At 41.0% G+C, this 144179-nt stretch overlaps 1 protein-coding gene across 1 annotated transcript; it reads left to right on the top strand.

The window, feature by feature from the left end:
• The first annotated feature begins 27678 nt into the window (after nucleotides 1-27678).
• On the top strand, nucleotides 27679-107099 carry PRDM6 (PR/SET domain 6). The gene is made up of 8 exons (XM_080372655.1): nucleotides 27679-27955; nucleotides 28118-28651; nucleotides 37959-38266; nucleotides 79217-79344; nucleotides 82973-83097; nucleotides 86207-86549; nucleotides 95868-96044; nucleotides 102823-107099. The coding sequence occupies exons 2-8, from the start codon at nucleotides 28126-28128 to the stop codon at nucleotides 102935-102937; spliced, it is 1722 nt and encodes a 573-aa protein (XP_080228781.1). The 5' UTR covers nucleotides 27679-27955; nucleotides 28118-28125; the 3' UTR covers nucleotides 102938-107099.
• The last annotated feature ends 37080 nt before the right edge of the window (nucleotides 107100-144179 follow it).

Below are 144179 nucleotides of genomic sequence, written 5' to 3'. Positions count from 1 at the left end.
TGTTTAGAGAGATTTTATGTGAAAATTGATAATTTTAGAAAATACCTGAGTATCTAGAACCAGGGAGAAGGCTGCTTCAAGGATGGTTTTACATGGACTAAAAGATATTGATGGTTTGTTGAGTGAAAGGTGAGGATAAAAAATACTTGTCTCTTCAACTCACTCCAAAGCCTGCTGTGCTGACAGAAGTCCAAAGTTAGCTTCATTAGTATAGGAAATATGGCTTAGAAGATACAGAGAAAAGAGTTATGTTTAATTTCAGTGTCCCTGAAGTTCAGCATTGTTATTAGCTTGCTAAAAGTAGTGTCAGGTCAAGGACCCCACATATCTGGTAGGTTTCTAATCAGTAAGATGCAGTGTTACTTGAAAGATGGATTAATTTACTATCTTACAGAGTACACTATGTAAGAAAGATACCTTAAGCTATCTGCAAAGATTAGGGCCCAGTTCTTCACCTGCATATTTCCTTGTAACTTTGAGATTTTGTACTTATGCGTATGCTGTTGCCTGCATACACTTGACTTAGATACCACCCTATTTGTTGCATGTTTCAGGTCATTATGAAAATATACATTGAAGTAAAAAAAATATTTTATTAGAGCTGCAATTTTCTTCCCGGAGATGTTGCCAGTCGGATACCAAATTTCTGAGATATACATAACATGATCCTCTGTCTATATGAAACAATTTTGTATAAATTTTTGTATACTCAGTGTGTGCAGTAGCTGAAGGAACTCTGCCAAGATTATGTAAGGATCTAGGAAAAGCTGCTAGTGCTGCTTACAGGATGAGCAGTAAGTGCTCAACTGTAGGCAAGTATAAATAGTTGGTGGTTTTCCTTAGCATGTCTTATTTGAACAGTGTTCCAGTCAGTCATAGTACAGTGATCCTCATTAAGAATTTCTATGTCACAGTATCTAGGAAAGTATGACGGTTTCTCTCACTTGAAAGAAAAAGTAGTATCCTGACTAGCATAATACAATAATTCTGCATGTATTGACATTTTAGTGGTGTTTGAGTGGGTTTTGCAACATTCAAATGAATGCCATTGAAGCTATTATTCTTTCCCTCTCCTTTATATATTCTAAATTGATTCTCCCTATTTTAGGTGATTTATTTTATAAAAATCCTACTCTAGAGAGCTTTGTAAATTCAACGGTTTGTGCCCAGTAACTTCTTACAGCAGTCACCCTTATGTTTCATCATACATTTTTTTGTAGTGCTGGTAATGAATGGTAATGAGAGTGTGTTATTTTTGAGAAAGGAATTCTAGATGATTTGGAAATAATACTGATCCTCAGTTTTGGAGAGCTGCACTGATGGCAGTGGGACCCTGTTGTGGTGGCTTGGCCTTGGCTGAACAGTAAGTGCCCACCAAGTTGATCTATCACTCACTCCTAAGCAGCATGGGGGCAGAAAATAAGATGGAGAAAAAAATCATGGGTCAAGATAAAGGAAGTTTAATAAAGCAAAAGCAAAGGCCACACATGGAAATGAAGGAAAACAAAATATTTATTCTTTACTTCCCATCATCAGGCAATGTCCAGCCACTTCCTGCAAAGCAGAGCTTCAGTTTGCCTACTGGTTGCTCTGGAAAACACCACCCCCTCCTTTCTGTTAGATATATTGCTGAGCAGATGTCATATGGTATGGAAAATCCCTTTGGTCAGCTTAGGTCATCTGTCCTGGCTATGTCCCCTCCCGAGATCTTGCCCATCCCCAGCCCACTGGTGAAGGGGGGAAGGTCAGAGAACAGCCCTGCTGCTGCGGGACGCTGCCCAGCAGTGGTCAGAACACCGCTGTGTTATCAGCACCCTTCTAGCTACCAGTACAAGCACGGCCCTACGAAGGCTGCTGCAGGGAAAATTGACTCCACCTCAGCCAGGCCAAATACACCTTTACATTTGCAAGTCAGATGTTCAGAGGTTCTGAGCATTGAATTCCCTTTACTAAAAGAGGAACCAAGTGGCCTGACATGAAAAGCTGAGGATTTTAAACACCTTGTTCACTTTTGGGAAAGGAGCTTTTAGCCATTGGAGAACTTTTCAGTGTTGTTTTAAGACTTCATAGGGTTAAGCTAGTGGAAAAAAGTAGTGCTTTAAAGATTTTTTACAAGTGTAAGCAACCCCCTAAGCCCTGAAGACTACACAAACTGTTTTAAAACAAGAACTTCTTACAAAATACATAGAATATACATAATGCATGGAAATGCAGTTGTCTGGAATGACAATTTGCTCATACTGCTGTCACTTCTCAATATTTAATTCATCAGAAACTGATGCTGATGACATGTTTTCCACTTGCCATTTGTGTTCTCTGTATTTCCTATGAAGCAAGACTGCTAATCGTTAACTGTAAGTATTTCTTCTTAGTACATTGCCGTCAAATATTTTACTGGGTTTTGATTTTATCACCCATTGATATGAAGCACTGTAACATGTCAGAAAAAGTGGAAACAGTCTGGGATATTTAAATTGCTCTGAATAAACAGAGCAGGTCTCTGAGCAACCTGATCAAGTTGAAGATTTCCCTGACGATGGCAGGGGGTTGGACTAGATGACCTTTAAAGGTCCCTTCCAACCCAAATCATTCTGTGATCTATGAAAAGGAATTAAATTTGTGACTGCAAGCAAAGGAACCTGGGATAAATACCTCAAGGGTCAAATGTGTTAATCACCATTTTGCTGGGAAATGCTTTCAGGAATATGACTTGATATTGTGTTTTATATGCTGAAATGCTTAGTGTAATTGTAACAGCATTGAAACTTTATTGTTTCTTTGGAGTTTAGATGGCTTTTACTTTGCTGGATGACATATTTTCACTATGTCTGGAAGAATACCTTAATTACATACTGGTTTAGATAGCACATCTCACAGAGTTTTGGTTGACAACGTAATGATTTGGATGGTGAAACAGATTACAGAATCCCATTTATATTATTTAATCCATTAAATTCTAGATAATCCTTATTACAGGCCCAAAAGCCTTACACTGATAATTGGTTTTCAATTCAAAATAGACTTTGGTGGATTTAAATCAAATCCCACAAACGCTACCTGGAAACTGATTTATTTTTATGTCATTTTTTACATATCTTAAAATATGGCCTCAGTTTCTAGCAGAAGCAGAGGCAAAATAGAAACAGAGCAGAGTTTCTCTGGTTGTATCTAGGGATATGTCAATGGTATTCTTAGCAATAGAGAAATTTTGGCTTGGCAAACGGTGGCATTCTTCTCCTCATTAAAACATCAGATTGATAAAGTCCATGTACTGGTCTGTTACAAAATGTTCAGGCTTCTTTAAACATTAGCATTCTTGTGATTTCATTGGCACTTCAGCTTCTAGGGAACTCACTTTTTACAGATCTATTCCTTCACATCTTTCCTTCCATCAAACTGACAAGTGAGAAAAAGTAACCCCTAAGACTGCCAGTTGTGGCTGCTGCTGAAGGCAAGGGATTGCAGTGAATACTTAAAATTCAGTTCCAGGAAAGCTTTTTCTTTTTGGGGCTATGCCCTGTCTCTCTCCCAGTTGACAGAAAAGCCAGCACTTTCTTAGATTTAGCAATATTCTGTGTCAAAATTCTCTAACTTCAGAAAGCATAGCCAGGGAAGTGACAGCTTTATATGTATCCCTTTGTAGAAGACTTCAGCAGTGTTGTAAATCTGGAGTTTATTCACAACCGTTGTGCTCATACACTGGTATAAAAGCAGACTGATATATCATGTGACATGCAAACTACTGTTTTCACACTCAGGACACCAATCTGTAAATTTGAACCAGTAAATGTTCTTGAAAGTGAAGACAAAATTGGTACTCATTTCATAAACACCTTGGCTATGTATATTATGTCTAATGCAGCAAATGTTCCCCTAGAGGATAAACAATGTCATCCACAGCTAAAGTGTTGTCTTTTAATGACATGGTTCATAAATTATGATGTCATTAGCAAATTAGATTCAAACCATTTAGAAAAGCAAAATGAGTGTTTGAAATGTAAATTAGAACTTGGATCTTTTTTTCTGCCTCTTTAGCATCAGTGTAAACTCAGTTCTTACGAAGCGGTGTTTGCCTCTGTCAAAGCAGGATACTCAAGAGCACATGAACAGCGCGTTGGTGAAGCCTTCCAGCAGGGGTGTCTGTATTGGCTGACCTTCTCTTCTCTGTCTTCTGTCTGTGATGCTTCCCCATTAATTGCATTTTCTGTCTGAGCAGGATTTGTACATTTGGGAGTGTGGGATTTGTATATTTGGCAGCCTGTAAGGATTAACTTGGCTAAGGACGTTTTTCTAGTGAGGCTAAGAGTGTCCACATGTGGTCTTTTCTGCCAGAAGGTATGAGTGGTAGAAGAGACATCTGATTACACGAAGCTTATCTATAGTTGTGTCTGAACCTCTTAGAAATTCAAAGATAGAGGTGTGATTCATGCTTCTTCCTTTAGACCTGGAACAGGTCTGCATGTCTACAGGCATTATCACAAGTCGTATTTCAGCCATGACCTGAATAGGCAGAATTGTTAGGTGTCCCAGTCTGATTTCTAGAGGGAAATAAGATGACTTGATTCATTAGTAAGAACTCTGTGAAAGCTGGACAAGAGCAGGTCATCTGTGAGGCACAGCTAAGAAGACACACTCAGGTTCCTACTGTGGCAATCTGGAGTAAACATGAAGTTAAGGCTTCACGTTTCCTTTCCTTCTCTTCCCTTCCCACTGACTTTTTCCGAGATTTAAAAAGATATTCAGCTCCTCTGCCTGCACAGTCACTTCTATCTCTACCTCATTGCTACACAGAGATCAGCAGCTCAGTTACAGGCCTCACCTGTATTTTTCAAAAGTTACCATTGGGAGAGTAAGCGATGAGTCTTTACTGGGGCAGCTTCCAGAAGTAAAATGACACCTGTTTTTAGCTTCTTCCAGTGGCCGATTCCAATATTGCCTCCAGTATTAAGACATCAGGATGCTGACAAGAAATCAAGCACAACTAGCTCATCCTGAATCACCACAAGGTCAAAATTGTCCTGTGAGATGACGCTTTGACTACCTGTCTGAGAAACTGTTTCCAGCAGTATACAGACCTCTCTATCACTCTATGAAGCCTTGGCATCCTGTCTGAAATTGGGTAACCAGATAGTGTCAATATCTACAAATGCCTTATTTAACATTTAGCTTGCCTGGGAACTTTTTCTCTCCCTGCTGGGCAAGGATATGATAAAGCAAACTGAATTTTGTTGAGAACTTGAACAAATCTCAGCTGCTTCAGTTGAAGCTGGCTGGCTGAGGCTGTTAGAAGCACATCAGTCACTAAGCTCCTATCCAGCTTTGCACCTATTTTTCCAACAGGATAATCTGCAAAGTCATGAATTGTCTGAGTGAAATAGAAAGCAGTTGTTCTTCCCTAAACCTGTGCTTTTACTGATGTTGCCTTTCTGTATCAACCTAGCAGTAATGTCAGCAAAACGAGTAAATTTAATAGAAAGTATATTTTCAAAGGATCTTCCCAAGCATTCAAAACTACAGAAAGTAGAGTGATGCTTTGGGCAAAATAAAGGAGGGTGAGGTAGGGATGGGGAGTGGGGGAAGGGAAAAAAAAAAAAAGAATAAGAAAAAAGCAAGCTTCTGGCATGAGTAATCCCAACTGCTGTCAGTAATATCATGCAGGTAATGGCTATAAGACTAAGCACATGCTCTGAATTCTGGATAAATAGCTGAAATCAGTTAAATTGCTTGCTTGATTCTAAAATTGTAGTCCACTAACCAGTCGTAAATAATCTGTATTTTGTTTTCTGAATAACAGATGTGTTTGGAAGGCATTGCCTTTCAGAATAATGGAATTGTTTTTTTAATACAACTGCGGGCTTCCCAAGAAAGCGTTTTTCAGAATTGGCTTGGAGAGGGAAGAAGAGGTCTTTTAGATACTCCAGTAGCTTTCCAAAGAATGCATCTACAACTGTTTTCTCAGGGAATGGAGAAATTATCATATAGGATTATAGATAGCTATAGATCATGAGCTGTTTGCTGTTTTATTAGGAAGATTATTGCTACAAACTTTAAAGTCTAGCAGACCATAGTTGTTAGCAGCTGCCAGTCCTGGAGCAGAAGAAATTAGTATATTCCATGTAAGAGAACTCTGTGATAGAGAAGCAGGAAAAAGCTTCACACGCTGTCACAGCCATCTCTGACCCAGACCAGTGGCAGTTCCGTTACTCCCATAAAAATATTGGCAGTTGAAAAGGGAGTTTGGTATTTTGAGGGTTTGGCTTTCCAAACAGCTTTGGAATTTTACATACCATCCTAGAAAGTCCTGCAAGAAACTCTGAAAGAAATTGTCTAAAAAATGTAGTCAGAAAATACACATGGGAGTGGAGTGAGTGGGCTAACAGAGATGGTGAATACCTGGCATGACTTCAGGTGTCACCAAAGCTGCCACTGACTTCAGGAGGTCTGTTATGAAAGTTTACCAGTGACAACATGTAGCCGTGTAGTGGCTACTATGAAAGGAGGAAGGATCAGACGGGATGACATAAAATGCAGTCTTTACTCAAATTCTACTCGATAGGATACAGCTGAAGTACTTCATTTTAGGAAGAAACAGGTTCAGAAAGTGTCAAGGATGAATATGCTTTTTATTTTCAAGAATTAATAGTATGAATCATGTAGGCATAAGCTTTTTTCTGAATGTAGTTACAGATTGCCTATTTCCATTGGTTTAATTTTTATTTAATTCCATTTTCCTGCTTGATTCAACCATATGGGAAACAGGAGTAGCAAGTTTGGACTTTGGGAAGAATGTAGGAAATAGGATGAAATTACTTTGATTAGACTGGAGTACTCTTTGGAGACCAAAGGGGTGTTTTCTGCAGAAGGAATGAAACAGGTATTTCAGAAGTTGCCAGCCAAAAGAAAACTAAAAGCTAAAACCAGAGCTACCTTGCTCTTCTCTCAGCATGGTAGGACTGTAGCCTGAAAGATGAGTTCTATAGATAGGGAGCTGGTTTTGGAGTTCAGCTGCTTTTACTGACCCCTTTTTCCTTCCTGGATGTAATATCTAGGGCCAAGAACCATGATTATTCAGCAAGAAAAGAGTTCTGAAAAGTTTTAATAGTTTTGTAAGCCTGCTGTGTACTTGGGGATATCTGCAGCTATGAAGCTATCATTATAACATTACATGCAAAGGTCATCAAAGGACCATTTCCTATGAATTTCAGGGGAAGGGGAAGGGATATTGGACTGAGAATTTTTGTGTTTGCTCATAATTACTCAGAAAACTCTTCAACAGAAGATCTATGCAGTAGATAGAATTGAAGAAGAAAAGGTAACAGGTCTGAGTACTCACTCACTAATCATAATACTACCCCCCATTTTACATTAGGCCTCAGGCAATGAATAACATTGATGAGAAGACTATCCTCTTTCTCTATAACTGCAGCTACACATTTTTTTGTTGTTTCATAGACTACACTCCATAATCTGCTTTTCTTCAAGGCATTTTATGCAGTCATTGAAAAGGGGAACTGATGTGAGTGTAAGAATCAGAGGTGGTACAAGGCCTAGCACATAGCCCATGAGATGCTACCATCAGCAAGAAGCCTGACTGTTGGGGAGGCAGGGTCTGTGACTGGGTATAAAAAAACCCAGACTGATAGTAGTCCTTATGGGTGCAACAGGACAAGCCAGATTCAGAAATGTTATTTATTGCACTGTGAGGATGTTGCTTCTAATCTGACTTAATTGAGGACTGTTGCCAAAAAGAGGCAATCCCATTCTTTCCTCTCTCTTCCTCTGCATTGCATGTGGCAAGCTCTATCTGGTCCTTTATGTCATATGACATAATCATACAGCAATGCAGTGAGTCAGATAAACCTGATGATCTGAGAACATGCCCTTCTTTTTTGTACATCAGTTATCTGGTAGATCAGTGAACCAGAACAGGTTGCTCTAAAGCTTCATAGTTAATAGATCCAGTTTTACATTGGTGAAAGAAAGACAGTAGAGAAGTGGGATAGAGGGAGATGCCTGCTGTTGTGTAAGATTAAACAGAACATGTAGGTACAGCCTGAAAAATAGCTAGGACAGACGCAATTCTAGGATCTCATAGTCTGCTGGACGTTTCTGTACCAATTTCCTTTCCATTCAATAGATATGTAAATGCTTTTGTATTTTTGTTTCCAAAGCATTTCAAAGCCAATTGACTAATTCAACAACACAATTTCTCTCAGGATATGATGTACATTCTGGTGATGACTTGCCCATATTGCACTCCTGTGCTGTTGCCAGCTTTGTTTTGTCTGCTTTGGTACAACTTCTGGTGTCTTGTTAGGCCTACAGAACGGGGATGACTGCAGTCAGTTTTTTGAAGGGAATAGGAGTGAATTCCTGTTCCTCACACAACTGAGGACTGAGACAAAAAGGTTAAGAGTTGACTAAGTGGTAAATGATGAGTTTGGTTTTGTTTTGATCAAAACATTCAAATAGTTGAGCTAAAGCATGCAGCTATGCTCACATGTGTGCAATTCTTGCTAAAATCTTTCTTGTTGCTCTGCTTCTTTCCTCAGAACAGAATCCCTGTAGCATCACTGAAAATTACTCAGGAAAACCAGATACTGTTTGGCATGATTTTGATTGTAAAAGTTTTTATTCAATGCCGTTTTAATGCTGGAGTGGATGATCAGACCCCAATTCAGGACTCCCCAATACAAGAGGCATGGACATACTAGAGAGTCCAGCCAAGGGCCGTGAAGATGAGGAAGGTACTGGAGCATCTCTCCTGTGACCAAAAGCTGAAAGAGCTGGCTGGGACTGTTCAGCCTGGAGGAGTGAAGGCTCAAGGGGATCTCATCAATGTATATGAATACCTGAAGAGAGAGTTCAAAGAGGACGTAGGCAGACTTTTTGACAGTGCCCAGTGACAGGACCAGAGGTTTCAGAACAGGAGGTTCCCTCTGAACACCAGGAAGTACTTTGTCACTGTGAGTGATGTCTAGCTATACATTCAATCCCTGTTATCTTATTGTTGTCAACATGAAATGGTTCTCTTCTTCTAGTGAAGTGAGGTTAGTCATATATCTGTAACTTTGTATTAATGGCTGTGCCTTTGAAGGAGAACTACAGGCCTGATAAGGGGAACATCCTGCCCGGGAGGTGCCAACAGCCAGTTAATTGCAAGAAAGACAAGAAGTCGGCAGAATGAGACTGTAACTAGGGGAAAGGTAAAGGTGATGGGGAGACTGCAGCCACCAGCTCAACTCAGGACTACAAGACTCACCCCCCACTACCTCAGACATGTATAATACATCAAAAATATACTGTAATTTTAAATTGAAGTGAGAGATCTATACAGCAATAGAAAACTACCATGCATAACTAATTACCAACAGTATCTTTTAGGTAGAGTTTGGAAAATACCTATGTGTAACTGGATTGCATAAATACTATTGTTATTCTTGTGAGCTTTCAGCTTGCTTTGTGCAATACCACTTAGCCCCCAGCTTTGCATGAATCTGTAATAAAGAAATACCTGGACTTTGTGTGTCAGTTGGCTCTTGCTCACTGGGTGAATGTTGCACTTTTTGGACAACATGAGGCTGACCAATAGCTGGCAAAAGTTCCCCAGAGAGGTGCTAGTGTCTCCATCCTTGGAGATATTTAAAAGCCACCTTACCATGGTCCTGGGCAACTGGCTGTAGGTGTCCCTGCCTGGGCAGGAGGTTGGCACAGTTGACCTCCAGCTGTCTCTTCCAACCTTAAATGTTCCATGATTCTATTAAACTCCTGTTTTTACTGAGAGTTTGAACTCCTATCACTTGCTGCTTACAACCCTTTCTGATGCTAAAATACACAGTAATATGATTTGCTAATGTGTCCAACTGTTCTGTATGATTCATCCACAAGAAGAAATAACAGAATTACTGCCATATGCATTCTGTCTTTAATCTTACAAAAATAAACACTGAAGCCATTGAGGGTGAAGCAAATTGCTCAGTTTCCTAAAATAGAACAAACAGCAACATGTTACCCTCCTCTTCATCATGCAGAAGTAACTGAAGAATTCTCTGCTACTAATTAATATGGAAAAAGTATCAGAGAAACAAGGCAAAACCTATGTGAATATGGAGGCAATTTAGGAAAGATTTTGCAATATGTAGTTAAACCCCCAGATCTTAAATGTCCCATTCTCAGAATTAGCTCCAAGAACAACATTGTACTCCATGATCTAGCTGCCACGAATTGAACTTTCAGTAGCTTTACCAAAGGCTCTATTCATCAAATTTAAGGGCACAGGCAAAGGAAATCGATTCACTTCTGGACCACTTTCCACTGAACGACTTTCCACCGTGAAATTCATAAAATAAACAGTCTGAATGCTGCAGTACTGTGGCTACTACCAGTTGCAATTGGATATGGCCGCTGTGCAGTTTTTCTCAGGCTTTTAGATGAAGGTGTGGTCTTTGTGCTCCATCCTTTCTAGATGAATGTCTCTAGTTCCTTGTGGGTTATTATTGCATGCATACACCACATACTTCATAAAACAAGCAGGGATAGCTGAAGAATATCTAGGACTCTTGGATCTTGCCTCCCAGACTTGTGCCTCTTGTGACAGAAAGGCACTGTTACTGCACTGGAACAATTTTTGGTTTGTCTTATGGTGATGTATGGATCACTGCTTGAATTTGTTTTCCAGATGTAAGCTTTCTGATTATTTAAATACCATAGACATAGGGCTATAGCTGAAGCACAGAATCAGAATCACTGTAAATGTTAGTTGTAAGTTGCACAGTCTCCTTCAACAGCAACAGAATTTCCCTACAGAACATGCCTCCAAGGCTCAGTGTAGTCTAAATCAAATCACCTGTCTTTGTGGGAGTTACTGAAAGATCAGTTGAGATCACAAGCTGTTTAGGAGAGTCATGTCATAGAAGATGCAGCCATGGAATGAAGTAAATCAATTTTCCTGTATTGTCAGTCTGCTTCAGACCTGCACTATCAGCAACAGAGTAATTTTAGAGCACTGCACTAGCTTTTTATCCTGCTCATGTTTCTTGTCCAGGCACTAGCCTGCTTCCCATACAGTGCAGAAATCTTCTCTCCATGTCTTCTGTAGGGCAGGCTAACTTTTTTGTTATTCCCATCACACAAACACCCCCCTTATTATTGAGCTCGTTTCAGGTACTTTTACAGCATGTCTGATTTTTCCCTTGTACTTCATAATTCTCATCCCTTTTATCTTTGAAGTTTAACACTCTGCTAAACATCAGTTAAGCAACTTTTGACACAGTCCACTTGAAGGAAAACAACATAAATAAAGCTGTTCTGACATAGGTTGTCACCTTAGAAGTGCCAGAGGTGTGGACAGCGCTTTATAAAGTCATCTGTTCTTCAGCTGCTGGGAATGAAATGTGACAGTGCAATCTCTATTTGCGGTTGGCTGTAAAAGGCAGAGGCAGTGGGAATGGGAGATTTCAGTGTCCTAATTCTGTTTTGTAATGATTATTTTTATGTCCTGGGACAGATAACAAAAGCCCCCAAATACTGTGCATGTGTTTAGCTGTTCACATGACATTTGTTCCATTGATTGCAAAGAATATATTTTTAGGTATGAAGTCTAAACCCATACTTACTCCATGTAGGATCAAGACCTGTTTTTTTCGCTGACTTGGTTTCTTCATCTGGAGGATAGCCATCTGCTGTGTTACTGATATTGGTAAGAGGCTTTGTAGATAAAAATTGTGAAGAAGGTACTAATTTCCACTATTTCTTTTTACTTGTTCCTACAATTTATTTTTGGTCAAATTTAAAAAAAAAAATATCTTAATGGAATAAAGTCTGAGTAAAACTTAAATAAGGTTTGTGATACCTTACCTTTCTATTAATTTTTAACTGAACATAATCATCTGCCAGACAAAAGCAGCTTCCTGTTATACTACTGATTGCTTCAGGAATTTCCAGATTTTCTCCTAAATATGCAATAGCTGAACCACCCTTATAATGTTCTAAAGGGCATACCACCTCTGTAGACTTCTTTTTGTCAGACGTACTCAAAAGTGAATGTTCTGGGCTACAAGTTAAATGCTGTTTGAGGACTTCTTGACTGCATGTACACTTACAAGTTTGGACTGTATAAATGTGTGCAGAGATGTTTTGAAACAAGCCAGATCTGCTTATTATTCCAACTTAATTGCTGAATGGGCAGACTGCCCTACTCTCTTGTAACTTTTTATTGCAGGGAAGCTGACTAATCTGGCTCTTCCTCCATCAACAGGACTTTATGAACTGTTCACATCCCACTTGGAGAACAAAATTAAGATCATTGTGAGTCAGCTGCCCTCTAACAATGCTGCCAACACTAACAATTCTGTAATTCCAAATCCTGAGCCTGTCACAATTCTCAAGCTACAAATACTTTTGGCATTTTATGCTCCAGCACCTCAGGGCACTATTATGTTTTGCCAAATCTTTGGTCTAAACAGTTACAGTTTTTCTTGATTCTCTAATCCCTCTGGGTTCTCACATTGTTAATCTTTCTTTGATGGTAGAGAACTTCTTAATAATGCCACAAAGTAAAATAATTATCAGTCCAGTTTTTAAGAAAAAAATCTGTTACCAATAGAGGATCCAGCACATTGCCATCTAATACTCAATCATCATTCTTTTTTTTTTTATTTTATTTTAGTGGCTGTAACAGATTGCAAATGTGGCAATATCTTTCAAAGAAGGTCTCTTGGCCTCCTGTCAGGCTGGATCCTACCCTCTGCACTGTGAAACAATATTCTGAAGAGTTTATTTTTAATCTTCATACCCTGACTGATGATTTTTTTTTCTGCTGCTGCTTGACCTCTCCATTTCCTTTGGCATTATTTTGATCATATTATAATATTAGGACTCTTGGCAACCCAGATTGATTCAGCTCTTGTTTTCAATGAGATCTGTTACATGCATAGTCATTCTGCCTTTCTTTTCTGTCCCTCTCTCTCACACTTATATTCATAGGCACACACACTCCAGAGTATCTTGGACATACCATAGCACAAAGCAGGCGAGCAGAAGTGGTCTGACACTTAATAACCAAATCTCCTGGCCAATGTGTGGGTTTATTCACCATAATTCAAGTAATAGATTTAATACCTAGCACATAGACCATTTTTTATCAGAAGGTATGAAAGTTTTTACAAAGATGTGCAAGAACTAGTACGTCTGTAGAGACACTGTTGCAGACAAGGAAGTTTGCCTGTCATGTTACTGGGGAAAGCATCTGGGCTGAGAACAGAAACCAAGCTACCAGCACATAGTATCATGAAGAAAGGGGTATCATTACTTGAGTCTCATGGTTTCTCAGTCATCCTGTCTCAACCTATTTATGACATAGTTTTGTGCACGCTATTCAGATTATAAAACAGGTTTAGGTCTTGTTTCTTTTAGTGTCTATCTGTCTCAGTGCAAATCTTGTATGTCATTCGCAAAATGTTCATTTCCAGGACATTTTATGTGTACAGCACTATCAATTGGATATTCTTTTGCTCAGAAGTAATTTAATGCTATACAGTCTGGCAGGTCTGCTTAGGTACTCAGGTGTTAGAGCATTTCATTTCACAGTGCAGTGTCTATTAGTACTGGCCTTTTGCTCAGCTTTTCTTGAAATGTAAAACAAAGACATGTAAAGCTAAATCACTAGTCATTGGTTCCAGAAAGGCTTTGCACCTAGTTTCCTTGTTTGTGTGCTGTATTGATGCTCAAGGTATTCCTGCCTTGTAAATCAAATGCCCTTTTTTTACCAACTCTTATAGACAATTGACAGGTATTATTCTCAGCCTTTTTTTTCATGGTATTTAGTATTTGTGTTTTGTGAAAAGGCTGCCAAAATACTGATTCATTCCTCTTTGTAGATTATGTTAATTTAAATTTTTTATATAGTCATGTCCTCTTAATGTCAACATCTATTCTCCACAATGTTTTGGAATTATCTGGGATATTTCAGTAAGTTTCCTGAATTTCCTCAAGTAGAAAGTGAAACTTGAAAATGTTAGGAAAATTAAATCTTAATTCCATTCTTCTTGTGTCATTGTTTCCAAGCTTTTAAAAAATATATGAACTATTACAGGTGTATTTAATCAAAAACATAAATTCAGGTGAGTCCAGCAATCAAGCACTCAAGGTATCAAATGCTAGTGGTTTTTTTTCAACATGCTTTATGTGGGAAAATGCTTAAAACAAGGCTTTTAAGTGGCTCTAACTATAGTGTAATGAAGGTTGTGTGGTTTATTGTCTCTTAGATTTTCTATATTACATTTGTTCTTTGAGAGGCTTCAATGCAGCCAGTCCTGAAAACCTAACCTATCTTCTAAAAATAAAGCTGTTTTTTTTTCTGATCACACCATATCACAGATGATAAATATTAAAGAATCAGAGATTAGCTAATAAATTTGCTTATCTTATATAAATGGAAAAGTATCTAGCTCATTCTCCCACAGCTGCGTTGGTTCTACACAACTACCAGCAATTAAAAGTGGTAAAAAATATATTTTAATCACAGAAAAATAGAAGGAAAAGCAGCTATGACTCAGTGCAGACAAGGAGTAAGGCTGTTGGAAGGTGCCATTTTTTTATATAGTCACCTTGCTGACCACAGTCACACTTCAATTTTAAACAGATACAGTTGTACCAATTTTGGTTTAAAAGGCTTAGGAACTGTTTCCAGCACAGTGTAAACTTCCTATTGAATAAGCTAAAGTTAAGTATGCTTAATAATAATAACTTTTTTTGAAATAGTAACTTCCACGTGCTTATTCAAGCTAGCAGGAGACTACATGTAACTAACTAGTCTTTTTTTTCAGTTATATATCTTGGTCATTTGTCAAGTGAAAATATGTTCCAAAATTCTAATGAATGCTAAACCAGTTCTAATAAATCCAGTACCATACTGTTTTATGCAGAGTCTATTCTTTCTGGCTGAACCCCTAGACTCTGTTTTATGCACTCTATTCCTTCTGACTGAACACCTATTGATTTGCATTCTACTTCTCACAATACAAAGGTAACATATTACATGGCTGTCTGATTAATTTCCAGAATTCTATATCTGTCCATATGTGCAAATTTTAACAGAAATGAATGGAGGCAAGCGTATTGTGACTCAAGTTCAGATTGCATTCAGAGAACACTATATTGCCTACACATGCATCAGCATACGATTTCCCTTTCTGGAAAACCCTCTTTTATAAAAAATATTAGAGAAAATAGCCATTGACCACGCTGTATGGAAGAGACACTCTGAAAACTGTGTATTTGAATGTTGTTTTGTTCAAGGCCTAAAAAAGGCTTTGTGGAAAAACTGAATTCTCCTGCTGAACCTGCAGAAGGTTCTCAGGTTATTCTGAATTCAGTCTGTGAATGTTATCACCCTTTGTACATGACTAGGCAAAGGTAAAAAGAAGTAATAATGATTCTGCCGATTGTTCAGGTCATGTGGTTTTAGCTGAGGAATCATTTTCCCTCCAAATCACTGTTCAAAAGAAATACTGTAGTCTTCAGCCATGACATAAATCTATATTAAAATGATTCTTACTGCTTTTGTCTAAAGTATGTGATCAAAGCATGCAAATCTTCAGCATTTTCCAGCAATGGTAAGATGGACAATAAATGTCTAATTTAAAAAAGGAAGCTTTGTACTCTGAGTGCCTGATACCATTTATTATAGCACTTCCCTGCTAAAATGAGTGGGACTTGGGATGTGCCAATGGCATAAAAAATTGACTATTCTTATTATTCTTTACTCTGGGTTACCAAAAAATTAAATAAAAAAGAAGAAATTATATAGTAAGGGAGCTTCTCAAGGTGACTGTTTTGCTTATCATGCTTACTTCCTTCCAGCTCTATTATTTTTGCTTTGAAACTACACGTATAACTATAAAAGACATGCTTTAGTACAACATTTCTTCATGATCTGTACTACTTACATTGTTCTGCAGGCACTGAAGGGAGTCTTATGTTGCAGTTGTATGTTAAATCTATAAAGCCTTTGGAGGCTTTACAGTCTGAAAGAACTAAGAAGTGCTCAGAAAAACATAATCTCTAGCTTTTTTGTGTTGGGGTTGGTTTTTTTTTCTTTGCTTTTCTTCTGTACAGTACTTCTATATCTTTACATTTCCTGATGCTTATTTCTGGGAAAAAAAAAAAAAAAACAAACGTGTGTCTGGCCTTTGTTGCTAGCTACTCAGCTCTTCTGCATCTGCTCTTCTGTGACTTTTTTGTAAATCTGAAGAACTCACAGGAAATTCCATGAAGAGCAAGACTGGTGGACAACCAAATTGACAGTAAAAATGGCAGGAAGAATACATTTTGAAAGGTACATGCCAGGGTTACTGACAGAAAGCAAAGTTCAACAGAGCAAAAGAGTAAGATCAGGAGTGGTTTTGTGTTTACACACAAAGTGTTTACACCTCACTTCCTTGAGATGTAACTAAAATCTGCTGTTCAGGAACAGCAACAGAAAGAACAGCAACCTAGCAACAAAGAAAGTAAACTTAATTTCTTGCTAGAATCAGTTTACAGGTGTAATTTAGATGTCTATGACAGGTCGTGGTTTAGATTAGGTTGGTTTTGTGTGATGAGGCTGTTTGTTTAATCTCTATAATGAAGCTCACTTGTACCCTAAGTGATTAAATAGTATACACCAAGTCACTGTTAATGTTTTTATGTTATCAGTGGTTTTTAGGGCATTTTATCTTAAGTAGTGCCATTGTATTGAAGTGTGTGGTATGTTTTAATAATACATGTAGGTACAGAATAGACAGGAAATTATTCTGAAATGTAGAAGATTTTGAATGCTAGAGGACAGTAGGTTAATTGACTTGCCTGGCATGCATTAAAGTCTGTTCTAGTAGAGAAATGGGTGGTTTCACATCAAAAGTAGTGATAACATTCCAGTATTTATGAATCTGTTTCAGATACATAGCACAGCAATCCATCCATATTTATGAAGTGCATATTTATGAAGTTTGCATGTCTGAAAAGAAGCTACACAAGTAAAAATTAATTTGACTTTTGAAAAAAAACTGTTGAACTGTATATACTGCTTGTCATTTAAGTTCCTAATCATACGTTATATTGGTAACATGACTTTGACTTTTTTTATATTCCCTGGAAATAGAAATGTTATAGGTTGAAAATACTAACCTTTGGAAAATTCAAAATCATAAAAGCTCTAGTGGAAACAATAATCCTTACCAGGAACTTTACAATAGAAGAATAAATGCATTTATATGACTAATAAGCCTAAAATATGGTAGAAATAAGCAAATTTTCAAGTTTAGCGCTAAGCACATTCTGTTTAGTAGACATTTGTTAGAGAAAGAAATCTTAAAGTTGTCCCAAATGCCTTTCTGGTAGAGTGGTAGAGGTCATTTTGCAAGTTCCTCCTGGACCCATCTTCTTTAAGTGACTCAGGTTGTGTATATCACAGCCTTCAGCATCACACAAAAAGCATACACAGAGAATTTCTTCTCAGTGTAGCTCTGTGTGTGGAGAAATTACCAACTAAAGTTTATTTTTATCACCTGACGGCTAAATATTATAGCATGTTCAGCCAGCACAACAAACAGTGTGAGAGGTCCCTTCCATTCAGCACAAGACTTAAATTAACCTGCCCCTGAGGGAATTTTGCATTAGGCTGGCTGATACAGACTGAGTAAGATGTGATTCCTTTTCCTACTTCTGTCTGAAGACTGTAAGCTTAAGAACAGGTGTGATAAGTTGTTTTAGGACAATAGCATCTAATGCTCTAAGGACAAATTCCAAAGTAAAAGTGTAATTCCAAAGTGAAAGTGCGGTTACAAAAATACAAAACACCTGTACGTTACTACTCATGTGTCATCCTGTAAATGTCCTGTATAAACTGTTGAATCTGTTTTAAAGTGCAATTTCTCATACTGTAATTTAAATAATCAACATAAAAGAACATCAGAAAATCAAATTCTGTAGTTTGCGAACTCTAGGACCTTCAGTCTATGCTGTTGTGAAGGTCTGAACAACGTGTCTTAAAATCTCTGTAGTGGACTTCTCTCACTAGAACAAAAGCAGTAATGGTAGTCCTTTGGGGGTTAAGTGGAATGAGGTATCCCATACATGTTGCTAGAGGAACTGTTTGCATACCAGAAGTGGAGTGCCGGAGGAACAGCATTCCAAGGTTTGCTCTTGGCTTTGGGGATGAATCGAAGTCTTGTGATTGCAGCAGCAGCTGCAAGGGATGAATCGTGTATAGATTTCATAGAATCATTTAGGTTGGAAAAGACTTTTAAGATTATCAAGTCTGACGGTTAACCCAGGACTGCCAAGTCCATCACTAAACCACGTCCCTAAGTATGGTATCTACACATCTTTTTAATACCTCCAGGGACAGTGACTCAGCTGCTTCCCTGGGCAGCCTGTTCCAATGCTTGACAACCCTTCCAGTGAAGAAGTTTTTCCTAATATCCAGCCTATACCTCCCCTGGTGCAATTTGAGGCCATTCCCTCTTGTCCTGTTGCTTGTTACCTGGGAGAAATGGCCAACAACCCACCTTGCTACAGCCTCTTTGCAGGGAGCTGTAGGGAGCGATAAGGTCTCCCCTCGGCCTCCTTCTCTCCAGGCTAAAGGACCCCAGTGCCCTCAGCCGCTCCTCATCAGACCTGTGCCCCAGCCCCTTCCCCAGCCCCGCTGCCCGTCTCTGGACACGCTGCAGCCCCTCAATGTCCCTCTTGCAGAGAGGGGCCCAGACCTGAACACAGGGTTCGAGGGGCGGCCTCACCAGTGCCCAGTGCAGGGGGACGGTCACTGCCCTGGTCCTGCTGGCCACACCGCTGGGGACACAGGCCAGGGTGCTGCTGGCCGCCTGGGCCCCCTGGGCACACTGCTGGCTCCTGCCCAGCCGGCCGTCACCCAGCACCCCCAGGCCCTTTCCCACCAGGCCCTTTCCAGCCGCTCTGCCCCAGCCTGTAGCGCTGCGTGGGGCTGGTGTGACCCAAGGGCAGGACCCGGCACTTACGACACTTTGACACTCTTGCAAGTGAACATGGTTTAGCCAGTGCCTTTGATACGTGAAATTTGTCTACAGTGGTTGTCAGGCAGAAGCTTAAACTTTTGTTCATGCCCTTCACCCAGTCACCCCCACGGAGAAGCAGTGGATGCCATCTGAGTCCTCACATTACAGCCAAATTCCTTCTACCCCTCACAACCTCTAGCTGTTCAGTAGGCAGTTTGCACAGCAGGGGCACAGATAGTCTCTGCTGCTTTCCTACATAGTTTGTTGTCAAGAAGTTAGAGTTTTTTAGCTTTTTGTTTGATTCTTAACCCTTTGCTTTCCTCAATGGGAATTCCAGCCTGCCAGCACAAGGCATTACCTGATCCCTGGTTCCGGCTTCCTTCGTCCTTCCATTGTGTATGTATATAAGATAACGGAGTGGTTAGCCTCTTTTCTTCTGCTTTTTCTTGATGCAAAATCACATGCTGATAAATTATCTGTGTTTGTCTTCCAAACGGCAGGAGTTGCTACCAGTGCACAGTGTCTTGGAGGGTTCTTAGTTTTATCTGGTCAAGATTTTCTTATGTTTATGTGAAAAAACTGGCCATCGTTTTGGTCTAGTGGAACCTTGCCCTATGGTTATCAGTGACTGCTAGAGACACTTTGATTTCCTCCGTTCTATGTGGGTTATTCATTTTCTAAGGTCCCCTGGGCATTTTCACTTGACCAATTCCTTTCCCAGTGCAGAGGCCCATAGTATCCCTTGTCTTTACATAGCTTTACCTATGTTATATTGAATTCTGGAGGGGTTTTCTGAATTTTTCTACTAAATGTCTTAGGTTTGTTATAGGATATTTTGGAGGAAGCAGGAGAGTATAGACTTCTTACAGCATACAGTAGAAAGAAGGAATTTATTTTTTAACTTTTCTGGACTAAACAGCTATTCTACAGTTGCCTGCAATGGTAGTGTACTGAACTCAGTGACCAAAGTGTTTCTTTCTAGACTATGCTTTCTCCCTTTGTCTTTCTAAATGCAAGAATCAGTACTTGCATTGCCAGTGTAGCAGAACAACTAACCTGTTCCAGCCAAAATGTGGAGTAGCTCTCAAAATCATGTATCTCTAAGAGGTTTGGGGTTTAAGGTTGTCTTTTTTTAATGTCTGTTTAGCTGGATGGAGGCTAAGTACCTGTGACAGGATAGAGAGTCTACTTTTTCTCCAAACAAAGCAGTTTGCTCCCAGTATAGATTTAGTATGGATGCACAAGGAGAAACAATAAGGCCAGTCTAGCTGTCAAGACAAACAGGAAACTAGAAAAACTGCTGCTGATTAGTCAGCAGGGAAGAGTGCAGAATTTCACAATAGGGTGCTTAGGCAGGTTTCTACCCTAAGGTGTGTGGTTGTTCCATGCATTTCCATACATCAGCTGTTTTGGTTTTGGCTCCCTTGCCATGAATAATTCATGACGGAGGATGTCAGGAGGTAAGCCTTGCTGCAGAAAATTGCTAACTGCAGTTATGATTGCTCTCTATTGAAAATCCAGTTGTTTCACCTATGTCATTTATTCTCTGAGCAGCTGTGTTTCTGGATTCAGTTCTGGACTTTCATTGCCATGAACCCATAGTTCTAGATACCATTATGGGAAAGTACTTAACCACATAAAGAACTGAAACAAACATTTGTCTGGTAAAGCATCAGAAATTGAACTAAAGCAACAATTGCAGAGTGGCAAGAACTCTACTGTAGTTAGTTATTTCAATTCTTGATTTAGATAGTCCTCCTTCAGTGTTCATCTTCACAGGCTGTTTGGTTTTATTCATTTACCTAGTAAACACCACCAGTCCCAAGGAGCTATTTATTAATACTGCTGTAGTGGCCCAAAGTTTTCTACTTGGTGCTAAAGCTGTGAGCAGACATTTTTCATAGCATGTACAGTACACACCACACATCTCTTCCAAAAGAGCTATTACCCTCTCCCCAAGTCCATTGCCACACATGAAAGTTTACCAAAACAGCTGTCCCCAAGTAATGATATCAGAATGAACCTGTATTCCAGAACTTGACTTACTGAAGTCTGGACTCATTTTAGCAAAAAAAAAATTATATACCAGACATAGTCCAGCAAAAAACCCAAAGAACATTAGCAGGGCAGGTATCTTAGACATGATCTTGCAGCCTCTTACAACATGGTACATAAGGCAAAGGGAGACACAGTCCCTGCTTTGAACTTCTGTTCTCTGGGGCTGTCAGTCTTTTCCTTTGTCCATCAATAGTGATTTATTTTTTCACTGATGATTTATGAAGGGGGGGTGTGGGGAGGAAAAACTACCAGAGTGCAGGCCTAGAAAAATCTGTTAGAAAAGTATATGTTGTGGAAAAGCAGTTAAGTGGGAAACAGAAAGTGTGAGGGTTTTTCTGGTTTTTCTGTTAAAAAACATTGGGTCATGGTTATGACGCTAAGCCAAAACTGAAAAAGAATCCCATACTTTCCATTTATTTCTGCAAACATTATGGTAAAACCGCGGTATTCTCATGACAATGCTAACCATTGAAATGCTGGTATTCTTGAGTTTTGTCCAGACCTTATCATTCTCATGTCACATGCAAACGATCATATTTAATATGTTCCATATTTATGAGAACTATTTTTAGATAAAATACAGGAAAACTCTGTAGACTAGACTATGTTTTGCTGTTTGAAGTAGCCACCCAGTGTTGCTTAAGCATTCAAAATGTTGAGTCAACTAGTTTTGGGAAGCTTGACATCAGGGATTGTAAAGGAGGTCTGCCTTTCAGTGCTCCCTTACGCCATTTCTGAAACTATGGTGAACAAAACACACGTAAGAGTGTGCGCTCAGCCATGCAGGAATCAAAAAGTTGCAAAAGGTGTGCTTAAACATGTCAAATGTGTTTAAAGTATTCTGCTATTTATCTTGTCATCACCCAGAGAATGGATTTTAAATTGTGTATTACTATCTGGAAAGCCATCTTAATATATTGCCTTATAGATTAAACTGTGCCTTTGGCTGTTGGTTTTTGTTGTTTTTTTTTTTAAAAAGAAGCTCAAAGACCAAACCTGTATTTGAATAATTAATTTAATTCTCCAATAACTAAGAATACTTTCAGATGGACTGTGCATGAAAGTAGGAATTAAATTAACCCAGGTTTGTCATGTTTAAGTTCAATTTTATTTGTACCCTGACTTGATTTGTTTCTACTCAGCCTTTACAATGAAATAATTCCTCTTCTCACCCCCTCTGCAGCGTGCCTTGCTCGGAGCAGAGTTTGTTTTGTTCGTGGACATAAATATTTGAATCTGTCTGTGAAGGGTAGCTGGTGGCTTGGGGAATTGGTAATAGACTAGAGAGCATTTCACCTCAAGGGTCACTAGTTCACATCCGTACGAGGTCAACAGTGGCAGAAAGTCATTATGCATCTGGCTGGCATCTGCTTGGTGGCCACCGCCAAATCCCTCAATAGCCTCAGCCCGGTTCCGCGTGGCCAGGTGCTTTCTGTTCTCCCCAGCGCGGCACCCTGCGGCAGAGCTCCTCGGCCAGTCGCTCGCTACCTGCTCCCAAGGACGGGTCCCGTTCCCCTGCTCCGAGGGACCCCCCCCACGCCCCGACACGCCCGAGCGGGCGCAGCCAGCGGCCAGCACTTCCCGGGGTGCGCCGCACACCGCGCCGCCGCAGGGGGGGGGCAGCGGGGGCGGCGGCCGCACGCCGGGACAGCCCCGCGCCGCCGCTCCCCGGCTCCCCTCAGCCCACCTCGCGGGGCGGGAGCGACCCCGGCCCCCCCGAGAGCCACCCCGGCCCCCCGGTGACTCCGTCCCGCCGGCGGGGGCGCGGGCGCCCCCTGGGGCCCCTCGCGGACACTGCACGGCCCGCGGCGCCGGCGGGGCGCTCCCGCTCACCCGCGGGCGGCGGCCAGCCTCCGGCCCGGCCCTGCGGGGGTGTCGCCCTCCTCCCCTCGGTGCCCTCCTACGGGGGACGCCGCCCGAGCGCAGGCCACGCCGCGGGGCGCCTCGGCGGACGCTCTGCGGGGCGGGCGCCTCCCCTGACGGGGCCGGCCGCGGCGCTGACCCGCCTGCGCCGGGGGCGCGGCGGGCGCGGAGGCCCGGGCTGTCGGGAACCGGATCAGCTGCCCCGGCCCAGCCGCGACCCGCGGCGTTGGCCGCCGTCGGCCCGGCGCAGCCCGTTCTGCTCCGCGGCCCTCGCCTGACACGGGGGGCGCGCTGCAAGTGAGGGGCGGGCGCGGGGAAGACAGCGCTGTAAATCAGACAGCGCTGTAAATCGGTGCTACCCGCTCCTGGCGGGCTTCGGCTGCCGCCTTGGTTGCGGGGAAGGAGGAGCGGGAGGGAAGTGCCGGGCCGCGTTCAGGAAGCGCTCGGGACGCGGCGAGCGCCGCCAGGCCGCCTCTCGCTCGCCGCTGCCTGCCGAGGCCCGGGGCGCGGCCGGCCTCTGCAGCGGCAGCAGCGCCGCGCCGGGGCCGTGCGGGGCCGTGCGGGGCGCTGGCGGCGCGGCTGAGCTGCCCCGGGCGGATTCCCGCTGCGGGCACCGCGCTCTAACCACGTGTGTAGAAATAATAGGTCCGTGCATTGTGCAGAGCATGCCTTCATCCCTTCTCCTCCCCCTCTTCTTCTCTTCGAGGGAAACTAAATCCGAACGGCGAGGTGTAGGAGAGCGCGAATCCCCGTGAATCCCATCTGAATAAATGTCTATATTAATGAATTATTAACTCGGCCGCTCATGACCTTAAAACTGGAATGAGGAGACGCCTAGGGCAAGAAGGAAAGCTGCTGAATCCTTTATCGGACTCCTGTCAGAGGTAACCGACCATTTGTCTTCCCCAGATCAGGAGAATTAATTAATATGAAAGGCAAACTTTTTAATTGTGTGTCAAACGAAATCAGATAGGGTGTCCCCGATTCAATCCCTTCCTAAAAGGGGTTTATCTCCCTTTTCTACCCCCAGCTTGAAATAAAACCTTAGAGTTTTCAAAGAGACGGGCACCATTCCTAAGGGTTATTCACAAAGCATAAAACAAACAAACAAACAAACAAAAAAAAAACCAAAAGAAAAAAAATCGGAGGGAAAATGATGAATTTGGGTAGTTAATTTATCGATCTTGGCTCCTCTTCCCGCTTGTTTTATTTTAGAGGTCATTAATCAATGAAGAAAAACACCACCGTGTTCCCCCTTTGCATTTAATACACTTACCCTCCTTATTTATTTCTTTTGAACAAATTCCTAGCAAATATTCACCAATCGATTCGTAAGCGATGGATTTTTATAAAGGTTTGATCGCTTTCTAAACGGTCAATGTGATTTGTTTCAGTGCTCGTCCTCTAAATAATGAAAAAGCCTGAGAGAAGGGGAAGAAGGAGGCAGCAGTTAAAAACTCCCTTTTTTTTTTTTTTTTTCCCTGCATCTTTACACACAGAAGTCACACCCGGGAGGAAAAAAATAAAATAATAATTAATTTAAAAAAAAGAAAGAAAACACTCAACCAAGAAATAGTAAACAGACAGAGCGTAGACAAACTGGGGGGAGACAAAAGGGACGCGCACAAGCCGCTCTGCCTGGGGAAGAGACCAGAGGTCAGGGCTGGCTAGAGCCATCCCGGGGAGGGGCAGGTCCGGGGGCTGGCAGCCCTGCGCGCAGATCTGCTGCTTCTGCTCGTTCCGAGGGAGTGCAGGGGCCGGCAGCGGTGGTATTTCGGAGAGGCTGGGGCCGGAACCGTTCCCTGCCCCGATGGGACCCGCTGCCCCCTCCCCGCCAGCCCGCCGGCGCAGGGCGCAGCGCGCTCCCCGCCGGCCGCTCGGCACCGGGGCTGCCCCCGCGCTGGCTGGGCTGCCCAGCCGCCGCTCCGCTCCGCTCCCAGCCTGGGTCCAGCGAATGCGGCGCAGCGGGGGTGCTTGTCGTTAAGGGAGAAGAAAACCAACAGCCGAGCGGCGAGGCTCATCGGGTCCGCCGGCCCCCGCCGCCCCCACCGAAGTGACCGGGAGCGCCGGCCGGTGCCGGAGCCGCGGGCAGAGCCAGCGGGCGCGGGGCCGCGCAGCTTGTGGGGACCACCGCCCGGCCCTGAGGGTGGGCGAAGGCGGCAAGCCTCGTACCCTTCTTCCCTCGGCTTAGCCTGGGTGCCAACGTGTCACAGGGGTCTATACATTTTATTCCGCCACCTTGATGGCTCGAAGCCCTACTTTTCTAGATGTAGAAAAAAAAACCCAAACCCAAAAAGCCCAAAACACCCACCCACCCACCCACACACCAACCCACGGAAACAGATTAAAGTCCTCCTAATATGAACCCGCATGGAATATTTCTGTTAACAACTCGAGGCAAGTGCAGATATTGACAATGTACTTAAGCCCATTAGCTAGGAGCTTTTCCCCACTTCATCACGTTTTTCTAGCGTGAAACGAATTTTTAGAGATTGCTGTCACTGAAAGCAATTCCGTATTTTCAGAAGATGATCGGTAAGGAAAACAACAACGCAGAGGTGCACATTCAAAAAAATTGGAAAGGGTCGGGAAGGGCGGAATAAAATCGTGACCAGGACGGAGCTGGCCAAGGACGAGACACTGCGTTGATGCAGTGAAAAGCGAGGAACCCAAGCGCGCCCATCCGCGGGTGAGGGCACCAGCAGCGCGCTGTGCCCGCAGACCCCCGCACCGCCGCCCCTCAGCCCAGCGGCAGTATTCCAGAACTTCAGAAAGTGGATTAACAGAGCGAAAGGGCTGAAAATTCATTATATGCTGCACGATGGGATGGAACAAAGACATAAAGAAGGTTTTTATAGCCAACTTTACAACCCATAAAAATCGGGGGGTTTTCCTGCTCGTGTTTGCCTTTAACTTAGGTGTTATCAATCTATACAGCAGATGACGGATGACCTTGTCAAAATGACGCCAGTCAAAACATTTTTTTGTCCCAGCCTTGTTCAAATTTGTGCTAAAATGTGTGCCTTAGACACAGACAAAGTCTAAACAGCAGCAGCTTTCCCAGGCTCTTGCGAGAATGAAGGGTGAGAAAGAGAGAAGCTAGAAACGCGGTAGGGGGAATGGCAAAAACAGTGTACAGGCGCACACGTTATGTCTGTGAGCAAGTGTGCGTTTAGTGGCAGCGTGACACCTGACAACGGGGGGCTTTTCTGGCTGGCAGAGAGAGATGTTTGAGTGACATAAACACTTCGTGTAAGTATTTTGTCTTAAATGCATGGGATACGATGTACGTGCGATATGCGTAAGGGATTATAGTTCTCGTCTAGTTTTTCATATGTTGTAGGAAAGAAACTGGAAAACGCTGTTAGGTGCTCACTGATACGTGAGCGCAACAACTGGGCAGTGGGGCGGAAAAGCCAATTTTTAAGCAAAGCAGAGAGAAAAAGTCGCTAGAGATGAGAAGTTTCTCGCCACAGGTTGCATCTCCGCCTGCATACTTCTTGCTCTGTGCCGTAACCGAGTACAGAGAGCAGGAGAGAGACGTGCTGGTGCTCGAGGGGACAAGGTCTGAGGAGGGAGAAATTCTAGGGCGGTGAGGTGCCTCTCATCTTGTTGGGACGTCCTGGGGCAGGTCTTAGGAAGCCGAGGGGAACGCGAGGCCGGTCGTTCCAGCAAGACACGTTAAATAAAGCAGGTGGGACGGTATCAGGACAGGACAGCGAGAAGGGCCAGGAAGATCTCTAACATCCACCGTAGCCCCCCAGGGGCACAAGGCAAGTGAGGCAAGGCCATGGCTCCCAGGAGCCTGGCCGGGTGCGAGGCGCTCGCTGGCCGGGGCCGTCGCGGTGCGGGAGCTCCCGCCGCCCGCCCGCAGCCCGTCGCTGGGGACCGCGCAGCATCGCGGGTCCTGCTTGAGACCGCGCCGGGCCACCGCTCCCCCTCCGCCAGGGTAAAAGCCCGGCTCTTCACGGGGCGCTGTGCTGCCGGAGCTGGGGAGGGGGAGAGAGGGAGGGAGGAGGGAGGGAGGAAGGAGGGAGGGAGGGAGGAAGGAGGGAGGGAGGGGGAGGGAGGGAGGGAAGGAGGAGGGAAGGAAAGAAAAGGACACCCTTAAAAGTTGAGCAAGGAACAAAGTGGGGGAAGTTGCCAAAAAAAGGGCTCTGTGTTTAGGCTCGCTGGTAACTTCCCGCTCCCTCCCCTCCCTCCCGTACACACCACACACACACGCTTGTATTTTGCGCTGTCGTAAAACCCACGTGTCTGGCTCGGAGTCTGCCAGAGCCGAGGAAAGAGCCCGGGCGCGACTGCGATGCGCAGCCACGGCAGAGGGAGCCCGGTGGCTGGGAGCTAGCCGGCCCGCCGGTCCCCGGCACCTGGAGGAGGACCGCCCCGCTTCCTCGTGGACAACACAAATCTCTCCCTCGACCCTCCTCCGGCTCCAAGGCTCCCGGGGCCGCCCGCATCCCCGCACGCCGACCGCGCAGCACTCGCTTCGGCGCAGCCCGCTCAGGTAAGGCAGCTGCGGGCCGGGGGGCCGGCGAGGGGCGGCCCCGGCCGCTCGGCCCGGCGCAGCGCTGCCAGCTCGGTGGCCGCCGCGGGGTGCTCCAGCCGGGCAGGGCGCTGCCGAGCGGGCGCTGCGCCTGCCTGCCAGCGCCGGTGTGCCGGGGCGCGGCGGCTGGAGGGGGTACACCGGCGCGCGTGTGCGTGGGGCTGAAGTTTCCTCCTCCTCCTCCTCCTCCTCCTCCTCTCCTCCTCCCTGTTGTCAACTTCGAGAGCCGTTTGCTCCCGAGGAGAGACGGAAGGGAGTGAAGGGGGATGCCCTGCGCGCGGCGGGGCCGGGAGCAGCGGCGCGCCCCTCGGGGCGGCGGGCTGTGCGGCCGCCGGGCTTCGGGGCTGCCCGCCGCCGCTCCTGCCCGGGCCGCGCCGCCGGGGCGGCGGGGGAAGCCTCGTCGGCCCGGCCGGCGCTTTTCTCGCGTGTCCGCCGTGGGTCTCCGAGGCTTTTCTGCAGCCGAGCCTGGCACGGGCGGGTAAGCGGGGCGAGGATGGCCCCGCCGCCGCCCCCGGGCAGCCGGCGCGGGAACCCCACGCTTGGGCCGGCGTGACCGAGCGTGTAGAGCGCAGCGGGGTCGGGGCGGCCCGGCCGGGGCGGGGGTCTCACGTCTGCTGTCCCCTTCCTTTCCGATCCACAGGCAGCGCGATGCTGAAGCCCGGCGACCCCGGCGGATCCGCGTTCCTGAAGGTGGATCCAGCCTATCTGCAGCACTGGCAGCAGCTTTTCCCGCAAAGCAGCCAGCTGAAGAGCAGCGGGGCCCTCGCCCAGCTCCAGCCGCCCGAGAGAGCCGAGCCTCCGGCTGACAGCCTCCGCCAGCGCCCGGCCTCCCTCTCCTCCGCCTCCTCCTCTTCTTCCTCCTCCACTCCGTCTTCCACCTCCACCTCCTCCTGCGTCGCCGCGGCGGCCGCTTCCCTGGCCGGCCTGACCTCCCTGCCTGTGACCCAGCTCCCGGTCTTCGGGCCGCTGCAGAGCTCCGAGCCCTCGGCCGGGGGAGCGCCCGCTCCCCTGCAGGGCAAGGACTTGTGCGGGGCCGGCAGCGGCGGCAGCAAATGCAGCGAGCGTGCTGCCGCCCGGTTCCGGTGCACGGCCGAGGAGCTGGACTACTACCTGTACGGGCAGCAGCGCATGGAGATCATCCCCTTGAATCAGCACACCAATGACCCCAACAACCGTACGTATCGTGCCCCTTCTCGCAATCCCCGACTCCTGTCCTCCGCCTGTCCCCGCGCTGGGCCGGCCTGGGGACACTCCGACCCGGGGGACCGCGGTCAGTGCCTGCACCGCTCCCTCGGTGAGCAGCATCCTCCGCCCTGCCCTGCCTTGCCTTCAGGTGCTTTTGCGTTGTTCCCGGTGCTTTCGGGAGGCGGGCGGTAACCCCTTGGGAACAGCTTTTCTTGTCTGAGACCCAGGCCCTTCCTTGGAAGGCACACTTCACCGGGAAGGATGCTGGGCGTGGGGGTAAGGGTGGGATTCCTCTCGGAGGGCTGCTTAGGAAAATGAATTCGGAAATGGTTCAGAGCAACTTGCTATAGAGCTGGTCCTTTCTCGCATTGCTTGTCTCACTCCGTTCCTGCCTGAAAAGCCCGGGCTTCGCTGAATACCCAGAAATCAATTATGCCTCCGAAGTGGGCAGGGTAAAAGTTACAGTTTTCGTCAGATGGACTAGGGCAAAGTTTTCCTCCCTCTTACCTCGGAGTACCGTTTGCTTTTCGGACCTCGTTAACACATCGCTGGTTTTAGTTTCCACCCGTACGGAAAAGTGTGACGGATCATGTAAATAAGAAAAGCTGGTTTTCTAGATGAAAAAGGTCATCTGCCTGTGTGTCAGAATTCATTTAGGACTTGGTGGTTAGGAAACATTTAATGCTGTTGTTGCCAATTGCAGGGTTGTTGGTTGTTTTGTTTTGTTTTGGGTTTTTTTTTGGGGGGTGGGGGCGCCCCTATTATTAAACATCTGTATCGACTAGAGATTAGTGATTTTAGAAACTGATTCTGCCTGTCTTTTGTTCTCATGTTTGTCGATACTACGCCACCGAGGAAATTCACGGGGTAAAAATAACTAGATGAACTAAATTAATTAATCAGATTTGTTACTAACATTCAGAGGACACGGATCTGTCCTTGTTAAAAGACTGGAACATGGCTTCACCATGTACAGTTTTTTCCATTGGTTCAAACACCCTCTCTTGCCCTAAGGTTTCTTAGGATTTTTACATTTTTGTTGTCCTTCCCCCCCCAAATGTCTGTTTAAGGAAGGCTGTTGAACAGATAAGCAATACCCCAAACTAGCACATGGCCAAGCAAAACGTGGATTCGTTTAATTTAATTTCAGATGCGGAGTTTGTTTTGAAAGTTTCCATGAAAGTCTGTTGTGTATTAATTAAATTGTGTGGATGCTAGCATAGTCTTAATCATTGTGCGTACATCTCAAAGAGCAAGCGGAAAGTTGCTTCTGAGTTTGGTGTGTATTTTTCCTCCCTTCTTAATATTGCGAATCTTTCTATATCGGATACCGACTTTATTTTGAGTGACTTCCTCATGCTTAGTTTTACCCTGTAGTGAAACGTGTCATTGTATTTTCTATTCTCGGGTGCAGAAAATGTGATCTCATAAATTAGATACACTTAACGGAATCTGAAATGCACTTTTAATCCCGTTCAGACAATACATGTTTTACTTCTCGGAGCAGCTCTGTAAATCTGAAAGATAAAGGTTTCAAAAAGAGATAGGAAGATAAAAAAGCGATTGGGGGGTGGGGGGGAGCTTTTTTAAGGAGTGAGTGGAATAATGGCACTCCGCAGAGTTGCAGGCGATAATTTCTTCCCAACTGCCATATTGAAGGTGGATTCGAGACAGCAAACGGGTCGATTCCAGAAAGGACCCTTGTGAGTCGCGTCCGGCCGGGACGGGGCAGCGCTCGCCGTCTGAAGGACGGGGCAGGGTGCTGCCAGCACGGCCTCTCCCTGTTTTTTCTGCAGCGAGTTGTAAAAAGTCTTGTCATTGAACTTACTTAAAGGGCGACTTTCGCTCCAGCGGTTATTAGTTGTCTCTGAGCAAAACTTCTGACCCGAGTGTTTCGACGTTCTCTGGGACCAGGTGCGCTTGCTTTGGGCAACTGGTTCTTAAAAATAACGGGGGGGATGGGGGGAGAAGAGAGAGCGGTGAGGGACGAGTACGGGAACTGCAGTCCGTGCCGTGCCACGCATGCCGTTCACCCGCACGACCGGAGGCGCCGCGAAGCAGCGGGGCACCGGCCCGGCCCCCCCGCGGCTCCCCAGTGCCGCGGGGGTCATGCAAGGGGTCCCTAAGCAGGCGGGCTTCTCGGTCGCTTGGACTCCGTCCCTCGCTCCCCGTGCGGCACCCGAGGTGCCCGTTTGAGGGAAAGGAGGTCGGGGCTTGTGGGTGAGCCGAGAAGCGATCGACTTTAGCTGGAGTTAAGACTTGCTCGCCGCGCTGTCCGGCTCCGGACAGCCCCACCGGAACCCCGCGGCTGACAAACGGGCGCCCTGAGGGCTGGGGGCTCCCCAGCTCGGCGCAGACACCCAACGGCAGGGACCGATACCCTCCGCCTCGGCCTTGCCCCGCTGCAGCCTGCGGATCTGCAGCTAGCAGGCCCCACGGCCGCCCCGCCAGGTTTAATCCTACGTGTGCCTCCTTCGCCGGCCAGGCGAGTGCCCCTTTCCCCTTCTTTCCCGAACTCCCCCCCGCCCCCGAGCATCCCCTTCTTCTCCGGGGCAAGGCGCGCCAGCCCCGCCGCCGCGGCGGGACCCACCCGCCGGGCTCAGCCGCTCGGGAGAGGCGCCTGCGAGCTTGGCCGCCGCCTGCGGCCTCTCCACGGCGGCCGCCCCCGCGCCGCGGGGCAGGGGACAACGGGGCAGCGGGGCAGCAGGGCAGGGGGCAGCGGGGCAGGGGACAACGGGGCAGCGGGGCAGCGGGGCAGGGGGCAGCGGGGCAGGGGACAACGGTGCAGCGGGGCAGGGGGCAGCGGGCAAGGGGCAGCGGGCGGGCGGGGGCGGCCCGAGAGGCGGCGGCGTTGCCCCCGCACCGGGGCGGCCCAAGGGGCGGCGGCGCTGCCGCCCGCCCGCTGCCCGCCAGCCCCGGCTCCTCAGCCCCGGCCCGGCGCCGGGCGGCCGCCGTGGGAAGATGGATGGGCGGCGGTTTCCTCACAGACACACGCCCTGATCACCAAATATCAATGAGTGTGGCACGGCCCTGGGCGAGGGCGGGGGGGCCGGGCCCGCCGCGGAGCTGTGGGTGAAGCATCTGTATGTGATCGTTGTAAATTGCAAGGGGTTTAGTTAGGGGGGCGGGGGGCGACCCGAGCAAAACCCGACTAACCAAGAAACAAAACACTAATTAAGGCCCTGCAGTCCTTGCTCCCGGGGAAGTGAAGGGTATTACGTTAAAGCCCTGATAATGTGGCAGGCGGCTGGGGACCGTTTTCTTCGCGGCTCTGCCTCGGGGAGGGTGAGGGCACGGCTGGGCGCTGGGGGAGGGGCTCTGGCGCGGCAGGAGGAGGTCTAGGGCGAGCCTGGGGGTGCGGGGTCGGCGGGCTCCGTGCAGGCTCGTCCCTCGCTGCTGGGGGAGGCTGTCGCAATGAGAAGCCTGCGACTCCTCTACCTTCACCAGAAAGCGCCAACCTGCCACTGTAATAAATGTGCTGTGTAAAACTAAAGTGTCACGGAAGCAGGCAGTTTGCACTCCTCTTCCCATTCAGTTTACGGGGAGACAGTGTATATATAACGTGCCGTGAAGTGGATCGGTGTGTGCGATACTTGGATCTTTTTTTTTTCTCTCCAGACTGCTGGTAACCTGTATGATTTAGCTATTTTACATCATTAGTTACCCAGCATCCTTAAACATAGCAGATAGCCATACATTAGATTGAGGTTAGAGAAGGTGGTGACTGTTTATTTAGGGTGATAAAATGGTCCATCAGCAGTAATCTCCATCGATATGTGCCACCAGGAGATGAAGGATGAGGGGACAAGCCACAATTAATTGCCCTATAGTTTTGTAGGAGAGAGTGGAGCCGGTGCGGACTGAACTTCGATCTCCTCTCCCAGAGCCTATTCATCATCTCCACATTGTATATGGGGGTCTCTCAGGGGCAGGGGGTGGCAAGGTTTATCTACACACAATATTCTACCCTTCTCATACCTGACACGGAAATTTAATTCATTCATACTTTCAATCGAAGGCAGGGAAAATCAAGCCCACCTCCCTCCACCCGCTCGCAAACGCAGCCCGCTGGCGGGACGGCCGCCCCCCGCCGGTTGCCCCGCCGGGCTCCGCCCGCTGCGGGGAGCACCGCGGGGACCGGGCACCCGGCGGCGGCGCTTGCGGCACTGCGGGAGCACCGCGGGGCGCGGCGGGGCCCCGCTCCCCCTGCCCTGCTCCCCATGACCCCGCTCCGCCGGCCCGGCTCGGCCCGGCGCTGGAAGCCCGGTGTGGGGGGGGGGGGGGGGGGGGGGGGGGGGCGGGGAGGGGACGGACGGACGGACACAGCGTCCGGGAAGGGTCGGGCAGGGCCGGGCGGGGGCCGGGACTCGGTGCCGTCCGTGTGTCGCTCCGCACCCCCATGCCGCGCTCCGGCCCCCGGGGCAGCGGGCTAGGCTCGGCCCCGGTCTCCGCAGCCAGCGTTTAGAACAAATAAACGAATAAATAAAAGGAACCCGAGGGGGAAAGTGCACCCGCGTCCCGTCCCCCCGACAGCCTGCCCCAAGCCAGGCAGCCCGCGAGGAGCCGCCATTCACTTTCTCAAAAAGGAAGCTGACGCCAGCTCGTCGGTGGGGAAACTGAGGCACGAAGAACCCGTGATCCCTGAGAAAGCTCCAGCCCTCAGGAAAGGAAAGGGTTCTGCCTGGCTCGGCCCACCCTCCCTCTTAGCTGCGCACCCGGGCCCAGGACGAGGGACCAGCTGCAGTGATTTATGCTGGCAAGTGAGTAATTCCGTGTGAAATGATGGCCACTTACACCGGATACCTGCGTGCTCGTGGTGAATTATGAAGCCGGGGGTCAGAGGCCACCCTTCTTTAATACCAGCAAACTGCAGGTATCCAGTATAACTGCACCTTTGAAGCACGTTATTGCTGAGACAAAAATGTACTTCTTTCATTTATTGTTACAGCTGGTTTGCTGGTTAAAACACGATGTTGGACCCTACCTTTCACTGACAAAAGCTTTGTCCTCTCAGATTTCCTTTAAAATATGCAGTAGTAGTGCTATTTAGGTTGGAGAGTGTTTAGAATTATAATTTGGGAGCAATGATACGTCCTTTCCCTTTTGCTTAGGTTTAGTTCTTTAAGTGTATTCACATGGAACTACAGTACTGGCATCACACTGTGTTCATTTTTATGGAGGCAAATAAATGATAACATATTGCACTCCTCCCAAAAGAACCACACCAAACAGTTCCACTAGGAGAGCCTTTAATTTTTTTTTCTTGCTTCTTCCTTGCCTTAATCCTCCCATCTATAGAGCATGAAGGTATAAAGCGAGAAACTGACCTCGTTCCAAGGAGCCTGGCTGCATCTGGGCCTGCGATGGAGCATTGCCACTGACCTTACCTTCTACATCTTCTAATTTCATCAGGAGACACTGTGCTCTGGCTGCAGTACTCCTTGCTTTTTCCATTTGCAGCAAATCCCTCAATTTTCTCACATTTCTTGGTTCTTCTTGTCTTGATTTGGGGCTGGACTGGTGCTGTTAACAGCCAGTGGAAGTATTAATTTCAGCGGTCCTTGGAGGAGGCTTGTACTCACACCACTGTTCTCTGAGGCTGAAACAGGAGGAAGGGCACAGTACATCTCTTCTTGTTGCCTTGTGTGGCCGTGCTCTGGCTAGCTCACCCTTGTCCCACTATGTCCCTTTTACATGAACTTCCCACACTCGTGTGGGTCTTAATGGTTGCCATCCAATTTTGAGACTCTAGTGATACCAGTGGACCACAGCAGTCTCCCTCTCAAAGCAAGCCCTGTCTTTTCCATCTGTTATTAAGCAAGTTGGTGCGCTGTATCACATTCTGCTTTGCAGTATCCGTGAAGATGATGCTGTTGATCCTTTCTTGTGAGGCACAGTAGCATGCAAGTCTTGAAATACTCCCTTCTCCCCCTATCTAATATTAAGGACTTCCTTCCCTTTTCCTCCAAGGCAGAGGAATACACTGCTTACAGTGACAATCTTTAAATGTGTAACATTATTGAAAGTGTACTTGGGTCAAAGCCTTCCATGTATCGTTACACAAAAGTTAGTCACAGAAGAAGAAAAGATGCATAGTAACATTTTACTCAAGGCATGGTAAACTACACCTAGTAGGGCTTCCACTCCTTATAACATTTATGAGGAATTTAAAGAATTTTGTTCATACCATTGCATAAAAACTAAAGATAGATGTATAAAGCATAGAACTAAGAAGAATTTCAGTACTGCTTAGTATTAAAGATAGACTTCTTCCCTCTCATCAACAAGCCATAAGCCAAAACAGTTTCAGAAGATGTCCCATTTTCCAAATTTTCAGCTTTGGCAGGATAAAGGGAAAGGAACACAGCAGGAGATCAGATACTGCTGCTGCCAAGCATTAAGACATTACCAGTACTTTTGGATAGTGGAAAATAAATATCACCACGTGTGACTTTCTGTAAGGGTAAATGACAGTGACACAGGGTGCGTTTATATTCCTTGTAAATTTCTTTTATTTCTTTTCCTTGAAAAGGTAGAAATAAAATGTTTTATCCACAGTTATGCACACATATTGTCAGGACGAAGCAAAGAAATCCTTGTTCTAGGGTGGGTACTGAAAGTTGTGTGCATAAAACATTATGCATATCTGGTGGCAGGATGCAGGAAATTGACACTGAAATCGCCTGAGTGGAGTCAGGAAGATGCCTTAGCATGTTTAATGTAAGTTGCTACAGAGACACGGTGTCTCCAAGAAAGCTGTTAATAATCAGGTAGTTGTGAGGAGAGTTATGCATCTAGAACATGGCCAAACAGTGCAAACAGGTCGGATTCGAGGGCCTGCCCTGAGTGCTAATTGACATCACGGTTAGACATCCTCTCTTTAAGCCCTCAGTTTTCCTGTCAGATGTTTTCTTTCTAACTTGCATGGTAAGGTGCCAGATTGGTTTAAAGTGTACACACATGCCAACCTGTTTGGGCTTGATTTTTTTTCTTTTTTTCCTATTTGAGATCCCTTTCCTGTATGATCTCCAATGCCAGACTCCAGTGCAGCCCCGAGATCTTTGGATATGCCAAAAACACAGGGTTTCTTGATGACTGGTTTTGAAGAGGAAAGAAAAGATGTGGTGATGCCTCACTTTCCAAACTAGCTGTGGAAATAAAAACAACAAAAAAACCCCAAACCCTGGCATGTACTTGCTGCCTTTTATTCATCATGCCTGGGAATGACTGTAGGAATATCTGCTGCATAATAATCTTCTCTCAGGACTAGCCAGAAAGCTTTTCCCTGGGGTCCTGCAAATCTCATCCTCCAGCCACCTCTAATTGACGTGGCTGAGCGAGCAAAACCCCTCTGCAGTTGTGGCTTAACCCAACGAAAGAGTCATTTTGCGACAGGGATTGTATTGTTAGGGAAAGGCTTTAACCCTCCAGCCAGAACGCTTCTCCGCGCGCCCGCGCCCCCCCCTCCCCCCCATAAGCACGGTACCCACTAGGGGTCTTTGTCTTGCAGCTGTTCTGGTGTGCTGTGGTGCTGGCAAGGGCTCTTCTTCCCTCCTACCTGCCAGCCCTTACGCTGTGTGACATGTTAGGGATGGTATGGGGTGAGTTTCATACCCAGGCTGCCTTCTGCAGGGGCACCCATCAGCGTAATGTGCAACTCCAAGCTTCCTTTCTTGCTTTTTGGTAAGATCTGTAATTGATGTTACGGGTAAAGAACATGAACAGCTGAGCAGCAAGTCGGGACACATGTATTTCCTGAAAGACTTGAAGGTGTAACAATTTCAAGGGAAATTAGCTTCCACATGTAACTTTCAAATATTTTCATACTGCTGAATGCATAATTTTTGTATGGTACACTTCAAAACAGGATGGCAGGAAACAGTGCTTAGAAAGTGTGTCTAAAACTGGGGAATGAGAATAGAGGCCATATTTTGAAAATGCAGCTTTTATTATCCTTTAGCAGCTTTTACTGAATAAAGAGGAAGGTTTTCCTTTGAAGACCCTGCAGGAAAGAGGCCTACATAATACATAGTATATCCACCTCAGAAAGAAGAACAGCTGAGTCAGTCCCCCTGAGAATTGAAACTGTGGTTACAGGCAATCTAGCAAGTCTAAATTTGGCTTAGACCAAGGAGCAGTCCAGCTTCTGTAGTGAATACTGTGCTTTATTTTTATAAGAATGGGTGCAGGTTGTATAAAATTATTAGGGGAAGATCTAGGGCTTGCTGCATGAGTACTATGGCATAGTTATTGTTTTTCCTTTGTATTTCTGGAATAAATATTTATGAAAACCTTTACTCTGCTACAAAAGTGAAATGTGCAGAAGATGGTAACCTATTTCTATAGATTTATTGTTACACTAACTCAGCATACCTCAGAGAAATGGATTTCCTGAGCATGAAACATTTTCCTGGAAGTTGAGCATTGATGGCATGTGCAATAGCGTGCAGTGGAAACATTTAACCAAAATTTTCTTTGCTCAAAAAAGAAAAATCACAGTAGAATCTTCCCAAAATGGAGAAACATCATCTGTTATTAAAAGCAGTTAGGGAAATCAACATTTTCACAAACTGGCCTTTTTCATGGGAGCTGCTGACAAAACCAGACATGCCTCATCTACATGTACCAGGCAAAGAACATGCATTCCCATTCAGTAAAAATTTTCAGACACGTGCTGGGAATCAGTAATATTTGCTACATAATTTTAATATAAAGATTAGATTTGGCTATAAGGAAGTAAATGTCCATGCATGCTCCAATTTATCATTCATTATGCTCTGTTTTATTTATTTTGTTTTCTAAACAGACAGGCATGCGCACACATGTTAATACAAAAACTAGAGCGGATGTTCAATTGAAACAAGGGTGAAATTAAGTCCTGTTCCAATTAAACTCTTGGACTGAGCTGTGGTAAGGTAAATGAGGGGGACTTCTAAAGCCTTGTGACTGTGTTTTGAAATGTCTCACCAAAACACACTGGGATGGTCTAAATGGGTTATTTAGCCAAAAAAAAAAAGAATCTTAAATATCCGTGTTAGAGCAAATGAGTCTTGGCATGTCTGTGAACACACCAGGCTTGCGAAACGCAGGGTTTCTGCTCAGCCTTTGTAAGGGCTTTGGTGAGATTAGGAAAACCGTCTGGAGTAGCGTGCAAAAGGACACACTGAATGTAAGTACTGAGCTGCCATGAAATGATGGGAAAGATAGAGGAATGTGCATGACCTTGCCCGTGGCAGTGATCAGGGTGGTGGCCAGCAGCACCAGACTGATAGCGTTCTTTCCTCTTGGCCCCGCAGGATGCGACATGTGTGCTGATAACCGCAACGGCGAGTGCCCCATGCACGGGCCCCTCCACTCCCTGCGCCGGCTGGTGGGCACCAGCAGTGCTGCTGCAGCCGCCCCTCCACCCGACATCCCGGAGTGGCTCCGGGACCTGCCCCGGGAAGTGTGCCTGTGCACCAGCACGGTGCCTGGCCTGGCCTACGGCATTTGTGCGGCGCAGCGGATCCAGCAGGGCACCTGGATTGGGCCCTTCCAGGGAATCCTGCTCTTGCCAGAGAAGGTCCAAGCAGGAGCCATCAGGAACACACAGCATCTCTGGGAAGTAAGTTAGCATCTTTCCTTCCTTGTCAAATTTGATTGTTTTGAGGTAGATAATGAGTGTAGTTGTATGTAGTACTGGTACCACTCACTAGCTGTCAAAAAAACCAACACAATTCAAGTAAGCTGACCCTGCAGATTTGACAATGTAGCCAGTGCAAGCAAAAGCCTTGCTGTGCCCGATGTGGCTAGAAAACCAGTGGTGACTCCAGAGCTCCAACTAGTTTGCGTAGGAAGAGCTGATTGTTGCAGGTGCTGTAACGCAGCGTAGAAAGAGACATGACCAGAGAGGTCTGAAGGCTGCAACACCAGGTGCTCCTTACATTTTGACCCGAGTAACAAGAGCTGATGGAGCTCTCAAGTCACAGTACTGGCTGTGTCACCTTAGGCTGAGTAGCACATGTGGGTTAAGATGGCATATCGCACCATCTGTGCCGCCTACAGTCCAAGAAAGCTGCTGAAACAAGTGCAGGAGCCTGTTCCACAGCCCTGCTACTTGCACAGTGAAGGTGTCAGTGCTTATTCACAATTCAGTTCAGCGCTGGTCCTGCATCGACCGTGCATTCCCCTAGTGATGCTTTCAGTGCTTTTCTGTGAAAGCCACATTCAGCCCTTGAAGGTGTTCTTATTTTGTATATGTCACCGTCTTAGAGAGGGTAAGAGTGGTAACTGATATGACAACATTCAGGCTGTGATAGTTTGGTTTATTTTGCAAGGAACACTGTTGTTTGGCAGAACAGACCATGAACCCGCTATTGTATTCCTTTAGCCGTATAGGGACATCCATGGCTGTTACTGTTGATGACTCTGTAAATTTTATCCAATGAAGCACTGGACTTTTGTGCTTAGGTGTAGTTTGTAGGCAGATGCTAACGGCAGCATCTTGCAGCAAGTTAATGTAGAGAGAAAAGACAGCATATGCTTATGTTACACAGAGAGCTAATAATTAATAGGGAACATTATAATTCCTGTGTGTGTCAGTACTTATTTACAGAAACAGCCTGCAGTCTGCCTAGGCTTTTGCTATTCATTTCTCCTCTGCTTTGTGCTGGAAGGTGTAATTTCTTAGTTCTGCTTAGTCCTTTGTAGTTGCAGCTTCTGCTCACCTCAAGACTAACTGCTATGGAGTCTCAGAACAAATGTGCCCGTAAATCTGCAGGTGGTATTTAATCATCTAGACCAAATCCAAACCTTCAGAATATAAAGGGTTATGCTTGCTGGTTAGAAACCTGACAAGGAGTCCGTGAAGATGCAAAGACTGTTTTTGCTGTCTTCTGTGGGCATACAGTAAAAGTGAATGGATTTTTAAAAGATACCTGGCTTGGTGTTGCGGAGCCAGCTTCTGCATAGCACTTGTTCACAGAAAACCTGTGAGTGTTGTCAGCTCTTCGGGACTGCTGATTAACTCTTGTAATCCTTATGTTCTATCTTTGCATACTATCTAATAAGTGTGGCTTCTTTCTATGAGTAGGTGCTTATATTAATTTTCTATATGGAAACAAACAGTAATTAACACATCAGGATCTTTGCCTCAAAGTATTTACCCAGAAGAGCTGTTGTGGCAAGAGGGAGATTTTCACATTAAAGGGTAAAAGATCAGTCTCAGAACACACCTAAATGTACTCAGTAAAACTGGATGACTTGCAGTCATTGGGAGTTCTGTTGCTGCCTTCAGCGGAGATGGAATTTCTCTTTTATAGCCGATACTAACAAATCTGACTTAAATCTGTTCCTACCAAAGCCCGGTGATTATAATGAGAGCATTTTGGGATATGTTATTAATCCAATATTTCTTTATGGAACACTCTATAATGATGCTGGAGGCTGTATTTTCATTGTTAAGAGGGGTTTTGTGGTTTAGACTGTACTAATTAACAGAATATATAGTTATAAAATAAGCTTGCCAGATCATCAAGTTACATAAACCACTGAAATTTAGCTAAAATAAATGGAGTTAGAGAATTTTACATTACCCTTAAATACTTACATTATTGATTTTTTTATTATGAATCACTTTTATACAAGTTAATTTCTTAATATAGAGAATAATTCTTTAAAATAGGCAAGAAATTTTTAGTCTAATTTCAGGTGAACTTAAACATTCTTTTAAAGCAATGAAAGAAGGAAAGTTGTGAGGGTAAAGCCAAAAGCAAAGAAGAAAACGATGTTAAATAAAAATGAGAAATAGTACTGATGTATATGCCAGACTCAGACCATCGATGGGTGTCAGCTGAATTTTTGTGTCAGTTTGCTCTTTGGTTTTTAACACACATTTTCCTATTGGCTAGCAAAATGAGTGTGTATATTTTAAGGGAATTATCTTTAAAATAATTAAATTTAGTTTTTTTTGAGGGGAGGTGCTGTGGGCAGCTCATGGTCTCAGATTATTTCTGTTAGCAGCAAAAACTGTTAGCAAAGAATCACATACTCTAAGCTCTAGCTAAAAGTTTTGGCCATTCCTTATTTGTTTTTACTTTCCATTTGGTATGTTTTATCTATTAGAGAACTAATGTTCAATGAAGAAAAAGTATAGCAAAAGAAAGTAGTCAGAAAGTGTATGTGATTTTATAAAGATGGTCTATGAAAATAAATCAAAGCAATTGGAAATATGTATCTGAATAGTCTGTGTTCTTTTAGTCTGTATGGTATAGGAGTGTGGATTCACTGTAAATCTAGAGTGTCTCATCATTATCCTTTTAAAAAGTTGTAGCTTTAGGCAATTATCTTCCACTGCTCTTTTAAAGATAGCTGCAAATACAAGCATGTCCACAGATCTGTTATTCGGCATTAGGTCTTGATGAACTTTACAGGGAGAACTTGTCTTTCTTAGTACCATAAATAGCATTCTGATGTTTTTTCTCTCAGCCCTGCAAAGCTGATGGATATTTATTTTCATTTACAGTTCTTTGATTCAGTGTGCACCAGAGAAATGGAAGGGCTATTGCAAAGACTTTTAAGCACAGTTACTGATTTGGTGGCTTTTTAAATTCTCTTTGTTGTGGGAAACATCAGAAGCACTGCATTTGATGTATAGTTCAATGTTATGGAAATATGCTTCAGTCTGTCTGCACAAGTGTTCCCACCATGCTCTCAATGTTTGCTTTGTATGTAATTCATACAGCATAATGTACAGTGATTCAGAGTAAATTGCATACCATTCCATTACCTCACAACAGGCCTTGACACCTATGGGTGTTCATGGGAAATTATAGAGTTTGCTTGCAATCAGCCAAGATAATTTTTTATAACTTACAGAAAGAACAGCCCTTCAGAAAGCCAGAAATATTAGTCATTTTTAGTTGTAGTTCTTTTTTTTCCCCTTTGGCCCACTTCTATCCAGTCCAGGGTTTGCTTGTATTTTATAAAAATACAATAAACTCTGATTTGTTTAAAACAAAAACAGGACTGGGTGTATTAAGTAAACACTCTCTTTGGTAATACAGGCATTTATTCCAGCACTGCTTGATAGTATTTTATTTCTGACCTTTTTTTTTTTTTTTTTTTTTTTTTTTTTGAAGTAATGAGAACAATCCTTTTGTTATTGTAAGGAAAACAGAGACTTTCTCAGCAATTAGGTCTTACTGATGAGAATGAGATAATTTTCCCCTAATGTGTTTTGTAATAAAGAAGTGAAAAGGCACACTTGATTCCAACATATATGAAAGCATTATCTCAATTATTAATGTATCCTTACTCCCTGGAGATAAATTAATCTAGTTGCGCATGGTTTCCCCTTTCTGTTTAACATCAGAATTTAATAACAGTAGACTTAAGGAATGTATACGATATACACTTAAATTCTATTAGAATAAAATACAGAAGTTTAAAAGGTTTATATGGTTTAGTAGTCCAAGTTTTTCAGGCTCCAAACTTTAAACTGTGAATTCTGGAAACAGCTAAATCGTAAACAGTCATTTTCCCTGCAAATGCAGTTTAGATGAAAAAACTTCTACTGACAGATGTATCAAAGGATAGAAACTTCCAGTTTCCTTTTCTTCATTCGCCTGATAAAGAGTTTGCTGTCTTTCTTGATTTTTTTTTTTTTACTCAGAGGTCAAACAGTTTTTTTTTTTTCTTGGAACAGCCCAAGTATGTCAAATATATTGTTTCATTTTATTTTAACTTGACTTAAATTAAGTGTTGCTTTTCTAGAAGAAATGTTTTTTCATATGTTAGTCTTTTTACAGGGATGAGCAAACTATGCATATAGCAGGACATTCATTAGTAATTACAAAATAGTAAACCTGTATTCCTGATTTTCCCTTAAATGGATAGGATTAACTGCAATACTAGAAAGTGTGCATATTATATTAAGAAAATACCAGTTGGGGACTTGGCCTTTTTGTGCCTCATCTGAAGTCAAAGAAAACGTTGCCTTCGACTTCATCTGGGCCAAGGACAGGCGTTTTCCTGGGGCACACGCTGGCCAGAGTCCGTGCAGCAATACTGTATACATTTCTGTATAAATTAATATGCAGAGAGAATACTTACCTTTCAAATGAACCACTCATTGCAGTTATGGTGATAGATTTGTATTCAGATTCTCAAGGCTGTAGTTTTGTAGTTACAGCAAAGCACTGGGGGATAGAATTATGTGCATGCTGTAGTTCTATTAAAGTGAAAATTATGTTTCTCAGCAATCCATCATCTAGTATTCTAGACTGCTTGTCAGCCCAGTTTCAAATATGTCATGTTCATGAAATTCAAATAATTTTGTGTTGAAAAAAACCCCTTAGTTATATTAGTACTATATCTTAAATTATGCAGCGTAACAGCTGGTGTCATTCTTTTGTTGTTTTGTTTTGCCTTTTCTGAGGATTTTGTGTGGTGTACCATGCTAGCATTTATTTTCTATTAAAAAAGCCCAATAATTTATACTTTTACATGGATTTTAAGTTCATGTACTGCCTACTGGAAATATCCCTAATGTTGTGTTTAGGAGCTTGCTGAGCTGAAAGTTCAGTAAGAGCCTATTCAGCACCACAGCTTCTTTAATTTATGTACCTTAGCAGAAAATTGCGCTAAGCCATTATAAAACAGCTTGTAACATTAGTATTTCTGCATCAGTTAGTATCACATTTTTCCAGATAACTTTTGTAAGTTAGAGATTCCTTACTTAGCATCAATATAAAATTAGTCTGATCTGAAATATAAAAGCTACTTTGTGTTTGGTGATTCTTGTTCTTAAAGCTAAACTAAACCTTCATATTTCTTGTAGAAAACTTGTGAGTTTTGTAAGGATTTTTCATGCCGTATCTCGATGTCTTCTCCATGTCTTCTCTATGTTTATTCCATGTACACAAGTTATCTGTTGTATGCTGGAGAAGATAAATAAGTCTAAGCACACGTGCAACAAAATAAATCTAATTTGGCATGAGGACTGATTCTCTTCCTATTTAACAAAGTGAAGTTTTGAATAAACTTTGGTGGGGACTTGGATACAGCCCCAGAATCTCAACAGCGTAGCTGAAAGCAAAAATGCCGTGGACTGCACGGAACATGCATGCATCCAGAAACACACTATCCTCAGAAAGAAAATATTTTCTAAATTGCCAGATCATGCAGGGACTGTCTGCTTTTCCATGGCACATAATCGCACCTTGGAAATTTTATCATGTAATACATAAAAATACTGAGATGGAACACAAATAAATATAAAATCTCATTTCTGTCCTTATTTGACCACTGCCTTTCCATATGGCTCAAAAGTGATCCAATCACTAATCTTACAGAAACACTTGACCTTTTTTCGTTGTTAGTAAAAGCAATTTCCATTGTAGATGAAATCTGGTTTGTAAGGCCTGAAATTACTCTTTATGATACCATTAAAGTGAATTATTTCTATTGACTTTTGATTCAAAATGGGTGAATAAAGGCAGTATTTTAATGAGGTATGTGGATATCCAAAATGTGTTACGTACCTGATGCCAGTAATATATTGGTTATAGATTTGATAAGCCGAAACTGCAGCGAATGCTTTTCAGGGTGGTGGGGATGTTCAATATTTTGCAGAACCGTCTCAGTCACTGGTTTATGCGTTTTGGTCCCCCAGGTTTCACAGCATCAAACATGCATGGACTTCAAAATGCAGACTTTCAAGTAACCACTTAACATAAAAGCTGGAAAATTCAGCTCAGGGTACACTTCCCTTCCACGCATTTGGCACCTTTTTCAGATAAGTTACAGAATTCCATTATCCAAATTGTTACACATGTGTGACAGAGGTTGACCTTTAGTCATGTCAATCCTTTTTGTGTAGGCCTCGGGCTCCAGCCTAATGGCTCAAAGCCTGATTTACTCACTGTAATAAGGGCAGGAGGTCGAGCAATTGTCAGCTTGCCTGCTCATACTCGTCTCAGAGCCTGGTTGAAGGCTGTTAACACAAAGCTTTTCAAAGTGAATTTACAACCACCACCACTGACAGAGGCCAATCAGTACACCATAAATGTCAGGTTAGTGAGATTGAGCAGTAAGTAAAGTACTGGCAGCCCACTATTGGCTGAAATCAATTGCTTAAGGTTTAACTGAGAATAGCAATCCATGTATAACTACGCCTGCAGAACTGGCTTAAGTGTGGAGAGCAAGTTGGAGAGTGGGTTAGGTAGAATTACCTAACAGCAGCAGCCATGGCACCAAGCGCTGCATTTGTTCTCCTTCCATACAAATAGTACCTGCACTGGTGTGATTCATGGTTCAAATGTTGTTGGACATGCCTCTTAGTTATAGAAATAAGATTATCCTTTTTTATGTATGAAAAAAAAAAAAAACCCAAACAAAGAAGAATAAGTGTGTGCTATCTTACCTGGACAAAGAAATCTGGGAAATCTTTTAATGTATTAGTTTGGTAATACTCAACTGTTTGTTGGTTCCAGAGAAAGCTTTTTCATATGGAAAGTGTGGCTTTTTGCTATTGGCTTGTAACTGGAAACTATCATGGAATTCACTAATGAGTGATTATGTACCTGATGGTCTGAATATCCATGAGATGTAGTTACCCACAAGACAATGTTTTTATCATTTTGTGTAGTGACAGCTTGGACAACAATTCATTTGGCTTTGAAAGCATCAGCATTAAAATGTAGGAATCCATTAAAATGCTGTATGCCAGGATTTATAAATTAGGCAATTTCCTTGATTATTGCAATCATTTACAAAATTGATTGTCCCAGTGTGGTATAGGCAGATTTCAGCAATGATCATTGACAACAGGCACATCCTCTAATATCTATACTCATTGTTCCTTAAAAGAAAAGCCACTCTACTACGAGGTTATTTTCCAACTCAAGGTTAATTATGCATTGAAATAGTATACTAATGTAGAAGATCACACATCTTTAAAGGACAACCACATCAGCTATTTATAGACTGTAATGATAGCTGGAACACTTGTTTTTTCTTCGGTTTGTAAGTCATTTGCTGATGGCCCAGGCATTCACTTGAGTCTGTAGTGCATATTCTCTTTGTGATCCGTTATTGAAAGGTAAATATTTTTGGCAAGTTGCAGCTGTAAATATTTATTTGGTTGAAGATTTAAAAGTCAATAATGTGTTTTATTTGTTGCATCTTAAAGTTCTCATTAACCAATAGATATAGCATATAGTAACTAGATTTGGGTCAATTATTTCTGCAAGACATAATAAAGACATTATGCCACAAAGCAAATAGGTCTAGAAGTTTTCCTACATTACAACAAATACAATAAAGCCACAAAATGCTAGCCACCAACCACAAAACCACAGTGCCTTCTACTTGCGTGAAAATAAGCAATATGCATGGTAAAACCCTATCAATGCTAAACCTTTAAACGCAGGTGATTACAGTATATTCTTTTTGCAAACTGTAGACAAGGTTCAGTCATAGCTGGCAACAAGCTAATTTGTATCAGGCCTCATGCAGATCATGAGCTTCCAGGACTAATATCCTGCAGTGGTTAATCAGTCCTTGCTCAGACAAGATAGCCATTGATGTCACTAGGAACTTTGATTTAATGAGGTCTTCAGGCATGACTGAATAACACAGTATCACTTTAATCATGATTCTTAAATAATTTTTTTCCAGGATAGGTCAACCATTCTCGCAGACCCCCAGAGCTTCCTGCATATTGTCTGCCCTTGTCCATACAATGACAGTAACATGCAGTTAATGTAAAGGTACTTTTGTATAAATACATTCATTTGACCTAAAGATAATATTTTACTGTGAAGAAAGGGAGACTTGCATTGCCAGTGGCTGTGTAGTAGTGCATTGTATTTAGTTAGATAAATATTAGCATCTGTAACTCATAAATTTATTGTTTGTACCACATTGCTTATTTTTTGCGTGAATTTAGCAAGATGTACATAAGCGATTTCATATTTAATGGTGATTCAACCTGGTACTTTCTGTGTAGAGACCTAGAGGTGTATAAGCAAGCAAATGTGGTAACCCCAGGACATTTCTAAACATCTTTTGCTTTCATCTGTAGAGCTACAAAGTGGAGAAAAGCAGTTTTATCGTGAGTACAAGAAACTCCTACCGAAATACAGGCCATATGAAGGCTCTGTTCTTTATGTTGTTCACCTTTAACAAAGCCCTGAATTTGGAAATAGAGTAATGGTCAGTATTTGTTACAGTCCTAAACTGGGCAGGGCAAAATAATCCTACATTAAATGCAGTGTCAAGTATAAAGCAAATGAAGTAAGCAAATCTAGTGTTCACCATTTTTACCTAGGCTAATCCTTCAGTTGTGTAAAGGTCAGTATTTTTTGAAAAATGGTTTTTATATACTTTTTGCCTGATGCCATGTCAGCATTCACTGTGGAAGGCAGGGTATTAATTTTTATCAGTCTGTCAAAAGAACTTTTATAGCAGTACGGATTGGTGACTGATGCTATTTTTAGACCACCAATTTACAAAAAAAGCTTACCATTGAAGTAAAAATAAAATTAAAAAAAGTCTTCTGTTTTTTATATTTCTCTCTTTCTATTTCTGTTTCTGTTTCTATTTCTATTTCTATTTCTATTTCTATTTCTATTTCTATTTCTATTTTAAGTTGGCTTGAATTCTGTCCCCATTTCCATTGCTCCAGTAAAAGAAGGAGAGGAAAGACATGCACGACTACTTAGAGAAAAATGAGAAGGACTAGGGTATATGTTCTTTATTTGTAAGATCAGTTGCTAATAAAGCACATCTTCATTTCCAATTGGAGATGTGAAATTTTGCTGAGCTACAGGTATTTCCCTGGGTTTCTGTTAATTCATTTTATTGTGACCAGCAAGATTTCAGTGACAGCTGTGGTAGCAAAGTGACATTTGTCCACCTCTAAAAAAATAAGCTGCCTTTCAGAGCAAACATTCTGGGAAGGATTTGATATTTGATGGGAGAAAAAACCCAACTTTTTTAAAAATACGATTCTTATCTGCAAGGTAGGGTCATTCTCCATTTCAGAGCTGGAAAACTGATGTACAGGTGGGTTAGGTGCCTCTAGATGATGTATGTTTGGAAAGTTCAGGAAGAAACACAAGCATTTCATCAAAACAAATATGTTTATGTTTAACTAATGGAAAAATATCATCAGACTACTTAAGCAAAACTGTTAGGCTTAAAAGTTTGATTTTTAACATTATTTTTTTTTTTTGTGCAGAAAACTGGAGGTTACATATTAGTTTTTTACCAGCCTTATTAGAAATGCACAAAAAGTTACACAGACTTAGAAATTTCACTTAAAGCTGCTGTAACCCTTTAAGGCAGTTGGCAAAGTGTACCAAGCTAAGAACTCAGTTGTGTTTTCAGCAGTGTTCCCTTCTTCATGGTCCCAAACCTGCAAATCACTAAGTACCATACTCTGGTTCCGGCAATTTGCTGTCGAGAGGTGCTTCCTGAGAAATTTGAAGCCTCATTTCTGCGTTGGGACCAAAACTTTTCACCCAACTAAACTTCTTCTGTTGTTCATGGACCAACACAGTAGAGTTTAATTTGGGGTAGATCTTTCAGCATATTTAAAAGTCAGGTAAGGAGTTTAGGAAGCTCAGTTTCTGATGCAATTTTATCACAATTATAACCAAATTGAAGATGAATGTTGGCATTTCCTTAGACCCCACACTAATTGTAAAGAGGCTTAGGAAAAAAATGGGTGCCATATTAATGTTCAGATCTTTGTATCTATGTTGTCTCATCTGGATGTCATTCTTTTCTCTGATCAAACCAGGATCACATTCAAGTCACTTGGAATAAGATGTAGTTTTCTAGGAATATTAACTTGCTTGCCTCTTTGTCCAGAATGGTACCTATTGCGTCCTGAGTTTAAGGATTTGGTGAATTTCCAACAGTGAGAGTTCTCCAGCAGAAACCACATGGCCTGGGCTCAGGGGTGTCTCTAGCCCACCATATGGTGGAACATATATTAGAGTAGGCTACGTATCTGAGTCTGGGTGGGCTTAGACAGTAACTCTGGCTGAGTAGCTATTTGACCTTGGGGTCTGCCATTCCCAACAAAAGATGGCTAAGGGTCAGGCTGAGGTCTGCAGCCTCCCTTTCCTCCAAAGACTACATTTGTCTGTCTCTTTTCTTAACCTTTGTGGGCTTTTGTTTATTTAATAAAACGTTAATTTTTATGCCCTAATTACCCAAAAGTGACATGTCCCAGAGGCAATAGTATTGCAGTTTTACTTCATTGTTTGAAATGCATTTTTCCTATACTTTTGGAAGGCTAATTTGTCTACAGTTTCATTGTTCGCTGCCAAGCCAAATCAGATGGCTTCTTTTTTAAACATATAACAACTGTCATGTTAGATCACTTTAAGGGCTTTGTAGGGTCTTTATCTGCTTAATCCTTCATTCTGAGTTTGTATTTTTTTTCCACATTATTACTTATCTTTTCTGAAATCTCACAGGTCCACATACTATACTTTGCACTATTCATTCCCACTCTATGGCCTGCATGGCTGTATTTATGATCAGAAATAGCTAGTGATCCCTCTCAGGACGCTATCAGTCACAATATGAAATAATGACAGTAGCCACTGAAGATGTTTGTGGCAAGGCCACCTCCCTGCTCTGAAGCTGAGCGGGACACTGCTCCCGTACCGCACCCAGCCACTGGCTGGTGGGTAGTTCAGGAAAAATGCTCAGTTCTCTGTCATGTTGACTTTCTCATCATCTGTTTTAAGGGATGAAAGACATCAAGAACTTAAACTTGCTGCTATATCCATGGAGAAAACAGCCATCTGAAGTGATAGTTAAGCCAAGGCAATTCCATGTCTTGGCAATATTTATGATTAGAGACAACCTAGTGAAGGTACAGAACACCGTGGTTTTTATTTTACTATTTTTTACCTTTTTTAACTTTTGTTGCATTATTTTTTATTTGTAAATTATTTTTACTTTTGTATTAAATTCTTATTTATTTGATTATTTATCACTGTAAAAGTCTTACATTAAGAATTAATTTTATGATTTCTGAAAAGTTACCTTAGTGCTTTCTAGAAAAAGGGCACACATTCTAGCATTTCCTTTCTGTGTGGCAGGTGATATAATTTATTTGGAGAATTAGCAGTGAGTTTGCTTACTGGAGAGCATCCATTTCTAGTTCTAGCTGTCATCCCACATAAACTGTGGAAAAAAAGTATTTCCCTTTCTCAGGCAAAGCTGGACTGTATATACATTAATATTTTGATAGTTAATTCCCTTGCTTTATTTAAATAATGCTACAGTCAGTATTTGCAACTTGGTATTAACTTACCTGGTAGATCTCTAAAAGAAATAATGTTGAGAAATTTCTGTGTAAGAAAGAATGTAGTGCAGCATCGAAGGATCAGCTTGCCACAGACTGAAAATCTGACGGAATTTCTCCCTCCTTCATACTCTTTGAAGGTCTCAACATAAAAACCAGAGTGTTAGATACCTTATATTCTGCTTTTCCACAGCAAATTCAGGTATCTATAGAGGCTGAAAAAGTGGAGCTTTAGATCGTAGTGAAAATTGGGGCAACAGACAGATGCAGACTGCTATAACAATGTTTGAAGACGATGGAGAATATGACAGCAAGGCAATGTAATGCTGGTGAGTTTGAAGAAGGAGCTGAGGCTCTCTCAGACTGTGACTCTTGTAAAAGATTACTGCTATTCTTTCTCTTTGTTCTCAAAGATTATGGGTAATTTCACCACTCTCTCACAAAACAGGCTGGACTTGTCTCATAAGCATTACAGTGCTGTTCTATCTATTATTCAGTTTTTGAGCTGGCACTGTCTGATGATGAGTTGTGGATATCCCACTGAAAGTCATAGGCAAAACGGTAAGAAATTATAGCATTCAGAATTAACAATTTTCTCACTCATGTTCTCATGGTTTTCTGCTCTGGACTTCTCCCACTCTCTTGTTGATTAAATATTTTATCTAGTTTAAGGTTTCAAAATCTTGCAAGTACTACAAAAGGTAGTTGGTTTTTTTCTTTGAGCATGCAAAGCTTTACTTAGAGATCTTTTAGTGTGTCCTTAGGAAATATAGTATCACGCCAAGGGTGGACCATGGCTAGGCGCAACTGAGCACAAGCTCGCTGTGTTTGTGGTCTGAGCTGACCAGACAGAAGCCTGCTGTGGACTGGAAGCCATGTGGGAGTGTGTCTGTGAGCACAGTGCCATGCCCAAGTGAACAAGTCCTGGCAAGGTTAATTGTCTTTATGGGCTGAAACCGGATTGTGCCCAGGCAGTGTTTATTATGGTTAGAGTGAACTGGATGTCTGTGCCTTCTGAAATGACTTTGACCTGTGACTGCTGGGGAAAATTTTTGACCAACACCTTACTAGATTTTCTGAAAAATTAAAGATAAGATAGACTTCCACTTTAGCTGCAGGTCATGTATCCTAGCAGTAGTACTGACGAGGCTTGTTAGTGGTTCCAAGTCAATCATGAGCAAATGGTGTAATTGCAAATACTAGAGAAAGTCATATTCTGTGCTTTATAATAAGTCAGGTTTGCACTAATGCACAAGCCAAGTCAGTAGTAACATTTGCTAAAAATGTTCACAAATCATATGGTTGAAAGTTGAATAGTTTCATGTTAATGACTTGAAAATTCGTAGTAAACTTCACTAATTTAAGAAAGAAACCATTTACTGTGCCTAGTTACACTCAATTGGGTAAGAATATTCTTCTTCTGTGTGCATTATGGCTATAAATAGTACAAATGGAGGCTGTAATGGTGTAAACTCATACCATAATGTCACTGCATGATTCTGAGTTTTCATTTACTCACTTTGGCTTTGTCGGGAGCTGGTGGTGTTCAGGACCTTACAGAAAGCAGGGAATGGCTTCCAAGATCAAGACTTCTGAGTTTGGTCCCCAGGTCAGATTGCAGGATTTTTTAGGTCTTTTCATTCTATGTTTCATGGTGATTGTACTTGCTAGTGAATAAAAATACTCCAATGGTTCTCCCCATTCCAGCAAAACAAAAATGATAGGTGTTTCAAAGAGGGCAGATATTTTAAATTCATACATCAGTCTCTTAAACTTTCCATCCTAGAGGAATCTGTTGGAAAGGCAGCAGGGGATGAGGAGAGGGACCGTGACACTCTGCATGAGTACAGGAATTTGTTTTTGAATTGCCCATGAGCATTATGGCATTTAACTCTCCAGCAGAAGCATTACGGTAGCTATAAGTTACATAAATTGAATAGTATCATGGGACTGAAATATCTTTGAAGAGTTACCCTATGGCTGGAGTTGATTTGACTTATTTGTATGGATATTTAGATACAGAAACCTGCAGACTAGCTTTTTCTAGTCAATAGATGGGACGGGCTAGACAAAATAACATGGCTAGAGGCTGACCTTAGACAAAATGCATCTCAAAAGAAGAAGTTAATTATGTTTTTCACTAGTTAAACATAAGGATATCTTACTAAAAAGGGCAGGTACCTTACTCTGACTCTTTAAAAGCTCATTAGATGTGTCAAGTTCTGCATTTTAGGGTTGGATCATCTGAGCCTTTGCCTTCATGGTATGTGAACCTCCAAACCCTTTGCTTTACCTCCTAGGCCATATATGAGGAGAGCAAGACTGCCTGCATCTTCCTTGTAGCACTTTGCATAAGGGTCTTATCTTCAATGGAGCACTTAATTGAGAATTTCCTCCTTCAGCCATCTAGGTAGATTCTGCTTTCTCTTTGCTATTTTGTGGGGCCGGAGAATTGCCATGGGGATTGGGCCAGGGACAACCATTTGAGGTATTAGTCTTTCATTTCACAGCTAGCATATATGTGCCCTGGGCTGACTGCCACCATCCTTGCAGGTTTGTCACGTTCTCTGCAGCTTCGGATGTGGCTGTCTTGGCTTGCTGGTTCATCTGGTCATTTCTTGCCTTAGCAATTCCCTGCCATTACAGAGGCATCAGATACACATGGCATACTGGTCCTCTCTCTTTTTTCTGTGCCTTTTCCTGAATGGAAGATAATGGCCTATGAAGAACAGTCTGAACACTGAGCAGTCCCTTCTGACTTTAAAATCTGTGAAGCTATGAAGCCATCCAAGAAAAGTTACTGTGTCTGTGTAAACCTTATCAAAACTGAGCTCTGCTCATTCTCCCAAGTAAGAGTTTCTGTGCTTATAAATTCCTCTCAGCCTCCTTTTCTGACGGAGTGCAGTACATCAGTGGAATTGTCTGATAAAGATAGGGGGAGAGGAGAGGGATTATTATAAAAGCCAGCCATGGGGCTTCTGCCCAGAAGTCTGCATATTTCCCTTATACATGAAGGCGCATATACAGACTGCAGCTTAACCGAGCTCCAGAGAAATAACAACATGGAAGAAAGAGCAACAGTAGCTCTGAATTTTCTTGCAATGATCCTATTGCAACGATGCTGAATGGACATGCAACTGTATACCACAGCCCCCCCAGCTGTCACTTTGGCAAGCCTTTTGATGAATTGGATCTTGATATTTACAGAATCTATTAAAATACAGCCCATCATGTGTTTGTTTATATGTTGACAAGATGATGTACACCCTGTGGGTCAAGGGTGATGTGAACTGTTTTGGTGTTCTTGTCAAAGCAGCTAAAAAAAGAGCATTTAAATAATTTTTGTAGAATAATTGTCTAAGAATGTAAGAGAAACATACAGAATTCTTACTTTGAAAAAAAATCTCTACTGGTCTGACACAAAAATCTGAGCTTGTTATCAATCAAAAAGACTTTCTTACTTCTTCTCTAATATGTTAGAAAATTGGCAGCTTAGATAGAAAAACAAATAGCAAAATTAAACAGAAAGGAATTGATTTAACTACTTGGGTGGTTTGTCCAGTACCATATAAAATTTTTCACTCGGGCTTGTCACTTATTAAGTATATTTTCTTAACAAGTGAGGCTATACAGCACATACAAAATCTTGCATCATCTTGCTGTAAATATTCCAGGTCAGAATCAGCTTTATGAGGGTATCAGATGTATTTCTTTGAACATAATTCATATGTGTTTGATTTTTCTTTGCAGTTGTGAAGAAAAAATACTGTCTGAAATGAAATCATGTCAATCTAGTTGCCCCCCCAGATGTGCCTTATAAATCCAAATGTGGCTGTATCAAGGGCATTACCTGTGTAAAAGTGGACCCCAAATTCATACACTGAAGGATTCCAGAGCATTCTCCCAACTTTGTTGTATTGCTATTAGATTACATTGTCATGAAGTGGGCTAAGAGCAAAGACAACCTATTGTAGAAGAATCTCTTTTCATCTTATATTTTTATTGCTTGTTTTTTTCAGCACCTTGGAGTCGTGTGCCTCAGAAATAAATAATTCCTCTCCCAACATAAAGCTAACACATGGTAATTTCAGTGCCATAAAATGAATCATGGAAGAGAGCACGTAAAGAAGATGAGTTTCAGGGGAAGAAAGGAAATACAGAGTTTTCTCAGATTTGTTATGTGCATGTTGTGAAATTTTGAGGTACTGGAATGCTTCACTGTTTTAGAAAGGAATGGGTGCATTCGGAACACAGAGTGGAGCTGGGGTGGGAAGTCTGAGAGAGAAGAAGGATGTGTGAAGGTGAAAAAGAAAGGATAGGTGGGTAAAGGGAGGGAAAGGAAGAACTGAATCTAGGCAGTGTGAGAAAGAAGGGATCAGGAGCGTTGTGGATGAGGAACACAAGGTAACTGCTGGACATGAGCAGTCGTGAGATGTTGTGCTTAAGTGGTAGTGTTGGCCCTCATGTCTCCATTGAGAAGAGGGATGAGGGGAATAGCTTGTGTTATCTTCAGATTTCCTCTTTCTAAAGGGAGCAGGCTGTACTGAAAGCTTATTCCTGAGGCTTTGGGTCCCTCGGAAAGCTGCCCCTTGGATCAGATCTAGGAAAGGAAGCAGAGCAGGCTGTTCTTTTGTTCATGTTACAGAAAGGAGGTTCAGGGCTTTTCTGAGCTGAAATACTATTCCCCCCTCACCACCTCCCCCACCCCCCCTTCCCCCTGACCCATTCTTATTTTGTTATATATTTCTGAGACTGTTCTGACAAAGTAAAGTGCTTATAACATTCAAAGTGAAAGCCAAGAGCCTTCATCCCATATCTGCGAACTTCTCTCTTCCTCTTTATTCCTTCAACTTGCTTAGTCTTGCTCCAAAAGCAGTACATTAAATATCTTTCTCCCCCTCTCCCCCCTTTTTTTCCTTTTTCTGTTGGAACTGCCAGCAATGAACCAGTTAGAACAAGTTGTGAGATTGCAGTCTACAAACCCTTGCCCAGATGGAGCTGAGTTGATACCACCAAAAGCAAGGGCATGGTCATCAGATGCTAATGCCCTTTGGTCACAAGGGATGTATCTGCTACCCTCTACAATGAAGTATTGGGCTGAGTTATTTCTGAATGAGCTATTGCACCTGCGTGGCACAATATAACTGAGTTTTCAATATTGTTAACCTGGATGCATCATCGCAGTGTGTCCAGGTGTGATGTATTAGGCTGCATTGCATAATGTTAGCAATTATGCAGTTCTGAAGCCACCCATCTTCTGCTCCTGAAGCCACCCAAATCAGTGATCAAGACTCTGAGCAGAGCTCAGTGATTAGACTGAATAGAAGATGTTAGTGTCCTAGGAAGAAAAAACCCCATGTGTTCCAATTTGCCTGTTGTGCTGAACTGTTTATTGGGATGGTCTGTAATTACATGCCACAGAACTTTCAGGTGCATGGTATATGCAAACCTCAAATAAGAAAATCTGAAACTGCATGGTGTTCTTTTTTCTTTTTTTAACTTAGAGTGTTAAACTGACAACCAAATCAGAAAAAAATATTATCAAACCAATGACAAAACTTGTGCTTAATTTATTGGAAGCTTACATTGAGTTTTCATGTGTAACATTTAAGCACTTAGCCAGTACAGTGCAAAGTAAAGAAGGGAGGTGAATGTGATTTAAAACTGAAGGTATATGCAAAAAAATCCAATTCTGTTATTTTATTTTATCCTATTTTATTCTATTTTGTTTTTCTTTATAAACAGCTAATAAAGGTCGCAGTAAACTGGTACATGAATTACAGACAAATGTCACACTTGTATTACATTTTCCAGATTTTCCAAGTTTGTCAGACTGAATGCTTTTTGGACAATGTTTCTGACAGTTTAATTAATTATAATGGAAATATAACTAAATACTCATGCCTTTAACTGTATTCTTTGGCAAGTATTACACTTTATGAAGAACTTCATAACTCTAAAAAGGAAAGAATCCAATACGTTAGTTAAGCTTTTTCATTTTTCTTAATGGTCTTTGTTATGTGCTTTCTTATGTGGGAAACAGACTTTCAGGCAAGAAGAATGAAAACAAGAAAGAACCAAAGAAACTTCTCTTCCAGTGTCATGTTAATGGGCTGTCATGAGCCTTATGAACAGATTAGCTTCCATTTAGTGAGTGTGCTTAGAAATAAGGAGGTATGGTACAGGATTTAGTCACTGGTTATAGATACATAATCCTCGGTGTTAAGGTCAGATGTTAAAAAAAACCCAAAACAACAGCCAAGTTGCCTACTTGTAACTGCGGTTGCTTTCACCACAGGCTACTAAGCTGTTGTCCATGGCTCCCTGGTGGTCTGCAGGACCTTGCAAAACGTTCTGCAGATTACATGGAGGACTGAGTGCAAAGGAGTCTCACTAGGTGGTATAATCATGAGCTGTATTTCAGCACCATCATGACAGATGCTTTCTCTGACACAAGACAGGACTTGCACCATGCCTGGTGTTAGCATTCGACTAGGGTTTCCACATACATGATTAAGGATGGCCATGTGTTCATCAGACAGTTGTTTGCAAATGCCATATTTATGTACGCAGGCACTTGGTTTGCCTGTGAAATCTTGTCATAGCTGAACACCAAATGTCAATATGGGGCATGGGCACAGCTCACTTCAGCCCAGTAAAAACTGGCCTTCGTTGCAGCTGGTTGCACTGTCTGGATAATAAGATTGTGTCAAGAGTCACTAGATGACACTGTTACATACTTTCACACATTCTTTTTTCTTAGGGCTTATGTTCATTCTTTGAAGATATTCTGTACTCTCTCCTGTTAGTTTATACTGCTGCAAGCACCAGAATGACTTTCTCTCTGATTAAATCTTTCTGACTAGACTTTGCTGGAGGCCACAGTTGGTTCTTTGTTTTGGACAAGACTGAATATAATTTGCATCCCAAAGACCCAATTTTGACAGCAATGATTTCTCCTCTGTTAAGAAAGAGATCTGCAATGACCTCTGCCTCTGGAGAACTCAGAAGTTTTTCATGTCCACTGTGGGATGACGCTGTGGTGGCACAGGGACTGTTGGGTGATCTGGTGTGGTGCCTTTGGAGAGAGCGGGTCAGCCAGGGGAGCCACAGCTGCTTTACTAGAAACCTACCTGTCCTCCCAGTTCAACCTGGTTCTGCCATAGAGTGATGTACTGTTTGGAGCTACTGTCATGCTTTATGTGGAAACTATGCTTTCCCTTGGCCTTTCTCCCAGTGGAGGGATAAGAGCCTCTGGCCTTAAGTAAAGCCTTTTTTCTCCTCCATCTGATAAGATTGAAACAGTTAGGCTCACTAGGTTCTATTATTTTATGCTGTCATTTGCAACGTCAAGATTTTGCTGCAATGCAAGCAGTGGTATGCAATTATTGTCAGGCTCCAGACATACTCATATTCTTGCCACTCGCATATTATCTCAAGGCTTCCAGAGAATGACTTGAGGCATTCCAGCCAGTCAGGTCTTGAAATTAAAATTGAGTGGAAGTGGCATGGTTTTAGTATTTATTTTATCTTTTTACTTTTAAGCGTGTGTCTGAAAAGCTTTCCCAACACAGTAGTTTTGCGAGCAATATGACAAAAAGTGCTATATTTTATTTTCTTTTATATTTGAGTTGCCCTGCTGGAATCATTTACTGGGTAGGAAAGGTCATTTTAGGGAAGCAGCTTTCAGCAGCATTACAACCACAGCTCTCCTAAAAGCTGCTGTTGTTGCTGTTCACTGTACCAAAAAAAAAAAACCCAAAACCCCAAAACAGAGAAGTATATTTTAGAAAGAAAGCTGAAATTAAAACGAACAAAAAAAGAATTATATTCCTTTCATTAGTTCTCCTGATTGACTGACAGCATGCTTTCATAGTCCAGTCATAATAGAGGCTAAAAATTTTTAAGACTGATATGATGTGATACATTTATTTATAAATGTATTTATATAAAGATGGTGTTCTTGCTTTGCCAGTAAAAAATGCACTACAATTGTCACACTCCCATGTGTGATGATAAAAGATGATAAAAATTGTTTATACAATTTCTTTTTTCTCAAAGACCCTGAAAAAGCAACCAATATCGAAGCAATACAAAAATGGCTGACTTTTTTGAGCACTAGTCTCAGTGAACTCCATCCAGGGTGTGGCAATTTATAGCAGGTCGTATTTGCAGTCTCAGTCATTAACATTCGATATCAGTAAGTTAAGTATCTGGTCTAAGTCAGTTAACCTTGCTTATGATGTATTGCCCTCTGACAGTGCCTGTTTCTCTCATTGTCGCTACAAGGACATTGGGTAATAGGGTGAGGTTATATACTTAACCTTATTTGGTTAATGTTATGTAAAATGAATCCTGCCTTCAAGTCACTAAGAAACTTCATTTTACACTGTAGATGAACAAAGGAAATAATCAATAATGCCCCAATATTTATTATCAGTTTCCCCTATTGTAAATTCACTAAGGGCATGTAATGTTGAAACCAAAGATGTGTCTGCACCTCAGGGCAGATACAAGCCAGCTGGCTTTAATCGAGGTAATTATTTCAGCCTTATAAATAATCTAACTCCAGCAATACTGAGCTTACCATGAGATGTAAAACTCACAGTAAAGCATAGTAAATAGTCTTTAAGTACATCCCATGCTGCTGTGATTGCCCTGCTGTCATGGCCCAGATAACTAATTTACACCTGGAGAACAGATTTGTCTGCATCAGTCCCAGTCACTTTGATTGCAGTGTAGGCATGCTCTAAATCAGTAGGATTTTTAATCTATGATTATACTTCATACACATAAAAGCAGAACTGGGCTGGTATCTTTTCTATGCAATGCATCTGATATGTCTACTAAAGCAAAGGCTGCCTAATTTAAGTGTTCTCTGTTTTCCACATGTAGAACCACCAATATTTTATTGGATAGTATTTGTTCCTATTTGTAGCCATCAGAAGGTCAGAAGAAGTTCAAAATGGCATGATGAAGTTTATCAATTTGTTTGGAAAAATGATCTGGTTATTGGCATAGCAAGTTATATTAAATTGTTTTGGTTGTATGATACAGGATTTTTATATCAATGCCATATTTTAAATGTATTTATAAAAGTTGAGCTTTGACTGTTATAGTTCAGATCTGTGCAGTTTCGTAGTTGAGACATTTGCAAATTTACCATTAAAATGATTTTGGCAGGGACCAAACATAGATGCATTTTAAAAGAAAAACTTTGGATAATTGCATCATGATGGATCTTTTGAGTCCTGTTCGTTTCTGCTCTCTAAGATATTAAATCAATACAAATCTCAGGACTGACTGTATGCAATATGTGAGTGATGTATGTGATGAAGTTTGGATTTTTTTCTCGTTTCTGTGCACAGTATATGTAGATGTGCCATTAATGTTGACAGAGTGTTTAAGCAGAGTTGCAATGTTAATGGCATGGTTTACCTCAGGTGTAAAATGGGAATTGCAATATATATCTTTTGTAATATTACAGGTGAAAAGGGCTACAATTATTTGTCATAAGTGGGATAAGGTCTTCCTGCTCTTTCTATCAGATCACAACAATAATTTAAAAGTCTGCCAGCTATCTGCTTGCTGCTGGTTATTACTGTGCTAATTTTTAGAGGACTTACACCATATTTAAAAGACTGAGGCATAGATCCTCTGCACTGTGGAGGATGATGCCGTTTGATGCTATTTATAGTCCTTGCATGGAATTTTGTGTGTTAAGAGTTGCTCATGCCAGTATGATTTTGGATCTGATTTAGATCTTCTTTACGGTGTTAGAAACCTGGTTAGGAGCTGAGGGTGGGTTTTTTTAGTGTTCATTGATTTTGAACATTTTCAGAGAAACCTCATTTTAGACTGAGAAAATATGTCACAAAAAATGACAATGAAATTTGGTGAGTATGAAATGTATCTACAATTGAACTATGTTACTGCTAATGATTTACCTGTAGTGACTGGAACTGGTTAAAATCATAGTTGTAACTATAGTACTAGGAAGACAATAATACGTCCTGCATTTTCACTAAATTTGATGTAATAGGTATATAAGATCAATTTGAAATGTGGAAGAAGCAGCAAAAAATTAAATGACAACAGGAAATGCCATTTTCTTCTTTCAGGGCTGTCAGACATTCTGTATAATACAGGATATCCTGTACATATAGTGAAGTCCAATATGAAAAGCATACAGGGCACACTCTTCATGTCACACACTAATGTCATGGCAACTGTGCTTTTCTGAACATGCAGCAGTTTAAATTTCCAGAGGTTCAGGAAAGCAGCAAATGAATCTGGACCTATTGCCTGTGCAATTGGTCCAACACATGAGGTTTGGTGAGTGCGTGAGAACTGTTCACTGTGACTTTTCTGTCCAGCACTGTTCCATATTTCATCTTTTTGCTGCTTGGCATTTCATGATGTGACTTATAAATGTAGTTATACGCTTTTAGGATGCTGTCGAGAAGATTATTGACGATGCAGATGGGTATTAATGGGGATCAACAAAGGTCACTAACCCAATCTATATCTCAGTGTCGAGCAACAGTTACTGGTTTTTTTGTGGGCATGTTTTGTCATCACCATACCTCTTCTCTTACACATACCAAGGCCAGATAACCCAGGACACCATTCCTCCTGCATCCACCGTGAGAGAGACTCTGCTGTACATTTTACTCTTCGGTGTGCTGAACTTCCAGTGATACCAATGGCAGTGTTAAGTACATAATAACTGAAAAATATTCAGATATCAGTGTTATACACTGAAATCAGTGTAGAAGTGGAGATTTTTACAGCGGTGAAAGTTGTGGGGACAAAGTCCACACACCCATACTAAAACAGGCTTCATTAGTCCCGCCCACTGAGCAACTAGCCTTTAAATTATGGAATGCTCCTGAATATACCTCATTATTAAGCCTCTGGTAAGTGTCTTTTCCTCTCAGTCAGTTTGTTTATTCATCCTTGATTCCAAGGATTTGCTCAATTTTCTAGTAAGTGTAATATATTTCCTATCCAGATGCCACATGGGATTACTAGACAATTTACTTATCTGGACAAAATAAATGTCTTTCCTTTGAAGCCTGGAGTAACTCACATCCTTCTCTGCTCTCTACTGGAGAACGAAAAGTCTTTGAGAAAGAGAAGCAGAATCTTCCACAGTGACATGCTATCATACTCTGTTGGATGATCCTCAGTGCTTTTTGACAGAATGAGTCAGCAGAGGCTAGAATCATAGTGCATTAACCTCTCTTGTCTCACTCTTCCCATACTCCCAGTTTTTTGGAGAGTTTTTAGATGAATTTGAACAGGCTGAGATGACAGTCCTGGGATTGCAGCAGCTGTTTGGGCTGTCTCAGTACATTGTTTTATCAAAAGTGGGTTGTGACTCTGTAATAGCAGTGACTCCCTAATGCTAAAGTACTTTTTCATCTTCTGCTCTCACCTTTTACTTTGATTTTTGGCTGAAAACATTGGCCTTTTTAGTTTACTGTTGTTAGGTGGAGTGAGTTCAAGATATTAAGCAACCAAGGGGCTTGAGTGTAGGAATGTTTTCAAAATAACTATAAAATATGAAGTTTATGTTATCCACAATATGTTGGAGGTCAGTTTGCCCTCAAAACATAATATCTGACAATTGTGCTTTCTTAGGGTGAGTTAGAAGAAGATTATAGTAGACTAAGGAAAACATCATAATTTAAGAAATGACACATTTCAACAAAGACATAAAACTGTAGGCAGTACAGAAAAGAAGCAAAACCTTAGGAAACCATTACTTCATTAGGACAAATATTTTATGTCTTTTAAAAGACTCCTTATTAAAAAGGGTGAGCTCTAGGACATTCATGTTTGCATGAAATCATAAATCTGGCATTTGAGAACAAGAAGTGCTTCTTTCTATGGATAAATTGATTTTTATTACAGCTTCACCGAGTTCCTTGAAAACAGTTAATCTAAGTATATAGCTAAGAGTGAGCACACAGTTATTTTTAATATTGTCTCATCTTACAAGTGTAGCATTCAAGCTAGCTGGGAAAGTCAGCACCATACAGTAAGTATGCAGTCTGTGAGGCATACAAAAGAATTTGAACAAGGGCTCATTTGCTTGCTATTGGTAGGAACATACTCCTGTTGAGGGATGCCTTACTTAAAATGTACAAATGTACTACCATTTTGTGTCCCACATTGCTTAGTTTCTCCCATCCCTTCATTAGTATGCTTTCCCTTTCCCTTTGCCCTCAAATGTATGGGCAAACTGCATGTAGATTGAGGATTTTGTCCATGAATGGGAGGGAGCTGGTAGAGCTCTGTACCCGACTGGGAAGCCCAAGGCTTTTCTCTTCTGTCAGAGGGGATGTATGGCAATTCCTGCTTACTTCATGAAAACTGTGAAGCCACACTCCCTATTAATCTCTTTGTATTGAAGCAGAGAAATTTTGTGATTATGCATGAGGGAGAAAGAGACAGGAAAGGGGTGGGGAAAGGTTACACTTTGATTGTGTTTTCTGGGTCTCCCAATTCATTTAGCCTTATCTGTGCCTTTTAGATTGCAAGCTCTTAGGTGCCACAGCTGTTTTTATGTAGCCTTTAATAGCCTATCACTGGTATACAACAGATAACTAGGTACAAATTGTTGAGGTTTTCCAAGGAAACCATTTTTTTTCCCAGAGAATACTAAGAAACTAAACCTGTTTGCATAAATACGTCAGTTTCAGAGAAACATCTGATGAATAAAACTTTGGGGAATATGGTTCAAGATCATCTAAATATGGTTTTCTTACATCTTCTAAGCAAAAAGTTTATTTCATCATTCAGAACTCCTTTCAGTTTTAAAGCTCAGTAATCTTGTAATGAAACATTTTATTATGGTTTATAAAATCTTGAAATAATCCAAAACACTTTTTAAAAACAAAATAAAAAAAAAATATTTCTCCAAAACAGTTTGTTATTGTTATTGCCTGAAAAACATTGTGAGGTTTTGGCTATATCCAGTAAAATAATTTTGTGTGCAGCTCTGCTAAATAGTGATTAATTTCCCCTTTGTGTTAAACTTTAAGGATGGTGGGAAAATCATCAAAATAAGAACTGATTTATTTTGCTTTGCTTTTATAATTCAGACTTGGGGAAAAAATAAAACTCATTTTGGATGAAACATTTTACTGTTAAAATTCTCAACATAGATTATAATCACTGGTTCTATTGGTGTCTGTTTAAGTCATCTGCTTTGAGTTCCTTTGTAAAAAAGTCAACATTTAAGGTCAGGACACTTGCTGCTCAAACTACTCTCTCATTTCTGAAATATACCTGCTACATCTGTGTTAGCCTACATAAACTGTCTAAATATTTTCACTTGAAACTGTTTGGGACAAATAAAATGTCCTTTTACCTGAAATTATTTTGGCACAGAAGGCAGACTTGAGGAAGGCTGGAAAGATAAAGGTAAGCTGCATAGTGTTATAGATGAAACAGAAAAATGCAGAATGGAATAAAGAAAAAGATGAACACAAACCTTTGCAGTCAGTCTTTGGTTTTCACTTTAGTGATGTATTCTTGGGTGTTTTTCTGCTGCCTTGATAAAATGAGGAACAAACCAAAGGAGTATGATGAAACAGTGGCTGATGGGACAGTAGAGGCAAGTAAAAAGAATTTTGAATAACATTGTTCAGATATAGAAGAGGAAACTAGACTTAATTGTAAGAAAAATGTTTCTTAACAGTTAGAAATAAGGACAGGGAAGAACCCTAACAGCATAAATGATATTCTTGTAACAAGGTCCTGGAACAGCATAACATATAGATCTAAATGTAACCATTTATAAACCATATATATGTGTTTGATTCATTCCAGGAACAAGGAAACATGCCTCCTGTTGAATTGCCAACACTGTTACTGTCATCATCTCTGTACTGCTTGGACATCTCCCGTCCCAGTACTGTCTTTGTTAGATACCAGATAGCTTCTGAGAACTGGCTGAAGTCCTGCAGAGAATGTAGCTTGGCTCCATGCTAGCCTTTTGGAGGGAGGATAATTAATATTTATTTGTAAATCTGTATACATTCTACAGCTTTAAAAACTGAGTTCATGAGTTACATGTAATGCAAATGAAGAGCAGGCTACAGCTTTACTGCTTATTTCTAGATGAAATCTTTCTGGACTATATTTTTTCTTGGCATGAATCTGCAATGTGGATACCTAAAGGGCAAATGCTTTATTTTTGTTATCACCCATGTAATTTTCCAAAGTAAGTGCTTTCATTCTCATCCATTGATGTTCTGAGCCAGGTTTTATTTTTTACAGTGTGAAGATGTGATGAATACATGAGCAGTTAGTTACTCAGATCTGCAGTTTGTAGCCTAAGATTAATTATAAAACTTAGGTTTGCAACAATGAGCTTGCCAAATTCTATCAAACGTTGATCCTTTTCTGTGTCAGCAAATACGGAAGTGAAAAGGTTGAAGGAAAGCTTGAGCTGAAGAGCAGTTGGAACCTGTTGTGTTTCATCCACCTCAATAGATAGGCAAAACATTGTAGTGATGAGTCCACCCTTTATTTACAGTATACATAATTCATGACAGAGGTTTTTATAACTCTGAAAATTACACTTAATAAATATGAGAAGATACAGGTTTTCTTGATTACTTAAACCTAAATGTTTATTCAAGCTTTCATGAGAAGTTTGTCTTAATTTAAACAGAGCTAGGGCTGCTGAATGGATGCCATTTTTTTGATGTGGACTCAGTACACATGAAACAAGTTTTAATGACATCCACACTCATTTAACTGGTAAATGTATTCCACAGAGGCTTCGCTTCAGCACGGTTTGCCTACTGCAATCAGAATGAAACCGAAGCCGACTTTTCATAGGTAGATTGTATTTGAGGGTTTTATCCTTCATTTCATGTAATAAAATGATTTCTGGCTTTAATTATAAAAATCAGAAGAAACGTGTGTAAATACTGCTGCTGTAGTTCAGAAAAATGCAGTATTACTTGTGTTTTCCCTTTTGGTGTTGATGTTATGTAGAAGTTGGAGACACTAACACATTGTGGATATTGCTGCTGAGAAGGAGAAGGGAAAAGATAGGTTTGAAACTCAGCCTGCAAGATGGCACAAAGCCAACGTACTGAAAAATGGCAAACGTCACATTTAACAGCTGGACGCAGAAATATTTCTCTTTAATTTGGAAGGAGAAAATTTTTTTCACAGCAGGGCACTCTCAAAAGAGCACAACATCAAAGAGGGTGGGTCTCCCCAGTCAAACATCATCTGGCTCCAGTGATGGAGCAAAATGAATGAACTGTCAGGACTTTTTTCCAGTGTGTATGTTTTTGCCAAGTGAAAAGTAAAAGGTTCAGTGGCTTGTTCTGATCACAGACCAAATCCTGATAATGGAAAGCTGATTCCCTAAAGTCTTCCTCTGATCAGCTGACAGGCAATGTCTGAAGAAGACCCCAGATTGATTGATGGTCCACTTTGTATTGATGGCCCCTGCCACCCTTAGAGATAAGTGAGATATGCCAAATACTTAACAGCTCTGGAGGGCTCCTGTGATTGTGACTCAGGCAATGTTCTAATCTAATGTTATAATCCTCACAGAAACAAACTCTCTTCCAAAGAAACTTAACATGATACTTACCAATACCAGACCTGCACACTGGCAAGGGAAAAAACCCATTTCACATTCCCACTATGCATCCATTAGCAACATCAGCACTACTCCTTAATGCACCTTTTTAATCTGCTTCTTGACTCTGACTTCAGCCCCAAAGCAGCTGCAAACTAACCATCACCATGCTGGTTTTCTGACAATCCTGTAATCTAACAAATTTGAAGGAGTAATACAGCACAGGCATTTTTTCAATATAAAAACATGGCGACACAATTTGTACAGCCATTACTCATTTGTTTTATGAGAAATCTCAGGCATAGTTTATCATATACTTTATTACTTGACCTTTTAATCATCATCTGGGGAACTTAGCATTCCAGACATTCCAAAATATTCCAAACTAAAAATATCAGTGTGCCTCATTATTTAAAACTCACAAAGGAGTTAAGTATTTTTTCTAAAATATGTCATTTTTACTGAAATTCCTCATTTATGGTGAGCCTTAATGAGACGTTTAAAAAAGGATTGAAAGAATTATTTGTGGACTCTGTACTGTAGTTGTAAATGGGTGCTCTGCTGAGATACATCTATACACACTGTAAAGACAGTCCATACCCATATTTACTTACAAACTCAGAGTGAAGATAAACAAATGGTGCACAAAAACCATTATTAAACCCCTGTTTTCTACAGCCATGGGATCAAGACACAGAGTTTAAATACTTGCTGTAAGTCATGTGACAAACCTTTTTCAGAGCTGGAGCTGAACCCAGGCATCTGCAGAGCAATTCCAGTGTCTGAACTGTGGTGCTTAATGCCATTTCAAACCCTGGAAAGTATCTGAGATATACAGAGACAGCTGACCGGGTGAGCTACAGAACTTAGGGAGATCTGCCTGCCCTCTGGAGCAGTCACTGGAGGCTGAGCAGGATACTCAGGCCCATCAGAAACACCAGTAGAAACTTAAGTTTAGACACCTGAATATGGCTCTTTGCACCCTAGTCCAGTGCCAAACCCTTATTAATGGGTCACAACCATTACACTAGGCAGAAATGCTTTTGTCAGAACAAAATGTTCTTGACGTTGCTAGAAATTGTGGTTACTTGTGGGCAGGTTTTTATTTCAGAGTTTGTTTTGTTTTTTGTTTTTTTTTTTTACCTGTAACTAATTTCTGAATTAAGGCTTTTTTCCAGTTCCTTTTTTCTCATAGAATGCCCATGAACCATGAGTCAGGAATTTCAAAGTGAAGGTGGTGGAGGTCAATGCTATCTTGTGAGCCGACAAGATGATTTCCAGAGATCCTTTCCAGCCTCAATGATTCTACTTCAATGCCCCTGACTTCAAATGAGACCATAGCCTCTCATTGCACATGCAAAGTAAATAGAAGGATTCCCTGTCTCAGGCCAGTAAGTTGTGCTTAGGAAGTCAGAGCAAATTATATCTGCTTTTACCAGCCTAAAAAGCAGACAGGCGTGTAGGGTTCCAAAGTGTCCCAGTAAGCAGAAACTTGAGTCCCATTGACTTCAGTGGCAGTTTTAAGTCTAGCTTGCTATATTATTTTTGCCTGTTTTGCTACAGGATTGGGAGTGTCTCTAGGAGCTCTGTGCTTGAGAAGATAAGTACCTTTCTAAAGTCGTTCTTAAATGCTTAGGGAAATATGGTACTGGAGCTTTAAAAAAATCCTAAAGGTAAGATAATAAGAAACCCCAAGTGCCTCAAAGTGAAAACAAACTAAATCCCTAATCTAGCAAGCTTTATTTACAGGATGATAGTGTGTCATATATTCTATGTGTCATCCCTTAATATGCCTGAAAGTATCACTTAGCATTAGGCCGGGATTTGTCTGTCTGAAATCTGCTGCTTTCCTGGAAGTGCTAATTCACACACAGACACAGTTTCATCCACAAAGCTATGGAAACACAGCTTGGAACCATGTTTTGAAAATGTGCTGAACAGAAGTCACAGGAGCAAGGGATCAAAAACTCTTCTTGTGCCATCAGCTTCCTCTTGGTCAGTAGTAAGGTAAGCCCCAAGTCACATTTGAACAGCAGACCTTCTTTGCTCTCCCTGCAGCTTCTTTCCTCCACACATATTAGAATCAGGGCAATTTAGAATTATTTCCATTGATGACTGTCTTTTGGTCCTAAGTGATTTCTTTAAGGTCACCAAGTTATCAGTAAGTCACTCTGGGGGCTGTGTACCCACTTGTTTCAGCTGCATTGCTGAGCTTGATGCTGAGTGATGAAATCTGCCAGAATTTGTTTTTGTACGCTGTCCTCTGTCACATTATGTTTGTGGTTAGCTATTTTGCTCTTTTAATTCTTTGTCCAACTGGATAGGTGTATTAACTATGTGGAATAGGCTGAAAGAACGTTTCAGCTGAATGACAGGGGCCCCGTCTGGAATACTTCGTTGCTTGTAAAAGAATGAAAAAATGTGAACCAAAGACTTGTTAATTTCACTTTGCAATATCTAAAGGTTTTGAGGAGCTGCAAGAAGTTGCCAAAGTTCTGTCATTACCTTGCAAAGAAACCAGTCATGTTTGCAGAGGCACTGGAGACAACAAAGATCACTGTAACCATCTTGATTCCCTGGCTCAGAATATCATTTTAGGAGCTTTATTACCAAGTAAGTTCAGTGAGGCTTTCCAGATGAGTGATGGTTTTCAGCATCAGGCTCTTACAGTCTTCCTGTAACTCCCTCCCTCCCTGATATGCATACTGGGATATGCATCTAACAGCCAACTGGTGTGAGAGTCTTCTGTTTGGGTTATTGCAGCTTTGATCTTTTGCCTCCCTGATTTTAAACTGTCTTTTCCTTTTTAGGCAGTTTTTTTCCTGGTCTCTTTGGATACTAAGCCTAGATTGGCAACACTTTTTTTTCTTTTCATGCTCCATGTCCCACAGAAATGAGACCGCAGAGAACAACTTCAGTCTGCTGCTTCCCCATGGCTTCTGCTACTAGGGCTGCATGGGAGCGCAGTGCAGTGAGCAGGGTGGAAATTGCAATGGCAAAAATATCTCCATTGCAGAATGACCTGTGGCCAGAGTGCCACTGCTTTCTCTGTCCTATCACTAGACCTGTCAGGAGAGCGCAAAAGCACACAGAGAGGAGACCATGATACGACAGTGAATCCTGCAAGAGCACTGGTCCTTTAGAGAGCTGTTTGCATGTGTGCATGTTTCCAACTTAACGTGTTTTTTCTGTTCCATGTCTTCCCCTTTTTTCTCTGTTGTTGGGTAACACTGTCTTGTGTTACACATAATTCTTCCCTATTCCAGAACCTCCGTGAGCTAGTGTCAAAACAAACCGTTGAGACTTTACTTTTAAAAAAATAATTTAATGAAGTCCACATAATCAGCAGGGCACTGCTCTCGTGACACTTTCTGGAATAAGGCCCCAGTCTTCCAACCGCTTACACAGATGCTTGATTTCACACACGAGTAGTCCCATTGAGATCAATGGGACTACAACATGTGCATAAGTGTTTGCTGGACTGGGGTCTAAGTGAGAGATGAAGCCTTTCACCTAGCACAGACAGTTCAAAACAATGTTTATAGTTTCATATGCTATAATCCTTTGAGAAACATTAAAACTAAATAGCTTTTAATATTAGTTGGCAAGTATTCTCTTTTATAAAATTTGCTAGATGATGCCTGCTAGATTAAAGAGAAGAAACATTACGCAGATATTACGAGATGCACACTCCATATCAGATATGGCTAATTGTAGAAAATTGCTTTGAATAGTGTGAGCAGTTGAAAGACCATTGGCTGTCAGGATATATTTCTGTGCGTTTTCACAGAGGTGTTGCATCTCAAGGAGATTATTGCCAACAAATGTTGGAGAACATTTTAGTCTGATTTTAACCAGTGAGGCCTCCTGATATTTCCTCCTTGCTCACTTATTTCACATTTCTATTCTGTTAATAGTTTATAGCAGTTCAGAATGCTTCAGTGCAGTTAAAAAAATTTGGAAATTTTCATGCTAATTCAAAGTATAAAGAAATTGCATCATTTTGCATGTGATACAAAAATTGCAAAAGGAAAAATCATTCTTTAAAAGAACCATTTAATTTTCTACATGGCAACAAAATATTATTCATGTGTTTAAAAAATAGAAGCACTTCAAAGTAAGTAACTAGTTACTGACATAGATTTATTTCACATACATGTAAAGACTGTATTAACTAGCTTTCACAATCTACATAATAAGAATAAAGTATTCGTATTTCATCATAAGCCAACAAGTTTAGATGTAATCTGTAGTATATTTATAGTTTTAATTCTGACATCCATCCATAAAGTATATGAAGGCATATTTTAAGTGGCAACCCAAATATATGAGAAGTATTTATAACTAATATTTTTCTGAAATAATGTCCATACAGATGAATAGGGAATCTGTCCAAATGTTTCTGCTTATAGTAAATTGAAGTTGCTGATATGTATGCTAATATTTTTTTCATACCAGTTTTATATGTGAGGTTGATTATTACAAATTCAGTAATACTTATTAGGCATCAAAGTTAGAGTTATCTCAATGTGATGAATAGGCATTTCTTTATATTGGCTAAGAATAATTTGCCTGTTTACTGTATAGGTAATTGAAAAGATAGTATGCCATTTACAAAGTATTTCAATGTTTGAGACATGGCCTTTGTAAAGGATGTGATTATGTAATATTATTATCTAGCAACATCAGTATTTCTTTTTAGTTAATCTGTGTTTGTAAACTTTTCCATGTATTGCAGTTTGCTTCTGAGTTTCATCATACTTCATATTTTGTTTTATATAGAGAGACTACGAGTTAATCTTAAAATGTTTGCTGAATGGCCTGCCTTAGTCACCAAGCTAGTGAATGAAAGGAGACAGATGTGATGGCTAAATGTGTGGCTGTTTCTACACAGCTTTCTCATTTAGTAACAGGGAGAAGATGCGTATTCAGAAGAGCTCTCCGACTCTGAATCAGACGCCCAGGTCCTAATGCTAAAGACATTTAGAATCTAAAAGCATTCATTCTTCAAACATTTGTTATCAACAAATATCAGCCCAGCTGTAGTTTGATTTTCAGCCTAAACTAACCTTCTTAAATGTAATCTATTCAGGAAATTTTGTCAGTTGTCTCCTCTCTTTTGGTTCCTACAGCATCTTCTGAACATTTCCAGCTTTGTAGATAATGAGGTCCTCTGGCCCTGTGTTGATTTCCAAGGGAGCTAGGCACTAATGTACTACACAGAATCCAATCTAAACGACTAAATTATCAAGTCATGCATACAATCCAGTTTTCTTTCAGTTTGACATGATTAGAAATGCTAACAAATAAATAATGTATACATGTCATAATAAACGCTACAGTTCACTGACGTTTTGCTTGACAATAACTGCCTCAGGCAAGTCAGATCGCTGAATTTTACTGTGCACTTACCTATGTGAGTCTCAAGAGCTTTTCAGAAACATGGATGTTCACTATTTTTTCAGCTCTATGGAAAAACTAACCATCCTTGTCATTCGTTAAGATGTCTGTAGAGTTCTGTTCTGCAGGTAAGGCCACGGTAAGGCTCTCCTCCAATCTATCAAAGCATATGTGCATTCAGCTTTACTTACAGCACTAGTTTATTCCAGGGGGTGAATACAACGCTGCAAAGCAAATAAATAAATAAATAGAAACTTAAAGAAATGGCAGTTTCCTTCAAAGGAAATAATCAAATACTCAAACCAGCCCGAAAAGGACTGTAGGAGACACAGAAATCCTGGGCCTTTTTGCCTGTAGTTTTCTTCTCCAAACATCCCAAGTGAGCAAATGGACAGAGAAACACAGCCTGAGTGGCTGAAGAGTTATGGGCCTGAAGGAGAAAACAGGACTCCAAGGTTTTGGATGCATCAGAAAGGTTATGTGTTAGGCTGTGGGTCTTACTGGCTCTGACAAAGGGAGACAAGCAGGGATGCTTTCTCTGTTGTAAAGAATAGGCTTTATAGGTCCAGTCTCTGAATGTAATCTTCCATAGTTGGCAGCATGGGCAACAGACAGGAGGAGTTGGAAGCCACTATGCATCTGGAAAACTATGACATGGTTGATATCATGAAAATCTTGGTGGGATGACTCACACAACTGGAACGTTGCAATGGATGGCTATAAAGTGTTCAGAAGGGACAGGTAAGGAAGAAGAGGCAGTGGGTTAGCCCTGTAAGGGAGTGTTTTGATTGTCTAAAGCTTAATGATGATGATGACAGGGTTGAGTGTTATGGGTAAGAATCAAGGGGAAGGCAGATATCATGGTAGGAGTCTGTTATAGACCACCCAGCCAGGATGGAGAGGCAGGCTGAATATTCTATAAGTAGTTGGAAAAAGTCTCACAAGCTCTAGCCCTTTTTACTGTGGGGTACTTGAGCTTACCAGATGTCTGCTGGGAATACAATACAGCAGAGAGGAAACAGTCTAGGAGGTTCCTGGAGTAGATGGAAGATAACTACCTGACACAGCTGGTGAGTGAGCCAGCCAGGGAAGGCACACCACTGGACCTGCTGTTTGCAGAGAAGGATTTGTGGGGACATGATGGCTGTAGGCCGTCCTGGGCGTAATGATCACAAAATGATAAGAGTTTTCAATTCTGGAAGTAAGGAGTGGGGTCAGCAGAACCACTACCTTGGACTTCCAGAGGGCTGACTTTGGCCTGTTGAGGAGCCTGGTTGACAGAGTCCCTTGGGAGGCAGTCCTGAAGGGCAAAGGGGACCAGAAAGGCTGGACATTCCTCAAGAAGGAAATCGTAAAGGTGCAGGAGCAGGCTATCCCCACATGCTGAAAGACGAGCTGTCAGGGAAGAACAGCAGCCTGGCTGAACAGAGAGCTTTGGCTGGAAGTGAAGAAAAAAAAGAGAGTTTATGACCTTGGGAAGAAGGGGCAGGCAGCTCAGGAGGACTACAAGGATGTCATGAGTTTTTTCAGGGAGAAAATTAGAAGGGCCAAAGCCCAACTAAAACTTAATCTGGCTACTGCCATAAAAAGACAATAAAAAATGTTTCTATGAATGTGTTAACAACAAATGGAGAGCTACAGAGACTCTCCATACCTGGTTGGATGTTGGGGGAAGCATAGTGACAAAGGCTGAGGAAAAGAGTGAGGTACTTAATGCCACCTTTGCCTCAGTCTTTAATAGTAAGGACCAGCTGTTCTTGGGGTACCTGTCCCCCTGAGCTGGAAAGACAGGGACAGGGAACAGAATGAAGCCCCCACAATCCAAGGGGAAATGGATAGTGACCTACTACAGCACTTAGACATACAGAAGTCTATGGGGCAGGATGGGATCCACCCAAGGGTACTGAGGCAGCTGGCTGAAGTGCTCACTGAGCCACTTTCAGTCATTTATCTGCAGCCCTGCTTATATCGGGGAGGTCCCAGTTGGCTGGGCAAACATGATGCCCATCTACAAGACGTCCCGCAAGGAAGATCCAGGGACCTACAGCCCTGTTGGTCTGACCCTGGTGCCAGGGAAGGTTATGGAGCAGATAGATCATTCTGGGTGCCATCACACAGCACGTACAGGACAACCAGGGCATCAGGCCCAGCCAGCAGGGGTTTGTGAAAGGCAGGTCCTGCTTGACTAACCTGCTGCTGTCCTGCTGTGACAAGATGACTGGCTCAGTGCATGAGGGAAAGGCCGTGGATGTTGTCTGCCTGGACTTCAGTTGAGCCTTTGACACAGTTTCCCACCACATTCTCCTGGAGAAGCTGGCTGCCCATGGATGGGCGCACTCCTCGCTGAGTAAAAAACTGGCTGGATGGCTGGACCCGAAGAGTGGTGGGGAATGGGGTTACATCCAGTTGGCAGCTGGTCACAGGTGGTGTTCCCCAGGGCTCAGTGTTGGGGCCTTTTCTGTTTAGTGTCTTTATCAATGATCTGGATGAGGGGGTCGAGTGCATCCTCAGTCAGTTTGCTGGTGACACCAGGTTGGGTGCAGAGTAGAGTGCTGACGTGCCTGAGGGCAGGAGGCTCTGCAGGGGGACCTGGGCAGGCTGGAGCGATGGGCCCAGGCCAGTGGTGTGAGGGTCAGCAGGGCTCAGTGCCGGGTCCTGCCCTGGGGTCACACCAGCCCCACGCAGCGCTACAGGCTGGGGCAGAGCGGCTGGAAAGGGCCTGGTGGGAAAGGGCCTGGGGGTGCTGGGTGACGGCCGGCTGGGCAGGAGCCAGCAGTGTGCCCAGGGGGCCCAGGCGGCCAGCAGCACCCTGGCTGGTGTCCCCAGCAGGGTGGCCAGCAGGACCAGGGCAGTGACCGTCCCCCTGCACTGGGCACTGCTGAGGCCGCCCCTCGAACCCTGTGTTCAGGTCTGGGCCCCTCTCTGCAAGGGGGACATTGAGGGGCTGCAGCGTGTCCAGAGACGGGCAGCGGGGCTGGGGAAGGGGCTGGGGCACAGGTCTGATGAGGAGCGGCTGAGGGGACTGGGGTCCTTTAGCCTGGAGAAAAGGAGGCCGAGGGGAGATCTAATTGCCCTCTGCAATTCCCTGTCAGGGGGCTGTAGTGATGTGGCTGTTGGTCTCTTTTCCCAATTAATAAGCCAACAGTACAAGAGGAAACAGCCTGAAGTTGTGCCATGGAAGGTTTAGACTGGATATTAGGAAAAAAAATCTTAATTGAGATGGTTGTCAAGCATTGGAACAGGCTTCCCAGGGAAGTGGTTGAGTCACTGTCCCTGGAGGAATTTGAAAGACATGTAAATGTGGTGCTTAGGGACATGGTTTAGTGGTGAACTTGGCAATGTTAGGTTTGCTGTTGGACTTGATGATCTTAAAGGTCTTTTCCAACCTAAATAATTCCATGATTCTATGGTTCTATAATTGCACATTATTCACAGGCTGTCATCTAAGTACACAGTCTTATAAACATTGCTCCTTTTGGCATTGTTATCAACTTCTCTTTATGATACAGTCACCTGTAGAGGATGTTGTAGTGTTGTTATGTTAAAAACAATGTCTCGCTGTAGTGAGATTTGCCTACTGCAGAGATTATTCAGTTCTGATATCCAAGCCAGTGAAGAAAGAAGCTTTCTGTGTTGCTGTAGCTTGTAGGTTCATACATTGTTTGTAAGGAATGCTACCATATCTGACGTGTCAGGCTGTTTCATTAGATTGTTACAACCTTTTTCTCCATATTTCCAGTAGTTTACAGTATTTCTGTGGTTTAAAATTGCATAGCTGATGATTTATGAAATGTATGCACTCATCAAAAGTACTTGCTATCTTGAGTCTTGAGTTCTATCACTGAAGTCAAGGGTAGGACTTCTTGTGGGAGAAGGCTAATACCAAGTGATTTGAAAAGCCTATGACCCTTATGCATATGCTGTCAATGAGAATAGTAGTGAAACAGCAAAAAGCAAGATTCTCTACTAATGGTAAGAATTAATTCTTACATGTTTTGTGGTTTTCTTTGCATCTCTTTTGATGTCTTGCAACATAAAAAAATATCTCTAATAGCTACTTTTACCAAAAAAAATACATGCAAATAAAAATTCCACTTTCAGGACCAATCTTTTCTCCCTCTGCCTGCAAGGAAAATGAGAGGTTGATTAATTTTTATGCTAATGCCTTTTTTATTTGACTAAATGGGAAAATCAAATGCAGACAGAACTTCCAAAGACACAATCCTTTAGCAGGACATGGAAAGAGAATAAAGGAAAAGAACAGATAGAGAGGAAAGAGCTCCAATGAACTAACTCTCCCTGTCTTTTCTGTGAAATTATTTTTAATTGCTTCATATCTCGGATTTCTTGGCAGCAGTGCTATTACATTTGGACTCGTTTATTCTAAAATTCTGTGACATCTATATCAGAAATTGGAATGACAATCTTTAGCATTGGAATTACATTTGCCCCTATCTATCCAAGTGAGCAATACTGACTGTGTCAGTACTGAAGTAATCGAGAGTTCTCAGAAGACTGTTTAGTGCTGTTCCTCGCCTGTTAATACAACTTAAATCTTACATGGTCCTACCTAGGCTTGGTATGTTGCCACAGTGACAGATGTTCCAGCAACTGCTGTTTATTTTACTTAGTAATGGTCATTCACAGCTTTTAGAGCATCACTTATATGAGGTGCAGTATGCTTTATAAATGATATTATCATTGCCATTATAAACTGCTATTTTCATTGTCATTGTAAGTTTCAGTATCTACAACTGCCATACAATTGTCAAGAACCAATCCAACAAGTAATAAATCCAATCCTTCATATTTAAGTTATATTTGACACCATTACAAGATGAACCTGACTTGTATTTATGTCTTGGTTACTGAGTAAACTGGTGTTTGTGAGGAAAGACTATACAAAATGGAAAAGAGAAGACTTGAATTGTGCTGGTTACACTTTGGACTTACTTTCTTGGAAATTGAAGCTATTTCTGTTGTATTCTGAAGTCAAAGGATGAAATTCGTAGATTTTAATAATATGCTTCACATTCTGAGTCTCTTGATATTTAACATACCAGTAAACTTCCTGTAAATAGTAAAGAACCTATTAAGAAGTTAATTAATTGTATGGGAACTGCTAAGGAGGAACACAAGAATTGTCAAATCAGAAAGTGAGTGCAGTCCTCTTTTATCAGACACTGGTCTCTGCCAGTAGTCTGGTGCATTCCTCAAAACTGGAACAGATTATAAGAAAGAAATCTTAAAGCTCTGACACTTTTAAAGCAAAAGCAAAAAAAACCCCACCCACTTAAAAGTCAGCAAAACCAACAATTAACAATTACTTTAGGTCAGAAGAGGGAAAAGATACAGTTTGCAGTTTAGATAACATTTCCAAGTGTAATCAAAGTAGAAAAATGAAATAACTGATTTGGTTTCCACCACTTAGATCAATGAGATACAGAAAAAAATACATGCATTCTCTGTAGGGAGTTGGAGAAACGGTATTTTGCTTTGCCATGAGGCTCTCGCAATGTGTTAAAAGTTATGCCAGTGAAGATTGGTGTAGTGATCTAGTGAGGTAGTCAAAGATTTTCAGTAACATCAGTTTATAATAAGATTCTGCAGTAGTTTTTGTAATAGATGCTAAGAGTATTTAAGTATATATGCATGTGCCATACAGATGCAGGCGAATATGTATATTCATATAGTTTGCTATATTGTCTGGGTTCACAGCTTGCATTCCAGGTTTGCTTTTCCTCTGTAATGGCAGGTCATGATTTGCTCCCTGACGATGGTTTCTTCAGGCAATTATATAGTGGTTGCCAGATTTAGGCAATTGTAAAATGAACAATAACTGGTGCACGCTGGTAATATGAATAATAACAACACCCATATCAGTTATTTTTTTCCCAGATTTTAACCTGCATTATGCAGTTTGACAAATAAACAGATACAATACAGTGTTGCTGTTTCCCTTCTAAGCTTAGAATTTCTGCTTCCTTACAGGTAGGTTTTCATTCCCTTAAGAACAGGGCTAAGAATGCAGTGAGATGGATTCTGACTATGCAGGTTTATTTGCAATGTCAGTAAATATTCCCCTAGGAAAGAAGAACATAATTTCAGTGATGCATCAGTACTTGCAAGAATAAAACATTTGAAAATATTTAGTCTCGCTTGTAGAGCAGTCCTTCCTACTTCAGGCCAAGGCCTGAGAAAGGTCCAGTTCTGCATTTTCATTTAATTTCTCATGTAAGCTCTTGACCGTCCATATACACAGAATCATGAGAGAGTCCCTGTGTATCCAGATATGACTGTCAGTACTGATTATAGCAGTCATCTTTGTCTTTCCTTTTTCATATCACCTGGGGATTAGGAAGCTATCAGCTCTTTCTTGAAGGGAATCATTTTTGCCTCATGTTAAGCCACATATTATTATGCTAGTAAGCACCATGTAAATGAATGGATAATAAACACTGTGCTGAGACTGTTTGGATAGATATTGCCAAAATGGTCCCAGCCAAGCACAGTTACTCATTTATCCTTCTCTTCCTTTTTGTAGGCTGATTTCCTGTAAAACGTTCCCATTTCCATTACAAATTTTTACTGTTTAGCATATTATGGTCTTACATTCAACACACATTAACATGTTTACATAAGAATAGGTCCTTGCTAATAATCAAAAGCTACCATATATAAAAAGTAAAATAAATCCTTGGTATTGGAGCATTTGTTTGCCTCTGAGTACTCCTGATTTCTCTGACCTTATTCCACCGCTCAGTGCATGCTGGGGTAGCATCTTGCTTCATCAACCCAGGAATGACTGGCCAGGTTCCACCTGGTCCTTGTCACAGGCACTCAGGAACAAGTGATAAGGATCTCTGTAGGCACTTGATTTCCCTGTCTCTCATGCTCTAGCAATGGATACATTGCTCCTGATTACTCCCAGTCCCTCTTGGTCAAAAGCAAAAGGAAAGCTGGCTCCTGAATTTGAGACTCTCATGTGGTAAAGAATGAGATTCTGATTCCTGTGTATGTTTTTGTATGCATCATAGGAAACACTCTTTTAATAAATCAGAAATATTGAAAATAGTCACATAATTTCTGAGATTATTCTCTTGATATTGAAGTAGGAATACAAGATCATTAATTTGCTTGCTCTAGAAATGTTCAGTGAATGTAATAATTGTGCTTCCTCTTTAATCAGTGGAATTAGTACTTTCAAGAATACATCAATTTACGCTCATAGAATTTCAAAAGCAATAACGTTTTTGGCATAGGATTATTAAAGCAGATGGTGTCTGTGGAGTGCAAAAGATCTTAATATCAGGTTTGCTTCAGATAAGCACCTAATTGTTCAGATGCATTTCTGAAGTTTAACGAAGTAATGGTGTAACAGGTAAGAATACTGCAAGATTGTGTGCTTCTACTAGGATTAACACTTCCTAGATAACACTTTTGTAAACAGTCAGAAGGACAAGTGTGCATGAAACATGTACCTTTTCATTTCAGAGCCTCCAGAGCAATTTCATTCTTCCACTTCAGAGGGAGCATCCGGTGCTGAATAGATACATAATACTGTCTTTCTAAAAAATTACTGTAACTGGCTCTCATGTCCTTAGCAGGAATGTCATGTTTAGGAAAACCATGATTCCCTCAGGATGAGTTTCTCATTTACTACTTCAAAAAATTATATGTCCCAAGGGAGCTTCTAAAGGCGTCTTCAACTCTCTTTTTCCTTCTATTCTCATTTGTTTTGGTATTATGAATCCTACAACTCCCTAATGTATCATGTGAGGTTGCTGAAGTACATGCTTTTGCTGCAACTGAGATGTGAAGGGAGGGATACTTGTTTAGGGATTACTACTGCCTCTTGCTCAGATGTTCCAGCTATTTCAATGCAGACTTTACATCCAGATTTTCTTGTTTATTTGGCAGTTCATTATTTAAGACCAGCCTGTCAAAGTAGGTTAAATATTCTTTGGGAAACATGGTCACATCTTTGAGACACCACAAATATGTTTAATACAAAAAGATTGGCTTGATAAAAAGAAACATGATAAACTTGCATCCCCCAAAATACTTTTCTGCTGTTGCCTGTAGATTTCCAAGAGCATCAGTACGCAATGACAAATCTCATGGCAATAAATTCCTAGAAAAGGCACAGAGAGACACCAGCAAAGTAGTGAAAATGATTGCTGATGATTTGTTCTAACTACTTGACCTTGTGACATCTCCCCCAGATATATGACCAAGATGGGACACTGCAGCACTTTATTGATGGTGGAGAACCCAGCAAGTCAAGCTGGATGAGGTATATCCGATGTGCAAGGCACTGTGGGGAACAGAATTTAACAGTGGTTCAGTACAGGTAAAGTATTTTTTCATTAATGCAACAAAATGAAAATGTTTTTAGTGAAAAGTCAGATTGTAACTGTGACCAGTGCTATTGCCTTTGATGGCAAAGACAGCAGCAGAGCTTTTGTGAGTGTTCTCATTTCGGGCAAGACAACAGCTGCAGAGCAGAGCTCCTGGGACCAAGTACAGCGCTGTGTCACCAGTGTGACCACCACACTGCACAGAGCCCTCTGCACCTTTTCAAACAGTCTGATCAGAAGCAAGCTAGCATGAGCAATCTTCTGCCCTTGATAAAGACGCATGGGCTAGAGGAAGGGGGAAAATGGCAAGAGAGGGGTTTTGAACACAGAGCCTTTCTGAGAGTTGGTCATGAGGTACGTATAGACCTAAAGCTTATATGTTGAGTGCACCTGCTAGCCAAGATTGCTAGTGCTTGTGCCTCTTATGTCGCTGGCTAGAGAAGGTCAAAATGTGAAGAGAAATGTAAAGAAATTACGGTGCATTTTACTCTGTACTCGCAAACAGATTCAGAAAACCCAGACGATGCATTACATAAATACATGATCTCAGCTATAAACAAATCTTTTGCCTCAGAATCAGAAGCAACTGCTTGGCCTTATTAAATGTGGTAGGAAGCACATCAAAGAATGCCCTGGGCTTGCCACTCACAGTGAGCAATCCTGATTTTTGCTAGTTCCTTTAGAGAGTGGAGTTTCTTTTCTTTAGGAAGAATCTTAAACTTATTTAAAGTACCTTTAAAATTAAAAATAAAACATACAAAAGCAAGCTAAATGAAATACATAAAGTTTGATTATCCCATAGGGTTCCAATTTAACAATGGTAAAATTGTTCAATTGCATTTTCAGCTTTTTTATTCTCTGGCCAGTTGACTAAAGAATGCTGCAGTTAAAAAAGTAACAATCCTATTTATACATTACAAATCTTTTATTATACCCTTAAATATCTGATATCTATAGCTAAGATCCCATCGGATTTTAAATAAACACACTGGATAATGAATAAAGATTGCTGTGATGAAAAAGTATTTTTGTAGGTATCTTGTGAACTATTTCTCAGTGTGGTGGTGTGTGCACGCATATGTATATATATAAATAAGGAAAAAAAATGCATACATATATATAGATGACAAACCTAAATGAAAAGTGAGCATGAGAAAGTCATTACACATCTGTCAATATTAAGTGGATTTTACAACTCTCCTTTCATGATGGAGTTTTTACTTAGAGTTCCCTCTGTTGATCTGTTTTCGATTACTTCAGATCTTTATAAAATGAACTACAAAAACACAATTTAAAAAACTGGCATCCATCACCAGTGACTACATCCAAGTGTAAGAAAATAGAAAAGTTGGACACTGAAAAACCAGCCTAATTTTTATTGTACATGGATGTCCTCCTCACAGAAAGTCAGCTGGTTTAAATTCATTCTGTTATGATTTGTAATATCTAAATGGAATTTTCTTCAAAGTGCTCTTGATTGATTGACCCTTAGCTGAACGTTTTGTTTTTATTTTGAGGCTGACAATAATGTTTGTTGGCATGTGTTCTGCTTCAACTGAGTTGGGACGCCATGAAGCTATCTTTATGAGTCATCCAACCACAATACTAAATACATGTCAGCAAAGGAAATATTATCCGAAAAGGGAAAAATCCCTTTGATGTACTTCAGCATGCAGAGATTTCTGCGAGTTTTGGAAGCTCTGCACGCTTGTAAGGGACGGTGTACTCTTACACTTTTTTTTCCCTGCCTACTCGAAGCCTCACAGACCACCCATTGCTCAAAAACAGTTCTGCTCTCTCAGTGGCAAAGTGTGTCATTTACTTTTAGCACATTCATTTGCTGGGCTGCTGTGTTTATGTTAAGGGAAGCCAAACTGAGAGATGAAATGTTACAAGGGTGAAGTACAAAGTAGACTCAATTTTTCTCAAGTTAGGAGATGCAGGTAATTTATAGTGTGGCTCCAGTTTTCATTTTTATGTAACAGTGGAAAGAATTAACAAAATGCACAGCTCTGGGAAGAAAGAGAGGGAGAAGAGGAGAAGGAGGAGGAAAGGAGAGGGGGAAACACAGAGGGGAGAGTTTTTGTCAGATATTCATAGAAGGGTAAGAAAACCGTTCTGCTTAGCTAGCAGTGCCCTCCTGAGACAGGGTGGCAGTAAGCGAGGAAAATAACAAGATAAATGAAATTTTTGCAGCTGCTAGTAAAATATTGAGAATCTGCACTTTTTTATTGATCTTTATGATCCTGTTGCCAAGAGCCACTTTGCGGTGACAAAATATGTTGACAAGTGCATATCTCACTGCCATGAAAAATGTGGTAAAAGATTCTCCTTATGTCTGCAGTGTTATACAAGGAACAAATTGCATCGCTACAGCCAATTCTTTATAGAAAGTCTAAATTTAAGGCCTACCAACCCTAAACACTTTTATCTTGAACTTCAGGCAAACGTTTGTAGCAATTCTTCACTCAGAAAACTGGTTGAGGCCTAACAATTTTTTTTTTTTTTTGTCTATGGATGTTTTCCTGCCTTACATAAGCTGTTATAAAAAATGGCCGTTTCTTGGTGCTTTGACTGTATCATTTTGGTATGTAATCCTTCAGCAAGAGTGTAGTGTTCTTCTTGTATATATTGAATTTCTATCCATCTCACAGCAGTGTGTTTTACTGCTCCATGTGAAGCCTAAGGGAAAAGCCACTATGAACTGATAACATTTTTATTTTATCTTTTGCCTGATTCTAATCTTAGACTGTTTTTGCCCCCATGTAAATCTGTTAACTGTAGAAGTATCACTCTGAAGCTATTTACATCACTGCAAGGTCAGAATAAGGCTCTTGCTTTTATGCTGGAGACTCTAGGATTTTTCCTTACCCCTCCCAACACCCAGTTCAGTGTTCTAGGAATATCCACAGTCTTTTCCCACAGAGCAATGCGATATCACATTTATGGTAACACTAATTTATACTTACTGAAGGATCATCAACATTACCATCATGTTCCATACAGGGGAAGATTCTATGGTTGTATGTTCAGGTTAAACCCATTCTTTTATTTCCCTAAGCCAAAGTCTGTTTTACTCAACAGTCCAAGATCTCTCTTTCAGTGGTGTATTGCTGTAATGAAAGGGCATGTCATGCTGCTTGAAACCTCTTGCTAAAAGAACTTATTTACGTGAAAGAACTGTTGTCTATTTACCCCTAAAATACGTTAACTTTAACTTAGATGACAAATGCAAAGCTGTTTAAATGGCTGAATTTACTGAAATGTGTGCACCACTGATGCGATGCTTGTGTTGTGTGGGCAAAATGTAGCATTTCTGAAATCATTTTAAAAGGGGCATTGCAAGAAAATATCTGTCTTTTCATAAAATTCTGGTGCTTGTAAAAATCTTGTTATTTAAAATATGCTAGGTACAGAGTGCCTGTAAGTTGTTACCCTATGCTACAGGAACAAAGTCCTTCCCTAAATATAGATATGGTTTTAAAAAATCAGTAAGTTATTCATTTAGTTATCTGCAGAAATGCTTCCAAAACAATGGATTTCTACTGTAATACTGTATATGATAAGAGGGGAATGCTCTATTCCTAAATTAGGCATTTTTTTTCTTTTCCTCTTGATTAGGTCAAATATATTCTACCGGGCTTGTATAGATATCCCCAGGGGCACCGAGCTGTTGGTGTGGTACAATGACAGCTACACATCTTTCTTTGGAATCCCCCTCCAGTGCATTGCACAAGATGAAAATTGTAAGTTCTCCCTTGCATCTCTACTTGTGTAAGCCAGAATTCCTGTTTTATACCGAATCAGCTATACTTCTAGAGTATTTTAAGACATATTAAATGGAAGTGGTTGTATATTTAAGGTAAGCTCAATGTGTACTAAATAAACCCCAGAAGGTGATATAATTAAGCTGCGCAAAATCATGATAAGATTACCTAAATAAATGAAGATGTTTGGAAGTGTGCAGGTACGCACAATTAAAAAACAGATTTCCCACCATGGCAACCCCACATAGCCTGGTAGTGTGTAGAATCACTTTTCCTCATAAGTGATTAATTCCCAGTCTATTCTTAACCAATTTGCTTGGCCTCTCCATTGTTATCAGACTTACCACAAGACACTGTCTTGCCAAAACAGTAATGCACTACAGGTCCATGGGGCCTCTGTTAGTGACTCTTCATTCTGTTACCACTGAGTATGTCAAGACAAGCTGTGTCTGACTGATTGTAGAGATGACATCCTTGTGGTTAAAATGTAAAAGCCAGCTTCTCTAAATACAAACTGAGTGGAAGTAGCCTGAAATGCAATGAACCTCCATTTCATCCTGGCCATTCCATTTCCATCCATTCTTCTACCCTTCTCAATATTTTACATTTAGTTTGCCAGGAATAATCACAAAATTAAGCAGGTAACTCGTAACTCAAACCTGGTGCAATCTGGTGCTGGATACCTTTGTCTGTAATGGGAATGGGTGATCCAAGCACACCTCTCAGTTTCACTCTGTGTGTGGAACTTGATTATAGTTTGCATCAAAGACCTCTCTTCCATTTTGACAGCTATGTGTATCTACATGGTGGACGAAACCAATAATGGATGCCTGACTGATTTTAGTCTAAAGTAACCCTGTGGCTACCCATGCTTAATCAATTACATATAAGATGTATTTTTTTGGTCAAGTACTTGGATACTTAAACAGCAATGCTAGGGTGAACTCATATCTCATAGCAACTTAAATACTGAACCATGCAGCAATAAAACAGCAAGATAGCAGGGATTAAACTGTCAAAAATAACATCCTTTTTCATCTTGAGTTTTCAAATCTGTTGGGCTTGAGAAAAGTTTAAAAGAAATTTAATTGCTGGCAGTAATGTTTGCTGATAAAACTCACACTGCAGTGTACAATATAGAAATATTATTTTTTCTTTCATGAGATGAAGCTTACAAACCTTGATTTGAAAAGCAAAGCATGACTAAAATCTCTAAATATTGTCAGTTGTTATTTTGCTGTGAGAGAAACAAGAGTTTCATCCACAGAGAGACTAATGTGAGTAAATGAAATTAATCTCTGAGCACAGAGCCAGCTGCAGGCTGGTATATGACTTAAGTGCCACTTAAGCCCTCAGAGTAGACATTCTGCTTATCTTCTGCACAGGGGTATTCTCACCCAGTACAAACTCTGCCTATATTCTTAGGTCTTTAATATCATGATCTTATTGCTTCTGTGGACTTTTATGAATACCAAAATTACCAAAAAAACCCAAAACCCCAAAGTGATCTGCTTCTTGTGTGAGAATGTTGGGGAAAAATGGAAGTATATAAATTGCCCCTTGAACTGAACAGACATAGAAGATGTATTTTATCTCTGGAAACTTGCAATACACCGCCCCACGGATGTAACTCTACTTAGAAATCAGGGCCTCGCATACTCCAGAAAAGAATAGCCTAGGAAGGACCTCAACTTACATAAATCAAATAACTTGTAATATTATAACATTGGAGTCATTATGATTGATGGAAGATATTAGAACATAACTCTGTGAAGTAACTGGCATTATTTAAAGTGTTAGCAAAACATTAGTTTGTATTACATTTTTATTGTATATTAAATAATGTTGGATGATTCCAGCTTACAACTGAAATTTAATTCTCTTATTTGCTCTTAGAAATCTATCATCATGACTTACATAAACAGAGTTGCAATTTCTAATCACCTGCTTAGCAGGTGCTATATACCTACATGTGGATATATACATATTAACACTTTGTGACAGTAAATAAATGTGTGAACATAGGTAGACATAGACATATGCATACAACATATTGAATTTAAAAATCTCTGTTAAATATTATCTCATGAGGCTGAGTGTGCTAAAATTAGAAAGCATGAGAGGGTACTGGGCCCAGGCGGCCTAAATTATGCTTCATTTTGCATTGTGGCACAATCTTTTATCACCTGGCCCATTTTTCCATAGGATCCTTGCCTCATTCAGTGAATGATCTAGATGGTATTCAAGGAGTGAGGCAGCTGTTCAGCTTTCTCCTATACGTTTGGCCTCCTGCTGTCTGTGTCGTGCAACATCCAAATTCAGCATTAAATCACTTCTTTGTGAGAACAGTGTATTGCATTTGTTGCTGAAATACCTGAGTCCCTCATAAGCCATAGTTAATTGATGATCGTAAGACATTTACGGGTCTGGAAACAACTTATGTTCCTGTTTTTTAGGTGGGAAATTGATGCAAAGGTATCTCTGCCTATACTTTGCATTGTCTTGTGGTGATCTAACTGCTATTAACCTTAATCATACAAGTCATGGTAAAGTCACTGGCTTTGTATTGTATTGGCTGTGACTATTTGTGAGATGTAATAGTATAATATACTTAGTGGCTGCCCTTTAAGAGGATTAGGGAACTATTGCTGCAGCAGATATTTAAGCCTTGTTGTATCTCAAGGAATGTCTGAACAAGATTTTTTTCCCCATGCTCTCAAAATTCATGCTTGTCTGTGCTGTAGCAATTGGACATGCTGACTGCAACATGCAGAGTCAGGTTATCACAAATGCAGCAGCATTCTCTTTCAGATGACAATCCCATTGTGCAATAAATGTATATCACAGTCAGGCTTCTCTGAGTCCTTTCACTCTCAGACACCCATTTGCATGAGTTTTCATTTCAGTGTCAGAATCAGCATCATCCATTCAGATCACAAGCCCATTTTTTTGTGCATTGTTAAAAAAAAGTTGCTTAATTCTAGTGTCAAGAAAATGGATGTTGGTATTTTTTTCGTGTCTCCCAAAACTGTATTAGTTTTAAAAAGGCATAAAAAGGATCTTATTTACTTTTCTTGTTTTCTCCCAGTGAATGTCCCTTCGACTGTAATGGAGGCCATGTCCAGACAAGACACCCTACAACCATTTAATAAAAGTAGCAAACTATCCCCCGCCACTCCACAGCGATCCATAGTATTTCCACAGACTCCGTGTAGCAGAAATTTTTCTCTCCTGGATAAGTCTGGGTCCATCGAGTCAGGATTTAACCAGATCAGTGTCAAAAACCAACGAGTTCTTGCAAGCCCAACTTCAACAAGCCAACTAAATTCTGAGTTCAGTGACTGGCATCTTTGGAAATGTGGGCAATGCTTTAAGACTTTCACCCAGCGGATCCTCTTACAGATGCATGTGTGTACGCAGAACCCTGACAGGTAAAACCCAGGCTCTCTTTATTTCTGTATCTACTGATAGCCAGATCCACTGCTTCTTTTATCAAGCTGTTATCATTTCCAAAACCAAACCATTATTAGGAGGAGCCTGTACAACATAATTCATCTGCAGCTGTGTGAAGTAAGCTGATAAAAACCATTGCTTGACTTCACTATTTGTAAAAACATTTGGTGCCTAAATGTGCAGATAAAAGGAAATAGCTAAGGATATAATCTTGTTTTTAGAATGGTTTGGTACATCTGATGGAGGCAACAAAATAGAAGGAAAATTTATGAATATCATAGATGGAAAAATGAGGTCAAGATAATTAAAAGTCTCTCTGTCTTCCAAAGATAATCTAACTTGCTGCTCAGTGGCTGTCACAGTCATTTCAGGGTTCACCTATAGTGTGCAATGTGTATAAACTTAATTAAGTACTAAGAGGTAATGAATTGGAATTTTTTGCTTAGTACTATTTTTCTTCAGAGCATGCAAACCCATAAATCGTGCAAAGCTGTCAAAAGGAAATACCTACTCCACTAGTGATGTGGAGGAAAACAGATGCCACTTATTCAATAAACTAATATCCACACAGAAGAAAAATGTTGACTAGATACCTCAGAGTCAAAGTTGGTTTGAAAGTTTGTCAATACAGAATTTTATGGCTGTGAACTGAGGATGAAATTTAGCTGAACAAGTGAATTAAAATTTCAGGTACTCTGACCAGTGGCACAGTAAATATAATGGAACCATTATTTATGAATCAAAGCTGGTTTATTTGACAATTTTGATAGCTGGCAGGACAAAAGACAAAAATCAAATTAATTCAATAAAAAAGGCTGCCCATGTTTTGTCTCTTCTTCAGCTGTGAAGAAGGTTTGAGCAGAATAGCTGAATCCCTGGAAGGTTGTTCTAAAAGCAGCATTTAATTGTGAATTACATTTAACCAAAACACTACCAAAAAACCAGTCAACAATGAGTCTGTGTATGTGTTTGTATGCATGTCTGTGTCTCTGTGTATGTGGTTATCTACTTGTACACATATGCTGGTGTGATTCTGTGGGTATGAACATACTGGAGCATAAATCCAGTTTTCCTGTCAAGCATGCTAGGGGAAAACTAGATTCCATGCAAATCTTCATAGAATTTAGAGAGGTGATAATATTGCAAATGCAAACAAGTCTTTTCAACATTTTCTGAATTATATGCTGGCCTTAGCAGAAACAAAACACTGTGCTAAGGAGGCTGTAGGACACAAGTGTCAATTTGTGTGCCACAGTGTAGAATTTAGGTCCCCAAAGGTTAACTCTCCCAAGTTTCATGCACTTATGTTTCTAGTATTGAAGCATCCTAAGCATACTGTAAAGCATGAAACGTTGCATCAGGGGCTCTAGAAGAGTATGCTGTGAGGATCCCCCACATATTTTTTCAGTGATTCATCCAACCAGGTGTGATGCCTAGATTTCATCCTTTCCTTTGCTTGAACCTTTGTCTTCCGTTACGAAGAACCAAGGTGCAGATAATAGTTAATGCAGGAAGAGTCTCCCCTAATGGAGCAGTTCTGCACTCTAAGGGATAGTTAAATATTAATTTTGCCAGAGAGAGAAAATGAGAATAAGTCTGTTCTACAATTAGGTCTGTCATCCTGGAAGTGAGAGATTTGATTTATTAATTTTTATTTATTTTTATTTGTTTTCTTTTAAGTGTCTTGTGTCAAATATTGCCTGATTTTAAGTCTTTGCCCTTAGAAGTGAGCACCCTCATTATTAGTAGGTTACTGATTCATGACATCTTACTGTTTTGCCTCTCCTGTGCTTACCTAACTTGTCCACGCAGAACAGCTTCAACAAGGAAGTGTAGAGCATTTTTAGCTTCAAATGACCTACAGTACAGCAGGAAAATTATCAAGATCAGAATACAAGTTGGCTCCCCCAGGAGCAAAGAGAGCAAAGGGTGATTACAGCAAGGACTCAGCAGATTTGGGGAGGATTGGGGTGGAGAGGACAGAAGTAAAGACTCTGAGTTTTAAGTGGTGAGTCCCAGAAGCTTTCAGAAATACTCAAACCATAATAGCTAACACCTTTTTCTCAATATTGATACTGGCTAATTTAGATGATTTCCTCTTTGGCTTGTTTGGTTCTGTGAAACCCGTTCTTAAGAAACTTTTCCTCTTGTGTTATACAGAGAGCATAGAACTTAAATGATCTTGCAGTATACAGTTAGGATCAATTTGTTGCATAAATACGAGATACTGCAGTGTTCTGTTCTGTGACACCTGTGTTCCCTCTGTATGGAAAAATGGCTTACATCTCTATGTTTTCATTAAATAAATAGTGCAGACTCCTTGTGGAGGGAGGCCAGTCTTGTAATGCCTTCTTTGTTTCCATGAGGTGTGCCATCAACATAACTGCTGTAAAAAATAGGTCGTCTTTAGAGCATCATGTGTCACGTCAGTCACATGAATATGCTTAAGATCACTGCAATTGATTCAGTGTTTGAAATTATCAGCATAGCAGTTATGGCAGATCGTAAGTGCCCTAGGATCTGGGTTCTCATATCCCTGCTTAAAAAGCATTGCAGATTGAGTTTACATCACAGGCAGCTTTTTGTCTTTTAGCAGGTACTGGTAGATCAGCTACTTAGCCCTACAGTGGCTGGAAGAGTTGTCTGGTTTCTTAAACATATTGCATTTCTCCAGATGAAAAATTCCTAGTGTTGTACAAAATTTCCAGAAGACAAGAGAACAGGGTATGATCTGTGAAATAGTCCCTGTTTGCCAGCCTGAAGTACTGGGTGCAGCTCTCTGGTTTGTATTTTCTCAACCATATCTACAGCACTGCTCCAGCTGATAAACAGCTCCCCATTTATTGTCAGCAATTTGTGAGCACACCAGCCGCTGTATCTTTGATGTGACTGAAGCAGCAGGGCCTGTCTTCTTTAGGAAATTACTTTAGACTATCTGTTTTGTCTTGGTATTTGTTTTTCAACTATGCTGATTACCTACAGCATGAAGTGCAGGGAAAACATCTTTGCATCCATACAGGCGGCCAGCTCATGGAGTGAAATTTGAGAAAAACAGACTATTTAGGCCTTGAGAAATTAAAAAAAAAGAAATTAATTTAAAGCCACTTAGATTCAGGAAACATCTCAATGAGAGCAGACACAGAAAAAGGCCAAAACATGCTTAATTCTATTAGGCAGTAAGAAAGAAATGGTCTTCTTTAACAGGCAGATGATTTAATAAATAAAAGTAATCTTAAAAAATGATGAATCCAAAGTAGGGAGGATTATTAAAATAATCTACTGTGGTTTTTTAGATTAAGATTAGGATTAAAATTTAAATTAAAATTAACTTTAAATTTTCACTGGTTTACTTTATGATTTACTTTTCCCTTTACACTGAGGTTTTTTTAGCTTGTTGGATTTTGTAGGACCTCTCTTCAAACTTAATGGTGATTGGGGTTGGAGTGGGAGTGGGAGATGAAGATCAAAATCCATCAAGGTATGAATTCTGGGACTTTCTGAGCTTTTGGGACTTTTTTTAAGCCCTCCCCAGACAGAAGCAGTTTGAGCAATTATTTCTTGAAGCAGGAGTTAGAAATCCATTTTCTTTTCTGGTTTTTGGTTGGTTTTTTTTTCATTTTTTTGTTTTGGTTTTGTTTTTTTCTCCTTTTTTTCCTCCTGCTGCAGAAATTTCAAACAATCCTATTTAGGACAAGGTGGGGGTGGGGTGGGGGCGTGGGGGTTGGGTCCAGAAAGGAGTAACCAAAAGCCCTTGATCACAGTGAATCATTTTTAGAGCAGTATTTGGATTTTATTTTTACTGACAACCACTTTTCTGAGAATTAGACAGCCTCTTTTAATGACATCTTTCTTCTTTCTCGCTATTTTCACCAGATTCAGGATGTATTGGTGTTGAGGGAAGGCAGGTGGCTGCAGTTCCCAAGAGCTGTCTGTGGCACATTTTCATATAAAATATGTACATCTTTATATATATTCTCATTGATTGCCATGTATTTAAGCTGATAATTTGAGGGGAAACCCACTTTGTAAGTGTGTCCATGGCTGAAGAATTATGGATGCAGTTCTTGTTTACTCAGAAGATATTATTGTACTCATGTTCTGCTGTAGCACCTCACTCTTAAATGGTGAGATATTTTTAAATACAGGAGCTTGATGTTTGAAGTTGCCAGTTTAATAGATCCTCTTCTCCAAGATCTCGGCTCAGCCCCTTTTTGTGTTTATCTTTTTCTTTATAGGTTCTGTGTCTTTGACATTGATGCTCCCAGCATCCAAAAGTCCATTAATTAATTTAAACATCTCCCAAAACAGACCTAAAAAAAGTAAATACTGTGAGTAAGAGTTGTCTATTTCTGTTTATATAGTGGCCATGGATTATTGCTCAATTAAAGTAAACATCATGCTGAATTTAATGCTTGTTCTTGCATAACCTTTTCACAAAGGTTTGCAAACTCACAGTACTCATAGTTACTAACAACAAAGGGTGGACAGTGCAGCACCTCCCCCTGGAAGCTTCAGAAGTTTGGAAACACTTCAAGCGTGCTTTCTGCTTATGTTAGTTCCTCCACAAACATTTGTAGGAGGTGATCCCAGAACTCCCAGTGGGTCCAGCTCTGCCATCCTTGCTGCTGTGTTGTGCCTGAGGTGCTCGGGGCACCAGCCATGCTCCTGAGGGGGACACAGGGGCAGTAGTGCCTATAGAGTCCAGAGGCAGTGAATGTAGCCCACCCATGGCCACGCTGATGCTGGGGGTGCTTCTGTGTGCAAGCCAGCAGTATCCTTAGGTGTCGCTTTGTTCTCCAGCTTCTTAGTTCAGCTTGCTAGAAGAAGGCATCCCTCCAAAATACCTTTCCATTAGAAGAAGAAGTTGTTTTTTTTCTTTCTTCTTAATCTTCAACAAAGAGAAAAGCACTTTCAGTTGCATGTCAGTGTCTCTTCTTTCAGCTGGTGTGTTTCTAGCTTTTTCTAATGGGAAAAAATTACAGCAATGTACTATTTTGTCTCCCTGATCTGACAGTGTTTCAATGACAGAGTTACAGATATTCAGGAACTCACCATTACAAGCAATTCTGTTTCCAAAGATTGCACTGGGATTCCACATGCTCCTTGAAAACAGCAGATTCTCTTCTGAAGAGGCCTTACCAGAAACCCATTCATTATAAAAGAAAGAATTAGAAAATTTAGTAGAAAATAATTTTAAGTTTTTTCAGGATTCTAATAATTCAGGCTCTGAATTATTTATGACGTAGAAAGTAAGTTTATATTGGCTGGATGTACTAGGCAATCAGCAGTTGGAAAGTATATTGTTCTAGCAGAGGGATAGTACAAGATAAATAATTAAAAGTTATGTCATTTCTGCTAAATGGAAATCTAAAAAGAATCAATCTAAATGTACAGTTGTCTGTCAGCAACTATTCCAGGTGCAAAGATACGGATTTTTCTGTTGTTATCCTTTAGCATGCTTTGTGCATGTTAAAAGAACCCCTGCACAAAGCCTGAGCTTTGGTGAGGTTCTATAAGCTTCACAGGGAATGTTGGTTTTGTACTGGTCCTACACATAATGTAGTTTCACACAGAAAAAAAAAAAAACCAGCTACAAAAGTGAGAAAACTAAGACATAAAAAGACATCACCAGACAGCAAAATAATTTGACAGACTAGGGAGTATAAAGTATTCTTGACGGGTTTCACTTTGAAAATGTAACTTGAAAAACTTGGAAAAGGTCAAAATCTAAATAACTATAAAACTTGAAAACTATGACATTACAGTCACTCCTTTCCAAATTTCACTTTAAATGACCTGTGTTCCTATTGTGGGCCACCATATAGTCAGGGACTGCAAGATTAGGGTCTCTAGAAAAAGGTAGTGGACTCTGTAGTTTAGTAAACCTAGGTAGCTGATTGATGGGCTAATGACATCAGGATGGTTTTACTAACAGGAGAATTTGCTTCTAGGTAAGTAGATTTCCTTCCTTTAAGCTCAGACAGGAGGACAGAGAACTAGAAAAATACGTAGCTAGGGGTTTAATGAAAAACATTAGAACTGCTTTTGATGGCTGTCAGCACATCATTCTCATCTGCACACTGCCATACAACAATTCAGCCATTCTTAAATGTAACTTAAAAATACTATAGGAGAAGATTTTGATCACGCTTGATTTACATCTGGAAGGGCCTACAAGATACTTTGTAGATAATGCACTGATGAAGACATTCAAAACTATGTTGTTCCTGCTACATGATAACCAGAGAACAAATTTTTATAGAAAAGAAAGTATTTCTTCAGATAGTCAGCATATACTTTGAGGCCCTGGTACAACTGTTTCATCAAACTGATTACTTTCATACTTGCAAATCTGCCTGTACATTTGCAAAGGAATATTTTAGTTATGTAGGCTTTCACATATGAAGTGACTGACATCCATTTTGTTTGAACATTATTTTCTGGAGCATCAACACACCCCTGGGCTGTGAAACAGAAATGCTTATATTTTCATGGATTCCTTGAAGCTCAAGAAGGTACAATATGTTCTCAGTTATTCCAGTGGAAATGAGTTTTTCTGGGCTGGGACTGCATTCAGCCTAGCAGCACATCTTTGAAAATACACCCTATGAAGACCACAGTTTTTGTCACTATGTCCCTGTCCCTTCTGTCTGCCAACCTCTGCTATAAAGAGGTCACCATCTTAATTCAGTGTCCCAGTGCAGACCAAAGTGACGACAGAAGACACAACTGCTACATCAAAGGGAGGCCCACTCTGTCCGTGTCAATGTACCCACTGAACCGAGCATTGCTCATGTTCAGTCCTTCTGCACCACTTTCATTTTTTTTAAAAACAGCATATTGATTTTATTTTCTGCCAAGAAAAATTTCTAAGCCCAGTAAAATGGTTGCTAGAGAATAAAATGACAACTTTTATACTTATTGAATGACTTTGTTTTTGCTCTTGCAAAAGATAGCAGTATCCACAAGTTGTCAAACTTTGACGTATTTTAATCTGCAGTTGTGCAAATCAGATACAGCATTTTAAGATTGTTATAGTATTTCAGTGTATTTATAACTTTTATTTTTAGAATTAGCTTTGTTTAATGTGTGCCATGTATCTAGCTTGAAAAAATTACTTATTCTGCCCATTTTAGTATTACTCATAATCTTCTCTATAAACTGGAGAAACACATCCCCTGCAGGGAGGAGGGTGACTTTTGTAATGGTTGTTCTCCAAAGACATGGGTGAAAGGAAAGCACACAGGCAAAGTGGTCTAACAATAGGTGATTTTTTACAGGGCTCTTTTTCTTGAGCATTAGCCAGTGAAATGTATTCTGAGTACTTATATTAATATCCTTCGTAAACAAGAAATTTGTTTTTGGGCCAGTGCAGAGGGTAAAAACCTTTTACTTGGCATCACAGTGCTCAGTTATAACTCATTTGGAATTGTGACTAGATACAAGTTACAGTGTGACTTTTCACTGCGTGAAATTAATCACATTGACTGTTAAAAAAATAAAAGATTAATTGGTTTTATGTAGTGTTGTATCATTTATTGTGGTAGCTGTTAAAAATAGATAACCAGAGGCTAATAGATGTTAATGGTCCCTTTCACTATTAAAAAATCAATGTTTCTTGGATACAGAATATCTTAATGTGTTCTTTTTGCTTAAAAGTGTTTGATTTGGAAATACCCAAACAAATAGGCCTGCATTCACAACTCATCTTAGTTTTACCAGCTCTTGAATTTTCATGTCAAGTTTGATAAATATTTTCTGTGCAAATTAATTGTGCACTTCAAGAAAGGAGAATACTGGGCATGCTACTACTTGTCATCCAATAAGAGAAACAGATATTCAGTGTTTCTGGGTTTTTTTCTTAAAATATTAATTTATATATATTAATATTTTTAATGGCCACATCATCTAGGTTAAGTAACCCTTCTACAGCTTTTATATATTTTTTTCAAACTTGTTGAAAAGTAGTTAGATTTTCAAATGTAAGTAATTAAAATTGTAAGCTATTGAGTTATTGACCAATACTGAGCTATTAATCAAGCTAAAAAATTCTACAATCAGGGTTCAGTGCTCTGAAGCACTGTAAAATAATAGTATTTGGGCTCAGTGATGCAAGTAACCACAATTAAGCAGTTCACTTGATAAATGAGATAGTTCACTTTATTTTGCACTTAATTGAATTGTACATGCTTGGTCACCATCGTCTCGTTCCCTTTAGTTTTGGTTTCTAGCCATTTAAACATACACATTTATAAAGAGAGAGCAATTAAGTTGGTGTTGGCCATTTGCTCTAGAAGTGCAGACATCATGAGAATGTCGTGCAGGGTAAAAATCATTAATATCCCTCCTGAAAATTCTGATGAGCATGTAGGACTGCCACTAACTTAAATCAAATGTGAAAAGGAAAAAAACCCTGTAGGATGTTGATATGAAATCACTTTTACTAAAGAGAAATATACAGGTGTTGTTTCTCCATATTTTATTTCAGTTAGCAATGGTATTTGCATTTTAGCAGTCCTGTCTCACCTTGCTGTCTTGTATCCTTTTATTTCTATGTTTACACTCTGTTTGTTATGATTTTGAATTTGTAATATATCAGTCAGTTTTGTTTGTTTGTTACATTTGTTTTTAACAAACTGTGTTGTTGAAAACCTAAGCTGTGGGTTTCATTTCAAGATCACAAAAAAAGGCATTTTCAATCTGGATGGGAGAACTGTGTTAATTAAATGCAAATATTTTCAATAGCAGTAAGAAAACAGAAAGATAATTGTAAAATGATGGTTATTTTTTGCAATGTCTCTTGTTGAAAGAGGTGATGTCAAAAAAACTAGATTCCTCCAAAGCAACATGAAGAACTTAATTACAAATGGTCACAGAATCCACCTAGGATATAGGTATGACAATCAGATGTGCATTTGTAGCTAAGACTGTAGCTGGCATCAACAGACAGAGAACTTCATGCGTCTTTTAGCTCCGATGGGTAAGAAGTTTTTGGTGACTAAGGAGTATCACACTGAGCTTGGGAGAAATAGGGCATGTGTATGATGTGTAGTGCAGGCTCACTAGCTTGCTGAATTATGTTTTGTGGGACTCTCAGTCAATTCCTGCGCAAGCATTTTACATTTCCTAAAGAGATCATGAAGTTTCGGGCGTGTGTCTCCCAAGAAAACCCCAGAGAAGCGCACCCCACAGTTCTTTTTGGAAGTTACTTGGAATTCCAGATGTTCCTGCCAGTATGTTTTCCCGCTTATGTCAATAGAAAGTGCTGATGGCATGGTTTTTCTTTCCCACTGCAGGCCCTACCAGTGTGGTCACTGCTCCCAGTCTTTCTCACAACCTTCAGAGCTGAGAAACCATGTAGTCACGCACTCCAGCGACAGGCCTTTCAAGTGTGGCTACTGTGGTCGTGCCTTTGCTGGTGCCACAACACTCAACAACCACATCCGGACGCACACTGGGGAAAAGCCCTTCAAGTAAGTACATGAAGCTGCTGGCCTTCACCAGCTGAGATTAGAGGGGGAAATACATCACTGCTGTTCTCGAGCATCACTGCTTCATACCAACACGCAGAGGGGTTCCCTTGAAAGCCAAGGTCAAACCACCAGATAAAACCGTTAGTGGTGTGGTTAAAATCAGAATTAAACCAGGCTTGGTTTTGGGTGCTTTGCGAGCCCTGAGCAATTTTCTGTCCTATGATGACAACTTGATAGTTTTAATTCAGTGTTACCTTCTGCTGCTGTTGACAGAGAACCATAGCTGAAAATACACTCAAGACTGGGACAAGCTATGCTGTAAAAACATTAATATGATTCTTTGATGTCTGTATGCTAAGGTAGATGGAGCTTCACATAAAAGCTAATTTGGGTCTGGTTAAATGTGGGGGAGGAATGTGCATTTTTTTTAGTCTTAGAATCACTGCATAGAAAGTGCAACTCTAGCTTGTGGCATAAGTTTGGTAAGATCATAATAATAAATGAATAGTGCTCAACTGCCTGAGATACAAGAAAAAAAAAAAGTCGTCACCTGGTCAAGATGTTTTTTAATTAAGCAGATGCTGCTTATTTCTGCAGTTTCTGTTTACTGAAATTAAAGCCAAGCACACATCTGAGTCTCAGAAATTTTCCCTCTATGCTCACCTCCAGCCATAACACAGCTGATCCAGGTGGATTTTACCTTCTGTTGTGCAAGATGCTGCCTACTTAACAGGAGGTGTTCTGCAAGACAGAATACAAGTTTTCCATATTTGTGTCTGTGTCTTTGCTGAACTGACAGGCATGAATGTTACGGATATCATACCTGGAACAATCCCACTTTGAAAGAAAAAAGTTGATTTATTGATATCAATGTATAATGTATTGATATGACTTCTTTTGGAAGTTACCTTATGTTCCTAGGAGGAATGGGAGTAATATAGAATAAGGTGTACATCTCTCCCTCTTCTCCAAGGACTGTCTGTCCTCTGTCTACTTTTCTCCATTTGTCTTTCTTTTCTACTTTTGCCGTACTGTGCTCTTGGTCTGCTTAATGTAAGAGAGCTCAGCCATGGGGCCTGTCAGAACCCCTCATAACAAGCTCAGTAGAGATACCGGTAGGGATACTTTGCCTCCATATATGGATGAAAGGAAGCATGGCCTCCATACATGCCTCTGCTGGGGGCAAGGGGACACAGCCAGGAGCCAAACACTGAATATCCAATACAGAAGAACTTGCATGCCAGAAATCATAGCTAGGTTAGTGCTGTAGGTGGCAAAATGTGGAAACTGAGAGCATCTAAACATCGACTCCTCTAGAGTCAGTCTGTTGGATGCTCAGAGCCCATAGAAAGTGAGCCAAAAATAGTGTGAGCAATCAGATTGATTTTATCTAGCTGCTGTGTAAATAGATTTTAGTAATTAATGGAAGAGGTTTCCGGGTCAAAATGGAAAATAGATTTCTTTTAATGTTAAGGTGTTACTTATGTGTAACCTTGTTGACTCCACTTAATTTTTTTCCTTAACATCCTGTTTTTGTCATGTTTCCAATAGATCTGCTATTTTGCCCCATTTAGAGTCATTATTTTTCCCCTTTGGTTTGTTAATTTTTTTCCCCTTTTCCAAAATGGTCTTGACTACAGCACAATTTCATTTGTGAAAGGGCTCTAATGTATGTTCTACAATTAACCAGGGTCTGGGATTTGTTTGTTTGTTTTGCCCTGCTTATGCAGAAGTATTAAAGTATTCTGGAATGTACCTGCCCATTCCAAAGCTGCAGGGCAGAGCAACAGAAAATGGGGGCGCTTCGTACTGCTTCTTTGTAATGTATGACATAATTTCATTCTTGTCAGATTTTTATTTAGTTTATTCCTTAAAATCAAGAAACAGTAGTGCCAATTTCTCTCTGGAAGACTTGAAGTACTTGCAGTAAGCAGACTAGTAATTTCACATGAAGCTAAAACTGGAGCTGCAGATCTTCCCATCCCTGCTAGTCAGATATGGGGACACATTCGCCCTGATCCTGCAAGCTGTTCAAAAGGGTAGATTTGCCTCCCATGCAGGACTACTTGCATTTGAGAGAGGAAGGACAGAAAATGTATCCAGACATTGATTCACCTTCTCTGCTTGAGGAAAAAAAGAGCAGTTCGTCTTGATGTCTCATCACCATTTAGATCCTCCTTTGAAAAGGAAGGGTCCAAGACACGGTATGAAGTAAGCTTAGGAAAAAAACCTCAACAAGTTCCAGTAGACAAAAGCCATAAATGGGACAAACAAGATTTCTGTCTCTTGATCATGTGATTCGGGTTTAAAATGTTAATTTACAAAGGGATTTTGAGTGTATGCTTACCAAAAATGCAAAACAGAAAAGTCCTTTGAGACAGGGTTTCTGTATGTCAGAAAAGTCTGTTTTCTGGTCATGTACATACTTCTGTTGAATAATATTTGTACTATTAGCAAGAACAACCGTGTATAGATAGTGCTACACTACTTAAATTCTAGCTAAGTTATTTTAAAAATAACAGCAGTGATTTTAAAGGTATTACTAAGTTCCATTTCATAGGTGAAAATGGGCAGTCAACTGGACGGTTAACTTGCATCAACTGTGAATGCAATTTCATTATTTCTAATGCAGTAAGGCAGTTATGTTTGTAAGTGGTATTTGGACAGATTACAGTGTGCATGGATTAAGCAGGCAATGTCAATCACTAATCAGAAGGTGTTTGGAAAATGGTGAACGTAAGGTGACAATATTTTAAAATATTTCAAACTGATTGTTATTTAAGAGGAAGTCTGTGATTGGTTAGAAAGCTTTTGCTGTGAGAAGGTGTTCTTTGTAGGTCCTATGTAACTTTGAATGTGTGGTGGAAGAATTTTCTATTTGCTTTTCATTAGAGATAACAATGCTAAGTGAGGTTATCTTTAGTCAGAGCTTTAGCTGCATTGCCTGAACTGCAGGTCCAGTTAGAAGGGATTTCTTTTCATGTCATCACAAGCTATCAAGTCAGCCTCACCACTGTAAAGTTTTTGTGTATTCTTATCTTACTGAAGTCTCCAGTATGGCTGCTAGTCTGGGAACAAAGCTTTGGCAAAAAAGAATAGTTAAGGGACTTGCCTGCAGAAACAGGGTTGTGCAAGCATCAAATATTCAGGAGTTGGCCAAAAAGAGTTAGAGGAAAGGTTATTTCAGATTGGAATAACCCATGTGTTTTCCATTGTTTCTTACTGAAATGCAAAACTGGTGAAAATCCATTTCAGGTTGAATATAGATGTTGTACCTGCAGTGACATCTCAACTTTGTCATCTTTTTTTTGTTTGTTTGTTTGCTTGTTTTGGTCTTTAATTTTTTTTTTTAACTCTTTCAAATAAAATTTAGTGTTAAATGTAGCTTTTGAATGAAATGTTAAAATGTTTATTTTGAAAATACCAAATGAAGACATTTTTTCCTAGAATAGATCCTCAGCATTTTCTTCACCCAAAACCTTTCACAGAGGTTGACATGAAGAGTTTTGTTTACAACTCCTACCCAAGCAAATCGCATAGGGAAACCTTGTGACAGAATGAAGTTTTGCGTTTGATGAGGTTGAATGTTGTAGTACAACATTGCTCCTTACAATTAAAATGAAGGCACAGACACACTGTAAAAAAGGATAACATGGATCCAGTTTTCACTGATGGCATCTAATAGTGTTAGGACTTTTAAATTGCTTCTTTGTATCTACATTGTGTCAGGGGCTGTTTAAATTACTCTCAAATGCCATCAGATCACTTAAGTGGAAATTAAGTGGTCTGTCAGTTAATAGGTATCGTTATTGCCAATACTTGTATCTATACTTGAGGTTTAACCAAAAATGTGATGTATGTCTAATAGCCAGGCTTGGACTCAGCCCCATGATTACTTTGTGAGTGGTTGCATGAGAGGTGGGGTCTTTTTTTGCCTTTCTGACTGTTTTGCTACTATTCAACCTTCCAATCCAACATTAAACATGTTTGTAGCATAGCAACATGCACACAAAAACATGCACGCACAGGCTCACCGGTCTCACAGACACATGTCATTGTAGTGATTGTTATTCTATGACAGGCTGGGAAAGGATGATTGATAGAGGGAGAGAATACACCATAATTCAAAAGAAAAAATATTTCTGCTTTTTTTGCCATTCCTACCTACTGTGAGATAGTTACAATGACTCTATGACACTGTTATCTTCACTTTTCCTATCAGTTTGTATCTGGCAACAGCTTCTCTGGACCATATTGAAAAGAGGAGTCAGGGGCCAAATATAGGTTCCTGCCTGTAAGCCAGGTACTTATAAATCCAAAACTGTAGTCCTGAAAACACCATTGCAAGTGCCTAGAAAATACAAAGCACCTTGGGTACTATCTGAAGGTTACCTGGGTATATGAGGAAGCCAGGGGAAGTAGGTGCCTTGCCAAATGTTTTATTCTGAGTTTTGCCAAGGGCTGTACAATGCAGACAGCATAGCCCAACCAGCAGACATGCTTGGCACCCACATCCCTCCTGTCCAAAGGGTAGGTGCTTGTAGCATGAAATTTATTATTTTCTGGTCTCTCTTTGGCATCCTTCTTTCCTGTGTCTGTATGAAAGTGTCCCAGAACAGCCTGTAGCTGGGAAGTTAGAATATTCTCACAGCAGAAGAAGCCTGTGGATAGAGGACAGGAACTTGCATTGTAAAGAAATACAGTAAGCCTTGCTTTGTGCTTTCAAAAGCAATGCAAGGTGCTGAGTGAACATGGTGCTCAGGCGTGGCCTCCCAGGCAAGCTCCAGAAAGGTTAAGGAGGCCTTGCACTGCTTCATGGCTAGAGGTTTTAATAAGTAACTCTGTCTTTTGATCACCTTATAGTCTTTCTCAGATTGACATATGGTCCCTAGACACCCTGATACAGTATATTTATTTCACCAGGCACTTAAAAGTCAGGTGTGGCAACACCTGATTTTGTAGGTTATTTTGCAACTGTACCAGTTACAGCTTGGTTAGGCAAGGACCCAAGCCTCCTATTACTCAGCAAGCAAAGCGCTTGTCTTTGTAGACATCAAAATTACAAAACCATCAAGTTCAAGTAGATGGCAATATCTCATACAGACTAAGTTAACACCCCAGCCTTAAAATTGATTCTAATGCCTCTGTGATAGATATATATATATATGTATATAAAAATAATACAATAATTTGCAAGTTTGTCAGGCAATGAAAGGTACTATATTTTGACACACTAATCCAGTAACTAATCAGTTTTCTAATAAACAATCAGCAGTACACTAATGTGTCATCAGCACTTCAGGAGCTCTGGAGAGTGGATGATCTGCACATAGACGTTAATGAATACCCCAAAAATCATTAAGTAATCAATACTTCTGAGTTATTTTCATTGAGCTGATAGGTCTGATACATTAAAGCTGACATTTTACATTTGTCAAGATCACAGTGCAGTTTTTAACAGTGGAACAGGCTGCAAAAATATTCCATGAAAGACAATCAAAGAAACACAACTTAAAAGTGTTGACGTTTTACGATTGGTACAGTAGCTTGGATGAATGACTTTGTAATGTCTGTGCTAAATGTTCCTAAAGCAGAACTTTCTTACTAAAAATTACTAATGTGAAGAACATTCCACAATTATGCATATGTGTAAATATATTTCTTTTTTTTTTTAAGCAGCTAGATCAGTGACAGTTCATTTTCTATCATTCACATCAGTGAAGAAAGATGAATATGAATTAGCTGAGCCCTTTGTTTTCCCCACTTCTCCTTTGAAAGTGAAGAATTCATCGTAGTGATGCTTTTATGATAATCTTCTTTGAAGATAAAACATTACACAGCACCATTAAATCAAAAGTGGCTTTTGGAGCGAGCGTGATACAAGAAGAATCTGCTGCATCCATGTTTGCGACTCATCAAACACTCCTACCTAGTGTTCGGAATGCAAATTAAGAGGACAGTATTTGGGAGATTCAATACAACAGATTCTCTTTCAGAGCAGGGGTAGGGGATTCATTCCAAGCTAGCAATAACCCCCATCCTATCCCCTCCAAAATTCAGTTGCTTTGTTATTTGTTCACACATTAGTTTTGCTGCAGATTATGGTTCTCTAAAGAGAGGCCAGGGTGGAAAGAAAGACAACGTAACAGACAGGGAAACAAACACCGGTGACTATTATGAGTTCTTGCTCAACACAAGGATTTCTCAAATAGTGTGGATGTTTTCAGATAGTTAAGTAACCACTAAATCTATGTGCATATTTAAAATGAATGTCACTGCATAGTCAGATCAGATAAACAAAGAATTTTCTCTTGTTGTAGCATTGAATGATTATTGCTTTGTGATTTTTCTTCCTCCAATAGGCAATTGTGGATTTTAAATTACCAGAAGGTGAAATTCTATTTGTCATCAATTTCTCCTAGGGGTTACAGAGCAGAAAACTGCAGACAAGCTGCTTCTTTGATGGCTCACTCCTAAAAATCTCTTTTTGTTCTTTATCTATTTGAACTGACAGTGATCAGAGCTACAGCAGGACAGGCCTCTCTGGAGAAATCACCTTCCCCCTGTCTATTGACAGATTCCTCTGTTCTGAATCAGACAGGCCTTGTCCCATCATAGGCATCAAGGCCTTGGAAGTAGCCACCAATTAAACCTCTTGAGCCAGTAAAATCTGAAGCCACTTTTGAGTGTCTGTTCTGATTAGGCAGGATGAGACAAAGCCCATCACCCCCTCCCAGAGCAGCTCCCTGGTCTCAATTTTCTCTCTTGCCTTCACCAGGTGCGAGAGGTGTGAGAGGAGCTTCACACAAGCCACCCAGCTGAGTCGACACCAGAGGATGCCCAATGAGTGCAAGCCAATAACAGAAAGCACAGAATCAATTGAAGTGGATTAACTGATTGACTGGTTGGAATTAAACTGCAAGGAAAGTCATGATTAAATGTCACGGACACTTAAGCAAAACCAAAGATTTCCTCTGAGCAACTTTCAATCAGTCCCAGAAAACCAAAAGCAGTAATAAAATAAGTAAGATGTTAAGAGATATTGATCCTGGCGTGGAAGTGAGACCAGGAAAGAGATTATTTATTTATGACTAGGGATGAGTCTTATTTCAATTGACAAGTTACTTGGGACTGTTAACATTTCAAGTCCTGCCATGTATTGCTTTAATTCTAAAAGCCTTTATAATTGTTATTTAATGCCAAAGTGAGGAATCTCAAGGGTTCTTCTGCCCGTAGTTATGACTGAGAATGCACATGGACTTGTTTATTGTTGCACCTTTTTTTGTAGCATGACTCAAAGGACCCAGGTGTAATCCATACATTTGGCTGGGCTGGGCTAAGTTGATCTTGACATGGCTATAATAGAAATTGCTGTGTGGGATGGGAAGTGATCAAGAGCTATATCTGGGTCAGTGTCAGCCTCCTCAGACCAAAGAGCATTTCATTTCCATAGTCTCATGCCTCACACTGTGTGCACTTTTTCATGCAAGTAGTCTCATTCAACAGCATTGCATTGGCACAGGTATTCTGGGAAAAAAAAAAGAAAAAAAAAAAGAAAAAAAGGAATGTTGTATATCTGCAAATATGCATTATATAAAGAAGCCAGTAGGAAAACTATGTTAAACTAATAGAGCTCTCATGTTCAGTCTAAGAGCTACAAAAGACAGAGGCTGTAGGAAGTATTTTAAACATTTAAGATTCCAGTCTACATGTAAATTGTATTACGAGGAGCAAAAAACCAAGATGATGCTTTTTGTTTGGGTGACTGATTTAATGGCTTGCTGATTTCTAGGAAAACTGATCAGAAATCCAAGCTATAGTCCATTGATATTTTTATTTTGTTGGTTTGGATCAAATTAAAAAAGCTCCTGTATTAGATGAAACTTTCAACACACTTGGGCTGAGCTTCAAAACGAAAGCTAAATCTGAACTCAGATACTTTTGTAAATGGCTTGGAGGCTTCATAGTATTCACTTCATGGAAATTTGCGTGGTACAGTCGTGAATGAAAGGAAGCCAAAATATTCCCAACATCAATGTAAAAAGCTCAGATGTTATTACATGGGTTCAATTTAACAATTTCCATATTGGCTTTTTTCAAAGTTTTATCCTTGATGTGTTTCAGATTTCATGATTTTTGGCTGATCAAAGAATGGTTTTCACTTTTAGAGACCAGCAGTGTTTGTTTATATTTTGATTGTCTCAATGCTAGAGCTGTAGTTTGATAAAAATCGTAAAAAAAAAAAATAACAAAAAAAAACAGAAAAAAAAAAAAGAAAAAAAAACCCTCAACAAAACAAAAAACCCAAACCAAAAAGAAGAAGCAAAACCTAAGCAGTTCTGAGGTCATGCTATATCATAAGGTAAAACTACAAAATAAATTTGTGGAGATTATGGGGATTAAAACAGATTCATTCAGTTTTGTACCAAAACTGAAATGCTGAGTGGCTCTTAAGGGCTCAGTTGATTATATTAAATATTTTAAAACATTTATGGGGATGATTTTAAATATGTAGAGAATTAAGTATCCAGTTCTGTAAAGGGCTAGAAAGAATCAGCTACAAATTTAGTAACAGGTTCAGACCATTTATGAATTCTGCAAAGCTCAAGCAGAAAAAGAACATACAGTAAAACTCAAATACATTTAAAAGGAATTTAAACACTAAGACATCCTTACTTCAGGGTGTTCATTTATTATATTACAGAAACTATACTGCAGAATCTGGAGTTTCCAAAGCTTTGCAGGGGATTACTTCAGGAGTTACTGTATTTGTGTTTGGCCATTAAAAATGTAAAACATTGTGGGGAAAAAGATTTTTTGTCATTGTTCTAGCAAGTACCAGATTATTTTATAAAGAGGCTTTGGCCCTGTGAGTTTTTCAGCTCTGTTTCTCAGTGCAGAGATATGGGGAGTGAGCAATTCTGTTGTCACTTGCCCGATTTTATCCTCCAAACTATGAGAAATTCGTAGCTACTATATAAATGTGTTTGTTTGTTTGTTTTAGATTCAAAGAAGCATGGGAAGCTGGATAGGAAGAACTGTGACTATTTGAACATTGTTTTGTTCCTAGCAAGGCTAATTAAACAGAAAAAAAATAAAATCTGATCTTAAACCTTTCAGACCTTCACACCTGGTGGTTCATACCTTCGCTTATTTTAGAGACTTAATGTAAAGTAATGTCCTGGTGGGGCAAGATTTTGGTTAACATTTGAACAGCAGCTGTAGATCGTTTCTGCAAGCAAATAGATATTCTCTCACACACACACCACACAAAAAAGCAGAAATTTATCAATAAAGTAAGTGGGAAAGGAGGTATGTCACGCTCTGAAAAGCAAATGTGAGCTATCTGTTATATCACTGACTTGTGCTGGTGCATTATCTAACTGTGCTTTCCGGTTCAGGGATGTAGTTAGTGGTAGTGCAAAGCACTCAGCCTCTTGCAGAAAGGGATTTGTATTTGAATTCTGTAAAGCAAATAGCACATAGGTATGTGCTTACAGATACTGCAAGTTCCCTGCTGAATATAGATAGGCTTACTCATGTGTTTTTAATTAAACATGTGTCTAAATATTCTCCTGAATGATCATGAAACAAAGACCAATTATTTCAAGACTTTACTGGATTTTTTAAAAAATGCACCAGGGTAAGATTTCTACAGAACTTGGTTTTTTTCTTCCAAATAATTCTTGTGTAAATCACTATGTTGTTCCAGATGCCTAAGCACAATTTCAGTTATATTTTATAAATGGCACTTTCACAACAGATTTGGCAGCATACAAAAGCAATTCAGTGACAACCCATGATTTCATAGTGGAGTTTTCTCGAGTACAACATTTGGCATTCTGTTACAAAACAGCAAAAGTAAAACTAACCTGGACAAGCTAAAATCCATCCCAGGTTTGGACTAAATAGAATCTAGTACCTATCTGCACTTCCCAAATGCTGAGTGAGTTTCTGTTCATGTATTGACAGAACAACCGTACATTTAGGTCTATTATGAATACAGTATGTGTTTGCACACAGTAAACTGAAGCAGTAAGTGTAGTACAATTATATTTAAATGTAGTGATTATGTGCCTGCCATTTCAGAATTTCTGAAGCACTTGGCATGTCTGTTTTGTAGTCTGGTAAATAAATACAAGCTTTTTTTAATTTTTTTGTCCAACCCTGAACACGTTGGAAGTCATATTTAAAAATTGTGCCTAGTTCTGATTTTTCTTTCCAGTGTGGAATTAAATTTTATACGTTCATAGAGTTATACCTTTCAGAAAGACATTAGGTCCTTTATGAACCTGCAGTTATAGATCCCAGATATGATCTTTTTTAATACAATTTGATTGTCTTCCCATGAAAGAAAGCTGACTTGTGAATAATTTAATAATTACAGTAAATTACATACTAGAAACTTACAAGCAATGATGGGTATATCTTTTCTTTTGGTAACATCATCTCTCCTTTTAATTACTATTTATTATTTGTATGGTGTCATTACATTATGTGATGCTGTCTTATAGCTGACAAAATGATGTGATTTCAGACAAATATGTGAAGGTCCAAAAGTAAGTCCTTATTGCTTTTAAAAGTCATCAATTGCTATGATTTTTTTAAAAAATTACAATTAGACCACTCTTCTGTTCCATCCAAATCCTTTCTGTGCATAAGATTCCAGAAAATAAATTATTCTCGGACTGCATGAGGTCTTTTTTTTATATATTTTGTCTAGATTTTTGAAGTTTTGACATCATCAAGCCAATCTGAAAAAGTGCATAAATCCACCCAATAGATGTAAAGTATGCTGAAGGGGTCCTCTGTTGTAATAAAAATAATAATGACACTGTAATTAGAAAGGTGAACAGCTCACTTCCATTTTTTAAACCTCATAAAATTGCATCTTTTTTTACTGCAAAGGACCAATTAAGTCATGCATGTAGCTGTATTCTTGTGATATCAATGTAAAGATTACATTGTGTTTAAATGAAGATAATAGGCACACATTTAAAAAGAAGACAAAGAAATGTAAATATATTTGATTAATAAAACATTTCTATTACCACATGCTAAGCCTTTGTTTTATGTTAAGACTACGCATGGAATTTTGTGCATGCTACGCAGAAAATCTAATATTCTGAAATGGGTGTGCATTGAAGGCAGTCTCAAATAATCATGGTGCCTTACTTTTTTCATTAGTTTTCATTACAAGCTTCCGAAAGAGGTTTTCAGCTTGGATTTTGCAAACAGATTTGCAGTCAGAAGACAGTGGGATGAAACAGTTTTCTTTGTGACTGGGTCTTAGTACTCCTGTTGATGTAATGCTGAGGGCACAGTGCAGTCATATACTCAAGCAATTTCTTAGCAATGTTTTGGAATTTGTTTGTATGGGTTTATGATGCAAATCCTGTCTTATTGGATGAAGTTTTTCTGTTCTTCATCCTAGAGTGTGGGTTTTTTTATGGTTGACGGCCTAAGTCTTGTTTAGTTATCTGAATCCTGATTTACAAGGATCACCATCTAGTGGACTAAGACAGAATTTCAAAACTCCAGTTTATGTGATATCTGAGCTCATATTTTAAAAATCATTCTAAAGCCAAATCTAAAAGCACTAACCATGCTCTGCTGCAAGGGACCTTCGGTGCCTTTTTTAACATTATTTCACTGCCATTGTGTATGTCAAAGAGCAGTGATTAGTTCACTAAGTCACCCCTTGTTCCACTTGAAAAAGTACCGCTTGAGTATGAGAGAAATATGTCAGTTTCTGTCATTTTTCATGTTATATGACCTTTTACATAAGCACCAGAACCACCATGGTAGAATAATTGTGCAAAACTACTGTACTTGAGAAAATACTCAGGTAAATTGGCCAGCAGACAGCCTGCTGGTTTGCAAGTAGCAGGGATAGTCAATCATTTGAAGCAAGCACCTATACATCCAAGGAAAATTCTTTATAACAAGAAATTGAGTCACACTGTATGAAATTATATTGCCAAACTCACATTATCTGTCATGAGCTAATGAGACACAAATGTCTAAAGGGGTGGCGGGTGGAGAACTCCTTTGGGTGATGGCTCAATCTATTGTATAAAAAGAGTCCCGGGGTCCACCTTGTTGCAACTCTTCAGGTGCATGATTTAGAAGGGGTGAGGCTCAGATCTGATAATATTTTTCTTCTAATTCGTTTACTGAGCTTTTTTAAAGCTGGGCTGAGGGCTAGGAGTTTGCTGCCTTCTTACTTTTGTCCCTGTATGTGTTCACTGACATCTGGGGAAGAATCAATCCACTATTAAAATACAAGTGACCAGCAGAGCAAGACATCATCAGTTTTATTGTTTGGTTGTTGAGGTTTTGTTATCCAAATAAAGTGGACACTTGCTGCCAAACAAATATCTAGAGATCAGCATCGTACAAGCCAATACACACACTACTTAGGTAGCTTCCTTGGCACCACTGAGCATATATCTGCCCGTCAGAACAAGTCCAGTGACTTCTTAACACTCCAAACCTAAGTTATACTTGAACTGATGACACACAGATGTTAGAGCTGCACTCTAACCTAATCACATTCCCCCAGCCTCAGACTCACTTCTTTTCCTGCTCACTGGACAGTTAACAAAACATTTTGACAGCAAACTTGGTTTTCTCATCTCCCATGGTTGCAGGGGATCTGATAGTCCTTTGGACCATGCAGGGTGCTTAACATACCCATTTGTCTGGTGAAATAGAAATGGTGAAATAGAACCAATTTACAACAATGATCGGGTGCCTAAGAATAAGATCTGTACAAGCCAGTGCATTGGATGCAGATTTTGTCTTTCTCCTCAGGACTTACTGGGGGCCATCCTGAGGTAGATCCCTGACCAGCTAGTCAAGAAGTGTCTAAAGGTAACTTCTTCATTGTAAACTTGAATAACCATAAAACCAACTGAGAAGACCACAGATAGCCACAGATGGTTTCCCATGCATGTAAGTAAGGCTGTCAATAAACAAATGCTGCAGAAGACCTAGATATCCAAACACGACTGGAATTAGTCCACAGACATGGAGAGGGAAGAGGTACATGTAGTCTATCCTAAAAGGGATCAAAATGTTTGCACTCAACTCAGTAGGCCTCACTTTTGAAGACTGCATTGACAAACTTTTTTTTTCCCCCAATTTTTTTTTTTTTATTACAGGTGACACCCTGAGAGATACACACAGTCTTGGGAAGCTGTGCTAGTGAATCCTAGGCCATCCTTTGCAGCCATAGCTAGATCACTCTAGCTTTCTTCCAAATGTCTTCTTCATCAACCACAACAGAGGAGTCTTACCAGTACTTCCCCATGGATTTAAACTTTTTCCAATCTTTAGCTTTATCCCCCTCCCATCTTGGCTCTCATCATTTCCATCTATTATACTTTTGTTTTTCTCTTCCCCTCTGACATTACTGCATTCAATCATTCTCCTCATCTCTAGAGTTTCTCCAAATAAGCTTGTAAATGACTAAGGAAAGAACTTTTATTTGTTTATATTGGCACAACAAGTCACAGAAATACTTTTTTTTATATAGTCTCAGCCTCAATAGAATGAGTCAAACTATAATATCATGCAGAGCCTTCAACCTGGAATTTTTTTTTTTAGGGAGCCAAGAACATTTTGGCCTACAGCACACACGCTACTTACTAGTGATCAAATATTCTTCTGGAAGCTATTTAACATTTTTTTTTTCATTAGCCTTTTATTGGGAAAATTGTTTTCTGTTTTTTCCCATGGCATGAAAGGTAGTCAGATAGCCAGCAAATTAAAATTTTCATATAGAAAATACTTTCTACCATGTAAAAAACTGATCACAATTAAATGCATGCGCTGACCCATAATTGTAAAGTCTGTATGTTTGAGTCTTTCTTCACTTTCTCTTTTTTTCTTTAAAATATAAAAAGCCAGTTTCTTCTGCTTACACATAAGATCTTCAAGAATGGCGGTAATATATTGCTGTAATACTGCACCACAGTTCTGCACAATGAAATGCTGCAGTAGTGTCTGATCAGTCAGTGATAAGAATGCCACGTAACTCCCATCTCAGTTTTTGAAATTGCTTATGTGATGAAGATGTATGTTCCATGAATAGGGAGGCAGATACAACTGGAAACAGTATCTGATCCATTACCACCAGGTTGTTTAACCTGTTTTTTACGTAATGAACTAATGATACAAAGGAGGCTACACTGTTCTTTAATGAGAGGTAAACAGATCTGGGAAGTTTAAGCTACGAAGAAAATTTAGAAGCATAGTGTATGTTTTCCATCTTACTAGGTTTTCTTTGCTTTGTGCTAACAGTAGAGCTCCTAGAGAAGGGTCTTCTTTGAAGTGCACATTTTCAGTAAAGATTGTTTTTATTTTTTCCCTCTCAGAATTTACTGTGTAGAGTAGTAGAGGGCTTGCTTGAACTGGGGGAAAAAAAAAACCCAAAACCAACAAGAAAGATATTTTCCTTCAATAAATCTTAGGAAAAACCCCAAGTCTCCATAAAATGGACTGCTTTGTGCATGATTCCTCTTCTTCAAGAGCTCATTTTCATCCAAAAAGTATTTTGAGAGATGCTTCCTGTCTAGGTCTAATTACTAGAGCAAAAAATTATGACCATTTGTATACTACAAATGATGGCTCTCCGTAGTGTCTAATAGTTGGTTCTTCTGTGTAATCTTCCTAGTAACATTGCTGCTTTTCAAATTATCACTTTACTTTTTACTGTGGCTGCAAAGATTATCTATCTCTTTCAGTCCTGCATGGTCATATGGTCTTAATTCACCCCAAGTCAGGTCCTAATGAAGGTACCGCATTGTGCAGTTTATCATATGTATTAACAAGTCATACTATAGATTGTGGAAGAATTTTAAGCCATGTGTAGCTTTTCTCTTCTGTCCCTTTAGTTTGTCGGTACCATTCTGGTTCAGGATTTTCCTGTGTTCAATAGGGTTGCTGGCTATCTCCCTTGCTGCCAGCAGCCTAAGTACGAGGGCACTTTGCCCGCAAAACCCCATGGCAGACTCATGGCTACTTCAATACGCTTCTGGTTTGCCTTCAGATGTAAAACTTCCCAGATCTGCTTCCATCCCAGTAAAGGACAGCATAGCTTCTTTTCTGTTATTAGCTCATTAACTAAGAACAAGTTAAGCAACCCCATGGTAATGATCCAGATGTTGGTTTCAGTTTTATCTGCCTAGTTCTTGCTTTTTGTTGGGATGTTTATCGTCATTGAAACCATATATTTCAGAAACTGCAGAAGAGAAAGAGAATCCGCATCACTGTTTCCATATGGTTAATTTTAACTTCTTTGAGCCATAACTTGGTTTGTATGGCTTTGAATGTATCATTAACAGCACAGGTAAAATCACAAGAATCACTACATATTATCAGGTTGAATTAAGATAAAAGCTTTAATAAAATAGCACACCAACTGTATGTTAGTATAGTAAAGCCATTAAAAATTATCATTCATTTATGTTAGGGCAAAGCAGAGGTGTCACTATCCTGGAAATATTTTTTTAATCCCTGCAAGTTTTACATACGTAGTCAATTAATTGTCTGTCACAGTACCTTGGAGTGATGTCTTAATTTATTTTTTTTTTTGGGGGGTGTGTGGAGCGGGGGCAGGGAAGGGGGATGTTTTCCACAAAATGCTCAACCTATTCAACCTATTTAGTGAGGCTGAGACGATGCAATCTATCCCCAAATCTGTCACAACCATAGCTGTAGTCATTTAAAATAACCAATCCAATCATCCAGCTCTTGATTGTTTGATGTTCTTTCTGGCTTTACACTTTTGATTAAGAGGCTCAGCAAAGAGGCGAAGTTGCAGAATAGCAAAGGGTTCCTTGACCTAAAGAACTTGAAGTCAGCAGGTCACTTATAGTGACTGTGATTTATTGAACAATAAACACAGCCTCACCAAACCCTTTTCTTTCCTCACTGGCCTATTTTTGCAGGCATCATGCTCTCCTTCAGAGGATACATGCAGAGAACTTTCAGAAAGATTATTTAATCTCAGTATCAAATAAAATGTATCTGTGATTGTGCCTAACCATAATAATGTATTTTACTAAACTTATTCTCAGAAATGGGATAATCTAATAACAACAATCCATGCTACTGAAGATTTTTAGCATACTGTCATGGTTGAACCCCTGCTTGTAACCAAGTGCCACGCAGCTGCTCGCTCATTCCTCCTTCACCCAGAGGGATGGGGAGGAGAATTGGAAAGGAATGTAAAACTTGAGGGTTGAGATAAGAACAATTTACTATTGGAATACAATAAAACCAAAAGAACAATAAAAACTCTAATAGTTATAATGAAAAGGAGGGAAAGCGGGAGAAGAATGAATCCAAAGGGAAGGGAGGAAAGGAAACAAGTGATGCACAGCACAACTGCTCACCACCCACTGACCGATGCCCAGCCAGCGCCTGAGCAATGGTCGGCAGCCCCAGACAAGCCCCCCAGTTTATATACTCAGCATGACGCCCCATGGTGTGGAATATCCCTTTGGGTAGTTCGGGCCAGCTGTCCCGGCTGTGTCCCCTCCCAGCTCCCCGTGCGCTCCCAGCCCTCTCGCTGGCCGGGCCTGAGACCCTGAGAAGTCCCTGACTGAGTATAGACACCACCCGGGCACAGCCAAACCCACCCGTGTGCTGTCAGCATTGCTCGCACAGCACAGCCACAGCACAGCTGCACCCGCTGCGGAGAAGGAAGTTAACTGCACCCCAGCCAAAACAAGGACATCTACCAAAACAAAGAAAACCACTAGAGCTGATTTCACTGAAAAATAAAATTTCAGTAATGAGTCTTTTCTGGAGACAATCTCACGAAATTTTGGTCAGAGAATAAAGAGCATTTTCCTTGTGTAAGTTTTTGTTACCGAGTTTTTGTGCACAGTACAAGAACAAGAGTTTGTAATGAAGAAAGGTAAACATGCCTTTTCAAGCTAAAGTTTTTTTTGGAGGATATAAAATAAAATAAATGAAAGGGAGAAAACAGCAACAGGAAAAAAATCCTGATTGCATGGAAATAAATGTTTTCACTACTTTCATTCTTGGAAATGTAATATGTTGTATAATTATTTTAAGAGATTACTTTGAAGCACAAGTAAATTAATCACACTTTACTAAAGTTCTAGGCCAAATTTAAACAATCAAATCCAGTGATGATATTTACACTATTTTTTCTAATGTATTTTTTTTAGTAAGTGTCTCCTGTAGCATACAGTCTTGCTGATCTACATAACTCATGGGTGTTAAGTACAAGCTCTCTTCCCTATGTATGTACAGGTACATATGCAGGCACCCATTCTCATTCTCTCTCTCCCTAACTTTATTCTTTCTTCTTCACAAGGTCCAAACTTTTCATAAGTGAAAAGAAAATAGAAATGGAAGGGAAGAAGGTGATAAAGTTGAGTGTTCATAAAAACAAGAAGGAAACTTTCTACCAGGAAATCTTACTGTCTAACTTTAATAAGCTCCACCAGAAGAACATGTATATATCACACATAATTTTTTCATTAAAATTACTTTTCAGATAAGTGCTTCATCTATCTCTGGGTTCAACACACTGCATTTTGCCTTGCATTAAATCAAGGTAATCTTCCACATGATAGATCATCTGGCTGCTGTTCTTACACACAGTAGTACTTGAGACTTTTTGACAGTCTTTGCCCTATGTTTAAAATTAAATGCTCTGTAAAGGAATGAAAAATAAGCTACTTCTAACCAAAACCTTTCCAAGGGAGATGGATGACTTCTATTCTGCTCCAAGAGGTTCCATCCAGCCTGTGCTGCCTCAGAGAGGGCAACCGCACCCTTGCTGCTCTGCTGCCCTGCTTTAGGGGCTCTGTGAGCCCTCAGTAAGCTCTGGTCCCTAACTGGGTGCCGAGCTGGCTAGATTCTTTCCTAAACGTGAAACTTGCAGAGCAATAAAAAGCACAGGAAGAGAAAGCCCACATACTGCGTTCCATCTCAAACTCAACCAGATTTAAAATGGACTTGTACATAAAGATAAACAAAGAACGCCTCTAAGTACCAATTATCTAACAAAGACTATCAAGTTTTCAGCAAGGAACTACAAGGGTTGGAAGCTCAAGCTCTCTATTTACTTGTTTGCTTGGCACTTTAAATGAATGCAGTCTGATGCAGAAAGCTGGTAAGCTAGGGGCCAGCTCCATGTTTTGTTCAGGCGGTGTGTGTGTTTTCTGTGCCCACCCATGTCATTACAGATCTGCAGTGTCTGAGAGCAAATGTACTGACCACCAGTCCTGGGACCACTTGTGTGACATAATTTATGTTCATCATGCTCTTCCATGGTACCCCTGTGTTTCCAAATGCTTAATGCTGCTAGGACTAAATGATTTCTTTCCACTATGGCTTGAAGTGCCAGAAGGCAGGAGAAATTTAAACGCAACTAAGATCAACATTGTGAGTTTACTTGGCCTCCACATCTAGCAGCACAGTCATAAATATCTTAGGCTTCTTATTTGAGGATTTAAAAGGCCCTATAGATTTGGCAAGTTTTCTGTAACAATGCTTCTCTATGTGGGTTATAAACGCTGGAAACCCCAGAAGCTGTACTTTGCACTGTGTTTGATTGGATGGTCACGGTGTGACCACGCACTTTCCCATTCAGGTTCTGTTTTACTGTTGACTGCTGCAATGGTGACAACATCCAAATACCAAAAGCAGCAAGGAATGGTGTAATTTCAGTTCCCAGCCTGCCTCTTTCAGCTTAAAGTCTTTCTGCTTAAAGGTCAGATATTTATGCCCTTGGAGTTACTTTAATTTGTTGCCCCTGCTGGGCACATACATGTCCAAGAGCAATAGTGACCTTGCAATGCTTAAAACCCCAGCATCCCATTAGGACAGGGACATTGTCATTGGCAGGATGCAACTGGGCACCATTTCTGGCAGGGTCTCTTGATGTGATGAGGATTATGGAACATTCATGTCACATTCATGCTGGAAGTCCTGACTCCAGCAGTCAGTCTTGCATCTGTGTCAGTGAAGCGCTTAGCCTTTCAAACACCAACAGTTACTTTGCAGTCACCAAACTGCAAATCAATGCAATTTGTATTGCTGCACATCACATAACTAATGATGTTGTCCTGTGGTGTCCGTGGTAACAGGCAGCCTTCAGATGGCCAACAAATAATACTGGATTAATTCTATCAAAGAGCCCTTTATTATACTCAGTTCATGCAATCTCCTTTACCCACAGTTATATTATGTTTTCCTCCTTAAAAAACATACTGTGGTTGAAGTTAGCGAAGTGTTTTTCCCAAGTTGTGAGTTATGCAACTTGGAAAGTATTTCTCAAAGGATCCACTATTGTTTGCTGTAAGTGACTTAGCCCCCTAAGGAAAGATAATGCCAGGCATTTGGGCAGTATGAAGAGTGCTTCAGCAGTACTCTCAATAAATATAATGACAGTCATCATTCCTTTTCGCCCCTACAGAAGATGAAGGATAAACATTCTAAATAGAGATCAACCTTAGTATTGCTGTTAGAAGTTTGTAACTGCTTTAGATAATGCTGTCTCAATTTCTGCTGGCCTTCTCCTGCAAGGAAGTGCAGTCCTCAGCCAGCAGTATGTTGTTAGCTAAGAAACAGAGAAGTTTTAAAAAACTGCTGAAATCCCTTGTACCTCTCCTTTCCTCAGTCCCCACAGCATTTACTGAGATGCGAGAGAACTCTGAGCCATAGACATATTTTTTGCTATCACATCCCCCAACTTCCCAAGGCCCATGTGCAATGAAAAGGTTCAAAAAACAGATACAGAAAAGTGCAAAGATTGTCCAACAGCATCCATTAATTTCTTTCACCCCAATGGCATTGACTTTACTCTCGGCTTCATGAGTCATCATTTATGATCTTGGTAATTTACTGCAATGGGCATGAGATATACCACAAAATCAATGAAAATGAAGGCAAATTCAGAACTAAGATCAGGGCCTGTAAGTCACTAATGTTCGAAAATGATGGAGTGAGAATTATTACACAGACTTCTATCGGCCTCAACGGTCCATGGTATAACTTGCCCAAGTGTGGCACGCACAGACTCTTTATTGCACAGGAATCAAGTTGCAGTCTCGGCTGAACCACCTGGCCTCCTTAGCACTTAAAGATGAACTGCAAATCAATTATGAAAATAGAGTTTAGTCCATATTTATGGGCTGAATGTCCCTACTAGCCAGGCTCTAGGGGACATTGAGAACAGAAATACATTTCAGCTGCTTCTTTAAATAATTCGTTTTCCTCTGTGAAACCCTCTTGATAATTCTTGGTTCCCTGCAGATATTTCCGAATATATCATCCTGTGGTACCGCAAATACAATGAACTGCAGGGCAATGCTGGCGGCTCTTGCATGTCTTATATCCATGAAAAGTATGGTCAAGAAATGCAGTTTTTCTGTGGAAAAGGAAGCCACACACCCCCTCTGCACTGGATGCTCGTACTTGTCACTCCACAAGGGTAGTCTGGAAAGACGTTTGGGCCTGAGTAAGGCACGGTTTATATTTCTTGTTTAGATATCTTAACAACATTAAGAAGTTGCTCTCCATGAAAATCACACGTTAGAAATGTTTGCTGTTCTCTCTAACAGAGAAAAGTGGAGATCAAAATAGGCAAGTCTTGGATTTGTCATTGGAAATGGAAAATCACCAGCCGTGAGGCCAAATAATAATGTAGTTGCATCCCAACAGTGTTTTTTGTCCTTGCCAGGAAAGCTGTTCTCAAATAACCCCACTCCCTAATAAAGTTATTAAGGCTCATATTCACTAAGGAAGACAGAAGTAAAGGAATTAACTGAAAAGATACAGTTCCCATTTCTGGAGCATTTCACTGTTTCTTTTGCTTACGCCCATTTTCTGCCCATTTGCTGCACACAGCACATTCAAACACCATCTGCAGTGTCAGTCGCTCTCTCCCTCTCCTAATCCCAATGTCCAGCTGGGGATCTGCTCACAGAAACAAACATGGCAGCAAGGAGGGGAGGGAGAGCTGGTGATGGTGTGAATGCGATGCAAGAGAAATGCTTGTGTAAGAAAGGGAGAAAGAAGAAATAGGAAACAGATTAAGAAATAGATATGGAAAAAGTTTGGGGAATGCCATTGAAAAGTGTAGGCAGTGGGCTGGAAGAAAGCTCTTCCACGCACAGAAAGAGCGAGAAAGGTGCACCATTAGGGGAATTCTTTTAAAGCTAATGTGACAGGAGAAAATAATTTAAAACCTAGTTCAAATCTTTCATTAACTCACATTAGAGTTTAAAACAGTCCTTCAGGCTGTGTCAGGGATAGGTGCCCTGCATGGCACATGCCACAGTTTTAGCCCCATTCTTCATCTGCGGCTGGGATGTAGCTAGAGTGTGCAGAGGTGGAAAACCTAAAGGAGAGGGATGAAGAAGGGGAAAAAGAACCCTAAGTGTATGGACCACATTGCTCTTCAGGGTCAGATGGGTCACTGCTGCAGACACCTGACTTGGGAGCTGGGTAGTGTTACCCAGGTCCGTAGATTAGACTGAGGCTTATCATTGGAAGGGTCCTGTTATTTTTTCCCCTACAATGCCAGAGGATGAAAGATATTAAGAACAACTAATTCCAAATGGAAAGTAACATAAAACCAGTACTTTAAAAAGCGAACTCTTTTTTTTTTTTCTTTTTTTTTTTTCTTTCTAATCTGGATGCCAGCTCTGTTACAGAGGCTAATTTGATCCTTAAATCTGTCATAGTTTAAATAAAAGAATCAGAGAATAGTGAAAAACTGAAAAGTTCGGATTCAAACAGTTATTGAGGGTCACAGAACAGAAAGAACTTTTGTCACCCATTAGTTTTCCCTTACAGGTCCTCATTTAGGAACAAAGTAATTCCCACTGACTTCATCAAGTTTTCATACGTTCTCAGAGTTATGCAGCTGTGCTTGTTTGTCAGTAACACAATGTTTCCTGACTCAAGCCCTTTAGTCCACTTTATTGAAAGCTACGCATATGCTTCACAAAGTCATTTGATAACCCCAACAGCAACATTATATTGGTTGATAATGCTGCAGGACTGTGAGGGATGCTTGGACTTATATTCTGTGCCCTAACTGTAAGATCTCTATCCAATATTTTGAGATTACTAGAGGATTTTCATAAGGGAAAACATGCTTTTGGCAAAACCACAACAAAACTTATCCTTTTGCCTTCATTCAAGGTTACTTTTCATATAAATTTGTCTGTTACAGCAACTAAGAAAAAACTAGAGAAAAATACTTTTTGAATATTTTCATCCAAGTTTTGAGTAAAAAAAAAAGATAAAAGGGAGTGGAAACAAATTATAATCAATATGTTTCGTTTTGTACTGCAGAAGGGAAAATGACTCTGCTAAGAGACTATGCATAACCTTAAGCAATACCAGATGTGGTACAGAGAAGTATTAACTACTACTCACAGTTTGGAGTTTCTTTGAAGGCAGCTAGGAACAGGTAAATTTGATGGGTGAAAGCGTTATGCCAGAAGAAGCCAGTTAACGAAGCACAGTCAGACCTGTTAAAAAACAACTACAACACAGGGCTCATGCAATTTGTAAAACGTTATGTTATCCTTTGGAATGATGATTCTGAACAAGACGAATATAGATGCTATTTTTCTTAGGTTTTCTAAGTTTTAACCTAGCAAAAGGGAAGCTTAATACAATTCTCTGAGGATGTGACAGTGGTTGCATAAATCGCTCCCCACTTCAGCCCCAACCAGGCTGAGGGTGTGCTGTTTTGTAGCCCACCCATTTGCCAGCCATGATCCAAATGGCTGAGCCTGCAGGCTCCACATGGTAGAGGAAGGCAAAGGGAAAGTGCCCACCGCAACCAGGCTCCCAAAGGGGTTTCTACTGCCTACAACACCCCTTTCTGGACAGGCAGTGTGGGAGCCCACCTGAGGTGCTGCTGCATTCCTGTGGTGCCCGATTGATCTAGAAGCAATCAAGCTAACAGCATTTGCAGGGACTTTGGAGGTTGTTTAAAATGTTTTGGGGTGTTTTGTTGTTGGTTTTGGGGTGGGGTGGGGGGTGTGTTGGTGTTTTTTGGGTGGAGTTTGTTTTGTTTTGTTTTTACATTATGCTATCTGACCTGCTCTTGCCATGTAATTGCTATAGTTTTGTTTTGGAGACTGTTCCTGTGTGTCTGTAGATTCTGATGAACTGGGAAGTGCTACTGCAGTACAATTACTAAATTACAGCCTCTGTTATGTTGCATTATTCATATGTCATGCAGTAGTCTTTAATTCTCACCTCAGATGAAAATCAGCTGAGATGGTAGTTAGCAGCTGCTTCAAATCTGTCTGAAACAGGCTATCATGCAAACAAATAGCCAAAAAAAATGTTCTTTTCTGCCTAGGTATACAGAGAGGTGCTGGAGAGCTGTCTAAATTCTAGCGTGTTTCATCCAGACAAAATAAAGCATCAACAATGACAACAACAAAAAAAAAAAGTCCAAATCAACAACTTCCCTTAAATGGCAGATTTCTCTGGACAAACTTTCCCCTTTTCACTAGTTCTAGATTGTGTTATGAATACTACAAAAACAGACTCCAGGGAACAATTCTTCACATACAGGCAGACAGGCTAAATGAGGTAAGGCTTTTGCCAGCTGTAATTTTTCTGATCTGTGATCTGTGCAGTATATTCTAAAAAGCCAAAAATATCCACATACTCTCAGAGGATAGGTCAGACCTAGATGGAAGGCCAAGAAAACTCCACAAGTTTCAACTTCAGAGCTGGCCAAAATGAGGGAGCTCAAGCTTATTAGAGCTTCAGCTCTCACATTCAGTTTCTTCGAAGCCCCTGTCTGCAGCCCTTTCATCTTTTCTCCCATCCCATCCTGCATGAGCCACTACAGACTCCCTCTGTTTTTAACAAATGGTGACCAAAATCAGCAAAGCCTCTAACAGCTGCTGGGAATGGGAAGTGATATGAAACTGCATGATGATGCAAAATTAGAGTAACTCAAACATGGCTAGAAAACAGCCTTTAAAACCTGCTGCATGACTTCTGCAGGAGAGCAGTCTGAACACATCTGCTCCAGTCCCAGGGCTTGACTCAACCTCAGTGGAAGCATGGACTCAGAGAGCTAGACCAAGGGTGGACTTGACTGTACATGCAAAGCCTTTTAAAGGCTTCTCTCATATTTCCTCTGTAATTTAAAAAAATGCACCCCAATGCATTTCAGTACTGTTGCAGTAGGTCAGCAGCCCAGCAAAACACACAGAATCCCACTAAATGTAATGAATTGGAGTCATCATTCCCTACATATATATTTGTGACAAGCCTGTATTTGTGTGGTCCTGCTCATAGTTGGGGGAAAGCACTAAATAATTCCTGTGTATTCACATAACTTCACTGCCGCCAGAACTTGTTTACCCATTGACCACTCCCCGTGCACTACGTAGCCTGTATTTCTTTCAAAAGATTCATTTCCTATCTTCTGCCTCACACATACATTTGAGAAGTGATTATGTTGAATCAGGTCACTAAAGCTGTTATCATCCTCCTCCTTCTCTATAGTTTTATTTAAAGAAATATGGAGATAGTTACATAGGAAATCATATCTAAATGGTATTCAAGATATTCAGCCTGAATACTGCGGTCCTCATTCAATCTTTATCCTGGCACAGCTCTTACTGAGGTTAATGGGCATACAGCCTGAATAAAGACTAAAAGCTGTGAGATGGGGCCCACTGAGCAAAATTACTAGAGAGGGACAAATTAGTTTGGATAGACTAGCAATGAAAGAAAATCTGTGCTCAAAACCTAGAGCAAGCTGAGGCTGATCCTTTGCATTTTGGGTGTGGGTATGCCTTTTGTCAATATTCATACTCACAGCTTAGGTCCCTCCTTCTTGTCCTCAAACATGTGTGAGTTCCTACAGCCGTCTTTTCTTCCTGCCATGGTGGCTCCATTGCAGGAGAAGGCTTCTTCCCTGCAGGAGCTCAGCTCAGCAGACAAGCAGTTCTGGGACATGAACAAAGCAGCTCTCACTCCAGGACCTGGGGCTGGTCTTCTGCTTGAGAAAATGCTGGGTTTTAAAAAAAAACACCCAACATTTAAAGACACCACCCCACCCCACCCCCCCCACCCCCCCACCCCCAATACAACTGTCTGGATTTCTGGTAAACCGTGACCATAGTACGCCTCTCTTCCCATTGCTGCTTCTGCTTTTCTTTCATTCCTCTCATCTGCTCACAGAACTCTGCCATGCCCCAGGAGATGCCCCCTCCAGGGTCCTTTCTAGAAGTCTGTGCATGCCTCTGCAGCTTACTACCTAGGGCAGAAAATTTACTTTCTTCTGGGTTTGTGTGAGGGAGGGAGCTCTTCCCTCCACAGCCAGGGCACAGGAGAGCTGCAGTCAAGCATCTCTAGCCCGTGCCGATGTGAGGTGTCAGGAGCTTTTTTCTGTCTAAAGCAGCATGTGCACACTGCTTTGCCCTTTGTGCTTGTCTTTTGTGTGTTCAAAAGGACAAGTCTCTACCCACACACGTTTAACTTTGAAACGGAGGGTTGGACCCTGAAACCTTTTTTCATGTACATACTCACTGTTGTGCCCAGGAGTGAGGGTGAGACTGCAATGTGCTTCTGCTGACAGGTGGACTGCCCACGACAGCAAGATTTCTTCCCAAAACCTAGAAAGTTCAGACGAAATCTTGTTCCTGTGAGAAGTCCAGCTGTATTTTATGACCAAAAATGTTTAGATGGGACACAGAAAATGCATCAGACCTATAAGTGTTTAGAAAACTGGAATCCACTGCTGCCCGACTTTTACATTTTTGCTAAACGTTAGAGTACTCTTTGTCTGCATGCTTTATAAGTAACAAAAAGACCGCCTCAGCTAATTTTCATGTTCTCCTGGTGGAGCAGATCATTTATATAATTTCTAGTTAGAAAACTTCGTTTAAAAGTCTGATTCTGTGGTTGAGTGACTGGAAAACATTCATTAATATTTTTGAAGGTATTGGAGACAAGTACCATAAATTTGATTTTCAGATTTTATGGATCTTTGGTGATAAAATTTGAGAATAAATAATAAAGCATCTCCTCCAGATTATTTAAACTGCAAAGGCAAATGTACCTGCCATATATTAACACTGTCAGCCACCTAGGCATTACAGTGGATTTTTAATGTGTTTCATCAAAACACTTAAAGGCACTTTTTAAAATATATGACCCACTAAATAAAAAAACATAGGACGTAATCTTCAAGGCACACTGATTAATGCAAAATTGACTTGAACAAATGCAGCTTATGGCCATAGTCCAGGAAGCTCTCTTGGTGCTTAAGAGTTTCATACAATAATTTTCCATTTTCAAAATCACATCAATTTTTACTTACAATGTTTTGAAAACAGGTACAGCAACTTTCAATCAACTGCCTAACAATAATTTAAAGTCTCTTACTACTAAATTGTAAAAGTTTGAGTCATGGGAAGAGGACAATGATGCAGAGAGCTGATTTCCTGACTGCCATCATCCCCAGAGTGGGCAGCTGCTGTGCAGTATTGCCTGTGTAGAGGTAGAGCTGGAGTGGGCCAAATTATTCATTGTGAATAAGTTCTGTGACGAATTTCTCCCTCTCTCTCTTTTTTCTCCCCCTTCCCCCTGTTTGTGGACCAATACTGATTTCTCCAGATATCTTCTTGACAGTCCCAAAATATTTATGCAAGCAAAACTTGTGCATGAAATACCCCTGTATCAACTGATGCTGTGAGTATATAACAGTAATCAAATCATATGAGACACTCTCTGCCTTAGCTATGCAGCACCGCTTCGTGGAAAATTTCTGTAGTAATTTCCTGTATTAATCTTTGAAGGTCTGCAATTAGTAGCGGACACCTGACCACCACGTATAATACAAGCAGATATAAACCTTTCTACTACAACAAAGATTTAAATTGCAAAGAGCTTAGACAGCATACAGATATTGGAAAAATACAGCTAAATATTTCCTGAATGATACCCTCATGCAATAAGGCAGTCACAACGTATGCAGCCTGTGGGCAGTGCTCAGGCCTCGGCAGTGAAAGCACCAGCATGTCTGCAGGCTGCTGTGTGAGGCACGGTGGGGCTCAGCCAGGAGTGGCAATCGGCCTCTGGTTTCCATGTGGGAAGGAAAAGTTAATTGAAACGTGAAATTACAGCTGAAATGGGAAATGACAGCACCTGCTCTGTGGGTCGGCTGGAGCCTGACAGAAGCACCTTGTGATGATATCAGGGCAAACGCTTCACAGAAAGGATGATTTTCTCTTTGCAAAGGCAGCAAGAAGGTCTTTCGGTGTATACACTACTCATGGTGTTCTTTCCAGAGGCCTTGAAAATGTTAAAGGAGTTTGAAGTGCAATTTTTCTCCCCACCCAGTCTCGTGTTCTTCCTCTCCTTTGGAGGAAGCACAGGCTTGATGAAGACATCCCTCCCACAGCTCACAAGAGGTCATGGCTGCCTGGTGACCTGCTGGTGGAAATTGGAGGTAGGCAACATGGAGGTGTTATTTGAGGCACCTCACCCATAAGTGGATCAAAAAGCATTAAAGCTCTCATGAAAGCATTCACCACATACAAAGAAAAGAAAAACAGGAAATGAAAAGAGAAGCAGAGAGAATAAAAGTTCAGACAGAGTTTTCAGGGTTCCAGCGTCAATATTCTTTTTATAAGACAAAAAAAAATTTAGTCATTTTTTATGGAAAGAAAAGACTGTTTTACTGACTGATGAAAGCTTTATGACAGCTCTATGATCTGGTCTATAATTTCTAAATTGTTCCTCAACTTTTCCCTCTGGAGAGTCTCTGATGGCAGCCGGGGATTTCGCAACAATTTCACAGCCACCACCCCCCCTCTGGAAGAGGGATCGGGGGTATGAGCACAGCTGAGTCTTGCTCATCCAACCTGTACTGAATACACACAGCACAGGGAAAGACACAGGCAGGGTGACGTTCAGCAGGGCCTTTGTCAAACAGGGATGGTCTGCTGTTCTTGGTAAGTGGAATCGCTGCAAGGCTGCTGTAGGATTTGGTTTTCCAGCAGTCTGTTTCCCATGCAAGGAAATTTCCTTGCATGGGAAACTGACTCATGGTTTTCCTCATGTTTCCCATGTGAGGAAAGATGGACACTCTAGAGACAGGGCAGGTGAACCCCTTTGAGACGAGGTTTGCAATGGGGCTTAGAAATGCCGAACACTTTCCATGATCAAAGCAACACAGATGTAATTGGGGCTAATCAGAGCCATTATCTTGTGAAATACAGGCTGCGGCTATTTAAGCTATTTCAAGTATGAAACCTACTCGAAACCCGATGGAAGGACATCATATACAAGCAGCATGTATGCTGGGAGTGTAGCAGCCTACGGGGTTCCCATGTCTGAGGACCAGGAAAGCTTTAAAACCTAAACTTTGAGCCTATAATGAAAGACTTGCCCTCACTGGGTCAGGCCTTTCAAAAAACATGCAGTAAGGACATTTTCTACTTCACAGTGATTCACAGCTGCCTCTGGGGGCCACTGCAATAAACTGGAAGAACAGTCTCACACATCACTGGGTGGGAACCAAGGGTCATCCCATCAAAACCCCCTTCTCAGCTGTGCTGGATCACAAGAGCTGATTGCTGGAGTTGATGCAAGAGCTACAAAGTTCCTCTTCACGTAAAATGTGTCTTTTCGATACCCCCACCACTGTGATATATGAATGATTCCAAAGAAATGACAGGGAGGCTCTGACGTGACTTTAGCAAAATGTGTAGGGGGGAAGAGAAGACACACATGATATATTTTGCTGCATGTTCCACTAAAAAGTCTCCGGTCTATGGGAAACCGTTAAGATGTTTTTGTGTACATGTTGTACGAGAAGGAACACATCTTTCCTCACAGTGGAAATTACTGCTTTTTGGTGGTGGCACAGTGATAGCTGGGTGTGTCTTCCAATTTACCCCAGCGCTGTAAACTTTTTTCTGATGATTTCTGGGCTCGTGTGGGCTTTGTGCTTGCAAAAAACTAGTGATGTTATGCTTATTGTTCTGCCCATTATTTTATACAGGGAGGTTAATGAGTGCACACAACACGATAACTGTGACAGAAGACCTCTGTGGGCTGTTGCCAGCTCAAACACCAGTCGATCCAGACCAAATAAAGTTGTTCTGTAGCATCTTGAACTATATGATGCACTCTAGAAAACAATCAGACACATTTCCTTACAGAAAGGAGTTTACAAAGGCTGTGAGATTCCTGTGAGCTGCTGGGGGCCCTGGGGCACAGGTGGTGCCAGGGTGCTGAAGCCACTCCAGCATGGATGGGGACTGAAAACTTCAAGGTAATGGGATGCTTGGCCCTGAGTCTGCAGCTGCTGGGGGATACTGCTTGCCTTGTCCATTTCCACAGAGCAGGATAGCGGCACGCTTGTGCTGCGGAAAAAGGTCAGGGCTGCCTTTCTGCCTCCCCGCTGTGCACGCATGGCACCAGCCTCTTTGCACTGCTTTCAGCATCTCCGAGCTCAGTGAAGGGAGCAGTCTTCAGCTAGTCAAGGGATTTGTTTTTTCTCAAGGTCTTTATTACCTTTCACTCTATAAACCAGTTTTCATTTCGATGTAGGACTATAAGCATGGATTAAAGACTCTTTCGGTGCAGCTTCATAAGTGTATGGGGTGGTTCTTATGCTCAAGACAGCGGTCTTGAAGCTCTTTCCAAACTTGTCTTGGGTTGCTGGTGAGACACCCTTATGTACATTATTTCAATGGGGAAAAATGAGCTGGAAGTAGCTAAACCTATATAATGTTTTTCTTTCCTTCCCCTGCCCCCATTCCCTCCAAACCTTACATTCTTTTGTGTTGTTCAAGTTCCCCAGTGCTTTATAAGAGGATTCAGAAGTCTGGTTCTCTGGAAACAATTGTTATGTCAGCTGACATTAACACAGCAAGCACTTTAACTATTTTTCCAACATATCCATCAAGTGCAATAGCCAAAACATTAATTCTCATTATGCTTCAACAAAGTTTCTCATTTTCCTCTAATTCTGTCACCAGACTGCCTCCATGCAAGACTGCTTTACAAATATATCAAGTCATTTAACTAAAAGGACTTTGGGAAGCTTTATTTTTAGTAACTTTGTGCCTATACATTTTGAATGTTCTAGGCCATTTATGACACAAATTTGAGCCTCTCCTGTCCTAAGTTAACAAAAACCATGTATGCTTCAAATCAGCCAAAAATTTAAAATTATATATTGACCTTACTAGCTTGGAAACTAGGCATAACTCTCTAGGATCATCAGAAAATAAATAGAAAAAAACAGATGAACACAGCTGCTGAAATCTGGATGAAGACTTTCTTGCTGCCTACAAGCGTAGGGTTGTGTGGACTGTCCCTAAAGATTCATCAGCCAGTTTCAGAAGTCTCAATTCTGAATTTTTGCTCATTTGACAAAGGAAGACATTGTTTAATAACATTGAACAAGGACAATGTTCAAGAAAGTACAAAGCAAAACTAGATGGAGTATTAGTTATATTTTAGTCACTATTAAACAGTTACAGATATATATACTTTAATCCTGAAGATGGGCAAATCTAACGTCTGAGAGCTCCAATGTTCAGAGCACTGGCAGTGTTGTAACTGGGCTGGTCTAAGGCCATAATGCATATGAAAACCTATCCACTAATAAATAATGAATGTCACTGTAAGATATCACAGTTTTGCTGTTGGCAGAGGCTAAAAAAATACCAATAATGTCTTAGTTACTATTATAACAATTGATAAATGTTCCCATTTTAGAAGTACAATGCAGTAAATGTATTAAGCAGAATCCGTGCTTACTTTTTAAATGAAGCGTGCAGCCCCATCCGACTCATGAAACTGCATTTTTACCTTCCAATAGCACCCAAGACCTGTGTGTAAGAGCTACAGTTGAAGGAAGTAAGACGCTGGTCATGTCTCTAGAGAGAAGAATCACACCAGACCAACTCCCATGTCTTTTCTGGGTGCACCGAAGACTTATAAAATAAATTCCCACCAGCATTAGTAGAGGTTAGTACAGATAATTGACCTTGTAATTTGAGAACAGAATGGACCCTTTAATACGTAATATTTTGAGGTATTTATCACTTTGCTGAGTCAGATGGGGTTTGAGCATGTATATCGTTACAATGGTAACAGTAATTCTACATCCCTGTGCCTGTGTGGCAGTGAGAGTGTCCCCGTGGCTGCAGTGGGCTCTCTCTGCACCCCCTCATGCAGCCCCAGCACTGCTCAGGCTGAAGGCTGGGAAGCACTTTCCAGTGGTCCACAGAGACCAGCACAAATAGGACAAAGTGGTATGCCAAATTGCATCACCTTTTTTGTTACTTCTGCAAGTGCAAATCTAATTTTCTATGCCTTTTGATCTGCTTACTATTTTTTCTAGATATCTTCCCAGCTCCACAGGATTTTCTTTCCTAAGGAGAAAGTATATTTAGGTTATTCTCAGTTCAATCTCATAGCCTGGTAGAAAAACGACATAAACCATGGCTGAATATATATTCAGAAAATTTCAAAACATTTGAAGTGGGATAAAATAAATAATCCTGAGGCAAATGACACGTTAAAGTCTCCAGTTCTGTTAATATATTTCAGAAATGCACAATGACTTTATGAATACATTGCAGCCTTCAGATAATTGTTAATGCATGTAAGTGTTTTGCTGTTGTGCAGGAAAAAAGACATTTTGTGTTATCTGCAAAAAGCCCTCTAGAGTAAGAGTCCATATCTCCAGGTATTTCTTTTAAAGGGGAACAGTTTAATAAAAATAACAAAGCTAGAAACCAAGAACATTAACTTTCACTTTGCCTAGCTACATGCTAGTACTCTTGCTGTAATTATAACACAGAGGTCATTCCAAAGGAATTACCAGCCTTCAAATGATATGAGACAATTATTCTCCAGGGAGTCGGACAAATTTGTAAGACAAATACAGTTGAAATTTCAGACATCAATCTCTTTTTTACCATAGCATGGGAACAAGGGAGCTGTGAAATGTAATTTTACCCTAAGGCCCAACAAATGATCGCATTAAAATGATTTAAAAAAAAAAGACTTTACATCTATTATATCTTAGAAGTGAATGTAGCATTAGAGTTTTCTAAGGCTTCCTGTGAATAATAGTATTCAATAGAATCTGTAAAAAACACTTTACAGATGCCTGTGCTGCTCACTAGCCTATAGGCAGGCCAGCTGGGCAGTCACCAAAGGCAGCCCCACGTGCGACGGCGTGGGTGTGAGGTGCCATGCTGGGGAGCAGCGCGGTGCTGGGGGACGAATCCTGCTCCCTGTGCAACCTTCCAGCTGTGGGGGCTCAGGTCAGACCCTGCTGCACCACCTCCCAGCTGCACCCTATCTCTTCTTGTGGTGGGCCTGTACAGGAGGGGGTTTCATGAAGCGGTGGTGTTTAACGTGCCCCAGTATTCCCCAGACTGGAGGAAGCTGAGAGGGTTTCACGCACACCTGTGGCAAGAAGCTGTACTGGATGGAAGCCTTGTTTCCTTGGTACTGGCAACCTCAAGTGAAAAGTTAAGGGGAAAAAAAGCTTCCACCCATATCAAAAGGACCTTGAGGGGCTTTCAGTGCTCACCTCTGGGTGACTGTAATCCACAAGGGCACCCGTTAACAGTGTGCATTGCCTGAGGGTGTAGGACAGGCAATAAAACCCCAAAGGTGGTTGCTGTGGACCCACTGCTTTCTACATTTCAGTCCATCATCTTTACATCACCTCCCATCTGCTCAGTTCAACAATAACCCTGTACGATTCAAGCCCATCTAGCAGATAAATTTGCCATTGGTAGGACCCATCTCAACAGTCGGCTGTCCCCTTCCACGGGACTGCCTCTACTGACATGGCTACCTTTTGCATTTACACAGAGTCTGTCATGCCAGCATTGATTTGCATGGGTGACTTCTGTGAGCTGAGCAGGACTTAGCCCACTGCGTGCACCGTAGTCAAAGTGGTGAAGTGGAAAATGGATATCAAGGAACTACTCTTTGGCTAAGGTTTGATTTACAGAAACCTGTAACAGACTCATTCTTCAGATAAGTGCATTTCTGCACCTGTTATTACTCAAGAAAACAGGCTCCTTAGAAATCTTTACAGCTGACACATTGCAATGTGACCTTGCACAGCTTGGCAATGCAACTCTGCATCTTTTTATTCTATTTAAATAGTGCCATTAGTTTTATTCATATTTGGAAGTTAAACTTTAGCTTCAGCATCATTCTTGCACGTGTTGTGTCCGTGTGTACCCATGTAGGTCCAGGGTTTCCACTGAGCAGAAGAGAGAAAGGGTGTGTGACTGTGTGAGGAGGGTGCATACATTTGTGCATGTACTTGCTCCCATTTTTTTCCAAGGATGCATTCCTGTCCCTGTGACACCTACTGTCCACAACTGCCTGAATGACCTCATTAGGTATAGCCTATGCAAATACTTAGGTTTAGCTATTGACTCCCCTTGATTGTACAAGAATGCTTCCCAAATGGAAGCTGAGAAATTGATGAGAATTGCAAACATATCCTGGTTTAAATGAGTGCAAAGCAGAGGAGCACCTGTCTAATTGATGAGGAGGGTTGACTGTGGAGAGCTGCGCTGAGCTTCTTTGGTATTCTGAGTGAGGAAAGTGGTCAAAATATCAAGTTTCTATTTGCAAGACCAAATAATCTCATTCTACCCCCACAACAGTTTTCTAAGGTACAGTAACTTTCCCAAGAGATGTAATGAATTGTCAGGAAAAAAAATAGAAAACCAGCACGATGAGTGACAGGCATCTCAGAGTTGCCATGTGATGTCTCACCAGCAAACACTTTGTCCACCTTATTGTGGGAACACTTTGAGTGCCCCAGCAAGTTCCCAGATGTATAAAAAGTTATGAGTCCCTGATGCTACATAGTTTCCTAAGTTAGCTTTAAACCAACACGCTGTTGTATTATTAGACAAGAAAAAATGAAGGGAGTAACACAAGCCGCTAAAATAAACAGAAAAGCATATACATATTTTGTACATCTATCCATCTCTCTTTTGTTTGATTTAAGTTACTTTTACCCCACAACACAGGTGGCAAATTTTTCATAATTTCCCTCTTGCCTGCATTTTAAGGGCACAGAAGTGCCGTTTGCTGAATTTGGTGCCAGTACACTCAGCAGCCTCGAGGGCTGAGAGCAAAGTGGTGGCCTCATGGCTGAGAGGACAAAATGAAAAGTAAATGTCACTGTACAGCAATGACAGAACAACATGAAGGCACCTGAGGGAGGTGCCACTTGAAGTCCAGAGGTGCTAAAATAAAATTGTGTGTAGATTCCTCGGTATTAAAACCAAAATTAAACTAAACTAAACCCTCAACTCATCAGGTTCTCTTGCCCATGACGAATAAAGCACAAGTTTTAAAGAAGAAACTGTCTCAAGCCTCTTCACTGCTCTGATTAGGAGGGATAGTTTCCAACAAATGTGGAGGAAGTCTTTGCTCCTTACTCTTTCCATCATTCTCTGATTTAGAAAAAATCTTAAAGTGTGTATCTATCACTTTTGTTGCATGTAATCCTATTTCTTTATGACCATTGCACATTCTCAACTTTTTCCATCACCTCTATTCATTTGAAATACTCTACTCCTGTGCCGTGAAACTGACTGGGGGTGGGGGGAATTACCTAAAAGCTCTGGAAACAGCAGTCTTACAGCAGTCAGAGCTATGTATGTCCATAAGGACCCAGAATTCAATAGAAAGCAAAGCAGTTTAAAGGAACTGATTTTATTTCTCTTTCTAACAGAAAAAGAGGAAAAACTGCAAAGAGCCATTGAAAGGCTGTTTTCACTGTAAATCAGTACAAACAGATTCAAGAACTGCTGTACTTGGATCAAGAGTGTATCTAACCCGTAGTCAACCCAACAGTTTAATTTTCAAAACTTGGCTTCCAGTATTGGAAGCGTGAGACCAAGCCAAGATACATCACCAGTAAAAGGCTGGAGCTCAAAGCCAGTGTTGAATTACAGAGCCCAGAAGGTTTACGGAAGTGATTAGTGAAAATTGTTTGCAAATGGGTTTAGAAAAAAATTCTGCCTGTTGCTGGCTGCTTCAGCATATGGCCCTGTCAGAAGAGCTGAAGAGTTCTCTTTCCGTCATCCTGCCAGAGATATGGAGGATCTGCATGTGGCCAGGCAGGATGCTTAGTGCCCAAACCAATGTCCTCAAATTAAGCTTGAGAGTCTTTCTGGAAGATGTGCTTTAGCCAAAGCAAGCATTCTCCAGCCAAGGAGGCTACTGGGCCTCATCCAGGCGTAGCTGGATGAAATGTAAAGCCCCCTGATACACAAAAGTGAGGTTGCATGATCTAATATTCCCTTCTGTACTCAAATACTCCACCAAAATATTTAGTGCTTTTTTTTCTGTTTATCTGATGCACTGCTAAGTGGAGTAGTTCTACAAGGAATAGGAGTAAACTATGAACACAGGATTTTGCCCTGAGCAAAGCAGATTTGTATTTGATTTCTCAGCTTTGTTCTTGTATCTGATATCCATTTAAAAGAATTTCATGGGGCCTGCAGGAATTGTGCTAATCAATGGACAGTAAATTTATGCTTTTAAACAGCTTGGCTGTCCCTGTACCCAGTGCAGTCATCAGTTACGTCAGGACTTGCACAGGAGCGATTTTGGCACTACCTGTGTTTCAGGAAAGCCCTGGAAGTAGGTTGCTGTTGTTAAGTGTATAGTCCCAGTTTGTTTCAGAGCAGAACAGAAATACAGACACACAGCAGGATAAGCAGCTCCTAGAGGTCACAGGGAAACATATTTGCATCTCATTGAGATGCGCTTTTTTCTATTCCCTCACTCAGGAATACAGGCAAGTGCTTTTTAGTGAAACTAATTATGTTTGGCTTGTAACAGCATCTGCTGATTCGGGATTGCTGCTTTCAGTTTTATTTTTCACATGGAATGTTTTTAGGATTTCCTGCTTCTCTTTACATTCACTAGGCTCATGCATTTAGTTTAAATGCTGGGGAATGCACTTTTTGAAAGCTACTTCTCCCCCCTAATTAAAGCCCTGAGTTTGGTGCTGCCTAAAACATTCGCAAGAGCACATACACCACGTCGTGAAGATAGAGACCTCATTAACTGTGGATGAGGTACCTTCTGCCAAAGGTCCTTAAGGAATCTTTCAGAAGTGCTGACATAGCTCACACCAAGGGTCTTCTATGCTCGCACCAAGGGTCTTCTATGAAAATTTCTTAAAATAACTCTAGAGTCTTGTTGAAGTCATTCAGATGGGTCTCTTTGGTCGTGAGGGCTATCATATCAGGAGGTGTTATTTGGTATGGTTTATTTGTGTCCTCTGCATTTGTTCTGCTAGGCCTGTTTAACACCCAGTTTTTCCCAACGTGATGTCCCTAGGACCCAAATCAATAGAGGACAACTTTGCTGTACCAACAACAATGCAATAGGCTTTCTAGGCTTTTCTTCTATTGAAAGACAACATTGCACTGATGAAAGGCACCTGCTGGTCCCAGCCATGAAAAATTAGGTGCTATTTGGATCCTTAAACATGTACAGGGATATGTGCTGCAAGCACCTTGCCAGTATGAGTTACCAGGGTCTTATCCTCATTTTTTTCCTGAATTTCTCCACATGGCACCAAACCAGCAAGGAGAGTCTAAGCTGCAAATATCTGTATTCCTTAAACCAGGCAAAGTGCTACCTGGGCTGGTAGCACCAAGCAAACAACCTGGCCTTGGTCATCAGCCTGGCCTGCATTGATTTGAGAGGTGTAAACCTTTGAGCATTTTGTTTCATGCTCAGCTTGGTGTGCAAAACAGGTTCTGTAAACGACACAGTTTTCTCCCAGGGTGTCACCAAAGTATCTTGGGCTTTTCCTACCGACTGCAGTCCAAAGGTGACTCCTAGGAACTCAAACAAGCGTCTGGAGGAATAAGATATCTGCACTTCAGCTATAGATTTCTGCTGCAGTCTGAGAAAAAGTTGTTTAACCACTCGATCTCCACTTCTCTGTCATAAAAAGCTTACCCTCCTCTGACCCTGGGCAGGATGCAAAAATACAGCAGAGAGGAACTGTGCACTATCAGCACAAAGCAACAGTAGCAGGCTTGCAAACCAAACATCAACTGGAGCCACGTTGCTAAATGCATCCCAGTGATGGCTGTGTGGTGGCACTGGTCTTACCACATCCCTCACCTTGCTTGTGCATCACTTTGGCAGCAGGGTCAGGCCCTGCTCTGAGTTTTTAGGGAGGAGATGCAAAGAAGTTGAAACTAACCACTTCCCTCCCCAGCAACTAGTTCCTTGCTGAAGAGGAAAAACCTGAGGCAAGAGCACCCTTCCACATGAGTAATCAATGCTGAGCCATGCCAGGCAATCTCTTAAAGCCAAAACCTTTTAGCCTAACAAAGAATAAATGAGACTGTTCCAGTAACACTCCATATGTTTAAAGCCATCTGCGCACTTAAGTGCTTTCCTAAATAACAGGTCTTAAGGAGGCTGATAGTGGTTGAAAGATCCACTCACTGATCACAAGCATGTTCTGCTAATGCAGTATTTCTTCCTTGTTTAAAAAAACCAGGCAAGTCTGATATCACAGGAAAGTTAGGTTCAAACTTCAGCGATGAGCTGATCGGCTGCCTGCTGCTTTACACTGAAAAACATATTGCATGCTTACCTGCAGTACTGTTCTGTCTAATTGACTCTTTCCTAAAGGTATTTCCCACTCCTCCACCTCCCTCCTTCTCTCTGATTAACAATCATAGCATGATCTCATCAGGCCTTGACAAGTATTGATGGGCCAGAGTATCATGAGGCTAATAAAGTGTGTTACTCAGTATTTTCTGGTGACACATAAAAACTCCCTTATGAAAGATGCAGGAGACAGAATATAATATAAATGCCTTTCTAGTAACAGCAGAGTACTGTGGGCCCCACGGCACTGGGGGCGAGCGCGTTATTTAATGGAGCTCTGCGGGGCTGCGGTGCCTGGGTGCGTGGCGGGGGAAGGCAGAGGAGAGGGCGGTGGGAGCCCCGGGGGTGGGGACCTCGCTGTGCTGTGCCCATGGCCGAGGGGACGGGGTCAGGCAGGACCCAAAGCACTTTGTGGGAAAGCAAAAATGCCAGACGTCCTCCCTGGGGCTGCTCCCACACCTGAGCAAAGCCCTCTAAGATCAGCAGGCCTCTGCGACTGTGCGCTGCCTCCACTTGCTCCTGTCTTTTCCCTGTTACCTCCACCCGGTTACCTTTTCCCTGTTACCTGCCCTGTTAATACAGGAATGTTAGAGCACAATGTCAAACATTCCCTGCGTGAGCCCATTCCTTTGAAAAGGACAGGTGGAAACATACATCAGGTATTTTGCTGAATTAATTCCTCCTATTTACAGTTATTCCCTGAGCATGTGTCCAACATTCAACAATAAGGGCAAAAAGGCTACATTATTTTCCCCTCTTTGCCGTGTCACGACATAAGTGTCAGGCCCAGCAAAGCCACACGCTATGTGGACAACGGTGTCCGCCCAAGGCCATGAGCAAAGCCATGGTTCCAGCTCTGCGGTTCTCTACTGACTTCTCCAGACCCTTGGCCTCACCGAGGCTAGTGGGTGCTGGTCCCTGCCCTGTAGCAGAGTGGTGGGGCAAACCCCCCAAGGCTGGGTGAGCACCTGACACCTCTGCAGGTGCCCTGGTTGCGCCAGCCTCCCAGGGATGATGTACTTTGGAAGTGATGTGCTCATGGAGCCCCAGGAAGCTGGGCTGAGATGCCCTCCCCAGAGCCCACCCTCAGGAGGAGCCTTGAAGCTCTCCCTTGCAGGTAACCCAAGCCTCTCCCCTCCCTTCATTTGCCAGTGAACTGATTTCTCCTTATTTTAAAAAGGCGCAGATCCTGAAATTCCTGTTGCTGAGTGGAAGGCAGAGGAGAGTCACAAGGTTAATAACTCGGGGGCTTGCTGGGGCCACTTCTGTAATGGAAGAAAAGACAAAATTCAACAAGAGGTGCAGCAACAACAAAGAAAATCCCTTTTCTATCTATCAAGCCCTCTTTCCCCAGCCTCTCCGAATGCCTCGCCTCCTGCACAGCCTCCAAATATAAACTTTGCTCAGCACACTCAGGGTAATCTTTTCACATCATAAAACTTATAATCCTCCTAAAGTGGTTTCCTAGGGTTTGAGGTATGATGCACTTATCAAACAACTGAAACAAATAAATCAGCTTATTTAGGCTGTGGTCAGCGTGTGTGTAGCTCTGTGTATGCAGGGAGGAAGCCAGCGCCATACCAGCATTTGTATACATTAGCAACAAAGCTGTCTGTGACAAGCTGTCCTCTGCACAACTAAATATTTAGCTGCGTATCATAAGTAACTTCTTAAGCGATTAAAGTGAGAGGGTGCTCTCCGTCCGTGCTGGCACGGGGAGCCAGGGCACTGGGGTGAGCAGTGTGGCAGGCTGGGGAGAGCCCTCACCATGGTGGCACGATGGGATGATGCCCACAGCAGCCCCCGCACCCCCGTGCTGCAGAGCCCCAGCACCCTGTGGCACAGGCTCCCACCAGGGCTGTGTGGCCTCAGGCAGGCTCTGCTGTCGCCCCTCTCTGCCTAGAAACTGGCTCCGACCAGGGTCCACGTGGCTTTCCTGCATATTTGTACAGAGTTCAAGTTTTCAAGTATTTGTTGCTAGCTTTTATTGGTGTTAGAGCAAGATTTATTTTTTAACCGGTCCTGTATTTATGGATTCCTGTGGTTGCATACTTTTTTCATGTGCAGAATTAAACTAATTAAGCAATTTCATATGTAAGAATTCTAGAATATATGCTTCTTGTTCAATATAAATACACCGCTAATAAACTCAAATCCTATTAGCTTGTAAAAATTAACTTTAAGTGACAACAAACTAGAAAATCTATCCTATACTTGCTGCCTGTACATTTTTCTGCATGTACAATAAATGCTTTCTCCAGCATCACAGCAGCACTTACTTAAAATGTTGAGGTTGTTGGGATATAGACACATGCTTAACAGAGTATCTTGAAGCTTGTATTTTGTCTAGGTGAAAAAGAGAAGGAAACCAGCTTGTCTTAGAGACAGGGCCCCTGCTTTTGGATGCGGGGTCCCTCCTCCTCCTGTTGCCTCCTGCCCCTTCCCCCAGGCTCTCCCTGCCTGTCTTTTGCTCCCTGTAAGATATTTCAGCTTTTCCTTACTCTGAGAGGCAAAGTCCAGAGGCAATCTGAACTATTTTCAAGAATACCAACATAGTTTCTGTTTCAGTATCTGCCCTGTGCAGGCAAAGGGCAGACCAGGATCGGGCCGCTCCCCCATGTAGATAAACCACATGTGGGAAGAAGGTTGGAGAGTTCTGATGGCAGTGGTACCCAGGAAGCAGGGATGGGGCTCCCCTGCAGCCCCTCATGCTTGGCACATCATCCTGTCTCCCAGCCGCCCCCAGAGGGTAGACCCTTCCCATCCCAGCCCTCCCTCAGGTGCCTCAGCCGCCAAGGATGCTCCAGCTGAGCCAATGCCATCCTGGGCATCTGGGGTGCACTGTGCAAGGGGAGGACAGAAACTGAGCCCTCCTTATTCCTTGTAGCGGTGTTTGTTTACACCCAGATGCCAGATTGACAAAATAGCTTCTGCTACTGAATGCCAGGAGTTTGCTCTGGTGTTGATGGCGTGGAGAAATGTTCAAGACCTTGCTTCTATGAAATGTTTCTCAGAGATTTTGTTATTTGCAGCCAAGAGAGAAGCACAAGGAAGGCAATAGCACTGTCATCTTTTCTAGAACACACTGGGTTAAGAAGAAAATTAAAGCTCAAATAAATATTCACCAGAAAGTAATTTCAGTCTGTCATGGAAATAATCTACATTTATAAGTTATCTAAAGTAAAGTGAGCTGTACTAGCCTCCAGCAGCTCTGAAACCATTCTGAATTATTGAATAAGTCATCTTTTTTTTATTGTTATTGACATAATAAATATATTTGCTTGAAAACATCCGGAGCTGCATAGGCATAGAAGTATTTATGAGCCTGTGCTCTTTACAGCACTGTTTTACAGGGCACTGTCAACTGCGAAGGGGAAATGGAAAGAGAGAGAAGATTTCACCTCTGGTGTTCTTGTCAGCAGATACAGTGCTTCAGTCAGCCTCATCCCTACAAGCCCTTTTTTTCATGGGCCACAAAATAAAATAAAAAAAATAATCAAGGTGCAAATGATGTGCCTGGATTTACTAATTTTTTAATGTTTAATTCTTGAATGACTGAAAAATCTGTGGTCCTGCAAACTGAAACAATACTGCTTTTGGTAACACAGAGCAGCTTAGGTTTTAAGTTGCCGCTGGATCAGCTCTGGAAGTCATAAAAAGTTGAGACCTTGGGACCCAAATGCACCGATGGGAGATTTGTCAGGCGGTGTTGAAAATCTTTGCATACAGCAGCTGGGGAGATGGACAGCACCTGCAACCACAGCAGAAGCTGCCACTGCCAGAGAACCTTCCCAGGCGTTGGGTGGGGTATCCTGGGCCACAGCACACATCTCCACAGAGGAAGATCTGCCTAAAAGACATTGAAACACTAGGTGAAAAATACTGCGGTGGAACTTGTTGGGTGCAAGAGCTTTGACCACACAATGGAAGTCAAAGCAGTCCTGGCTGGGCACGTCTGCAAGTGGGACATCGTGGCTAAACCCTGTCCCTGCAGCTGGTGGGTGCTGGGGCACCCCTGGGGCCAAACACTGACATCTTCTGGGAGACTTCAGGCTGCCTCTGGATGCTCCAGGGTGCCAAGTACTCGGGAGAAAAAAGTCCTTCTTCAGTAAAAGCTGCATTATATTTTCTACCTGTCTCCTTAGGCAGTAAATACATCATCAGTGGCTCTTCAATTTCCCTAAGTAAAAGACCTAGCAATTACTAGCTATGAATTCACAGAAGTGCTTGCTCCTGTGACAGCGAGAAAAAACAGCAGCATATTTTCAAGAGCGCTTCTCCCTGGAATGCAAGCCCAGATGAAGATTTAGCTTGTTTTTTTAATTTAAGTCTGGTGGAGTAACATGTCATACCTTGGACATTGACAACAAATCAGCCTTTATTCAAGTGTGAAAATTAAGGCATAAATTGCTGGCTGGTTAGCTCTCAAAACAATGTCACGTTACAAGAAATGTGATATTTTGAAGAGAAACAGGAAAAAATCTATCAAAGTTTTTGTTATTATTGCATTATCCTCATGCTTGATCTACTAGCTATAGATACTTGGTGTCTGCTTAAGTGCTTTCCATTCTTCCTATAAGCAAATTCTGGTTGAAGACTATATATCATTTTACTCTTGATCACTGCTAGTCTCAGTACCTCATTACAGCAGAGCACTTTTTGAAACTGAGCTATAGCCCAGATAAATGATTGTATGAAGTTTTAAATAAACATACAACATTTATGTTATGTTGTTTCACAGGGATGATTTATAGTCATTTTCTTCTTCCAGTCCTGAGCTCTGGACATAAAAGACACTGAGCTTTCTGCTATTTATCCAAGCTAAATCCTCTGTTTGTTCTGCATAAGCGTTCTTGATTCTTTAATATATTGCAGGCTTTAGCTTCAGGTTTATTCCCTCTGGGATGGTGGAATTAGATACATTAACTGACAAAGATAAGGTACGGACATTGTAGCTTAATAGCCATTAAAACAGATAATGTGATAACAAAAATGGAGCTAGAAAAGGGAGTTGAGGTTGTGATATTTTAAAAATATGTATTTATGAGACTTAGATGAATAAATGCAAGACTTCAGAAATCTCCATAAGGAAACCCCCAGGATCATGGTAGGATTTTGTTTGGCTGGGTTTTATTGTGTAAGGGTAAGTGAACCAGCAATGGAAGATACTGTGAACCAGGTTACACTTTGTCTTTTGTGTCCCCAAAGATGATCTTTTTTCTTCTTACTAAAATGACATTACATAGTCTGGATGCCGAGCCACTGAAATACTCTGCTACTGAAAAAAATTAAGAAGGTAATTGCTATAAGTTAAAGCAAGTCTCTCTGCCTTAAGAAAACCTAGATGGATTCTGTTTACCATGTTCCTTCTTTCATCAGCATATTTAAACGCACTTATACATACCTTCAAACTGCAAAGGGTGGTGTGTTTACTTCATACTGCTACTCTTCATTGCAGCCTTTGCTCCTCTACTAAAAAAGCAGACAACACTAAATGCCTGTTTTCTCTTCTGTCGTGAATTTAAATAGAACAAATTTTAAGCTAAGCCCATTAAAAGTTGCTTTGTAATTCAAGTCAGTATTCATTCTTAAATTTTCGTGTAAAAATAGTGTTAGGATTTAAAGACATAATGCCTGACACAGAAGCAAGTTTTTAAGAATTACACTCTTTAACGTGCCATACCCTAAATCATCTCTTACCACAGTATTAAAAGTTAAGCTAAGATTTTAGAGGCTCTAAGTGGATGTTCGTTTTTTTCTAAGTCAGGATTAACTGGTGTATAAGTAACAGACTAGGTGCGTTCGCTGCCAAAAATTATCTAACTAAAAGTTTGAATCTAGCAGTATAAACAGCAACCCTGCCTGTACTCATACAAGCTTGTTATTTTGTGGTACACAAGTTGGTATGTTGTCTGTGCTCTGTAACAGATTGCATTCCATAGGGCATGCAATGCATTTTTATCTGAAACTGGAGTGGTAAAATAAGCAGCAAGCAAAATAAAGACGTGGGCAGTAATTTTTATTTATTTATTTTATTCTACAAGCATTTATTTTAGCCAAGATACTTTCCTTTTATAGTGGTGGGATATTTCCAGGAGTAATGTTACACATGATGTGAATGACTTATTCAATGAGCATGAAAGGAAGGGCATAAAAGAACTCAAAAAACCCCATCAGCTCTTTGTGAAAGACTGTTTAAGTATGCACAAAAACTATCCTGAAAAGAACCCACAAACAACTTACTGTAGGTACTGGTTTTTTGAAAAGAATATTCTGATATTGCTTTCAATGTAAAGTATATAAAGTAATAGGTAATTTCCCTGACTATTAAATTACAAAACTTTTTTGTATTATTTGTTGTAAACAAACCATCCCAATTTGTTTGCTGGTGAAATCTGCTATTCTCTTCATCAAGTGTATATGTGGTAACAGCAAAAGGAAAAAAAATGGGGTGGGGAAGGGGGGCAAGAGTCCACTCTGGCAAAAAAATGGGAATTTGTTGCTACTTAGGGAGATGTTTAGGTTTTGTGAGCAGCAGCAATAGTGTCCTTTCCCTGTGATGCTAAGTGCAGTGGAGAAAAGCTACTGCTTCCTCCCCCTCCTCCCGCTGCCCTCAGTGGCCTGGCAGCCCCAGAGTTTTCGTGCTGAACTCCACACCTGGATGGAGAATTTGCGACCACCTTGTAAGCACTGCCACGTTTGGCACAGAGGTGTGGCCATCCTGCTCAGCAGCAGCCAATTGGTTTTACAGCATTTGAGAGTTATTTCGTTAAGAATTGGCCTCCACCCACACTCTAGACTAATTTCCAACAGTATCTGTCACGTTTGTTAGTATAATAGGGATTTGCTTTTATTAGTATTTCAATACTAATAAGTCAGAAAATGATTTTCCTATAAAAGCTTTCACTAAAACCCTCACAATTACTTATTTGCTCAATAGATGGGGTATGGCAAACAATGCTTGACCTTTTATTTTCCAAACAGCTCTAACAACCAAGCATTAACTAGCTATTCATCAAAGCCTCAGTGTAATGAGGAATCACCTTCATCTACCAAGACAGACACTGTTCCAGGCAGGCCCAAAACTCCAGATATTTTGCCTTTTTTCTACCCTATTCAAGTGATTTTATTTCATCCATCTCTTCACAAGAGGATTAACCTAGCCTTTCTTGGAAGGCTGCAGACTTGGACTGCCTTAATTTCCCTAGAAATCAGAGAGCTATACACAAGGATTGAAGAATTTTTGCTTTTTTCTAAAGCTTTTGGATAAATTGGCAGTTAGCCAGAAGAATTAAATTGAGATACCAATTTATCTACTGAAAAAGAGCAAAGTAAATAGCTTGTACACATTTGCTGAAGAAGCACCTTAGTAGAAGCTAGTGAACTACCCCTCTTAGAGCATTAAGGTGACCGCACCCAGCACAGATAGTCTGAGTTTACAGCAGTTTGTGAACCACTTACACAGAAAAGCTTTTCCCACATCATTCTCATTTTGCTGATAGGAAGTGGAGGCCCAGAGCCCTGTTCAAGATCGCTCAACACCCTTATAACAGAGATGGGCAGAGAAACCACAGACCTTGCGCCCAACCCTCAGCCTACCAGTGGCAGCCCCTTCACAGGTGACTCAGGGCAGATCTTGCCATGCTGCACCAAGTATCACAACACGAGCTTTTGGTCAGGATGGCAAAACATTGCTTTTCCCTTACACGGTGCAAGAGAGAGAATGCCTTCTATCACATCCTCTTGTGAGGCCTGCCTATTTCTACCTAGGCTATTACAGGCCACCTGCACCGATGACAATATATGCAGATGAAATAGGTATCAGTAGCATAAAAATGTTTGTTCTTGGGTTAAACTTTAAAACAATTTTAATGATTTGCTGTGTATATGCAGTAAGAAGTAAATCATGGAGTAAAAATATAATCCATCTGTTGTGCAGGATGTAGTAGGATGGGACAGGTAAAACCCACTGTATAGGTATAAAACCATGTAGCTGAGGTGCACAATAAATATTTTCCCACAAATAGCAGTATGCTTTCATGGAGATATACCTACGGAGATTCATCTACCAATTTCTTGCAGTAGAGGTGTGGTCTTGCTTTTTCACATTCTGCGTATTTTTTTTCTTCATTTATTTTGGGTTATTTAGCCCATTTCTTTGGTGCAATAATTGGATTATCATCAGAAAATTCAAGATAAATCAATAAACTAAACTAGAGTATTTTAAACATCACATGCATCCACATTCAGGAAAAGTGCAATAAACATTGTCATACAAGCATCAAAAAAGTAATCTAGATCAAACAACGTATCACCTGAATGGTTCCTGAAGAAGCAGGCAGGCTCTGTGGCTTACACCAAGTACACACTGGTAGTCACGAAAGCATACCCACAGTACTGGCTTAAAGCGCTGGCTATAAAAACAAACTATAGGTATTATATACCTATATACCTAATACCGCCTTAGGTATTTGGATGAGAAACTTCATGTCAACTTCATGCCTGGTATGAATGGGACTCAACCTTCACACATGCGTGTGACTATAAGGCAAATAGTAGTTTACGGTGCCTTTCAGCCCTGATCTGGATGACCTACTGGATTACAATATTAATCTTGTTACCAAAATAACCTTCTCTGGCAAACATACTGATGGTCTGGTGACCTGTACAACCAACATCACTTAACATGAGACCAATAAAACATTTTCTGTACCTCTGGAGACAATAAACAAGAAATTCCCCTTGCTTATGCTATTAAGCGAATATAAAAGTGTTGAAGGCTTACCATTACTGAAATTCTACAAAACATTTACTAGCTTGATTGCCTGCTCAACTCAAAACCCAATGACTTAATATTGCTGCCCCAATCTACATTTGTATTTGTAAAACAAAATTTAGGATAGTCATAGTAAATCATAGCCCTCCACCAACTTTTTACAGTTTTTTCATAGTACAGTTAAAGCTGTAAGTAACATACAACTGTTGAAGCAGTATTAGGCTGCAGACTGTTCTGCTACACTCCATCTGCCCCAGTAAAACCACTCTGAATTTTAATGCTATATTATTTTGTCAATGCCGTTCTGTCTCTGCATCAGAACCCTCTGGTCAAACATTCAGTAATGCTACACTTCCATAATCATCTACTCTCTCTGTATATTGTTAGAACAAAACTTTTTGTAGTAATACATAAATTGTTTAAAATGCTGTCAAACTACTACAAGTATTTAACTTGGGGGTGGTGGTGGGGGAATAGTACTGGACTACAAAGTAGTGGGTGTCACTTTTCCAGAAGCATTATTAATGGAGACTATTTCAGTCTTCAGGGATGGGGAATGACAGACTAGCATTTCTTCAAGTTAAGAATAGAAAATAACTGTACTTGCAAGAATTCAATTACCCTGCATTAAAGCCACCATGGAGTTACTGTACATTTATACATCAGAAAGTCAGTAAATTATTTTTCTATAAATTAGTCTCTCAAAGTTGACTTTTTTCTTTCTGTTCTGAATGCCAAACTCCTGACTGCTTCTCTACCACAGAGACTTCATATCTGGATAGCCGACATCTGTAAAAACATTTCTAATGAAAACACTACTAATACAACCCCCTGGAGAAACAAATGAAATGAGATCTAAGCATGCAGCCGCCTTTCTACAGTTCTGTCTTTAACAATAGTGGGGTTAGTGCTTCCCATCCAAGCCTTGACACAGGTCATGATCATTTAGGCACAGTAGTAGCAAAATAAATAATTGTGTAAATATGTAATAAGTGGTATAAATACTTCAGTAGCACTTAGGAGATATGATAAAGGACTTCCATCTTTAGTTGTGTATTAAGGTTTATCTCTGTGGAGGGAAGGGAGAAGTATTTAAACTGCAGTGAATGAAAACTATAGATTGAATGCTTGAAAGTTCAGTGCCAGACATAACATTGCTTCTTTACTGCAACAGCAATTTTGAAAGTGTATTACTGTTAAAAGGGTTGGATAACTGCTAAAATATTATAGAAACAGTGGTTATAGCTTCACCTCAAAAAACAGTATAGTGGAAAGATCAATAACATTAACTATGTACTAATATTCCAGATTCAAAGCAAAACAGTGTAATCTTATTTTTAAAATGATTTGTCTTTTATGATAATGCATTCCACTAAAGTAAATCAGATTTTAGAAACAGTTTTCCTGATAAACATTCTAACAATTAACAGAGGAAAAGATCAATTTCTTTGTAACTGTTCTCAAAAATCTTAGCTAACGCTCCGTATCAGGACGCATAAACATACTACATCCTGATTTGCTGCTTTACTTTTAAACCTGTACTAAATAATTCGAGGCAACTCTTTGGTAAGAAAGATTGATAACAGCAACTCCCATCACAGTAAGAATAATTAGCACATACAGGCAGGAGGGGATCCTGTGCCTGAAGATTA

This window comes from Falco punctatus (genome assembly GCF_963210335.1).
Source record: "Falco punctatus genome assembly, chromosome: Z".
Taxonomy (NCBI): Eukaryota; Metazoa; Chordata; class Aves; order Falconiformes; family Falconidae; genus Falco; species Falco punctatus.
This window is presented reverse-complemented; position numbering and strand designations above follow the sequence as displayed.

Excerpts from the sequence above, each read along its gene's own strand:
- PRDM6 (XM_080372655.1), top strand. The coding sequence starts at position 28,126 with ATGCTGAAGCCCGGCGACCCCGGCGGATCCGCGTTCCTGAAGGTGGAT. Across the intron at positions 28,652-37,958 it reads CACCAATGACCCCAACAACC|GATGCGACATGTGTGCTGAT; the intron begins GTACGTATCGTG and ends TTGGCCCCGCAG. Across the intron at positions 79,345-82,972 it reads TTAACAGTGGTTCAGTACAG|GTCAAATATATTCTACCGGG; the intron begins GTAAAGTATTTT and ends CCTCTTGATTAG.